Here is a 127766-nt window from a genome sequence, read left to right as displayed (position 1 = left end):
AAGACGGAGGATGAGGGGAGACTTAATAGAGGTGTATAAAATTATGAAAGGCATAGATAGGGTGAACGGTGGGAAGCTTTTCCCCGGGTCGGTGGTGACGTTCACGAGGGGTCATAGGTTCAAGGTGAAGGGGGGGAGGTTTAACACAGATATCAGAAGGACATATTTTACACAGAGGGTCGTGAGGGCCTGGAATGTGTTGCCGGGCAAGGTGGTGGAGGCGGACACACTGGGAACGTTTAAGACTTATCTAGACAGCTATATGAACGGAGTGGGAATGGAGAGATACAAAAGAGTGGTCTCGTTTGGACCAGGGAGCGGCGCGGGCTAATTGTTCTTTGTTTCTCGTTTCAAGGCTTCATTCTATGATCATCTTGCTGGTGCCAGTACAGAGCGAGACTGCGGATAGTTGGGAACCTGTCTCGGGGGCAGGGAATTCATATGGTGTTCGTGGAAGTGGAAATGACTAGGGTTGGGAAGCATTTTCCGATCGGGCCATTGTGATCTCCTGGACTCGTTTCGATCGCCTCAGGGGGTCGGAGAGGAATTTCCCAGATTTTTTTTCCCCATATTGGCCCTGGGGTTTTCACTCTGGGTTTTCGCCTCTCCCTGGAGATCACATGGTCTGGAATGGGGGGGTGGGGGTGAGTTAATAGGTTGTGATGAACAAAGCATCGTAGCTGTGAGGGACAGCTCGGTGGATAGGATATTAGTATGTAGATAGGCTGGAAAATTGGGCGGGGATCCTGGATTCAGGATTCAATCCTGGACCGGGGAGCAGCACGGGCTTGGAGGGCCGAAGGGCCTGTTCCTGTGCTGTATTGTTCTTTGTTCTTGTTCTAATACCAGACAGTGACTCAGACCTAGGGGTAATGTGGTTTTCAGCAGATATGTGAGTAAACCATGGAGATGTATGCTCTCCCCGTGTCTGCATGGGTTTTCTCCGGCTGCTCCGGTTTACACCCACAGTCTGAAGATTTGTGGGTTAGGCTGATCGCCCATGTTAACCTGACCCTTAGTGTCAGGGAGATTAGCAGGCTAAATAGATGGAGAGGACCTCGGTGGGATTGTTGTGGGTGCAGGGCTCATAGAATCCCTTCCGTGCAGAAGGAGACCATTTGGCCCATTGAATCTTCACCGACAACAATCCCACCCAGGCCCTATCCCGAAAACACACATATTTACTCTGGTAATCCCTCCAGCATACACGTCCCTGAACACTAAGGGGCTGAATGGCCTCCTTCTGCACTGTAGGGATTCTATGACCTCAGACAATTTTGAATAGCAGTATAAGAATTCAAAAATATCAGGTCCTTCCCAGCTTTTGTAATGGCAGATATGAAATTGCGGAAAAGTGATGAAATTTTTGACAGCACTTCTATTTAGAGATAAATATTTCAGTTGGGTGAAGAAAAAAGACCCCAATCTCCAAGATTTTCACCCCAGCTTAAACTTGACGATAACCATTGAGACAATTGGTCCCCTGTTGACCTGTCAGAGATGGAGAGCTTTATTTCACCCTGTCTAATTTCCAACTCACTGGCTAAGCAAAACCCTTCCAAAAAAGCAGAATGTTTTGTGCCTCCAGAGTCAAGCAAAACAAACATCAGTAGTGTTGCAATGTGAGGCATGTGAAATGAGTAATTCTGTTTTCTTATGATTCACTGGGGTAAAGCGGTTGCTTTTAATTTGATTGGACCTGTCAGACACAATCCAGAGTAGTCAAAATGAGCAAATACCTATGGCGCAATCAGCCTAAATCTCTGTTATTTCTCAAGACTCAACTCAACTTTAATATGCTTTATCCCTCGGTAATCTCGTTTCCCCATCAAATATACACTTGGGAAACAGTCAACCAAATCGTAAACGCATGGAATGTGAAAAGAACATTGGCCAATTCTTCTTATCTCCTTCAAATGACCAGGGATGATTTGCACCATCATGTGCTTTTCTTAACGTATTAAATCTCCTGAAAAATGCGAGGAACCGCAACACAAGCTACTAAACAAAGATAACTAAAATTTGCCCAGGCTCTCAAGGTTAATTGAACGTAAATTCCATCTCAGTCTATTGATACAATCTGCACTGTTTAACTCCAGATGGGCTACATGTTGACATATCTACTGCCTAAACAGAAAAAAAAACGTAGACAATTTAATAGGAATACAAAACATCAGCACGCCCAACATTATCCTCGATCAACCCTATCATGTCACTATATTTGTTGATCCATTGCCTGTTCAAAAAATAAAATCCAACTTCTTTCAAATGTGTGAAAATGATTTGCCTGTTTACCCTGTTTCACAGAACCACAGAATGCTACAGCGCAGAAGAGGCCCTTTGGCCCATCGAGTCTGCACCGACGTATGAAATGGCCTGACTTGCCCACCTAATCCCACTTGCCAGCACTTGGCCCATTGCCTTGAATGTTTTGGCGTGCCAAGTGCTCATCCAGGTACTTTTTGCTTCTTTATTTCTCATTTTGAGGTTTTGTTTTTGAAACCAACTTTCACAATCTTGACAGTTTCAATTTGGATTGCAAACTACCCACCTCTGTTGCAATGAAAACTATACCAACTTAGAGGGAGGCAGTGGCGCAGTGGTATTGTCGCTGGACTAGTAATTCAGAGACCCCAGGTAATTAATGCTCTGGGGATCTGGATTCGAATCCCACCATGCTCAATGGTGAAATTTGAATACAATAAAAATCTGGAATTAAGTGTCTAACGATGACCGTGAAACTATTGTTGATTGTTCTAAAAAAAACATCTGGTTCACTAATGTCCTTTAGGGAAGGAAATCTGCCGTCCTGACCTGGTCTGGCCTACATGTGACACCAGATCCACAGCAATGTGGTTGACTCTTAAATGCCCTCAGGGATGGGCAATAAATGCTGGCCCAGCCAGTGACAGCCACATCCCATGAATGAATAAAAAAAACTTAATGCTTCCCAATAATTTAAATTGGTTATCCCTAGAGCTATATTTTCTATTCCTTTTATAACCCTCTTAAAACCCAGAATATCCTAAAAAGTGACCAAAACTCCACACTATGCTTAGGTTTTGAAAGCACCATCAATATTAAGTGTGCTACAATGCTTGACATAGTTGTGTGACTCTGCCATAAGGCAAGCACTGTAGGCTGTCATTTCTATTCGGTTCAATAAAGCCTCTCACTGGGACAAGACACTGAAGAAGTACAGCTGTCCTTATACATAAAGCATGTTGTCAGGAAGTGAAAAAAGATAGACTTTTGAACGCTGGAATTGATGCAGAGAAGACACTGAGAACGCAGGAACACAAAAAGATTCAAATCTGCAAAAACAAAAGGAAGGAAAGGAAAAGCTGAAAGTAAATACTGAGTGAGTAAAAAAATGGCTGCAGCATGTTTTCCCATCCCATCTCTAGTGATGTTGAGCGGTGATACATGGAAAGACTGGCAGTTTTTCTACTAACAATGGCAGAACTATGAGATTGCAACAAACATAGCTTGAAATGATTGTCGGAATTTTACCTGCACGCTGGCTCGCATAACAGCATTCTCCGTTGGCCTTGGACGGGATCTTATGAGCCTCAGGCAGGCGAGGCGGTAAAATTCCGGCACTGCTGGGAAGGGACTGCAAAAAATATATACTACTCTACATCTAACTGAGGAGAAAAACAAATGGGAGAGATTTTGAACGACTTGATTGCACATTTTGAACTCCCTAGTGAATATTACATATGAATGTTATGTATTCAGCACTAGAGTTCAGAGGGAAAATAAAACCAATGAACAGTACATGACAGCAGTAAAGCAACTGGCAGAAACATGCGAATTCAGTTAAAAGATGATCTGATTAAAGATAGATTAATCTTAGGCATGCGAGAGCACTCACTGAGGGAAAGTCAAGATAAGGATCTGACGCTGAAGAAAGCGATGGATGTGTGTCGAAATTGCAAAATGACAGTGAGAGCATATGTATGGTAGAGCAGGTTAGGAGATACATTATGCTGAGGGACAGTCCAGAAGCAAACACAGACAAAGGGCAGGATGCAAATACTGCAGCGAACAGTGTACATAGAATAAGAAAGATTGTCTAATGTGGGGAAAGCAGTGTTTTAGCTACAAGAAGCAGAATCAATTCACACCCAGCTGCTTGGCTCGGAAGAAGCAAAACAAGCCTAAACAGATGCTCACAGGTGAGATATCAGTCGAAGAGTCTGATGAATAATTATACACAATAAAGCAGGTTGGTTCAGTCGAATCTACAGGAGACAAATTGTTTATGACTATTACAATAATGACTGCGGAGGGAAAGTATCAAATGTATAAGAAATGTCAGGTAGAAACAGGTGCATCATGCAATATAATGGCCTTCACAGATCTGTGTGAAGTTGCCAACTTCAACTTCCCAATCCTAAAATTAAGCTCTCAAGAGTAAGATTGAGGCAATTTGACAGCACAATTGTCAAACTTCGGGGATAAACTAGTCTGACAGCTCCATGCAATGGCAATAAGGAAGATCTAGAATTCTAGGGATGGGATACAATGGCCACTCGTTTCAGCTGAAACAAGCTGAATTGGTTTACAACTGTAGAATCCCTACAGTTCAGAAGGAGGCCATATGGCCCATCGAGTCTGCACCGATTCTCTAAAACAGCATCCCACCCAAGCCCTCCCCTCCAACCTATTCCGTAACCCTGTGCATTTACCATGGCTAATCACCTAACCTATGCATCTTGGGACACTAAGGGACAATTTACCATGGCCAATGCACCTAACCTGCGCATCTTTAGACTGTGGGAGGAAAGCAGAGCACCGGGAGGAAACTCACACAGACACGAGCAGAATGTGCAGACTCCGCACAGACAGTCACCCAAGGCCAGAATCGAACCTGAGTCCTGGCGCAGTGAGGCAGCAGTGCTAACCACTGTGCCACCATGCCACACATTGGGTGGTGATACATGGCAAAACTATGAGACTGCAACAGACTTAGTTAACAAGCCTGAAATGGTGAATTACCACACTCCTAACAACAAAAACAGGAAATGCTGGAAAATCTTAGCAGATCTGACAGCATCTGTGGAGAAAGAACAGAGTCAACTTGTCGAGTCTGGATGACCCTTCGTCAGAGCTGAAAGCAAAGAGAATCAGCAGAGATTTATACTCTGAGGGGCGGGGGGGGGGGGGAGGGGGAGGCGCAGGGGGCTGTAATTGGACAAAGGAAATGTAAATGATGATGAAGAAAGCTGAGAAGGTGCTAAAAACTTCCATTAAGTGATCAGAATGTGTTAATGGCAGAACAGAGGTAAAGATTGTTAAGGGACTGCCTGAGGAATGTGGCAGTCGCCCTGAAGGGGCCGGCGGGATGTGGCAGTCGCCCTGAAGGGGCCGGGGGGGGGGGGGGGGGGGGGTGCGCTTGGAAACAAGATGGAGAGCGAGATTGCAGAAGTGGATAAATAGAAGTAAGAATGAAAAGTGATAAAAATGGATTAAGGAAATGGGAAGAAGAAATGAAATAAAATAAATGGGAATGGGGTGAAGGTGGAGGGAAGAGTTCACGCTTTGAAGTTGTTGAACTCAATGTTCAGTCCAGGAGGCAGTAAAGTGCCCAATCGGAAGATGAGGCGCTGTTCCTCCAGTTTGCGATGGGGTTCACTCGAACGTTGCAAAAGGCCCAGGACGGACATGTGGACAGGGGAGCAGGGTGGTGTGGTGAAGTGGCAAGCGACAGGAAGGTCTGGGTCCTGCTTGTGAACGGACTGAAGGTGTTCAGTAAAGCGGCACCCAGTCTGCGTTTGGTCTCTCCGATGCAGAGTAGACCACATTGGGAGCAGCGAATGCAATAGACCAGATTGAAGGAGGGGCCTGTGAAGCGCTGCTTCACCTGGAAGGGGTGTTTAGACCCTGGGACCGTGAGCAGGGAGGAGGTAAAAGGGCAGGTGTTGCACCTTCTACGATTGCATGGGGAGGTGCCGAGGGCAGGGAGTGAGGTGTTGGGTGTGAGGGAGGATTGGACCAGGGTGTCCCGGAGAGAGAACGGTCCCTATGGAATGCTGACAGGGACAGTGAGGGGAAGGTGTGTTGGGTAGACCTTCCTGTCGCTTGTTCTCTTCCTAATTCTAACACGCTGCATCTTTAATTAACCAGACTCTCACACTTTCATGTGTTTTGTTTTGAACAAAATGAATCTTAAACGCAGCCTCAGCAATATTTTGGATGTTCGACAATCGATTTATTATGTTTCGATTGAATTTCTTTTTTAATAGCAGATTTTGGACTTCCCTGACATTGGTTCTTTTAAAGTAATATTGACTCTCCTTATCATACCTAGCCTTTATGCTATTTTATGCGCACAACTACTGGCTTTGTTTAACCGGGCCCTGTATTTCCCTGTTACACAAACCTTTCCCTTCAGCACATTTCTTTCATAATTCGCAAACTTGTTTCCTTTGTCCTGAGGACTTTGCTTTTTATTTCATTATTTCACAGCTTTAATTATCCTTATACTCTACACAATTTTGTCAACATTCTGAAGTGAAGGTGCAGACACAAAGGCAAGCTCAGTTGGTCGCACACTGTTACCTCTGTCAGGAGGTTGTGGGTTTAATTATAGAATCCCTACAGTGCCAAAGGAGGACATTCGGCCCACTGAATCTGCACTGATTCATCCCATCCAAGCCCTAACTCCATGTATTTACCCTGCAAATCCCCCTAACCTACACATCTTGGGATAGTAAGGGACAATTTATCATGGCCAATCAACCTAACTTGCAGATCTTTGGAGTGTGGGAGGAAACAGGTGCACCCGGAGGAAACCCACGCAGGCACGGGGAGAATGTGCAAACTCCACACAGTCACTCAAGCCGGGAATCGAACCTGGGTCCCTGGTGCCGTGAGGCAACAGTGCTAACCACTGTGCCGCTGTTTAAGTCCCACTTCAGAGCCTTCAGCTCACAATTGCAGCTGACACGCCGGGTGCAGTACTGGGGGAGTGCTGCATTGTCGGAGCTGCCATCATTTGGATGAACCGATGTACTGTCTGCTACCTCAGGTAAAATACAGGAAAGATCCCATGGTAAAAGCCATAGAACAGCTTCCCCCATCAACATCTTAAAAATATATAAATCTGGTGATTATCCGAATGCTGTTTGTGGGAGTTTGCTGCGTGCAAACTGGCTGCTGTACATCCTAACATTACAGCAGTGGCTACATTTCCAAAGTATTTCATTGATTGTAAAGTGCTTTAGGACATGGAATCATAGAATCATAGAATCATAGAATCCTACAGTGCAGAAGGAGGCCATTCGGCCTATCGAGTCTGCACCGACCACAATCCCACCCAGGCCCTATCCCCATAACCCCATGCATTTACCTGAGCTAGTCCCCCTGACACTAAGGGGCAATTTAGCATGGCCAATCCACCTAACCCGCACATCTTTGGACTGTGGGAGGAAACCGGAGCACCCGGAGGAAACCCACGCAGACACGGGGAGAATGTGCAAAATCCACATAGACAGTGACCTGAGCTGGGAATCGAACCCGGGTCCCTGACGCTGTGAGGCAGCAGTTTAGAATCATAGAAACCCTACAGTGCAGAAAGAGGCCATCTGGCCCATCGAGTCTGCACTGACCACAATCCCACCCAGGCCCTACCCCCATATCCCTTCACATTTACCCGCTAATCCCTCTAACCTACGCATCTCAGGACACAAAGGGGCAATTTTAGCATGGCCAATCAACCTAACCCACACATCTTTGGAGTGTGGGAGGAAACCGGAGCACCCGGAGGAAACCCACGCAGACACGAGGAGAATGTGCAAACTCCACACAGACAGTGACCCAAGCCGGGAATCGAACCCAGCTCCCTGGAGCTGTGAAGCAGCAGTGCTAACCACTGTGCTACCGTGCCATCTATCTTGAGATCGTGAAAGTCTCTTCACTCTTTCTGCTGCTAATATTCTTGAATTTCTGATCTTCAATTCCTAATCAATAGTCGAACTCCCAATTCCACTCAGAGCCTGAAATACGGCTCGGACTCTCACGTGGATGCTTGGTGCATTGCGCCATTTGATCACCAGGATTGGTTAGTGAAAATTAGTTGAATGGGTCTCCAAAGAATCCAGAGACTTATCCCAAAGCTGCAGAAGATGCTTCCATTCATAGTGGGACAATGGGGGAAGGGAAACTCCAAAAGACCAGAATTAGGGACAGATAGAAGCATAGTGCTTGGTTTTCTATCCATTACAGATACATCGGCCGCAATTTTACCAGAATCGGGATGGGCGAGGCTCACAGAACGGCATTCTCCATTATCCTCAGGCAGGATATTACGAGCCCCGGGCGGGCGAGGCAGAAAAGTTCCAGCAATTGTCTAGCTTTGAATTTCTACACTTTTGTTTAGGTATTTGCAAGCACACACTAACCAATAAAGTTTCAAGCTGTTTTTTATTCATTCATGGGACATGGGCATCACTGGCTGGGCCAGCATTTATTGCCCATCCCTAGTTGCCCTTGGAGGGCAGTTGAGAGTCAACCACATTGCTGTGACTCTGGAGTCACATGGAGGCCAGACTGGGTAAGGACGGCAGATTTCCTTACCTAAAGGACATTAGGGAACCAGATGGATTTTTCCGACAATCGACAATGGTTTCATGGCCATCAGTAGATTCTTAATTCCAGATATTTTTTACTGAATTCAAATTCTGCAGAGGTGGGATTCGAACCTGGGTTCCCAGAACATTCGCTGAGTTTCTGGATTAATAGTCCAGCGATATTACCACTAGGCCATCATCTCCCCATGTTAAACTAAAGGGCAGACAATGTTGGACAGCTCACTTAAGATTTCCTGATGTGTGCTTGGTCACCAGGCAGTGTAACGCTGGGGTTGCCAACTCGGGCTGGACCTAGTCACACGATCTCATGCCACACTCTTGTCATTGGTCACCTGACACATCCATTCTCGCCCTGTCCTGCCTTCTCAGGGCCAACCGGACAACAAATAAGACACAATTGGTTAATTCTTAGCTACCAGTCAATCTTCCTTCCACCCCATGTCCGATATTTTTATCACTCGTAAACTAAACGATCCAAAGAAAATGTTAAAAACCACAACTCTTTGAGTGATTCTTTTCTCCAGGATTTTTCACAGCAGTGTCTTGGAGATAAATCTTTAATTCCTGGAGATCACAGGCCAATCCTGCGGTGTTAGCATAGCCAGCCTGCCTGTCAGCGATCTGACATAGTCAGACATTCTGCTTACACTACATCAAATTCTGCAGTTTCAGGGATTATCTTCTGAATTTCCACCATTTTTCCCACTTAAAACAGAGTCTTACTCTTGAGGGAAAGAAAGATTTTGATTTGATTTGATTTATTATTGTCACATGTATTGGCATACAGTGAAAAGTATTGTTCCTTGTGCGCTATACAGACAAAGCATACCGTTCATAGAGAAGAAAAGGAGAGAGTGCAGAATGTAGTGTTACAGTCATAGCTATGGTATAGAGAAAGATCAACTTAATGCGAGGTAAGTGCATTCAAATGTCTGAAAGCAGCAGGGAAGAAGCTGTTCTTGAGTGGGTTGGTACGTGACCTCAGACTTTTGCATCTTTTTCCCGACGGAAGAAGGTGGAAGAGAGAATGTCCGGGGTGCAGTGGGATCCTTAATTATGCTGGCTGCTTTGCCGAGGCAGCAGGCAGTGTGGACAAAGTCAATGGATGGGAGGCTGAATAAAGGACTGACATTTATATGATGTCTTTCAGGGCCACAGACAGTCTCAAAAGTACTTTACAGGCAATGAAGTGCAGACACTGTTAGAATCATAGAATCCCTACAGTACAGAAGGAGGCCATTCGGCCCATCAAACCTGTACTGACCACAATCCCACCCTTACTAATCCCCCCGACACTAGGGTCAATTTAGCATGGCCAATCAACCTAACCCGCACATCTTTGGACTGTGGGAGGGAACCGGAGGAAATCCACGCAGATATGGGGAGAATGTGCAGACTCCACGCAGACAATGACCCGAGGCCAGAATTGAACCTGGGTCCCTGGCGCTGTGAGGCAGCAGTGCTAACCACTGTGCTACTGGATATAGGAAACAATGTGGAGATGCCGGCGTTGGACTGGGGTGAACACAGTAGGAGTTTTAACAACATCAGGTTAAAGTCCAACAGGTTTATTTGGTAGCAAATGCCATTAGCTTTCGGAGCGCTGCTCCTTCGTCAGATGGAGTGGAAATGTGCTCGCAAAGAGGGCACAGAGACACAAAATCAAGTTTTGTGTCTCTGTGCCCTGTTTGAGAGCACATTTCCACTTCATCTGACGAAGGAGCAGCGCTCCGAAAGCTAATGGTATTTGCTACCAAATAAACCTGTTGGACTTTAACCTGGTGTTGTTAAAACTCTTACTGTATAGGAAACAAAGCAGCCAATTTAAGCACCTTATATTAAGTTGATCTTTCTCTACACCCGAGCAATGACTGATATGACTATGACTCACCTGACGAAGGATGTAGACCTGTTGGACTTTAACCTGGTGTTCTGAGACTTCTTACTGTAGCTTTGACTGTAACACTACATTTTGCACTCTCTTCTTTCCTTCTCTATGTACGGTATGCTTTGTCTGTATAGCACGCAAGAAACAATACTTTTCACTGTATGTTAATACATGTGACAATAAATCAAATCAAAAAGCAAGGTCTCACCAGTAGCAATGTAATAACGGCCTGATCATTTGTTTTAATGGTGTTCATTGAGGAATAAATATTGGGCAGGATCCTAGGATGTCTCACCTGTTATTCAATATATTGCCTTTACGGTCTTGGTTTAAGGCTCCATTTGAAAGATTGCATCTCCAACAGTGCAGCATTCCCTCAGTACTATACTGGAGTATTAACTTTGATTTTTGGGTACAAGTGTTAGGATAGAACTTAAACCCCCCAACCCCCTAAATCAGAAGCAAGAGTGCTACCCACAGAGCCACAGCTTACACACTTATAGAATCCCTACAGTGCAGAAGGAGGCCATTTGGCCCATTGAGTCTGCGCCGACAACTATCCCACCCAGGCCTTACCTCTGTAACTGAGTGGCACGGTGGTTAGCATTGCTGCCTCACAGCGCCAGAGACCCGGGTTCAATTCCGGCCTCAGTTCACTGTCTGTGCGGAGTTTGCATGTTTTCCCCGTGTCTGCGTGGGTTTCTTCTGGTGGTCCAGTTTCCTCCCACAGTCCAGGTTGATTGGCCACGCTAAATTGATCCTAGTGTCAGGGGGATTAGCAGGGTAAATGTGTGGGGTTGCAGGAATGGGAGCTGGGTGGGATTGTGGTCGGTGCAAACTCGATGGGCCAAAAGACCTTCTTTTGTACTGTAGGGATTCCATTCTATGGTAACCCCACATATTTACACCAACACTAAGGGGCAATTTAGCATGTCCACCTAACCTGCACATCATTGGACTGCAGGAGGAAACTGGAACACACGGAGGAAACCCACGCAGACATGGGGAGAATGTGCAGACTCCACACAGACAGTGACCCAAGGCCGGAATTGAACCCGGGTCTCTGGCGCTCAAGAAGGACATTAGCGTTTGTTCAAAGGTCATCCCATTGAATCCGGAAGATGTGTGAGGTATTGTTGATGGAATTTCTCAAGTGGTCTTGTGATAGAGCCGTGTGGTGACAACTCTGTACACTAGGACTTTTGTTGACTTGTCAAACGCTCACTGCCTCAGTTTGTGGAGGACTGAACTGGCTCAGCTGATCCACTGTTGGACCTCCTCATCAATGGTGGCCTTTGAGAGAGGTGGCTGCCTAGCTATGAAAAGTGCTCAGTTTATTCCGCTATATATATTACCAACAATCCTAGCACATTCGGCCCATCATGCCTGTGTCAGCTCTTTGATAGAGCCATCCAATATTCCTATTCGAAATCGGGCACTACAAACAGGAAGAATGCAAGCCAAGGAACCAGCCATCACCGCTGCTGATAAGGCAATTCTGTTTTGAACAAAGAACAAAAAAAAGTAAAGCACAGGAACAGGCCCTTCGGCCCTCCAAGCCTATGCCAATCATGGTGCCCTAACTAAACTAAAAGAAAAACCTTCTGCCCTTATTTGGTCCATATCCCTCTATTCCCTCCCTATTCATGTACCCATCCATGTTGCTAATGCTTCCACCACCTCCTCTGGCAGTGCGTTCCAGGCACCCATCACTCTCTGCATGAAAAACTTCCCCTTCACATCTCCCTTAAACTTTCCCCCTCTCACCTTGAACTTGTGTCCCCTTGGTAATTGACACTTCCACCCTAGGAAAAAGCCTCTGACTCTCCACTCTGTCTCTGCCTCTCATCATTTTGTAGACCTCCATCAGGTCTCCCCTCAGCCTCCGTCTTTCCAGTGAAAACAATCCTAGTTTATTCAACCTCTCCTCTTAGCCAACACCCTCGAGACCAGGTAACATCCTGGTGAACCTTCTTTGCACTCTCTCCAAAGCTTCCATGTCCTTCTGGTAGTGTGGTGACCAGAACTGCACGCAATACTCCAAAAGTGGCCTAACCAAGGTTTTATATAGCTGCAACATGATTTCCCAACTCTTGTACTCAATGCCCTGGCTGTTGAAGGCAAGCATGCCATATGTTTTAGAAATCCCCAAACCAAACCCGCTTACACAGCGAACTGAAGAAAGACATTGTAGGATCTCCAATGGGGTGTGCAGGTGCTGGACTTTCTGGCATGCGAGTGTTCCTGAGGCAGTACTGCCTCAGTGAGACAGCACCCATTGGCTCCATATGAGTGAGTTGGCCTCCTAATGACCCTCCAGTATTCCAGCCCGTGTCCCCAGCTTGGAGGTCTGGTGTAGGTCTGTGCGTGCTCTTGCAGGGTCAGAACGTTTTTGCTAACTTTGAGAAGCTTTGTGAGGAAAGAATGTTACATCACCCAGCTGAGTTCAGCCACTTCAATAGAGATTAAGGAATAAAACTAAGACCTTTCTGATCTTCACGATCAACACAATACAACCTGACATGTTTATCCTTTAAGCTTAAAGGATTTACCAAGATATTCCTCCACGATGCAGTAACTATTGATCACCCTTGTTTTCAAATCCCTCCATGGCTCACCCTGCCCTCCCTCTCTCTGTAACCTCTCCAGCCCCCACAAAACTCAGAGAATTCTGCTCTCCTCCTTTTATGCGTCACCAATTTTAATTGCTCCACCCTGGATGACATAGAAACATAGACATAGACATGACAGTGCCTTCAGCCTTTTTAAAAATTCATTTACAGAACGTGGGCATTGTCAGTAAATGTGAGCTTGTCCATTTTGGTAGGAATAACAACAAAATGGACTATTATTTAAATGGTAAAAAATTGCAGCATGCTGCTGTGCAGAGGGACCTGGGTGTCCTTGTGAATTAATCACAAAAAGTGAATCACAAAAAGGTGCAGCACGTGATTAAGAAGACAAATGGAATTTTGTCCTTCACAGCAAGGTTCTGTTGCAGCTGTATAAGGTGCTGGTGAGGCCACTCCTGGAGTACAGTGTTTTGGTCTCCTTACTTGAGAAAGGATATACTGGTACTGGAGGGGGTGCAGATGAGATTCACTAGGTTGATTCTGGAGTTGAGAGGGTTGGCTTATGAGGAGAGACTGAACACACTGGGACTATGCTCATTGGAATTCAGAAGATGAGGGAAGATCTTATAGAAATTTATAAGATTGTGAAGGGACAAGATAAGATAGAAGCAGGGAAGTTGTTTCCACTGGCAGGTGAAACTAGAACTAGGGGGCATAGCCTCAAAATAAAGGGGAGCAGATTTAGGACTGAGTTAAAGAGGAACTTCTTCACACAAAGAGTTATGAATCTATGGAATTCCCTGCCCAGTGAAGCAGTTGAGGCTACCTCATTGAATGTTTTTAAGGCAAGGATAGATAATTTTTTGAACAATAAAGGAATTAAGGGTTATGGTGAGCGGGCGGGTAAGTGGAGCTGAGTCCATGAAAAGATCAGCCATGATCTTATTGAATGGCGGAGCAGGCTCAAGGGGCCATTGGCCTACTCCTGCTCCTAGTTCTTATGTTCTTATGTTCATCAAGGCCAGTGTTTATTGTCTATCCCTCAGTGCCCTTGGAGGTTAATGATGAACCATCGTTCTGAATACAATTAGGTGGGTTGCTGGGTCATTTCAGAAGACAATGTGAGTCAAGCACATTGATGTGGGTCTGGCACCAACTCTATGCCAGAACGGATAACGATAGCATGTTTCCTTCCTTAAAGGATATTAATGAACCAGATGAGTTTAGCATCTGAGGAACTTAAATTCAGATCATTAAATAAGTCTGGAGTAAGAAACTAGTATCTCTAATTGTAGACATGGAATATTGGATTGAGTAGACTAGACCTAGATTCCCTTGAGTTTAATAGAATGAGAGATTATATCATTGAAACAAGGGACTTGACAGAAGGATGTGGAGGCTTTGGAGAGGGTACGAAAAAGATTTACCAGGACATTGCCTGCAATGGAGGGCATTAGCTATGAGGAGAGGTTGGAGAAACTCGGTTAGTTCTCACTAGAACGACGGAGGTTGAGGGGCGACCTGATAGAAGGCTACAAGATTATGAGGGGCATGGACAGAGTGGATAGACAGAAGCTTTTTCCCAGGGTCAATTACGAGGGGGCACATGATTAAGGTGCGAGGGGCGAGGTTTAAAGGAGATGTACGAGGCAAGTTTTTTTACACAGAGGGTGGTGGGTGCCTGAACTCGCTGCTGGGGGAGGTAGTGGAAGCAGATACGATATTGGCTTTTGAGGGGCGGCTTGACAAATACATGAATAGGATGGGAAGAGAGGGATATGGTCCCCGGAAAGGTAGGAGGTTTTAGGTCAGTCAGGCAGCATGGTCAGTGCAGGCTTTGAGGGCCGAAGGGCCTGTTCCTGTAATTTTCTTTGTTCTTTCTTTGTTCTTTGACAGAGTTGATACTGGAGGATGTTTCCCATGACTGGAGAGTCCGGAACTAAGAAACACTGTGCGGAATCTTCCTGTCCCGCCTGCCACGGGATTCGTAGCGGGCAGGACACGGATCATGCAAAGGTCCATTGTAGGTAGGATTTTCCGGTTTTGGGGCGAGCACAGCCAGAAAATCCTGCCCACTGTGTCAGAGCAAATGAAAAGAGCATTCAGTAAAGCTTCTGCCCCTTTAGGTTGATCAATGTTATTACAATTACACAACTCTTCCTGTGAGGTTCGTCCCTGCCTGTTTGATGCTCTGTAACTCCAAAGCTGAAAAATCTTGTTTTTATTCAGAGCTTCTATCTCAATGAGGCAGCTTTAGGCTAATCCACATCCAACAAACCTGCTCTGAAAACTCTGCTTCCATAGGCTGTGGATGTTCATTGAATATACTTAATGCAGAGACCGATTGATTTTTTAATAATAAAGGAATTAAGAGACTTGCAAAGAGTGCAGGAAAGTGGAGTTGAAACAGAAGATCCACCATGTATGTATTGAAAGAACATATTCCTTGTCCTATTGCTTATGTTCTTGGAGCCAAAATAGGGGCCATTATTGTACCAAAATAATCACTAATAAATCAAATAAGGAACTCGAACAGGAGAAACATTTTACCCAGACATTTTGATTTGATTTGATTTGATTTGATTTATTATTGTCACATGTTGGGATACAGTGAAAAGTATTGTTTCTTGCGCTACACAGAAAAAGCATACCGTTCATAGAGTACGTAGGGGAGAAGGAAAGGCGAGGGTGCAAAATGTAATGTTACAGTTATAGCTAGGGTGTAGAGAAAGATCAACTTAATATATGGTAGGTCCATTCAAAGGTCTGATGGCAGCAGGGAAGAAGCTGTTCTTGAGTTGTTTGGTACGTGACCTCAGACTTTTGTATCTTTTTCCCGATGGAAGAAGGTGGGAGAGAGAATGTCCGGGGGGCATGGTGAAAGTGTGGGACTATGTATCTATTATGGCTGATAACTCCTCTGCCCAAGCCTTTGTTAAATACACAGAAGGCCTGGATAGAGTGGATGTGGAGAGGATGTTTCCACTAGTAGGAAAAACTAGAACCAGAGGGCACAACCTCAGGCTAAAGGGACTGATGCGCGATTGATTCACACGGGAGGCTAGGATGTACCCGGGAATAAAGGCTTTTATTCACAACAAGATTGGAGCACACTACTTAACAATACTATCCCAGACTAAGGGCTACTAGGAAGTAGCAGTGACCTTTATACTCCTGTAAGAAGGCGGAGCCGAACGGAGTGTACCACATAAACAATGCTAACAGGTGGAACACCCCAACCCTAACCCCAACAGTAACAAGAGTACCATATGTACAAGTACCCATAGTGGTAACCATCTATGGTTCACCACATTCACTCCTCCTTTAAAAACAAAAGCCGGTGAGGTAAGGAGACAATACGAACTGTCCACATGTTCACAAGTTCAGTCGTAACGGGGGTCCGCACCGTCTCTGCGACCTCCGCAGCACTGGCTCCAGCGCCGGTTCTGGTGACCGTAGTGACGACCCTCTCTCCGAGGTGGTGTCCACTGACTCCTCCAGTTCCTCACACGCCTGTGGACCTCGAGGTGGCGACAATCTCCTGGACTCAGGCAAGCTGTACATGGGAGTAAGAGGATTAAGTTGAGGTCCCGATGCTGCCCGCGCCGTGTCAGGGGGGGAGAGAATGGGCAAAGGAATCCCAACCAGGGGTGCGGGAGTGACGGGGGTTTCCAGGTCCCCTGCAGGCGCCAGATCTCTGATAGAGACCGGGTCCTCTCGCCCGTCAGGATATGCCACATGGGCATATTGAGGGTTGGCGTGGAGGAAATGGACCTGTTCAACCAAAGGGTCGGACTTGCGGGCCCTAACATGCCACCGCAGGAGGACAGGTCCTGAGTACGTCAATCAAGACGGCAGTGAGGTCCCAGAGGAAGACTTCCTAGGGAAGGTAAACATCCGCTCATGTGGGGTAGCGTTGGTTGCCGTACACAGGAGGGAACGGATTGAATGGAGCGCATCAGAAAGTACCTCTTGCCAACGGGAGACTGGAAGACCCCTAGACCTTAACGCCAGTCAAACAGCCTTCCAGACTGTAGCGTTTTCTCTCTCAACCTGTCCGTTACCCCTGGGGTTATAACTCGTAGTCCTACTTGAGGCAATTCCTTTAGAGAGCAGGTATTGCCTCAAGTCGTCGCTCATAAACGATGAACCCCTATCACTGTGGATATAACTGGGGTAGCCGAACAGGGTAAAAAGACTCCGCAGGGCTTTGATGACCATGGCAGAGGACATGTCAGAACAGGCGATGGCAAAGGGGAATTGGGAGTATTCGTCAACCACGTTGAGGAAATACACATTCCGATCTGTCGAAGGAAGGGGGCCCTTGAAGTCGACACTCAGTCGTTCAAAAGGGCGAGTGGCCTTAATGAGGTGTGCCCTATCAGGCCAGTAGACGTGCGGCTTGCACTCTGCACAAACCTGGCAGCTTCAAGTTATCGACCTGACATCCTCTATGGAGTAGGGCAGATTCCGAGCCTTTACAAAATGGAAAAACCGAGTGATCCCCGGATGGCAGAGATCATTGTGGAGGGCCTGTAACCGGTCCTCCTGCTCACTGGCACATGTTCCATGCGACAGGGCATCTGAGGGCTCACTGAGCTTCCCCGGACGGTACACGATATCATAGTTGTAGGTGGAGAGTTCGATTCTCCACCTCAAGATTTTATCATTCTTAATTTTTCCCTTTAACATGTTGAACATGAAGGCCACGGACCGCTGGTCCGTGAGCAGAGTAAACCGTTTGCCAGCCAAATAATGGCGCCAATGCCATACAGCCTCCACAATGGCCTGAGCCTCTTTCTCCACAGAGGAGTGCTGAATTTCAGGGCCTTGGAGGGTGCGAGAGAAAGAGGCGACGGGCCTGCCCGCCTGGTTAAGTGTGGCGGCCAGGGCGAAATCCGATGCATCACTCTCCACCTGAAAGGGGATGGACTCATCGACAGCGTGCATCGTGGTTTTCGCGATGTCGGCTTTTATCCCTTCAAAGGCTAGGTGTGCCTCTGCTGTCAGGGGAAAAGAGGTAGATTTTATGAGCGGACGGGCTTTGTCCGCGTATTTGGGGACCCACTGTGCATAGTACGAGAAGAAGCCTAAGCATCTTCTCAGTGCTTTGATGCTAGTGGGTAGGGGAAGTTCAAGGAGGGGACACATACGGTCTGGATCAGGGCCAAGGACCCCGTTTTCCACCACGTATCCGAGGATTGCTAGGCGGTGCTTGCTGAATACGCACTTCTCCCTGTTATAGGTCAGGTTCAGGAGAGACGCAGTGCGTAAAAACTTCTGGAGGTTGGCGTCGTGGTCCTGCTGGTCATGGCCGCAGATAGTGATGTTGTCCAGGTACGGGAAGGTACCCCGTAGCCCGTTTTGGTCCACCATTCGGTCCATCTCACGCTTGAAGACCAAGACCCCATTAGTGACGCCGAAAGGGACTCTTAAAAAGTGGTAGAGACGGCCATCCGCCTCAAAGGCTGTGTATTTGCGGTCCTCTGGGCGAATGGGGAGCTGGTGGTAGGCTGACTTCAAGTCGATGGTGGAGAACACCCGGTACTGCGCAATCTGGTTGACCATGTCAGATATACGCGGGAGAGGGTACGCGTCCAGCTGCGTGTACCTATTAATGGTCTGACTATAGTCTATGACCATCCGGGGCTTGTCTCCAGTCTTGACCACCACGACTTGTGCTCTCCATGGGCTAGTGCTAGGTTGAATGACCCCTTCCCTGAGGAGCCGCTGAACCTCAGATCTAATAAAGATCCGATCCTCAGCGCTGTAACGCCTGCTCTTAGTCGCGATGGGCTTGCAGCCTGGCACGAGATTTTCGAATAGGGAAGGCGGGGTAATTTTGAGTGTTGAGAGACCGCATGTGGAGCGCGCTGGACAATTTGGAGGCTGCTGTTCTCCCACTGAAAGTGGAAGGAGTGGCCCATCATACCGCAGGGTCACACTCTTCAGGTGGACCATAAAGTCTAGCCCCAGAAGTACCGGAGCGCAAAGGTGCGGTAACACGAGGAGCCTGAAGTTCTCGTAGACTGTGCCCCGCACCGTTAAGGTTACCACACAGCTCCCAAGAACGATGACGGATCGGGACCTCGACGCCATGGAGATTGTCTGCCTGACAGTCTGCACACGGAGAGCGCACCGTTTCACTGTATCCGGATGGATGAAGCTCTCCGTGCTCCCGCTGTCAAACAGGCAATGCGCCAGGCACCCGTTTACCTCTATGTCCATCATGGACTTGTCGAGTCTGTGAGGCCTGACCTGGTCCAGGATGATTGACGCAACTGTTGGATCCCGAGTGTAACTGCAGGCAGCTGAGATAGCTGACGACGAGGACCCCTGCTGGTCTTCTGCGGCCGGAATCGCACGTGGTCGATGATGTTGAAAACGGCAGCACCCGCAGGTCGCATGTGGCTTGCGTCGTCGTTGTAGGAAATGGCGGCGCCTGTGGATCGCACGTGGCAGAAGACATCGACGAGGCCGGAGACGAGGAGATGGATCCTGGGGAGTCGCACGCAGCACTGCTGGGCTTGGAAGGGGTCTTTGCTCAGCACACTTTTGCATAGTGCCCTTTCTTTCCACAGGCGGAGCAAAACACCGTCCTGGCCGGACATCTCTGACGAGGGTGCTTCGCCAATCCGCAGAAATAGCACCGTGGGCCTCCAGGAGCTGCCGCAGCCGTCAGGTCTGAAGTTGGGAGCATCATCGCGCAGTTCCGAGGAGCCGCCGAGTACAGTTGAGGCGGTGGCTGTGCTTGCCACGCTGTTCCCACGTGGTCGGTGGGGTAGGTTTCGAGACTTCTGGAGGCCATTTCCATTGCATCGGCCAATTCTACCGTCTTAGCCAGGTCTAGGTTACCCTGCTCTAGCAGCCGCAGGTGAATATAGGATGAGCCGATTCCCGCCACGAACGCGTCCCAAATAAGATCGTTGGTGTATTGAACAGCCGACACCTCCTTGCAGTTGCAGGCTCTGGCTAGCTGTTGAAGTTCGCGCAGGTACTGTCCCGTAGTTTCGCCGGGCTGCCGCCGTCGAGTGGCTAATAGGTGACGAGCATGAATTTCGTTCGGCTGTTTATTGTACAGCTTCTTGAGTAATTCGATGGCATCTTTGTAATTTTGGGAGTCGCGAATTGTTGCATACACAGTGTCGCTCACCCTGGCGTGGAGGACCCGCAATCTGTCGGCGTCGGACTGGACTGCTGTCGAGGCCTCAATGTAATCCTCGAAGCACTTCAACCAATGGTTGAAAGTATTCGACGCCCCAGCGGCACGCGGATCCAAGGTTAGCCGATCGGGTTTCAGCATCTGCTCCATTTTTTCCTCGAACAAAATGTTCTGTATTTTGTTGTGAATAAAATTGATGCGCGATTGATTCACATGGGAGGCTAGGACGTACCCGGGAATAAAGGCTTTTATTCACAACAAGATTGGAGCACACTACTTAACAATACTATCCCAGACTAAGGGCTACTAGGAAGTAGCAGTGACCTTTATACTCCTGTAAGAAGGCGGAGCCGAACGGAGTGTACCACAGAACAATGTTAACAGGTGGAACACCCCAACCCTAACCCCAACAGCAACAAGAGTAACATATGTACAAGTACCCATAGTGGTAACCATCTATGGTTCACCACAGGGACGATCCTTTAAAACAGAGATGAGGAGGAATTTCTTCAGCCAGGGATTGGTGAATCTGTGGAACTCTTTGCCACAGAAGACTGTGGAGGCCAGGTCATTGAGTGTCTTTAAGACAGAGATAGATAGGTTCTTGATTAAAAGGGGATCAGGGGTTATGGGGAAAAGGCAGGAGAATGGGAATGAGAAAAATATCAGCCATGATTGAATGGCGGAGCAGACTCGATGGGCCGAGTGGCCTAATTCTGCTCCTATGTCTTATGGTCTTATGGAAAGGAGTAGGTTAAGGTAAATAGTATTGATACATTTAAGTGGAAAGTGCATGAGTGCGTGAGGATGAATGGAATCAAACATAAACAACAAATTAAATTTCAATAGCGCCTTTAACACAGTAAAACACCCCAAGGTTTCACAGTTACTGAACAGGTTCTGGAGACCAGCAGCTCACTTGCCACCTCCATCACCTCTAAGAGTGAAAAGATTTGTCATTAATCGATTGGATTGTTAAGGACTTTCAATCAAATGGCGGCACAGTGACACAGTGGTTAGCACTGCTGCCTCACAGCGCCAGGGACCCAGGTTTGATTCCCGGCTTGGGTCACTGTCTGTGCGGAGTCTGCACGTTCTCCCCGTGTCTGCGTGGGTTTCCTCCGGGTGCTCTGATTTCCTCCCACACTCCAAAGATGTGCGGGTTAAGTTGATTGGCCATGCTAAAATTGCCCCTTAGTGTCTCAGGATGTCATAGAAATCATAGAAACCCTACAGTACAGAAGAGGCCATTCGGCCCATCGAGTCTGCACCGACCACAATCCCACCCAGGCTCTACCCCCATATCCCTACATATTTTACCCACTAATCCCTCTAACCTACACATCTCAGGACACTAAGGCACAATTTTAGCATGGCCAATCAACCTAACCCGCACATCTTTGGACTGTGGGAGGAAACCGGAGCACCCGGAGGAAACCCACACAGACACGAGGAGAATGTGCAAAGTCCACACAGACAGTGACCCAAGCCGGGAATCGAACCCAGGTCCCTGGAGCTGTGAAGCAGCAGTGCTAACCTCTGTGCTACCGTGCCGCCCTTAACCACTGTGCTACCGTGCCGCCCTTAACCACTGTGCTACCGTGCCGCCCTGTGTGGATTAGTAAGGGCAAATACGTGGGGTTATGGGGATAGGGCCTGGGTGGGATTGTTGTTGGTGCAGACTCGATGGGCCGAATGGCCACTGTCTGCACTTTAGGGTTTCTATGATTCTAAATAGCACTCTTTCCTCCATTTCCTTTTTTAACTAATAAAAAGTCTTCAAATAATTTTATTCTGAACCAATTTTAACATCCCCCAAGAATCTTTCTCCCGGAATTAACTTGCAGAAACATCCTGGAAATTAGCTGCTTCTCCAGGTCAACCCTGGAGAGTTTGCAATCTTCATGGACATGCATTAGAAGGCGTGATCCTTGGGCATGGCAATGGATTTTCTTATTGAATGGCGGAGCAGGCTCGAGGGACCAGATGGCCTACTCCTGCTCCTAGTTCTTATGTTCTGATATGTAATGTGTTGCCATCAGGTTGAGTCACCTCCTTCAGTATCTAAGGCAGTGGTTCCCTACTGTGAAGACACCACACACCCCCCACACCCCCCAAGTCTGCCATGAACAAAAGATCCAAAATGTTCTCCCCCATGTCTGCGTGGGTTTCCTCCGGGTGCTCCAGTTTCCTCCCACAGTCCAAAGATGTGTAGGTTAGGTGGATTGGCCGTGCTAAATTGACCCTTAGCGTCCTAAGATATATATAGCTTAGGGGGATTAGCAGGGTAAAATACATGTGGTTACGGGGATAGGGCCTGGGTAAGAGTCGGTGCAGACTTGATGGGCCGAATGGCCTCCCTCTGCACTGTAGGGTTTCTATGATTCTATGATGATTCAAAATTCTTGTAATTAAACTAAAACTACCCTTCGTCTTCAGCTTTGTGGTTGACATCTCCAAGACCCGACCAATCTCGGGCCTCCCGCGGACACGCTGGCTGGGTAAGATTGAGATTGTTTCTGTTGGTCGGGCCCAAGTGCACTGACCAATGGGACTTGGAGCTGAAGACAAAAGTCCCCATGCCCTCACATAGGAAGCATCAACTCCAACGAGGGATCAAAAACCCTTGGAGAAGCGAGAGAGACAGGGAGAGGTCGGAACAAAACAGGCAAGAGGGCAGTAAGTTCCCAGTAAGAGGGGGAGACAGAGAAAATATGAAGTGTGCCTCAGAATGTTAAAGTTAAAGTTAAAATTTATTTATTAGTGTTACAAGTAGGCTTACATTAACACTGCAATGAAATCACCGTGGAAATCGCCCAGTTGCCACACTCTGGCGCCTGTTCGGGTACACTGAGGGAGAATTTAGCACGGTCAATTCACCTAACCAGCACGTCTTTCAGACTGTGGGAGGAAACCGGAGCACCCGGAGGAAACCCACGCAGACACTGGGAGAACGTGCAAACTCCGCACAGACAGTGACCCAAGCCGGGAATGGAACCCGGGTCCTTGGCGTTGTGAGGCAGCAGTGCTAACCACTGTGCCGCCCATTATGATTGGTTTCATAGTATAGAGGTGTGACATGACAGACAAAAGGTTGGGAACTACTGATCTAAGGAAATGAAGAAGGGGAAATGAATCCAGTTGAAACCCTCGTTCTTTCTGTTCTAGTTTCGATACTGCAGTCTGCCGATCTTTTACCTAGAATGCAGCACGGGCCAAGGTTTCTCACTCCTAATTTGAGATCAGTAACACCCGTAATTTCCACAGGGCGAAGCAAAACATTGATATCAGGGGGGAGTACTCCCTCTGCAGTGCGAGTGTGAGCGTTGCATGCAAGCTTTCGATGTCTGCAAAAAAAATGGCTTCAAGTGCACCTAAGGTTCAGTAAATGATTAGGAAATGTTAGGTTAGTTCGCAGAAAACGATAGGATACTTCAGGGAAAAAAAGGCACTTTGTCTCACCTTATATTTGTCCATTCCAATCACAAAATTGTTTAAAATATGTCTCATTGTTGCTGAAGAAGGATGCTCTTTATATTAATGTATGGCTAAAGTAGGTCATGCAACAGAGGAAGATACTGCCATCTGCTGCTTGTTAAAGAGAGAATTCAGCATGCCTCTCCCGTGGGGCTGGCACCTCCCCTATTACTCATAAAAATCATGTTACATGGTAAAAATGGATATCGAGTCACTGGGGAAGTTTACAAAGATGACAGCAGAATTGAGTGGTTTTACTCATCAGAAAAGAATGAACAGGCTTTATGCTCGCACAGACAGTGACCCAAGCTGGGAATTGAACCCGGGTCCCTGGCGCTGTGAGGCAGCAGCGCGAACCACTGTGCCACCGCGCTTTGAAAACAAGTGCATTTTCAAAGAATGAATTCACAGTAAATGCAGCATTCATCAAATATTGGAACACACCATTACAGTTACTAAATTATTCAAGGCAGGCACTGGGAAGACAGACATTGTAAAGTTGGGGATGAGTAAAACAAAGTGGTTCGCTCATGTCCATTCTCCCCAAATGTCAGGTTTTCTTAGAATTTCAGAAATCCCATCAGGAAGCCGTACATGAACTCTTCCGATGACTTGTGCATCCGACAAATTTTATTTTAGAAACAAAGAACACCAGGCCAGTCCAAAGATGTGTGGTGCGGGTTAGGTTGATTGGCGATGCTAAATTGACCCTGGTCTCAAGGAGATTGATGTGGAAGGTGTTCTCCAAGGCGGCCTTCACGACACACGACAGCGCAGAGTCGCTGAGCAGAAACTGATAGCCAAGTTCCGCACACATGAGGACGGCCTAAACCGGGATGTTGGATTTATGTCACATTATCAGTAACCTCCACAGCTTGCCTCCTGGATTTGCGGGCTGTCCTGTCTGGAGACAATACACATCTCTTTAACCTGTGCTTAATGCTCCCCCCACCCACATTGTCTGTATCTTTAAGGTCTGGTTGGTTGTAGGGATTCGCATTCTAATCAGTATTCTGTAACTTGATTTTGTGTCTCTGTGCCCTGTTTGAGAGCAGATATCCACTCCATCTGACGAAGGAGCAGCACTCCGAAAGCTAATGCTATTTGCTACAAAATAAACCTGTTGGACTTTAACCTGGTGTTGTTAAAACTCTTACTCAAGGAGATTAGTAGAGTAAATGTGTGGGGTTACGGGAATACGGCCTGGGTGGGATTGTGATCGGTACAGACTCAATGGGCTGAATGGCCTCCTTCTGTACTGTAGGGATTCTATGAGTCATCCAACAGGTCTGTCAGCACGTCCTATAGAATAGATAAAAGCAAAATAGTAGAAAGTGAGAAAAGGCCTGAGTAGATCCCCCACTTTTCACAAAGTGCTGGGAAAACTCAGTATTGGCTGCCAGCAACTGTGGAAAGAAAAACCAGGTTAATGTTTTGGGTCCAATTTCATTCTTTGACGTGGAAACTCAGTTTTGAAGGTGTCATACTGGACTCAAAACAAAGGACAAAGAACAATGAAAATTACAGCACAGGAACAGGCCCTTCGGCCCTCCAAGCCTGCACCGACCATGCTGCCCATCTGAACTAAAACCCCCTACCCTTCCAGGGACCATATCCCTCTATTCTCATCCTATTCATGTATTTGTCCAGACGCCCCCTTAAGTCACTATCGTATCTGCTTCCACTACCTCCCCCGTCAGCGAGCTCCAGGCACCCACCACCCTCTGTGTAAAGAACTTGCCTCGTACATCTCCTTTAAACCTTGCCCCTCGCACCTTAAACCTATGCCCCCTAGTAATTGACTCTTCCACCCTGGGAAAAAGCTTCTGACTATCCGCTCTGTCCATGCCCCTCACAATCTTGTAGACTTCTATCAGGTCCAACCCCTCATAGCTAAACGTTAACCTTGGTTTCTCTTTCCACAAATGCTGCCAAACTGGAGTTTTCCCAGCACTTTGCGAAAGATGGGGTTCTACACCGGCCTAAAAACATCGCACAAAATTAATAATCAACAACATCTGGAACATCTTATTTCCATTTTCCCTCCCCTTTTTCAATAGACTACGTGGTCTTCTAACAAACAACAATCGTGAAGTGTTCTGTGGTTGAACTGGCAAAGAGCTACGGGATTAGATGGAAAATGTGTGGATCCTGGTCATTTGGTTCAGCCTGTCCACATGTTCATCAGGTTCGTGTAGGATTCTGTTGTTGATGAGGGTGCCCAGAGTATTGAATCCTCAATTCCCGGATTGTTCTATTATGGAAGCAGTGACCAACTCGTTGAGTAGACTTGTTTGCATTTGCAGTCACTGGAAGTGAAAACTACTTCATACTTTACCTTACTTTGCACATTTAGCTGTTTCAACTCTTAATCATGCGGTGTGGTGGTACAGTGGTTAGCACTGCTCCCTCACAGCACCAGAGACCCGGGATCAATTCCGGCCTCGAGTCACTGTCTGTGTGGAGTTTGCACATTCTCCCCGTGTCTGCGTGGGTTTCCTCCGGGTGCTCCTGTTTCCTCCCACAGTCCGAAAGATGTGTGGGTTAAGTTCTAAATTTTACCTCCGTCCCATCCATTCCCCCCACCCCAACATCTTCATCTGTTAGTTTACCCTCTCCTTTTAGCTTCTCTGCCATTTGGCCATTCACACACTTTATTCTCTCTGTGGACTGCCATTAGCAGCCTTTTCTCCTGGTTTCTGTGGCTATGACTCATCTTTCATTCCCTCACCCTGCAGTATATCTCCCACTTCCTATGCCTTTTGGCTTTGACAAAGGGTCATCTGGACTCAAAATGTCAGCTCTTTTCTCTCCTTACAGATGCTGCCAGACCTGCTGAGATTTTCCAGCATTTTCTCTCTGCGGGTTAAGTTGATTGGCTATGTTAAATTGACCCTAGTGTCAGAGAGATTAGCAGGTTAAATGTGTAGGGTTGTGGGAATAGGGCCTGGGTAGAATTGCTGTCAGTGCAGACTTGATGGGCCAAATAGCCTCCTTCTGTACTGTAGGGATTCTATGCCTTTTACATAACAGATTGATGTAATTTCGAAGAGTTAAATAAATAATCAAATATATTTACCATGAGCACTTCAGATGATCATTTTTGAATTTCTGATTGAAACCAGACACGTATATAGCAGTATACATTTGTGTACAAATGCATTGTTAATATTTAATTTGTCCTTTCCTCACCTACAACGCTGCACTTGAGCAGTTTAAACACAAATAGTTTCACACTCCCTATTAGAGCTCAACAATTTTAGTGGTCCCGCAGATGATTAGTAATAAGCTGAAAAGGCATTGCGACATTTAGTTTCAAATAGGAAGTGAGGAAGTTTCAAAAAGGAAGGTTTGGTGGTATATTTAAAAGCAGCATATTAGTTTAAAACGAGAATCCAAAGACACCAGTGTGCAAATATTTGCTTAGAGGGAACACATTTATTAAAATAAAACAAATCATTTAGGGGTTGAATTTGCAATTTGGGGCGGCACGGTAGCACAGTAGTTAGCATCGCTGTCTCACAACACCAGGGACCCCGATTCAATTCCTGGCTTGGGTCATTGTCGGTGTGGAGTCTGCACGTTCTCCCCGTGTCTGCGTGGGTTTCCTCTGGGTGCTCCGGTTTCCTTTCACTGTCCAAAGACACGCTGGTTAGGTGCACTGGCCGTGCTAAATTCTCCCTCAGTGTACCCGAACAGGCACTGGAGTGTGGCGACGAGGGGATTTTCACAGTAACTTCATCACAGTGTTAATGTAAGCCTACTTGTGACTAATAAGTGAATAAACTTTATCAACATAAAATTAATTCCATGGATGCACATTTTGCTACATGTTGAAGACATTTTATCTGGCTGTGGTAAAGGCAACATGCATTTTTCCTCCTTACAGTCCAGTCCCTGGTGCAGTGGCAAATGTTTATCCCTCAACCAACATCATTACAACAAGGTTTTTTGGGCATTATCATGTTTCTGTGCAAAAATTGTCCACTGTGTTTCTTTCTAATGACAATTCAACAGTACTTCACTGGTTATAGAGTGCTTCGGAACATCCCAAGGGAAGTGAAAGATTCAAATAGAAATGCAATATGTTCATACAGAATAACCCTAATTAACAGTTCCTGGTGTTCAATTAGCAAAGCACTAAGGTTTGGTTCTGGAGAATTAGAATTGTAATGCAGGGAAGTGACGTTAAACTTGTATGGAACGCAGGATACAACGCGCTTGGAATATTGTGCATAATTCTGGTCTCCATATTACAAAAATGACGTAGAGGCACCAGAGATACTTGCAAAAAAAAAATACAAGACAGACAAGAGAACTGTGGGGTTATTAACAATCAGGAGAGACTGAACAGGCTGGAGTTCCTTTCTCCAGAAGAGGAGATGTCTGAGGGCTTATAGAATTGTCGTCTTAAAAATTATGAAAAATGTTGATAGGGTCGATGTTTCTACATGTGGGAAGACCAAAACTAGAAGCTGTAAATATAAAATCACAAATTCAATAAAGAATTTAACAGAAACTACTTTACCTCAAATGTGGAATGTGAAACTTGCCACCACAAGTAGTAGTTGAGGTCAATAGCATAGATGCATTTAAGGGGAAGCTAAGGAAATACATTAGTTTAAAGAGGTGAAGTAGGGCAAGAGGTGGTTTGTGTGGAGTACAAATTAACTGTGCGCGCACGCTAGGAATGCCAAATAATTCCTGTGGCAGCCAAATGCCTCAGCAGAGTCACATGATGATTTGATATCTACCATGGGTGGCACAGTGGTTAGCACTGCTGCCTCACAGCACCAGGGACCGGGGTTCAATTCCCAGCTTGGGTCACTGTCTGTGTGGGGTTTGCACGTTCTCCCCGTGTCTGCGTGGATTTCCTCAGGGTGCTCCGGTTTCCTCCCAGTCCGAAAGACGTGCTGGTTGGGTGGACTGGCCCTGCTAAATTGCACCTTGGTGTCAGGGGGACTAGCTAGGGTAAATGCATGGGGTTATGGGGATAGGGCCTGGGTGGGATTGTGGTCAGTGCAGACTCAATGGGCCGAATGGCCTCCTTCTGCACTGTAGGATTCTATGATCCTATAACGCTATACAGCTGTAGAATCCAATTAATTAGAATTTTTCTGAAACTGAGAAACCAAGGTGAAAGATCAAGGCAGAGTATACAGAATACTGCCAATGTCTAAAAAGATTAAACAAAATCTGGAGGTAGCATTAAGTTGAATTTGGAAGCTGTTAACAAAAACAGTTGATGCAACATTTTTGGATGAACAATCTTTAGCTGTGATTAAACTCCAACAAGAAATTTCATATGATATGTTGGGTTCAATAAGCAAAGCTGCACCAGAATAACATTTACATGAAAAGAGTTTAGACCAATCTTTAATCCTACAGTGCAGGAAGAGGCCATTCGGCCCATCGAGTCTGCACTGACCACAATTCCACTCAGGCCCTATTCTCGTAACCCTATGCATTTACCGTAATTAATCCCCCTGACACTAAAGGGCAATTTAGAATGGCCAATCCACCTAACCTGCACATCTTTTGTTTTTTGAACCAAGAAGGTAGATGAGGGCAGTGCAGTTGATGTTGTCTACATGGACTTTAGCAAGGCCTTTGACAAGGTACCGCATGGTAGGTTGTTGCATACGGTTAAATCTCATGGGATCCAGGGTGAGGTAGCCAAATGAATACAAAATTGGCTTCTTGACAGAAGCCAGAGGGTGGTTGTAGAAGGTTGTTTTTCAAACTGGAGGCCTGTGACCAGCAGTGTGCCTCAGGGATCAGTGCTGGGTCCACTGTTTATTAATGATTTGGATGAGAATATAGGAGGCATGATTAGTAAGTTTGCAGATGACACCAAGATTGGTGGCAGAGTGGACAGTGAAGAAAGTTATCTTCGATTGCAATGGGATCTTGATCAATTGGGCCAGTGGGCTGACGAATGGCAGATGGAGTTTAATTTAGACAAATGCGAGGTGATGCATTTTGGTAGATTGAACCAGGGTAGGACTTACTCAGTTAATGGTAGGGCATTGGGGAGAGTTACAGAACAAATAGATCATGGGGTACATGTTCATAGCTCCTTGAAAGTAGAATCACAGGTAGACAGAGTGGTGAAGAAGGCATTCGGCATGCTTGGTTTCATCAGTCAGAACATTGAATACAGGAATTGGGATATCTTGTTGAAATTGTACAAGGCATTGGTATGGCCACATTTGGAATACTGTGTGCAGTTCTGGTCACCCTATTATAGAAAGGATATTATTAAACTAGAAAGTGTGCAGAAAAGATTTACTAGGATGCTACCCCAGGACTTGATGGTTTGGGTTATAAGGAGAGACTAGACAGACTGGGACTTTTTTCTCTGGAGCGTAGGAGACTGAGGGGTGATCTTATAGAGGTCTATAAAATAATGAGGGGCTCAGATCAGCTAGATAGTCAATATCTTTTCCCAAAGGTAGGGGAGTCTAAAACTAGAGGGCATAGGTTTCAGGTGAGAGACACAAAAGGGTCCAGAGGGGCAATTTTTTCACAGAGGGTGGTGAGTGTCTGGAACAAGCTGCCAGAGGTAGTAGTAGAGGCAGGTACAATGTTGTCTTTTATAAAGCATTTAGATAGTTACATGGTAAGATGGGTATAGAGGGATATGGGCCAAATGCAGGCAATTGGGATTAGCTTAGGGGTTTAAAAAAAAAGGGCGGCATGGACAAGTTGGGCCGAAGGGCCTGTTTCCATGCTGTAAACCTCTAGGACTCTATGACTTTGGACAGTGGGAGAAAACCGGAGCACCCGGAGGAAACCCACGCAGACACGGGGAGAACGTGCAAACTCCACATAGACAGTGACCCGAGGCCGGGAATTGAACCCAGGTCCCTGGCGCTGTGAGGCAGCAGTGCTAACCCACTGTGCCGCCCTCTTACTCTTACACTTGCTTGTCTATATAGCACATTGCGGTATTTAGTCAAAAAATGCTGAAACCCACCACCTGGCATGAATGCGATTAGGTGAATGTCACGAGAGTTAGTGATGGTAGCAACTGTCAATTTTGTTTTAAAAAAACGTTGGGAAAAGTGGAATTATATATGAATCTTCTGGTGGAGGTGACAAAGTAGACAACTGATCTAATTAGTAACTTGGTCATGCGCTGTTCAATCCAAAACCAGTTAGTTCATGTCGATAGGCAAATAGATCAGTATTGGGACAAATTGAAGATTAAATGAGACCACAGCCACTGAATGCAAGAAATTTCACTGTACAAGTTTTATTTACACAGTTCTTGTTTTTACACTTTTAATACGTTTGCTTTTTGGGACCATTTTCCTAATTCAGCCTTTATAACGAATGCAAAATAGATTCTTCTAAGGATACAAGTTTTAAAATACAGCGTAACAATACAAAACATATAGAGGATTTCAATATATTTCAACATCTCGAGCAAGGAATGTAATTTTTGTATTGCAATTTTTAAAAAAACAAAATACACTTTTTTTTTGGAGAAACCCACACACTTGCCCAAAAAGTAAAAACCACTACTAAACTGCAAAAGCTCGTTCAAAGTTAAAGTTTAAATCAAACTGTGAATTCAGTATTAATGTAGCAGGATTAAGTAATGCACATGACAAATTTTGAATTCTACCAATTTAAAACTATATGCCCTGTCCCAAAACACGCATTACATCTCATGATCTAAATTAACCAAGCTGGTATTAGAGCTTTTAAAAATTTTAAATCAATGAATAAATTAAACCTAACAGCTAACATCAAGCACGGATTACAGCAAATCTTCCTGCTTGCTGTCCAAAAGAAATGTCAGAACTGAACTAAATTGCTAAGTACTACAACATTCGGACAAGATCTTCTTAACCCTTTCCCTTCCAAAATTACTAAATGCTTAGACAAGCCCCCACCCCACCTAAAAAAAATGTCTAAATTGTGCCGTATTTAGTGTAAGGAAAACTATTCTTCCCCCAAAACAAAAACTTACAGCTTTTTAAAAAATATTTCACTTCACAAGTTATCTTTAAACACTTCCAGAAAATTTCAGGAACCAAATGGATTCATAAAACATTTTGAAGGGAAAGGGTTATTTCACAGAATACTGAACAAAGTCAAAGATAGAAAACTGACTGAAAATTTGCAGACTTATTTATAATATTAGAATGCAGTCCCACTCTGCTTACTAGAAGCTTTGGTTTAATTTGAAGTGTAGATTGCTTTACGCATCCAGTCTTCTAGTGATGAGCATACAACTGATGCCTTCTCAAACAACATACCTGTTCTTGGTTGTTGATCCACTTTTTGTGGCAGTGTCTGTATGGGACTGGTAGCCAATCACTACTTTAGGAGGAAGCCCTAATCTTTCCTTGTAAATTCTCCTGTTTAAAACAAAGTAATGCACAAATAGTTAGCATTATTATAGTTAGCATACTTATAACACAGAACTGACTCTCTCGTTCATGTACCACAATGGTTTCCAAATTAAATAGCAAATTATTTACTGCTCCTCCCACCCACTCATCATTGTGCTTGGTTTACAATAATCATGATGTGGAGCCGGCGTTGGACTGGGGCAGGCACTGTAAGTAGTCTCACACCAGGTTAAAGTCCAACAGATGTATTTGGTAGCACGAGCTTTCAGAGCGCTGTTCCTTCATCAGGTGAATGACTCACCTGATGAAGGAGCAGCGAACCGAAAGCTCGTGCTACCAAATAAACCTGTTGGACTTCAACCTGGTGTCGTGAGACTACTTACTGTACAATAATCATAGCATCTTTGAGCTATGCTAATACTGCTACAATTAAACTGTTTAATTAATCCAGCACCAGAAATTAGATATTTTCCCACTATTCCCAGTTTATTAGAGTCAGAGGTTTACAAAATGGAAACAGGCCCTTCGGCCCAACTTGTCCATGCTGCCCTTTTAAGCTAGTCCCAGTTGCCCACGCTTGGCCCTTACTCCGCGATAGCCATCTTAGTCATGTAACTGTTTAAGCACTTTTTAAAAGACAAAATTGTATCTGCCTCTATCATCATCTCTGGCAGTTTGTTCCAGACATTCACCACCCTCTGTGTGAAACAATTGCACCTCTGGACACTTTTGTATCTCTCCCCTCTCACCTTAAACCTACGCCCTCTAGTTTTAGATTCCCCTACCATTGGGAAAAGATATTGACTATCTAGCTGATCTGTGCCCCTCATTATTTTATAGACCTCTATAAGATCACCCCTCAGCCTTCTATGCTCCAGAGAAAAAAGTCCCAGTCTATCCAGCCTCTCCTTCGAACTCAAACCATCAAATCCCAGTAGCATCCTAGTAAACAAATTACAAATCAAAATTTGTAGATTAGTTGCTCGAACTGCAAGTTCCAAAGCCTAATTCTACACAACAGGAAATGGCAACGCCCTTTCTCTCCCCCATTCATTTGGCTGGGGAAGCAGTTAATAGTTTGATGTTGAGGTTAACAACTGATTCAGCAACCTCAGCTGACGCAGGGTAAATGTGTTGTGATGCCATCAGGAACGGATCTCTCAGGGCAGAAGTTCAGTGTGGAGACAATGGTCTGACTTGGATACCAGTCACAATTTGAGCTGATCCTCATGTTCCATTTGTGGCCCGGCCCTCAAGTGGTTGAGAGTTGTCCAGATTTTCTGTGAAAGTTTGGAACGTGCGATTTCATCACTTGGGTCAGTTATCAGCTTACGATTGGTGATTTTTACACTCAACCAGGTGGGCTAGCGAGAGATGGGACTGTTGTCATTTTTTAGGGTGTGGAGTGTGTCCCAGTAGGGACTATGGGATTTCAGACACGTGTTTAGGATTTCTGTTTGAGATCCTGTGTTGATGGGAGTGCTTTGTTAGCTGTCAGTAGTGATGTTCTTTGAGGATGTTTTTCCTTTATACATCAGGAAATTCAGCACACACCAAATTAAGAGAGCCCCCACATTGTGAAGACAATGCTAAAATGTTATTACCTGCCTTTGGTACAGTTGTAGACAATTTACAGCATTGCAGTAAATGAGTATGTAAATGAATCAAGAGTCATAGAAACATAGAATCCCTACACTGCAGGAGGAGACCATTCAGCCCATCGAGCCTGCACCAACAACAATCCCAGTCCAGACGAGAGCACGAAGCGGCACCGAAATAGTCGTCAATGTACCGATAAATGAGTTGGGGGAAGGGGGCCGGAGTAGGACTGGAACAGGAAATGCTCCACATAACCCATGGAAAGATTGGCGTAACTAGGACCCACATAGAGTGCACATAGTAACATATTTTATTTGGAGGAAGTGAGACGAGTTAAAGGAGAAATTGTTGAATGAGAAATTGAGACATTTTTCCAGGTCCAGCTCTGACAAAGGGTCATCACATTGGCTCTATTCTCTCTCCACAGGTGCTGTCAGAGCTGCAGAGATTTTCCAGCATTTTCTGTTTTTATTGCCTTGTTAGCACCCTTATTTCCAAATAACTCGGTCAGGGTAGCTATAATGTGGCTCTGAACAATGTCCAGTTTCAACTCCAATGGGTTACATCCAATTTGAGATGCATGGGTGCGAGTGCACAACTAACTCCTTCTCAACCAGTGAGGCTCAAAATGGCAGCAATATTCACAACAATTGGATCAGCTTGATTCAGAACACACAACACTAATAAAGGTTTGTGAGTTGGTTCTCACATTATTGCATTTTCTACCCCATCACATGGCAATGCAATTGATGCAGAAGACTAAACTAAACGGCTGATTTGAAGGGTCAACCACCTGAGATACAAGCAGCTTTCTTTCCAATTTACAGATATCTTTTAGATGTCAGATATTTGCTTAATCTTTTACAAGAGAAGCTTGAAGGCAATGCTGAATTTGCTCTATGCACTTTAAACTACCTGCAGAGGAGATTCACTAGGTTGATTCCGGAGTTTGAGAGGGTTGGCTTATGAGGAGAGACTGAGTAGACTGGGGCTATACTCATTGGAATTCAGAAGAATGAGGGGAGATCTGACAGAAACATATATGATGATGAAGGGAATAGATAAAATAGAAGCAGGGAGGTGGGTGAAACTAGAACTAGGGGGCATGGCTCAAAATAAGGGGGAGCAAATTTAGGACTGAGTTGAGGAGGAACTTCTTCACACACAGGGTTGTGAATCTGTGCAATTCCCTGCCCAGTGAAGCAGTTAAGGCTACCTCATTGAATGTTTTTAAGGCAAGGATAGATAGACTTTGGAACAGTAAAGGAATTAAGGGTTATGGTGAGCAGGCGGATAAGTGGAGCTGAATTCACGAAAAGATCAGCCATTATCTTATTGAATGGCGGAGCAGGCTCGAGGGGCCAGATGGCCTACTCCTGCTCCTTGTTCTCATGTTCTTATTAAACAGAGTTCATATGTTCCACAGTAATAAGGGGAGTCTCCCAACATTTCCTGGCTAAGAGGTTATATGGCAACACAAGCATCGACAAAGGCATCTTCGAGAAAACAATTAAGAGTGTAAAATGAGTGTTCAATGTTGTCTTTGACGTTCACTTACCCTATATATGTGATAGATTCTCTATTTTCACAATCAGTAGTCCATATAGCTATTTTGTCACCTTTGTTTCTAACATTAACTACTGCACCACAAGCGTCATCACTATGTTCATCGAATGCTTCTCCTATAAGGCACAGCAGCTATTTTTTGGAGGGGGACAAAAAGGTCAAAGGAATTAGTGAATTGCAGCGCCAGTTTTGCAAGTTTAAAACAAAACTGACTAAAGAAAACCAAAAACGTATACATCTGATGTGCCTCTAGAGCCATGAGATAATTATCAATCGGATAAGATGTTAAATCGAAGCCCCGATTTCAGATGGATGCAAAGTTCCCATTGCACAATTCTGAAGAAACGCACAGGCATTCTCCCAGTATCCCTGGTCGTTTGTTATCTCTCAACCAATATCACAAACAGGTGATCTGACTGTCACATTGCTGTTTGTGGAAGCTCGCTCGGTGCATTTCAAGCGCAGTTGATGTTGTGATGTAGGCAAGCTCCCAAGGTGGCGAAGAGGGAGGGGTTGTTACGAAAGCGTGGAGCCAGAGAGTGCAGAGATAAAAGGTAAACTGGGCAGAAATTCCAGATAAAAGGAGAATAATACTTACAGTTTCTAACCAAATACGATCCAGATCTGATTTTCTCTGTTGCTTAGAAAGCGTAAGCAGCCATCGCCCTCCTCGTTTGTTTTTTTCATCCTCCCACATCGGTTCGATGCCATCCTGCACAGAAAACAGGGAGCTCACTATTGAACTACAAAACAAGTGAGAGAAAAATGCTAAACATTTGCTGATAGCCGATGAATTCCCCCAAACGCCCCTCCCAACCCCCAATCAAAATTGATGCCCACTGGCTGACACCACAAGATATAGAGAACAGGTCGGTGTTAAATGCCACTGGAATAAATATCCAGCTGTAGACTATTCATATGCAAGAACAGTCCAGCACGTTAACATTTCTTCAATGCAAGTTTTCTGATTATTTTCTTTGGGACATTCTCTGCTACAATTCTGATTTAACAAAGATGTGTAATCTTAATATACTGGAAAATATATCTTTGCCAACTATCTTTCAAAAAGATGGTTGGTATTATTATTGGGGGGACTTTATAAATGCTGATGATTATAGATACACTGTGGCATTGGAGTTTTAAAATAATTTTGATCGCTCCACCATTGGTTGTCATGCTATGCTATCTAGCTTCCAAGCTCTGTAATCCCTACACCTCTCTTGCCTTGCATTTTCTTTTTAAACACACCATTAAACCTACCTCTGACCAAGCTTTTGATCATCTGGTTTAATATGGCTTGGTGTAGAGTTTGCTTTATAATGTTCCTGTGAAGCGCCTTGGGACATTTCATTACATTAAAGGTGCTACATAAACACAAGTTGTTGAGAGATGGAAGCAGTCAGTCTTGATTAAACTTTAAAAAACGGGGTCAGAGCCCAGCTAGCTGTAAACTGCAGGTGGGATCTTTACCTTCAGATTAGCCAATGCAAGTTAGATTCGGCTTGTTGATAAATTACTCTGGGGGGGGGGGGGGGGGGGGGGCAGAGAGGAGGAGAGAAATGGGGATGGGGATAGGGACACAGGATGTTGACAAATGCACTGAATGAAAAGGATGTGCCAAGTCTGACAAATGCACAGAAACCATAAGGGAAAGTGCCAGGTCTGACATGCGAGCAGAAATTACAGAAGATTCGGGGCCCAACACAGAGTAGAGATGTTAAAGCAGAAATCCAACACACAACACTTCCCAGGAAGGCCTGATCCAGAATTAGAGGTAAAAGCCCGAATTCTGGAAAATCCAGGATGGTTTGTCATCCTGGTATGTCATTTCTAGCAAGCATAAATGGGTCACATTGTGGTCGCCTGATTGTCTAGACTGGTTGTTAGTGTAACTTTAGCACACTCAGGATTGTTCAGCCAGTGCTGCCCAATCACAGAAGCACATCTAACAGCAGACATTTTCTTTGTATTTTGCAAGTGAGGGTTGATTGAGTATGGTCTGTACTCTGTCTAATATGAACTCAAGAAACATACTGTTGGATTCGATCACGGAGGAAAAAAAATGCTTAAATGTATCATTGCCATTTGCCTCATTTACTTGACGTGGTAATTAGTTCCTTTATATTTTAATGCTGAGGCCCTACCATCTGCAAAGCGCAGTACATATACACTTCAGTTTCTAGAATTGATGCTTGGGGCCAGATTTTAATAGTAAATGAATGGATTTTGGGCAAGTTAAAATTGGGACCCAAGGCTAACATGAAACATTATGTTGCCATATACATAGAGGCATTCCATGTCTTTTGAGAGACATCATTCACACTAGAACATAGAACATTACAGCGCAGAACAGGCCCTTCGGCCCACGATGTTGCACCGACCAGTTAAAAAAAAAAACTGTATGAGAAATATGTCCATCATGGGGAATTTTAGACTATCATGGATCATATCCTCTTTTTAAATGTAATCCAACTAATATTTTGCGGTGTCTTACTTCTAATGTGCAACATTTTATTTGTAAATTAATTTAAACAAGTTTCACCTTAAATGTAATGCTCGAATGTCTTCATTCCCTGGTGGAGAAGACAGAAGAACACACTTCATAGTCTCTGCTGCAATATCCTATGGTTAAGGGATATTTATTAGTCCTGTGGTTCACTGAATGTTTGGGACACTGGGCCAGATTCTCCAATCTTGTCCGCAACTGGGATTCTCCCACCCCCTGCAGTGAATGGAGATTTGGCCGAGTGCCAAGTTCTCCGTTCTCTGACAGTGGCAGCGGGACGTGAATGGCCGGAGAATTCCAGCCCTGTCTGCTGACAGAAGCTGCCTCTTTGGAAGTCTGGACCATAACAGATGGATATGCACTACCTCATGTTGAATTAGAAGTTCAGAAAAATGACATGATCAGAATATTTAAAATAAATTAAAATAGGTTGCTTCTAATTTCTATAATCACCAACCAGCAACTTTCAACAGAGGTTTCGATAGCAGAGGGTTGGGTGTAATGCATTTCAGCACAAATAGAGGGGGCTTTCATTCTCATCTGGGCTGTAAGTGGAATTTAAACCTCGCTCTTCCTACTTCGCCCCAAAATGAACAGTAACAGGTCCATATGGGACTAATTTAATTAATGAATGAATTTGGGACGGTATTGCCACAAAACGGGAGATAGTGCAGCTGGAGTTGACCTCAATTGTCAGTACAACAAATGCCACTATGAAAAACATCTTTTGGCAATACAACTTAACATGGAAACTTTCAACTTGGTCTATGAAATGTGATTAATCAACAGAAAAAGATCAACTATGTTTAATCTTCTTTTAGAGGTTAGAGCTTTGCAAGGTTAATGTTGCAATATACCTAGGATTAAGGGAATTTCAAAGCATGAATATCTACTTACCTTGAAGAGAGAGTAATCGCAGCCTGATATTAAATTACTACAGAGTTGGATATGATTGTAAAGGCTGCGAGATGGAGAAGAGAAAACAATAATTAGTCAGAACACAGGATATAAAAATGATGCAGTGTTGGCCCAAAATCAACCTATTAAAACTTTTCCCATTTCAATGCACGTTACATACTTGCATGTGCTGAGCTTTATTGATTGTTTGTGTGTACATGTGTATGTCTCAAGTACAAACCCCCTCAAAGGCTAAACTTCCACATGTTCATACATATTTATTGATTCAGCCTGACAAAAGCAGGTCATACCCTGCTCTTCGATGACTCAACACTATAGTCCCCATCTTAAGTAAATTCTCCCTCAAACAGATTTTCATGCAAACCAAGAATCACAATAATTTCCTTTGAGAATTTTGCATGGCTGTTGTTTGAACTTTTGTGCATAGATGATACCAGAACCTTCTCCAGCACCTGTACATGACTTTCCCTATCAATGCCACTTTCTTAAAAGATGCAGTAAAGGTACCAAGGATATATGGGGAAATTGAAGCCACTGGAACATAATTTTGAAGCTGTTTGAAAGGGAGCCAGAGACAAGGGTGGGGGGGATCTTTCTACATTGGAGTTAAACTGCCACAGGGAAAAAGGTTCAGAGAGGTTGGGAAAACATAGGCACGGTGCGTTCAAGTCAGTTTCAATACTTCTACTATGCATGGAAATCATTTTGGATCTTGAATTTATTTGACGGAAGATCAAAGGCAATCTTGTGCAAATCAGAAAATAACTCCAAGACTCAAGTAAGCAAAACTAATGTGTCAAGAAGGGCCTCTTGAAAGAACTTCATCAGTTACAAAGAATGATCGTAACTATAGTCATAAATCATAGCATTTTGTATTCTCTCTTCCAATTTCCATATGAATAGTACTGTACACCAAAACAGTGGCACTCGGAGACCTATATTTTCAGCCAAAAGAGTGACATCGAAGCACTTAAAATGAAATGCCAAGCCAACAATGCACAGCAACAGGAAATACACAGCAAGTCAGCATCTGTAGAGAGAGAAGACAGGTAAATGTTTTGGATATAACTTCTGGAGAATATATTGTGAAAGATGAAGCTTACATCCAAAAGGTTAGCCTACCGTTACTCGCTACAAATGCTGACTGACTTTGATATATCAAAGATTTTCTGTGTTTATTAGAAAAAAAGGCCTCCATTTTCAGCTTATTCGCTCAATACAGAGTAAACTGTAAACTAGATCACCATCCTACCTTGTGAATTGCCTCAAGGAATTTTGCCCTGTGGTGGTCAGTGCACAGAAAGAATAACTACAATGAACAAAACTCCTGTGTTGCCTAGGTGTCCATCCACTAAAGAGGGCCCTTTTAAGATAATCAAAAATTATCAGCAAGCTTTTGGTGAAAGCTGAGGTTCTTAAAGTCAAAAGGGAAAACGCTGGAAAATCTCAGCAGGTCTGGCAGCATCTGTAAGGAGAGAAAAGAGCCGACGTTTCGAATCCAAATGACCCTTTGTCAAAGCTTTGACAAAAGGTCATCTGGACTCGAAATGTCAGCTCTTTTCTCTCCTTACAGATGCTGCCAGACCTGCTGAGATTTTCCAGCGTTTTCTCTTTAGATTTCAGATTCCAGCATCCGCAGTAATTTGCTTTTATCCGAGATTCTTAAAATGTTACTTGATAATTCATAAAACTCATACTGCAAAGGTGAATGATACAGCCTACAATGAAATCAAAGAAAGTGATAAGGAAGATGGAGAGAAATCAATGGACTTCCTTCTTCTTCAATGGGTCATACAATTTCCTCCATGGTACGCATTTGTTTTCAACCAGGATTGAACAGCTTTGCTGGGCTCATACCAATAACGGTTTGAAATCAAGGAAGTCTGAAGAATGCAGTATACTTTATGTCATTTGACTCAACAAGCCACGGTAGCTTATTTGAACTGAGAATGGAAGATCCTCCAGTGTTTGTTGTGCTGATAATGTGCCTTAAGAAAGTTCATGAAGCACTAGAGCAGTTCACAATCCTCATGCACAAGGTGGGAGCTATGGGAGTACATTGTTGTATCTTGGATTTTATATAGGAAGTTTACTTCAGTTTGGATGGATTTCTAGACCAATCATCATTGTAGTGAAGCAGGAGCTCATCAGTACCCTGGGATGATAACATACGTGGTTTTTACCACTTAAATGCAAGCAACATCCATTGCATACTCAGGAGCTTGTAAAGCCTTGGCACTTTCACGACAACACCAAGGTTAACTACAGAAGGCCAACCAACAAAAGGTAAATGGAACATTCTACTTATGTAGACTTTTCAGTTGCCTTGGCTTGGAGACTCGAGCAACCTGATGGAGTACCTCACATATCAAACATCCAGATCAAAAATAAGACTGATCTAATTTTTCCAATGAATCTTGCCCTGTCAAGAGGTAAGACAGGGTGATTTACCAAACTATCTGAATTGTAATCTCTGGCAATAACCTTTCATAAAGTCTCACCTTCAAAGGAAACACTACCCAGATTAATTTAGGTCTTTCACCCAACTTACATATCAGACTGTTCCTTGTTCAGACTCATACTTCCCTTCAACAGAGCAAAGTAAAGTGAAAGATAACATTTGGCCACTATGACTTGAAACACAAGACAAATGAACACGGGATATAATTAGAGACAATTAAGATAATAGCCTCAGAATTGGAACATCTGTGTCAAAAAGCTAATGGGTCTATGAAGAACAAGTTGACTAATCTTCAAAGCCGGGATGAGATCTATTAACGTAATTGAAAGAAACTGGAGCTCAGAACCCAGAGGGTACTGTCTACTTCTGTTAAAGTTGCTTTCTACTAAAAAATACTGAAATAAGGAATTCTGAATTCAGAAGAATTAAGCAGAAACAAAATCAAAATCCTATATGGGGACAGACTGAAGCTCAAAAGGTTGCATTTTCCAATGTAGTTCTAAATTACAATATGAAATGGGCGGCTCTGCCCAAGGCAGACAATAAATGAACATACTGCTCTGTTTCCTGACCCATGGAATTCAATGACATGAACACCACATTTTATTTCTTTTTTCATGGGCCGTGGGTGTCACTGGCAAGGCCAGCGTTTGTTGTTTATCCCTAATTGCCCTTGAACTGAGTGGTTTACTCGCTCATTTCAGAGAGCTGTTGAGCCTCAACCACATTGCTATGGGTCTGGACTTGTATGTAGGTCAGACTAGGTAAGGATGGCAGATTTCCTTCCCTAAATTACATCAGTGAGCCAGATAGACAATCAATGATAGCTGTTGAGGGCTTTTAATTTCAGATTTTATTAATTAAATTTAAATTTCACAAGATGCTGTGGTGGGATTTGAAGCTATGTTCTCAGAGCATTAAACCTGCATCTCTGGTTTACTAGTCCAGACATTATCACTCTGTCGCCATCCGCACTATCTACATGGTATTGGTGAAAAGAGCTGGGAAACAAATCATGCTCCAGTCAAGGATAGTACATGGTCCATTTTATTAGTCCACTCCATCTCACCTAGCAATGAACCATTCACATGGAGCATTACAGATTTGGGGCCAAGCTTCACCATCTAAAAGTTATGAGAATTGAGACATTGGCTGCATTAAGGTCAGCCATTAAAAAAGATCCAGCGCTCGATGCAAACCTCAATCAGAATTCTGAAGGACCAGCCTATGAGAAGCAGCGCTCCGAAAGGTCATGATTCCAAATAAACCTGTTGGACTTTAACTGATGTTGAGAGACTTCTTACTGTGCCCACCCAGAGTCCAACGCCGGCATCTCCAAATCAGCCTATCATGCGTGAAGAGTTCCCCAGGAGCAACACTGCAACCCATGTTCTTGGATGGTGTCAGTGAACACCGGTGCAAAAGCTTCACAGGCTATTAAGCTTCAAACTTGAACAAATTGTCTACATATTCTCAACCAACCACAGGACTGCAGGAAGGAAAAATGTAAGAACACTTGGACAAATAAAGGTACTTTCTGGTTTGATTAATTTCCCATTGCTGAAGAAAGAGGGCATTGCCATTTTTACAATAGAACAGTTAAGACTTTGTGACAGTAACAAAAGACACCATTTTTGATGTGGGATGACAGCCTACAAACTGTTTCTGCGGAAACTGAACAATTGATATATGCCATTAAGGCAACTCTTCGTTAGCATGTGTCTCCAAAAAAACCTCTTCAATGTGAAGCAGCCACAATCCTCATGGCACAATTTTTGAAGTGTAAACTACAGGTCAAGTTGCAGTGCTGTCAAAAAGATTGATGCCTGTGCATTTAATGTTACATTTATAAAATACTTTTTCATGCATTTTTCAGTAAATTATGCGCAAGTGGATAAAACCTGAATACTGAATTATGCAAATATGTGTCTCAAATGAAAATCTGATGCATTAGTGATATGTTGTGCAGTTTTCAGACAATTTGATGACATTTTCAATCCCATACACAATTCCAAATTGAATATGCAGTTTAACTTCATTAACTTTCATATATACATATATATATTATATGCAAAAACAATGATCTTGACAGCAAATGTAAGAAGTTATGAATTTCCTATTTAACTGCCATTTTTACTATTTGTTCTAGAATTGCTTTCTTAAATGGCTTTAAAATCAGAATTGGCATCTTAGAAATCCTTCCTGAAAATTCAGCCCCACAATTAAAATGAAATTCACTTTAGCATCAAAACAGAAAATAACTGCTAAAGATCAGAAACTTCTAACAACAAAATAAATGATGAAAATTTGAGACCAAAAACTACTTTTATACAAAGCACAATTTTAGCAATTGACAATTGAAATGTAAACACTTTACATTTGACGTCATTTTAAAACTCAAGTCACTTTCCAAATCCTCAAACTCAACCCAACTGTACAGGAGGAAGCTCCTGTGTTGTCTTGTAATCCTTAGAAGTTACAGAGACAAATTGTGCTGAGCAGGCAGTTATGCTCCACAAGAGCCTTGTCCCATCCCTCTTCATCTCGCCCAACCAGCTTATCCTTCTATTCCTTTCCCCTTCATGTGTTTATCCAGCTTTCCCTTAATGCATCTACATTCCCTATTGGATTTGTTAATGACCATCTTACATTTTATGGTCCTTGGCTCTGATTCGCCCCCATAAGTGAAAGGATCTTTTCTCTGTGTGCCCTATTGAATCCTTTGATATTCTTAAAACCTTCTTCTATCAGGTCACCTTTCAGTCTGGTCTTTCTTAGAACTGCTGCCTCACAGCGCCAGGAACTTGGGTTCGATTCCTGTCAGACAGACTCTCACTGTCTGTGCGGAGTCTGCCCGTTCTCCCCGTGTCTGCATGGGTTTCCTCCCACACTTCAAAAGACGTGCTGGTTAGATGCATTGGCTGTGCTAAATTCTCCCTCAGTGTACCCGAACAGGGGCCGGAGTGTGATGACTAGAAGATTTTCACAGTAACTTAATTGCAGTGTTAATGTAAGCCTACTTGTGACGCTAATAAATAAACTTTTTAAAAAGCTCCAACCTGTTCAGTCCTTCCTGATAAAAGTTTTAAAGTTTATTTATTAGTGTCACAAGTAGACTTACATTAACACCGCAATGAAGTTACTGTGAAAATCCCCTTGTCTCCACACTCCAGCTCCTGTTCGGATACAGAGGGAGAATTTAGCATGACCAACGCACCTAACCAGCACATCTTTTGGACTGTGGGAGGAAACCCATGCAGACACAGGGAGAATGTGCAGACTCTGCACAGACAGTGGTCTGTGGTCTATGCTCTGCCCAAGACTGCAAGAAACTACAAAAGGTCGTGAATGTAGCCCAATCCCATCATGCAAACCAGCCTCCCATCCATTGACTCTGTCTACACTTCTCGCTGCCTCAGCAAAGCAGCCAGCATAATCAAGGACCCCATGCACCTTGGACATTCTCTCTTCCACCTTCTTCCATTGGGAAAAAGATACAAAAGTCTGAGGTCACATACCAATTGAATCAAGAACAGCTTCTTCCCTGCTGCCATCAGACTTTTGAATGGACCTACCTCGCATTAAGTTGATCTTTCTCTACACCCTACCTATGACTGTAACACTACATTCTGCACTCTCTCATTTCCTTCTCTATGAACGGTATGCTTTGTCTGTATAGCGCGCAAGAAACAATACTTTTCACTGTATGTTAATACATGTGACAATAATAAATCAAATCAAATGTGAGAGGGAGGTCATGCCTCACTAACCTGGTGGAGTTATTTGAAGAAGTGACCAAAATGGTTGACGAGGGAAGGGCCGTGGATGTCGTCTATATGGACTTTAGTAAAGCGTTTGACAAAGTCCCTCATGGTAGGCTGGTGAAAAAGGTTGGATCTCATGGGATAGAGGGGGAGGTGGCTAGATGGGTGGAGAACTGGCTTGGTCACAGAAGACAGAGGGTGGTAGTGGAAGGGTCTTTTTCCGGCTGGAGGCCTGTGACTAGTGGTGTTCCGCAGGGCTCTGTATTGGGACCTCTGCTGTTTGTGATTTATATAAATGATCTGGAAGAAGGTGTAACTGGGGTGATCAGTAAGTTTGCGGATGACACAAAATTGGCAGGACTTGCAGATAGTGAGGAGCATTGTCAGAAGCTACAGAAGGATATAGATAGGCTGGAAATTTGGGCAAAGAAATGGCAGATGGAGTTCAATCCTGATAAATGCGAAGTGATGCATTTTGGTAGAAATAATGTAGGGAGGAGCTATATGATAAATGGCAGAACCATAAAGAGTGTAGATACACAGAGGGACCTGGGTGTGCAAGTCCACAGATCCTTGAAAGCGACGTCACAGGTGGAGAAGGTGGTGAAGAAGGCATATGGCATGCTTGCCTTTATAGGACGGGGCATAGAGTATAAAAGTTGGGGTCTGATGTTGCAGATGTATAGAACGTTGGTTCGGCCGCATCTGGAATACTGCGTCCAGTTCTGGTCGCCACACTACCAGAAGGACGTGGAGGCTTTGGAGAGAGTACAGAGGAGGTTTACCAGGATGTTACCTGGTATGGAGGGGCTTAGTTATGAGGAGAGATTGGGTAAACTGGGGTTGTTCTCCCTGGAAAGACGGAGGATGAGGGGAGACTTAATAGAGGTGTATAAAATTATGAAAGGCATAGATAGGGTGAACGGTGGGAAACTTTTCCCCAGGTCGGTGGTGACGTTCACGAGGGGTCATAGGTTCAAGGTGAAGGGGGGGGGGGGAGGTTTAACACAGATATCAGAAGGACATATTTTACACAGAGGGTGGTGGGGGCCTGGAATGCGCTGCCAGGCAAGGTGGTGGAGGCGGACACACTGGGAACGTTTAAGACTTATCTAGACAGCCATATGAACGGAGTGGGAATGGAGGGATACAAAAGAATGGTCTAGTTTGGACCAGGGAGCGGCGCGGGCTTGGAGGGCCGAAGGGCCTGTTCCTGTGCTGTATTGTTCTTTGTTCTAAATCAAAAACAGCTAAGCTGGAATTGAACCCCAGGTCCCTGGCACTGTGAGGCAGCAGTGCTAACCACTGCCACGCATAACCACTTGGTTACAATATTTTTACACTTTATCTGCAGTGTTTCTACATACTTATATTATAGGGGTCAGAATTGTGCATAGGTCTCCCAAGTATGGTTTAATTGAGGTTTTGTACATTTAACATAAAACTTTGCTGTTTTTCAATTGTTTTTGTATGATTCTGAGATCCTCTATAAATTCACCCCAGTACTTGTTTGCTCTTTTTAAAAAAATTGTCTTATTAACCTGTGCCACTACCTTGAGCAATTCGTGCAGCAGTACTCCCAGATCTCCATGTTCCATTACTCTATTTAGACTGTAATCATTTAAGCAGTTTGTGCTCCTCTTATTCTTCTGACCAAAATACAATAATTCACACTTTTCTACATTGAAATTCATCTGACAATTGCATGGTCATCTTACGAGTTTATTCTCATCTTAATATCATCTTGTGCTTTGTGGCTACCTTCCTTAGTATTTACTATTTGGAGTACTATTTGAAATTGTACTTCCGTTCCCCTGAGTTCAAATCATTAATGTGAATGGTGTGATCTATTTTCTGGTTCTGTAGCCAACTTGCCATCCACTCTACTACTTGTCCCCTGACTCCACATACACTGACCTTGGGCACAGGAGGTAAAATTAGTTTCATTTTTGGCAAGATTCCTCTTTCTATATTGGAATACATATTTTCCTGAATGTTATTGATCATCATTTAAAATATTTCCCACTGCTGTCCCCATTTCCTAGTCCTATTTCCCCTACCTTTAACTCTGATCTAGCTCATGTCTTTCTCAATCATTTTTTAAAACTTATAACTTTAATGAAATCTTCTACTTATTCCCCTCTCATTTACACATCAAAAAAACTGATAATCTCTTCAGATTCTTAGTCAACTGAAGTGCCATGTTATGGGGAGAACTGGAGGGGAGGAGGTCCCCGCCTCGCCTAGCAGAAAAGGTACTTCTTGGTTTACAATTTCATATTCTTACTTACGCCCAAAAGTCTTCCACTGTATCAAATTTGGATATCAGACGCAGATTTGCTTGCCAAGTTTTATTTTTGTCATTTTTGAAGAACCAAAGTGCCCACCTGTAAGAGAAATTATACATGATTAATATTGTTGAGACATGTGACATAGATAGGATGCAAGACTGGGCGGAGAAGTGGCAGATGGACTTCAACCCGGATAAATGTGTAGTGGTCCATTTTGGCAGGTCAAATGGGATGGAGGAGTATAATATCAAGGGTAAGACTCTTAGCAGTGTAGAGGACCAGAAGGACCTTGGGGTCCGGGTCCACAGGACTCTTAAATCGGCCTTGCAGGTAGAGGAGGTGGTGTATGGTGTGCCGGCCTTCATCAATCGAGGGATTGAGTTTAGGAGTCGGGAGATAATGATGCAGCTTTATAAGACCCTCGTCAGACCCCACTTGGAGTACTGTGCTCAGTTCTGGTCACCTCATTACAGGAGGGATGTGGAAATGATTGAAAGGGTGCAGAGAAGATTTACAAGGATGTTGCCTGGATTGGTTGGCATGCCTTATGAGGATAGGTTGAGGGAGCTCGGTCTTTTCTCCTTGCAGAGACAAAGTATGAGGGGTGACCTGATAGAGGTGCACAAGATGCTGAGAGGTATAGATTGGGTGGATTCTCGGAGGCTTTTTCCCAGGGCTGAAATGGCTGCTACGAGAGGACACAGGTTTAAGGTGCTGGGGAGTAGGTACAGAGGAGATGTCAGGGGTACGTTTTTCACTCATAGGGTGGTGCGTGAGTGGAATCGGCTGCCGTCAGTGGTGGTGGAGGCAAACTCGATAGGGACTTTTAAGAGACTTCTGGATGAGTACATGGGACTTAAGAGGATTGAGGGTTATAGGTAAGCCTATATATAAGCCTAGGTAGGTAGGGACATGACCGGCGCAACTTGTGGGCCGAAGGGCCTGTTTGTGCTGTATTTTTTCTATGTTCTATGTCAAAACTATGTGCTTAATAATGAAAAGTGCACAAATTTGACAGAGCAGTTCCTGAAAACTTTCAAAAACTCTAAACAATGCAAAGGAGATAGGGGGAGAGATCAGGTAGAGAATGAATCTGGGTGCAGTAAGAGCCTTTACTTCAAAGATGTGGGCTAAAATCTATTACAGAGCATTGGAAACGAAGACTATTTTGCCTGTGGGCTGAAACATTGCTTCGTTCAGGCAGCCTCAAGCTCCTTCCTAATGGAAAATCCAACAGCAAGAACGTCAGTCCTTTAAAATTGAAAAGTTCCAAAGGTATAATAAGACATGCACATCTGAAGTGAGGACTGAAAGTACGTTGCTGTGGTGGAGCATTTAGCTTGATGTCGAAAGTGAAAAATATTCTATGTGGTAAACCAACCTCCCTTTAGCTTGGAAAACAAAATTCACAAAAAGGGCCAAAATCTTGTAACCAAATAATGTTATGATGGAAAAAAGATAAAGGAACAGAGAAAATAATAAATACTCCTATGTTACACTTATCCTTGATAGCTCGGATAACAATTTATTTCAGACTTGGCAGCAGTTAGAACTTTCCAGTCCAGGATAAGATGCATTTTCACCATTTCCAACATGCATTTTATTTCAGGTAAAGTTATATTTGAAAAATGCAAATATCAAAAAAAAACAAGTGCATTGATGGGCTTTTGGGAACAGATGGAGATTATGCAAATCACAATTAAAGTTAGCTACCACAATAACACTGCAAATTCCATGAAAGATAATAACGTATTTACACATCATCTTATCACTTCCTCAAGATGTCTCAACAATCAATGGATTAATTTTGAAATGAATTTAGTTAATATGTATGCAAATATGACAGCCAACTTACATAGAGCAAGATTCCATAAACAGCAAAGTGCCAAGCAATCTGTTGCTAGTGTTGGTTAAGGGAGGAATCTCAATCAGGACATGAAAATAACTCCTGATCTATTTTCCATAACATCAGGGCCCTTGGTTTTATGTCTCATCAAAGATGATGCCTCCAACATTGCAGCACTCCCTTAGTACTTTGTTGAGATGCCAGCCTACTTTACGTTGCTAGGTTTTTGGGGTCGGTCAGAGAGAGGACATGTCCCCTTTTCTTCCTGCTCATGTCCAACCCTTGTTGAGAGCAGGAGGGAATCCCATAGAATCCCTACAGTGCAGAAGGAGACCATTCAGCCCATTGAGTCTACATCGACCACAATCCCACCCAGGCCCTCTTCCCATAACCTCTCATATTTACCCTGCTAATCCCCCAATACTAGGGTTAATTTAGCATGGCCAATCAATCTAACCCACACATTTTTGGACTGTGGGAGGAGACCAGAGCACCCAGAGGAAACCCATGGAGACACGGGGAGAATGTGTAAACTCCACACACCAGTGACCGAAGGCCGGAATTGAACCTGGGTCCCTGGTGCTGTGAGGCAGCAGTGCTGACCACTGTGCCGCCCCGTGCCAGGGCAGCACGATGGCACAGTGGCTAGCATCTCAACAAAGTACTGAAGGAGTGCGGCAATGCTGGAGGCATCATCTTTGACGAGACAATTAAGTTCTCCACTTCTCTACCATTATACTCAGTAATAGCCACAAAGTCTGGCACATGGAATTTTTCATAGCCAACCTGAAAACCACTCCAAAAAATATTCACAGGGAATTGACGGATGTGAAACCTCTGCTAGTTCCTTTTCTACCTAACGCATGCAAAGCAATGCATGTAATTAAAAAAAACATTCATTTAAAAAAAAACACCAAACACCAAAAATGGTTAGAATTTTAGACCTTTGCAGTCAATATTGGTACCATGTAATCTTGCACTTGCTCTAAAAGATAATCAGAGCACAAAAATAACATACGAGTGCATAACATACATCTGGAATTCTCTAATATTTTAGTGCATTCATTAACCCATTTAAAATGTTAGAAGTTGGCAGTCTAAATGCTGTTTGGAACATGGTGCATGAAGTTTAATTCAGAATCAATAGTCAATCAAAGAGGGACAGATTAGTTTTAGGGTTAGCTACATAAGTCGTATAAGTGCAATTACTACATGCTTGTATTCTGGATCTAATCACACATTTAAAAAGCCCACAAAGCCATCACTTTATAAAACAAAATTAAAAAGTGAGTGCCAAATTTAGAAGTCTTTATGAAAGCTTTTGACAAGCTGTGTTTGGGAAAGAGGAGCTATTTATAATTGGTCACAAACTGACAAGATGCAACTTACGACAGTGTGTTGCTTTGCGGGGCGGGAGAGCTGAGGTGGGGCAACAACTTTGAACTCAATGGAAGACTATAATGTCTTCATTTTTCACATTCCAACAATTAAATAAAAGTGCATTCCATAAATCTGCTAATAGTTAATGGCTACAGTGACTGTTTAATTAAGTCATCAAAAAGAAGCATCAAATTCTTGGGAGTTGTTGCTTTACCTATTTTGTAACGGATGCTTTATGTAGTGTTCAGGTTTCACTATTTCTTGACTTGCTGCCTCAGTTTTACCTTCTTCTTCTGAAGACTGGGGTTGTGTAGTGGTTTCCTGAAAAAAAAAATGATCAGAAAGTGTAAACACAAATATTTAATAATTGTTAATGAGTTACATTACAACAAATGCTTTATGATGCAGACAGCGGATACATGAACAGCAAACTTAATATTTATTGTCCCTCTGACTGACCTTGCAACTTTTAATGGAAAGTTCACTTGTACGAACATTTGAGTGAGGACAGGATCTGCAGCCAAGTCGTCGACCAACTCAGCGGCCAAGTTCACATGTTTGGGTGAAGTGCTGGAGATCTCCCAACAGAACGTGCATCCCAATGGGTGATACAATTGCGGATTTTTCTCCTTTTAAAAGCAGCACCTATTTTGTTTGCAGAGCATTTGGAAACAGTGGTTGCAACATACTTCCAAGGATGCTTGTGCCAAGGTTAATATTTGAAAACCCACACAAAGCCCTCTGAATGATCCTGTGAGTGAAGGTGAGTAAGGCCAAGTCATACATGACTGACAGCCTCAGGTTTAATCCCATGCGGATGATCACAGTTGCAGTTTTATATTTGGTTTTGTGCCACTCGGGTATGGATACAAAGATTAAGATTTGACGACTCCTTTTATAAATGAAATGTGGGAAGCAACAGTTGCAGAATTGGAGGGGTGCACAACGTACCCAGGATTTTTATAGGCTGCCAGTTCTACCTCCAGAAAAAAGTCCCCCTTTTGGATTGGGGGAAAAGTTTCAATGCTCCTTGACTTTTCTGTCAGTGAGGAAGCTGGCCACAAGAACAGTAAACATATACAGACACTTTTACAGGTGTGGGCAGGAAGAAGGATGATAGAAGACAAAGGTGCTGAATCCTCAAGACAATTTATTACACAGCTAATGCAAATACAAATTGACATTTATCCAAATCAGGTGTTTTTGTCAAATCAGAGAAAAGGAGCCAAACCACAGGTTATTCATTTGAGTATAATGAGAGAAAGATAGGTACAAGTGAGTCCGAGTTGGCTTTTTTATGGGTTGTGTACCACTGGTTTTTACTGCATCAAATGGAATTTGAATGTGCATGCTTATGCACAAGCAGTTGCAAAGTTTGAAGAGACCGGTTTGTTCATCCAGGGCTAATTAATACCTTACCCCACAGGCTGGATACGGCATGAACTGACAGTGCAGCAGAAAAATATTTCATCCCTGTATGAAACCCATCACGCCAGAATTGGGTGACCATTGAGCTTCGGGCTATATAATTAGTCAGGTTCCTCTTTGAGATTGGTCTCTTCTATACCCACAAAGGATTTCATAATACCAAGCTTCACCTTTTCACTTATGCTTGAGGATACAAGGACAGTCATAACACTATGATCAGAATTTCATGTGCCTGCCAAACTAATGAACAGTGAAATACAAAACTACCAGAAGCAGAGGAGAGAGATTTCAGAACTCAATGTGCTGTGCCCAGCTAAAATTCCCAGAAACAAGCATTACATAGTAAATTTAGGCAAGGTTGCTTGCCAGTGCCATTGCTGCCCATTATTCTGTCTGATCTGCGAACAATGATGCAAATAAATATACTTTGATAGATTAGTGTTAGATCATTAGATTAGTGTTAGATCATTAGCATACAGAAATTTTTTTATCAGTTATCAGTCAAGGGGAGGCTAAGATTATTCAAGAGACTGAACATATAAGGTACTCGCATCTGCCACTTTTGACAGTTTCTTAAACCTTGATCTATCGATCTCCTCCCCTCTTATGAATGCAGAATTCCTGAATCTACTTTTCACAGAAGTAGCAGATGCATAATGATACACTGTGCTAAGTCTATGATAAAGGCGTAATGTTAAGCATGTCATTAGCTATATATCAAAACATGTAGCAAATGTGTGGAGCTAAATAGAAGATAATTTGTTCACTTAATGTTGGATTTAATTCACTGCCACTTAAATACAGGGGGAAAAATTTAAAATATTTGCAAAGCAGCAAGAATTAAGTCAGTATGGATGAGATTTTGGAAACTATTGTCATTAGCTCCTTTTCCTAAAAACATTTTAAAAGCCATAGAAATAGCTATAGACACATATATCATTTGCAACAGGGCAAATCCATGAAAAACAGACAAGTTAGGGGAATGAAGCAATATATACAACAAATTGCATTTCTATGGTGCCATTAAGGCGCTCCCAAAATGCTTTACAGGAGCGTTTTCAAACAAATTTGACACTGCGGCATGTAAGGAGATATAGGACAGATGACTTGGTAAGAGACAGGTTCTATTAAGAAATACATGTAGGTGGGACATCTCTGAGTAATGCCAAGAGATCTTCCACACCCACCTGAACAGGTAAACAGGACAGTGGTCACCTGGACCAAATGTTTGAGTCTCTGATGAGGGACTCAAAGTAATGATAGAATCCCTATAGTGCAGAAGGAGGCCATTTGGCCCATCAAGCCTGCACCAACAACAATCTCAACTAGGCCCTACCCTGTAAGCGCTGTTAGTCCCCCTCACACTAAGGGGCAATTTACCATGGCCAATCCACCTAACCCGCACATCTTTGGAGCGTGGAAGGAAACCGGAGCACCCGGAGGAAATCCATGCAGATACGGGGAGAACGTACAAACTCCACACAGGCAGTGACCCAAGCTGGGAATTGAACCCGGGTCCCTGGCGCTATGGAGCAGCAGTGCTAACCACTGTGCCGCCCTGATCTTTAACTGACACAATTGTGCTACCACTGAGGCAAAGTGTTTACTTTAAATCAACTGATTTTATTTTAAATTGAAAACATTTAGTACTGAACCTATTTAATCAAGAGCCGAGGAATCCCAAATAGATTCAAATCAAATATATCTGTAAAAAGTAGCAGAAATGCAAGTGTGGCATTCTGTAACCTAATAAAAATAATTTGTTTTAAAATGTTCAAATGTAGTCAAAATTCCTAGCTTATTCAACAAGTGATATGTTTTCTTGCTTACGTACACTAAACAATATTTGAATTTTTAAAATATTGAGTAGCTGTGCATTGAAAAAAAAATGGTGCTCCCGGGTAGAACGCAATGCACAGTCAAATGTAAAGGTCAGCTTAATTGGTTCATGGAAATATTGCTCATAAACAGTGAAAGCCAAAAGCACCATCAACAGTAAAACAAAACACCTTGACTCCAATGGTACTGAACAAACACGTGTGTGTAATAAATGAACAAGATAGTCTTTACCACATTGTAACACCATTCATTATTTTTAAATGGCTTTTCCTTTGGTGCTTACTGTGAAACTGGAATTCATCAGAAATCACACAGGTCTTCAAAAAGACAGTCCAAGATAAGTAGAGCAGCTTTAAATTAGGTAAAACTTAAGTTATATTTTGTGCCCTCATGTTCTTTCAGAGCCAATGAACTAGCTCTTTCGTATGCAAATACAACAGCAAACTGACACAACAAAATTCAATAAACAGTGCATGAGGGTAATGACTTTTTTGAGTGATATTAGGAGGGATGAATATTGGCCACTGTCTCTGAAAAACCTTAATGCTCTTCTTTAAACTGTGCTACGAGTTCTTTAAAATCATACATCCAGAACCTTAGTTGTACTTCTCATCTGGAAGGCAGCATTTTCGACAATGCAGCAACAAATTGCACTGAAGTTATCAGTGTAAAATTTGTGCTCAAGTCCTTGCAGCAGAGTTAGAACTGAAGACTTGACAACGTCAAGAATACGGAGGCAAGATGGCTGATAAACAGACTGACAGCACATCAAGATAAACCCCCGATGCCAAGGTTGTTCTTTTTAAAAATTTAAGTAGACCTCTAAGAAGATACAATTAAGGGTGATGAAAGTGAGTTTCTATCCAGTTGCATATTATAGGATCATAATTATAAAATTATTAAGAATTAGGGAATATACGAGGAAGTATTCCTGTCCACAGAGCATCACAGCCCTCTGGAGCGGAATACCAAATGTGCAGTGAGTATGAATTTCTTGCAATCCTTCAAGAGGAACTGGACAAGTTCCTGAGACAAGAGGACACTAAGTTATAAGATAGGTTTGCAGGATGGCTGGAAATAGAGAGACTCAAGTTACTGCAGGATTACTTTCAATTGCCTTAGAGGGTTGGAGAGGAATTTCCCAGTGTGTTTTTTTTTCCTCCTTAAGTTGGCTCTAGGCTGTTTCTGGGAATTTACATGACTATAGGATGCAACTTGGCATCAAACAAAGCTGTGCCATTTCTGGGCAGGGTTGGCTTACTGAACCAGCTGGTCTTTTCACACTATTTTACCTGTTTGAATATTACTACAGTACAAATACAGTCTCAAAGTTGGATTACTCCCCCTCTCCATTACTACCTCTACTTCATCAGCTCTACCTGTCAGACGTTTAGAGATTATTCAACTACCTTCAAACTATTATTGCTGGAAAACAATGTTATTGACTTTAACACGAGTCAAAAATATCAACAAAACTAACTCATAAATTACCACTTAAATATTGACAATTCCAGATGAACAGCAAATCAGGCATTTAGAAACAAAGTACTTTGTCCTGGTTTGGGGGATGGGGTAATACAATGCATTGGAAGTTATAGTGGTCACAGAAATATCAAGGTCATTATTGAATAAAAATGCATTTAGAACTCAAATATTTCTATACTGTTTGCATACATGTAGAGAAGTTTAATTACATAACTTCCCAGATTTCCTCCTAAACTATTTTTCTAAAGGTGATCACTCATGCTGAGGTACAGTTCCAGACACCACAGTACCTCAGCAATTCATCGTGAGCAAGTATGACAGCGAGCATTAGCACACCTTTCAACTGTACTGGGCATTATAACCAATTCATTCTGAAACAAATCAAGTTCAATCAAGCTCACTGGACACATTGGTTAAATCCTCCTCTCCCTATCAAGGTACCTCAATGCCAATCATTGTACCTTCCCCATCACCCAAATTCAAACTGACGGATCCAAGTACCCAACTAAAACTAACACATTGAATGGCAGAAGCTGAATTATAAAGGAAAGGGGAGGATTTTGTAAAGAATGTTGCAGCCCCACGGTCTGCTCCTTTCAGCAATATTCCCCCAGTTGCCCACACCGATGAAGGAAAGTTGCTGAATTGTTTCTGCGCAGCCAGAAGTAAAACTTCAGAATGACATTAAGATCATGCTGCATATTTTTAAGTTCACACGGTTTTATAACCCATTGCCATTATTTTATCTTCAGCATCTCCATCATATGCTACTGGGAATTCTGTGATACTTAAATTGGCTATGCTAAATTCTGACTCAGTGTCCAAACATACACCAGTGTGGCAACTAGGGGTTTTTCACAGTAACTTCATTTCGGTGTTAATGCAAGTCTACTTGTGACTAATAAATAAACTAAAAACATTGAGTGAATCTTTAAAAAAATTTCTTGCAAGTGAATGCTGATCTTTTTCTCGAATAAGGGAATTGGCCAGAGCATTTACAAACATGATGCAAGATCACAATCACATTGAATTCAGTTGTCTGACTGTTCACCTACATACAAGTATGAACAGAATAAAAGTGAAAGGTTAATAATCTAAGTGCCAGATATCATTTTACCATCTGTTGGTCTGGATGGTTGCCCCATCAGCTGCCAAAATTACACTGTAAATGGCTGTTTAGAGGTGTACAAGGGTACACCATCCCCAGTCTGCTTCATATTTGAGTGACTAGATAGAAAAATCAACACGTGAGGAAGAATGACAGGTGCAAATAGAGGAATAACTCTTTTGGGAGTACAGTCACTAAACACAATCTTGGATTTTTTTTTGAAGAATTTCAATTCACAGCCCTTAAATCCAGAAATTAGCTCGGGAGGGATTTTCAGTAACTTTGAATGCTGTGCAAGCGATGTTGTAAATGGCCCAGGCCATGATGTTGAGCAACACCCACTAACAAAAAAACTGACAAATTTTAAAAGAAAACAATGACAAACAAACAGCAGGGGTCGGGATGGGGAACAAGTGTCCACAGCCTGCACACCTTTAACTTGTTGGTAAAAAAGGAGAGCAGGCGGACAAATGGGGAAAATGTAGTCAGGGTGTGTGTGGGGAGGGGGAGGGGAAGGTGAACGGTGGGGGTGACCCCCACACTCAGATAAATAACACTAACAGCCGCTACTGTTGGGAGACAGAAAGATAGAGAGAACCGGCAGCACAGCCGTGAAGAGGGGAGGATGAGCTCCCCGCCTGGCTGATTAGAGGGTTGATGAAGGGTGAGGAGGGTGAGCCGGGGGGGGGGCTCTGAGGCCTGGCTCCAGCCGCCAAGCACAGGCAGAGCGGCCATGCTGCCGCCACCGGCCCCCAACTCTCAGCCCACATCAATGGGAGTGGATTAATCTGCCCTTCCCCGCCCAGCGGGCGCCGGCGGTTAATGTCCGTTAGTTTAACCCGTTCCCCGCCGCCCGGGCTGCCAGCACTGCTGCTGTGCGAGCTCTCCGCTCCTGAGGTAAATGTCACTCACCGACTCCACGGTCGCCATCTTGTGTGAGTGAGTGCGGCCTCGAGAGCAGCCGCCGACTGCAGCGGCCCGGGTCACGTGGTGCCGGCCGGCCGACCGCCCTCAGCTCAGCCCCGCCCTCCTGTGTGTGTCCGTGCGCGCGCGCAGCCGCCGGGCCCGCCCCCGTCTCACGTGACCCACACCGCGCGCTCTTCTTTTTTTTCAAAAAGAAATGAAGGTGCAAACCGGCGACGCGAGAGGGAGGACCCGCCCACTGTCTGCGCACGCGCCGCGCCCGGTGTCCCCGTGGACCTTGCCCCGCCCCCTTTCCCTGCGCATGCCCACTGTCAGTGCGCACTAGCCGCGCCCACAGTCCCCGTGGACCCGGACCCGCCCCCTTTTCCTGCGCATGCCCACTGTCGGTGCGCACTAGCCCCGCCCACAATCCCTGTGAATCCGGCCCCGCCCCCCATTTCCGCGCATGCCCACTGTGCTCACGGACATTATCCCGCCCCTTTGCCTGGAGCCACGCCCCCCCTCCACAGGGACCTTTGGGCTGTGGGCAGCACTGGACAGAGGAAGAGGGAGGGGGATGATTTATTTTGGGTTCTTTCTTCTTTGGACTGTGGGAGGAATGATGTGGAGATGCCGGCGTTGGACTGGGGTAAACACAGTAAGAAGTTTAACAACACCAGGTTAAAGTCCAACAGGTTTATTTGGTAGCAAAAGCCACACAAGCTTTCGAGGCTCTAAGCCCCTTCTTCAGGTGAGTGGGAATTCTGTTCACAAACAGAACTTATAAAGACACAGACTCAATTTACATGAATAATGGTTGGAATGCGAATACTTACAACTAATCCAGTCTTTAAGAAACAAAACAATGGGAGTGGAGAGAGCATCAAGACAGGCTAAAAAGATGTGTATTGTCTCCAGACAAGACAGCCAGTGAAACTCTGCAGGTCCACGCAACTGTGGGAGTTACAAATAGTGTGACATGAACCCAATATCCCGGTTGAGGCCGTCCTTGTGTGTGCGGAACTTGGCTATCAGTTTCTGCTCAGCGACTCTGCGCTGTCGTGTGTCGCGAAGGCCGCCTTGGAGAACGCTTACCCGAATATCAGAGGCCGAATGCCCGTGACCGCTGAAGTGCTCCCCAACAGGAAGAGAACAGTCTTGCCTGGTGATTGTCGAGCGGTGTTCATTCATCCGTTGTCGCAGCGTCTGCTTAGTTTCCCCAATGTACCATGCCTCGGGACGTTGTCTACCTGATACGCTGCAAGAAAGGATGCGTGGGTTTTCTCCGGGTGCTCTGGTTTCCTCGCACAGTCCAAAGATGTGCGGGTTAGGTTGATTGGCCATGCTAAAAATTGCCCTTAGTGTCCTGAGATGGGTAGGTTAGAGGGATTAGTGGGTAAAATATGTAGGGGTATGGGCGTAGGGCCTGGGTGGGATTGTGGTTGGTGCAGACTCGATGGGCTGAATGGCCTCTTTCTGTGCTGTAGGGTTTCTATGATTCTATGTATTAATGTTTTCAAAAAGCAAAGTTTATTTACTAGTCACAAATGGGCTGACATTAACACTGCAATGAAGTTACTGTGAAAATCCCCTAGTCACCACACTCTGGCGCCTGTTCGGGTACACTGTAAGAAGTTTCACAATAGCAGATTACTTCTTACTGTGCCTACCCCAGTCCAACGCCGCCATCTCCACATCATGGATACAAGAGGGAGAATTTAGCATAGCCAATGCACCTAACCAGCACATCTTTCGGACTGTGGGAGGAAACCAGAGCACCACGCAGACACGGGAAGAATGTGCAAAATCCACACATTCAGTGACCCAAGCTGGGAAACCAAAGCATCCGGGTCCCTGGCACTGTGAGGCAGCAGTGGTAACCACAGTGCCACCCCAGATGAAGAGACAGAATGTAATGTATCTATGTTTGATGAAAACAAGCTAGGTGGAAAGGTAAGCTGTGGGGAGGACATAGAGAGGCTGCAAAGAGATATCCACAACAAGATGGTAGATGGAATATAATACAGGGAAGCATAAAGTTATTCACTTTAGCCCTAAGAATAAAAAAGCAGAATAATTTTCAAAAGGTTGTTAAGTGTTGATGTTCAAAGAGAGTTGGGTGCACTGGTATGAGGAATGCAGAAAGTTAGCAAGCAGATACAACAAGCAATTAGGGAGGCCATTGGCAGATTGGTTTTTATTGCAAGATGATTGGAGTACAGGAAGGAAGAAGTCTTGCTATAGTTGTACAGGGTTTTGGTGAGACCACACCTGGAATACTGTGAGCAGCTTTGATCTACACATTTAAGAAAATATATATTTGTATTGGAGACGGTACTGTGAAGGTCCACTAAAGTTGTCCCTGGGATGAGGGATACGTTCTATGATGAGATGCTGAGTAAATTGGGCTTTTATCCTCTGTAATTCTGAAGAATGAGAGGCGATCTCATTGAAAGCTACAAATTTCAAAAGTGGCTTCATAGGGTAGATGCTGAGAGATTGCTTACACTAGTTGGGAAATCTAAAACACAGGGGCACAGTCTCAAGATAAGGGACCAATCATTTAGGACTGAGAAAAGGAGAAATTACTTCACTTGAAAGATTATGAATATTTGGAATTTTCCAACCCAGGGGGCCATGGATGCTCCATTGTTGAATAATTTTAAGGCCACAACAGACAGATTTTCCGAATCTTGGGGAATTAAAGGATATGGGGAATGGATGGGAAAATGGAATTGAAACCCAAGACCACCCATGATCTTGAATGGCGGCAGAACTGGCTTGATAGGCTGTGTGGACTACACCTGGTCCTATTTCTTCCTGTCCCTTCCCAAGATCCCAGTTGAGGCAGTCAAGGGCATTCAGCCTCTGATCTTCATGTAAGCGTTCTCCAAGGCGGCCTTCACGACACGCGACAACGCAGAATCGCTGAGCAAAAACTGACAGCCAAGTTCTGCACACATGAAGACGGCATCAACCGGGATCTTGGGTTCACGTCACACTATCTGTAACCCCCACGACTTGCCTGGGCTTGCAAAATCTCACTAACTGTCCTGGTTTGAGACAATTTACACCTCTTTAACCTGTGCTTTACCCTCTCTCCATTAGCATTGTCTGCACCTCTAAAGACCTGATTACCTGTTAAGACTCACATTCCACCCATTATCTTGTAAATTGAGTCTGTGTCTATATATGCCCTATTTGTGAACCCAACTCTTCACTCACCTGATGAAGGAGCAGCGCTCTGAAAGCTCGTGCTACCAAATAAACCTGTTGGACTTTAACTTGGTGTTGTGAGACTTCTTACTGTGTCTACCCCAGTCCAACACCGGCATTTCCACATCATGTATTCAAGAAGGAAAATCAGTCTAATTGCCGTAATTACAGAGGAATTTCCATGCTGTCTGCCACAGGGAAGATTATTGCAAGGACCCTTCTCAAGCACCTCCTCCCACTGACCGAAAAACCTCTTCCAGAGCCGCAGTGCAGCTTTTGCCCATTGAGAGGCACCACAGACACGATCTTCTCTGCGTGGCAAATTCAAGTGCAAGGAGAAGCACAAATTGCTGTATGTGGCCTTTTTTGACCTTAGAAAAGCCTTTGACCCTGTCAGCCCGAAGGCTTATGGAGTATCCTCCTCAAATTTGGCTGCGCTCAGCAATTTGTCACCATCGTTCACCGACACCACAACGACATGCATGCATGCCGTGATGTGATCCTCACCAATAGAACCATTTTGGACCCTACCTCAGTGAAGGCTGGGGTCAAACAAGCCTGTCATTGCACCAACTCTCTTCTCCATTTTCCTCACTGCACCTCCAGCAAATTACCCACAGGTGTGGAGGTAATCTATAGAAGAGATGGAAACTTGTTCAACCTACGCCACCTTTGATCCATAAGACATAGGAGCAGAATTAGGCCAGTCAGTCCATCGAGTCTGCTCCACCAATCATGGCTGATTTTTTTCTCCTGCCTTTTCCCCATAACCCCGATCCCCATGTCCACTCTATCCAGGCCTCGCAGTATCCTGTAAGTTTCAATAAGATCCCCCCTCATCCTTCAAGACTCCAATGAGTACAGACCCAGAGTCCTCAACCATTCCTCATCCAAAACCATTTCAATCTCATTCAAAGAGTTTCAGTTCACAAATGATGCTTGTGTTCAGAAACTAAGCCCCAGGTCATTGCTGGCTCCTTCTTCGAAGCATACATGAAAATAAATCTTTCACTGAACACCTGGAAAACTAAGGTCCTCTTCCAACCAGCTCCCCAGAGCACATCTCTCCCTTGTTGATTAAGATATTGGAATGCATAACAAATATGGAAAAGAAGGTTGATATGCTTTTAAATTGATATACTTAATTATATCACAATTTCGAACTTATCCTTTGTGTTCTCTTTAAAAAGGCAACGCTTATGGTCTACGTGATTCAAAAGTCTGAGATCACGTACCTACCGATTCAAGATCAGCTTCTTCCCTGCTGCCATCAGACTTTTGAATGGACCTACTTTATATTAATCTGATCTTTCTCTACACCCTAACTATGACTGTAACACTTTCCTTCTCCCCTGTGTACTCTATAAATGGTACGCTTTGCCTGTATAGAGCACAAGAAACAATACTTCTTACTGTATCCCAAAACATGTGACAATAATAAATCAAATTCCAATTGATGATTTAATCATCCTAATTGATAGCCAAAAGAACACGTTTGTGTAGTAACTGGGAATCACAGAATGATTAGGCATAGATGGAGACCATTCAGCCCACTGCACCTGTGGTGACACTTTGTTCGAGCTATCCAATTAGTTCTAATCCACCCTGCCCTTTCCCTATAAGCCTGTAAGCTTTTACCATTCAAGTATTTATCCAATTCCCCTTTGAGAGTTATTGTTAAATCATCTATCACCAATCTTTCAGGCTGTGCATTCCAGATACCAAAGCTCATTAAAAAAAATCTTTTGTTTCTTCTAGTTATTTCGTTTATTAAATTTGTGTCCTCTGATTATTGACCCTCCATCAATAGACATGGTTTTTTCTCTATCATAACCTCTCATGACATATCATAACATCTCAATCACAGCTCTTAACCTTCTCGGCTCTCAATAGAACTCCAGTTTTTTCAAAAAACAGAAGTCCCTCATCCCTGCTACAAGTCTAGTAAATCTCTTCTGCACTCACATTAAGACCACAATAGCCTTCCTCGGGTGTAACATCCAGAATTTAGCACAATTCAACTATGGGGGTAAGTTGAGCTGCTGAGGTGGGAGGGCATGGGATCAATTGAAAATTTTACCTACGCTTAATAGATTTTTGTTCACAAAATAGTTACGGAACGAAGGCAAGTAGATGGAATTAAGTTGTAGGCAAGCCATGATCCAACTGAATATACAACAGATAGAGCAAAAGAGTTTTCAATTCTTTCATCAGTTGATTCGATTTGGTTTATTATTGTCACATGTATTGTGATGCAATGAAAAGTATTGTTTCTTGCGCGCTATATAGACAAAACATACTGTTCATAAAGTACATAGGAGAGAAGGAAAGGTGAGGGTGCAGAGTATAGTGTTGCAGTTACAGATAGGGTGAAAAGAAAGATCAACTTAAAATAAGAGGCATAAATTGGCTGCTGTGTTTCCAATATGACAATAGTGACTACACTTCATTTCTTGTAAAATACTTTTGAGATTGTCTGTGGCCCTGAAAGACATCATATAAATGTCAGTCCTTTATTCTTTCTTTCCCTCAAGAGCAAGACTCTGTTTCAAGACTCTGAAAAAGGTGGAAGAGAGTATGTCCGGGGTGCATGGGGTCCTTGATTATGCTGGCTGCTTTTCCGAGGCAGTGGGAAGTGTAGACAGAGTCAATGGATGGGAGGCTGGGTTGCGTGATGGACTGGGCTACATTCACAATCCTTTGTAGTTGGCACCTCTAAGTCCTTTCCGAATGTATCACAGCTTGATATGTCTCCTGCTCTGACCAAGACCGTAAGAAACTCACCTGATGAAGGGGCAACACTCCAAAAGCTCGTGGTACCAAATAAACCTGTTGGACTTTAACCTGGTGCTGTGAGACTACTTACTGTGCCTACCCCAGTCCAACGCCGGCAACTCCACATCAAAACTTTAACTTATACTGCACCTTTGATGTAGCAAAATGTCCTAAAATTCTTCAGAGGAGTGTTATCAAACAAAGTTGAATACCGATCTACATATGTTGGTGTTAGGACAGGTGACTAAAAGTTTGTTCAAGAAGGTATGTCTAGAGGAGTGATTCAAAAGGAGAGAGAGAGGTGAAGAGTTGTGGCGATTTAGAGAGGAAAGTTCAGAGCTAAAGGTCTGGGCAGCTGAAAGCACGGCTGCTAATAGTGGGGCAAAGGGAATCAAGGATGTGCAAGGCCAGGAGCTCAGAGGGAAGTGCTGGAGGAGGTTACAGAGGTGGGGAGGAGCGACTCTGACACCTCAGAAGTCCGAGGTCACGTACCGACCGACTCAAGAACAGTTTCTTCCCTGCTGCCCTCAGACCTTTGAATGGACCTACCTTGCATTAAGTTGATCTTTCTCTACACCCTAGCTGTAACTGTAACACTACATTCTGCACTCTCTCCTTTTCTTCTCTATGAACGGTATGCTTTGTCTGTATCACATGCAAGAAACAATGCTTTTCACTGTGTACTAATACATGTGACAATAATAAATCAAATCAAAATCAAATTCTATGGAGAGATACAAACACAAGGATGAGAATTTTCAAATCAAAGTGCTGCCAGATCAGGAGCCAGTGCGGATCAGATAGCCCAAGGGATGATGGTGAATTGCACTTGAAGCAAGTTAGGACGTGGGCAGTTTTGGAGAGCTCAGTTGTAAAAAGCTTGCAATGTGGGCAACCAGCTTGGAAAGTACTGTATCTTTATCTCTTTTTATCTATTTCCATTTTTTGTGTAGATTTTGTATTTTTCTTTCTTTGTGCATTTGTCTCTTTGTCTTATTCCCTTTTTGAAATTTAGCTGACAAAAATGCAACAATTTTATTGAATACCTCATTTTTATCAGCAAAACATTAGCTTCTGTGACACTTTAAATATTATTGGCTATTCAAGAGAGATTTGACACGTTGATTGGCTGGTGTGGAGTACTGGATAGATACTGAGCAGAATGATAGCTATAACCAGAGTGATGAAGATAAAGAGAGAGAGCCACAAAACGACGGCAATTTACACCGAAAGTGGACAATGAGGTTAGAAGAACGCATTCTATATACCATGACCATGTTGTTGTTTTCCTTTTGTTCCTTCCTTTTATTTATTAGTGTCACAAGTAGGCTTACATTAACACTGAATGCAGTTACTGTGAAAATCCCCTAGTCGTCACACTCAGGCACCTGTTCGGGTACACTGAGGGAGAATTTAGCACCTAACCAGCACGTCTTTCAGACTGTGGGAGGAAACCCACGCAGACATGGCAAGAACGTCCAGATTCCGCACAGACAGTGATCCAAGCCGGGAATCAAACCTGGGTCCCTGGCGCAGTGAGGCAGCAGTGCTAACCACTGTGCCACCATGCCGTCCCTTCTTTCCCCTGCATGGAGTGTTTATGAGTTTTATGTTCTAAGATTAAATGTAGGTTCAAGCGTGAGATCAAGTGTAATCCTTCTTCTTGTTAGCTTGGATCTAATATGTCTCTTTTGTGGGGACCATGATTTGGACCATGAAGCTGTGGACCATTTCTACATCGTATGAAGTAGAATGGCATGTTCCTCCACTACATTTCCTGAAGTCGAAACCAATTGAATTGGTTTTTGGAGCAAGGAGTTGGATTAGGGTTTAAAGGCAAAATACTGCAGATGCTGGAATCTAAAACAAAAACAGAAAATGCTGGAAAATCTCAGCAGATCTGACAGCATCTGTGGAGAGAGAATAGAACCAACGTTTCAAGTCTGGATGACCCTTCGTCAGAGTTTAGGATTGAACTCTGCGCGTTGGTTTTTGCCTATTAACTCTCAATTAACCAAACAGCAGAGATAGTAATCACACTGACCAGTCTAGTTTTCTAATCAGTATAAGTTGTTACAGTCACCTACTACTTGCCACCTATAAAATTTATGTGTCACAAGTAGGCTTACATTAACACTGCAATGAAGTTACTGTGAAAATCCCCTACTCACTCTCTCTCTCACATACACATTTCTCACTCTCACATACACTGTAACACACATTCATTCTCTCTCACACATTCTCTCTGTCATAGATACACATTTTGATTTGATTTGATTTATTATTGTCACATATATTGATATACAGTGAAAAGTATTGTTTCTTGCACACTATACAGTCAAAGCATACCGTTCATAGAGAAGAAAAGGAGAGGGTGCAGAATGTAGTGTTGAAGTCATAGCTAGGGTGTAGAAAAAGATCAACTTAATGTGAGGTAGGTCCATTCAAAAGTCTAATGGCAGCAGGGAAGAAGATGTTCTTGAGTCAGTTGGTATGTGTCCTCAGACTTTTGTATCTTTTTCCCAATGGAAGAAGGTGGAAGAGAGAATGTCCGGGGTGCGTGGGGTCCTCAATTATGCTGGCTGCTTTTCTGAAGCAGCAGGAAGTGTAGACAGAGTCAATGGGTGGGAGGCTGGTTTGTGTGATGCTTTGGGCTTTGTTCACGACCCTTTGTAGTTTCTTGCAGTCTTGAATAGAGCAGGAGCCATACCAAGCTGTGATACAACCAGAAAGAAAGCTTTCTATGATGCATGTGAAAAAGTTGGTGAGAGTCGTAGCTGACATGCCAAATTTCCTTAGCCTCCTGAGAAAGTAGAGGCGTTGGTGGGCTTTCTTAACTATAGTGTCGGCATGAGGGGATCAGGACAGGTTGTTGGTGATCTGGACACCTACAAACATGAAGCTGTGGACCATTTCTACATCGTATGAAATAGAATGGCATGTTCCTCCACTACGTTTCCTGAAGTCGATGACTATCTCCTCCCTTTTGTTGACATTGAGGGAGAATTTATTGTCACCAGATTCTCTATCTGTTTCCTGTACTCTGTCTTGTCATTGTTTGAGATCCGACCCACTATGGGGGTGTTATCAGTAAACTTGAAAATCGAATTGGAGGGGAATTTGGCCACACAGTCAAAGGTGTTTAAGGAGTATAGTCGGGGGTTGTGAATACAGCCTTGTGGGGCACCGGTGTTGAGAATGACCACATTTCTCTCACTCAAACACACCTTATCTCTTTGTCATAGACACACATTATCTCTCTCACTCCAACCTCATTCATTCAATGAAAGCAGCTACAGGGTGGGCGCATGCGCAGTTGCCGCCCCCAGGGCCGGTCCTCCAGCTTCCCGGCATCCCCGGCTCTCCATCATGGCGGCGGACGGGGAAGCGGCGAGGCGCGTGTGTGAGACGGACGGTTGTGACAAGGAGGCGCGGCTGCAGTGTCCCACCTGCATCAAGCTCGGCATCCAGGGCTCCTTCTTCTGCTCGCAGGTACCGGGAGCGGCGGGACTCGGACACAGGGAGCCGGGGAGCCTGCGCTCCGGGACCCCGGGGGAAAGTCCGCTCTGAGAGGCAGGGCTGAGGGCATCAGTTCAGTGAGGCGGAGGAGGGAGATCCTGCCGGAGACCCGAGGGGGATCCAGCCGGAGACCCGAGGGGGATCCAGCCGGGAGGTGGCCATGGATTCTGGACCCTGTCTCATCAACCCCCCCGCCCACAAAAAAAACACCGACCCCACCATCCAGATCCTAAATTCCACATGTCCCGACACTAGAACCCCACACAGCCTTACCCCCACCCCCCTGACAGTAATGGACACACACCCACCCTGTCCTCCCCATCTTGAACTCTCAAACCCTCACTCTGACCCACCCCCCTCCAAGCCAACAGCACCCTTAGGCTGATCGCCCCACTGGACTCCTACTCCTGCCGCTCCCCCAACCTCCCATTCCCTCCCCGACTCACCCACACTGACCCAGATTTATCCCCAACCTCCCGTGGGCGGCACGGTAGCACAGTGGTTAGCACTGCTACTTCACAGCTCCAGGGACCTGGGTTCGATTCCCGGCTTGAGTCACTGTCTGTGTGGAGTTTGCACATTCTCCTCGTGCCTGCGTGGGTTTCCTCCGGGTGCTCCGGCTTCCTCCCACAGTCCAAAGATGTGCGGGTTAGGTTGATTGGCCCTGCTAAAATTGCCCCTTAGTGTCCTGGGATGCGTAGATTACAGGGATTAGCGGGTAAAATATGTAGGGATATGGGTGGGATTGTGGTTGGTGCAGACTCGATGGGCCGAATGGCCTCTTTCTGTACTGTAGGGTTTCTATGATTTCTCCCCGCACTCTTCGCCACTCCTGCCCTGTATCATCCTAACTCAACAGCCTGGGGCAGACAGGGCATTACCACCAGTAACTGAACTGGACTAATCATATAAATACTGTGGCAGGTCAGAGGCTGGGAATCCTGCGGCGAGTAACTTACCTCCTGACTCCCCAAAGTCTGTCCATCATCTATTAGACACAAATCAGGAGTGTGATGGAATACTCTCCACTTGCCTGGATGAGTGCAGCTCCAACATTCAAGCTTGAAATCTCTCAGGACAAAGCATTGATGGAGTGATTGATTGATGGAGTGAATGTTTAATTCACTCCTTCCACAACTGGCGCACATTGGCAGCAATGTATACCGTCTACAATTGCAGCAACTGTCAAGGCTCCATCATAGAATCATAGAAACCCTACAGCACAGAAAGAGGCCATTCGGCCCATTGAGTCTGTACTGACCACATTCCCACCCCAGGCCCTACCCCCATATCCCTCCATATTTTACCCACTAATCCCTCTAACCTACGCATCTCAGGACACTCAGGGCAATTTTAGCATGGCCAATCAACCTAACCCGCACATCTTTGGACTGTGGGAGGAAGCCGGATCACCCGGAGGAAACCCACGCAGCCACGAGGAGAATGTGCAAACTCCACACAGACAGTGACCCAAGCCGGGAATCGAACCCAGGTCCCTGGAGCTGTGAAGCAGCAGTGCTAACCACTGTGCTACCGTGCCTTGGTCAGCATCTTCCAAATTGTGAATTCTGCTGCTTAGATTCTAGGTCCTAGAAGGACAGGGGCAGCAGACGCATGGGAAAACTACCATCTGCAAGTTCCCCTCCAAGCCACGCACCATCTTGACTATATTGTTCCTTCACTGTCACTTCCTCAGGATATGTGGTCTGCAAGGTTGGAGAAGGTGGCTCATCACCACAGTCTCAAGGCAATTAAGTATGAGCACCAAATGTTGGCTTTGTCAGTGACTCTCACATCCTATGAACGCCTAAGAAAAAAATGAAACCTACAGTGGGCCCAACCCTCTTAAGTTACCTACAGGCCTCAGATCACCTCCAGTCCCCAATCATAGCACTTGACACCAGTGCCCCCTCCACCTCCACTCTGCCACTTACTAATCACTTGTACACTGCTCCCCCCATACTTCTCCATAATCATCTCTGCCCTTCACCCACCCAAACTCTCTTCTCTTCCCCACTTGTCCCCAGATGAATTTAAGGTAGTGATTGGCAGTGATCTATGTATGGCAGAACAGAATTGGGACTGACTGGTCCCCTGTGTGCTCTGATTGTGATTTAGCCATTTATTTTATTGTAGAGCAACATAGCTTGACCTTGTCCTTGCTTACCTTGGGGCGATAGTGCCATAGTGGTAACATCATCGCTCAGGTTCTGAGGATAGAGTTCAAATCCTGCCATGGTATCTGGTGGAATTTTAAAAAGTAAATTAATAAAATCTGGAATTATAAGCTAGCCTCAGTAATGGTGACCATGAAACCATCTTAGTCTTTAAAAAAATCTGGTTCACTTGTGTCCTTTAGGGATGGAAATCTGCCATCCTTACCTGGTCTGGCCTACATGTGACTCCAGACCCATAACAATGTGGTTGACTCTTAACTGCCCTCTGAAAGTCACTCAGCTCTAGGGCACTTAGGGATGTGCAACAAATGCTGGCCAGCCAGCGACACCCACCTCCGATGTGGACTCAGGTTCACACTTGCACAATATCAGCAAATATTTTCTGACCTAGAGCAAGAGTTCAGGATCATTTTGTTTTATCAATGAAGAGTCACTAAGGTCGGATGCAGATGACTATTGCTGCCATGGCTCAGGTCAGGAAACTTTGTAAGCGGTTTGTGATTTCTAAGGTAGTTAATTGTTTAACATCAGAAAAGCAGTGTGACTGAAGGCAGCCTTAAACAAATTGTCACACATTTGTTCTGTGCCTTTTATACCTGTTCTAAAATGTTGGATTTTTGATTACATGTCTTGCTCAGTATCGGTAGTTTGACGTGAATAAGCAGTGTGTGCAACATGAGGAGAGTAAAATGTTTTTTTATCAGTAACATGAAGCTGGGAAGTGTATGAGAAACTTTTGTTTTGAGCTTATAAGTGTAGGAAAGTTTATATATGTGGCACGTTCTACTTTAAATAGGGAATAAAGGATTACCGTGGGAATAGGTGCCTTTGCAAAGCAAATGAACAAGCTTGATGGGGTTTTTTGGCAAATTTGAGAGGTAGTATGAGGGCCTAAGTGGGACTAGTTGGTGCCTTCAACAGTGAGGAAAGAAAGAAAAATAATCTTGGAATTTTATTCTTGGATAAATTTTGCTAACCCAAAGTATACAACTTATTTTTCCTGTTAGCCCTTATTACAATATTGAACATGTCCACACAGTTACCAATAATATTTGATGGATTGCAAAATAATCTATGATTAAAATCAATCCTCTTCCCTTGCTTTATATAGTGTGTATAAAGTATTTATTTATCATTTGGAAGTTGCTGTGTTTTCTCCCTACCCTTTTGGTTGTCCTTGATCTACCTTACTTCTGGAATATGGAAATTGATTCTCTGGAGGCTACTTACTTGCCTAAACAATGCACTATCTACTTGTTCACCTCGAGTTGTTTGATAATCGTTGCCAATTTTTTTTCCTGTTGTTTCAGCCATCTCCCTTCTGTAGACTTATACAATCAATTATCCCACTGCCTTGTTTAATAGTTTATCTTTATATTTTGTGCCCTTACATCTCCATTTCTTATTCATTTTCAGTCTGAGGCCAATTTCTACAATGCCAGTGATATCAATATTTCCCTTGCTGCTTACATAAAGAAGGACTTACATTTGTGTAACACTTTTAGTCAACCACTGGATGTCTGAAAGTGCTTTACAGCCAATGATACATTTTGAAGTGCGGTCACTGTTGTAATGAATATTTAAAAAATCTCCTGCCCTTGTATCTTTTATATTATTTCACTTCCAGATGCTACTGCGTTTGACTTGCTTTGTAAATGTCGGAGTTTGCTGCCAACTCAACTAGTGGTGACCAAGGTGTAAATTTATTTATTGCTGGTTGATAATTGATAATCAGTGGCTGCCAAAATGATGATTTTGAGATCTGCGTGGATATTTCTACAGATGGTCACTTCTTAGTTGTAATGTTCAAGGCGGTGGAGAAATAGGACCAACATGAGTTTGGATTTTATAATTAGTTGAATAACTAAATTATTGTAGACTTGTTATGGCATAGAAGAGGCCAATCAGCCCACCATGTTCGTGTCAGTTCTCTGTAAAGCAATTCAGCCTACTGAATTGCCAACTCTTTCCTGTAGCCCAACAAGTTCACTTCCCTCAAGTGTGCAGCCAATGTCCCTTTGGCATCATTCATTGTCTCCATTTCCACTCTACATTGGTGGAGCACAATATTGAGCAAGTCTTTCGAATGGTTTATGTAAGCTGAATCAGTGCCAGTTATTTGTATTAGCAATGACAGTGCTGTGGTAGATTAGGGGAAATGTGAAGAGAGAAGATTTGTAGAGTTGTGGGAAAATGGCAGGAGAGTGCTGGCAATGATGTATGTGGACATGTTGGGTGAATACTCACCTCAGATTTGGTTACGGTGCTCCCTATAATTAAATTGTCACATTGGGGCATGCACAGGAAGATTAAATGTATCAGCAAAGTATTGGAGGGCCCCTAGCACCCCAGAGAACATCAACTTGGCACAATTCCGTGCTGTAGAAAATACATTTTTGCAGGGATAGGATAATTATAGAAGAAACTGTGGGGGATTGTAGTGTCAAGAGATTAATGTAAGCTTTACAAAAATTACTGGCCAGATAAAATATAATAAGTGATATTATAATGCTGCTTTAAAGAGTTGAAATATTTTATACAATATATATTTTCAAAGGTACATTGCAGAAAAAGTTATGTGTACCATGAGTTACAATGGCCCCCTGATGTCTAAGAGATGATGGCATTTGCTGCATTGTTATATGAAATATCTGTAAAGATACACTGTGGAATTGTGAATCTTTCGGTGTCTTTCTGAAAGCATTCAGTATGTTCATCGTCACCAATTGCATTTTGCATGTGTTTGTTTAGTCCAATCCAATCGTGCTGAAGTGAACGTTGTCACTTTATATCAACAGTGTTTGTTTTACAAAAGAAAGGCGACAAAAATAAAGCAAACTGCTTTTTTTGCTTTTGGCGGTGCTGTGGGTTAATGAAATGGTCCGTGAAATGGGGACTGTGTAATTATAGACTTGAGCAGGAGGGGTGTTAGACACGGCGACCCGATGAGTTTTAAGGAAGTTTATGAAGCTGGGGAGGGAACTGTAGCATGGTGAAAGCGGTTTAGGAAGAGATCCGGAGGGTAGGAGGGTGGAGGCAATGGCAAATTACTCTGAAAAGTGTTCAAGTAGGACGAGGGGACGATGACTCGTACAGTAGTTCAAAATTGAGAGAACGGAGGGTGCAGAAAGGCTGCAGGGTTATGCTGAACAACCATTGAGGCATTTGAAGATGAGGAATTTGATATCGATGGCTATTCATATCTCTGCCAATGGTGGCGAGCAGGGAAAGGAAAGATGGGTGAACAGCATTTTCTGATGTGCAGTGATGTTCTGGATGAACTGAAATTTATTCATTAAAAACAAAAATTCTACCTGTGACATGTTGGTTGACTACACTGCCCAGTGAATTTCCGGGACTTGCAGAGCAGAATTGTCTGGGTTTATGATGAACAGAGTGGCAGTGGAGCACTTGCATCAGTTGGCCACATCACCACCTTGAAAAGGGAGAGTGGGGAGAGGGCAGGAAACAACCGTGGGGCAGCACGGTGGCACAGTGGTTAGCACTGCTGCTTCACAGCACCAGGGACCCAGGTTTGATTCCCAGTTTGGGTTACTGTCTGTGTGTGGAGTCTGTATGTTCTCCCCGTGTCTGCATGGGTTTCCTCCCGGTGCTCTGGTTTCCTCCCACAGTCTGAAAGATGTGCTGGTTAGGGTGCATTGACCCGAACAGGCGCCCGAGTGTGGTGATTATGGTAATTTCACAGTAAGCCTTACTTGTGACAAACAAATAAACTTTAAAATCAGCCTAGGTCTTGCAGCCACTGAGCCAAGGAGGAGCTTCAACATTTGATTCAGGGTGCTTCTCGAAATTTAAATGCAATAATTGGGAGCTCCAAGCTATTGTTTTGTGATCCTTCAGGAGTGCTGAGTAAGTCCAGTGGCTATTGGAAAGTCTGTTTCAATTGTGAAAGCCATCACAGTAAAGCTTAATTCTAAGTCCACAGGTGTGGTCTTTGAATCAAGAGCCACTGGTAGGAAGAAACAAATGCCCAAGCCGATTTAAAAAAAATCTATGTTAAATAAGGCCAGAGGCACCATGTCTAATTGCGATATCCCAAAGGATGCTTGTATAATTGAACTGGGCACGGGTCAAATCTTGGGCCTTCTGACTTTTAATGGCTTACTCGGAAAATAGAAAGAAATGTGTGTAACTGGTTTAGCCACTTTCACACCTCAGCACATCCCAAACCGCTCACAACCAATGAAGCGCTTTTTAAGCACAGCCATTAATATTATGTAGGAAATGCCCCACATGCTGCATAGTGATAATGACCAGCCAATTCATTTTTTTTGCGATGGAGTTTGCAGCATAAATATTGTCCCAAGGCAGCAGGCGGGAATTTCCACCTGAGAAGGCAGACTTGGTTCAACGTCTCATCCAAAAGACAGCATTTCCTCAGTACTGCACTGAAATGTCAGCCTATAATGGGCTCGTGCCCAGGAATGGGGCTCTGTAACCCATGACCTTCTGAATCAGATGAGAAGGTGTCTCCAGTAAGCCAAGGCTGACAGCAAGTAGTATTAATAAATTTGAAAAAATGAAGTTGGTGCAAGCTGTCATTTATTTGAAAATTACTCCAAGTTGGTCAGTTAACCATTTCAGGTTGCCCTGTGTGCCACAATTATACAGCGTATTCTCAAGTCAACTTTACTTAATTTAGATAATTTGATGGTACAAAAATAAAATTAGCACTTGATTGCCGTTTTGCTGTAATTTTGTTTCTTGGTTCAAATTATTGGGGAGTACAATTTCTTAACATAAAATAAAGACTTCTCATTGTGAGAAGTAGATTTTTTTTGCATTGCCTTGCTCAGTCAATATTCAGTGCAGTTCTAGAATTATTATGACCTCTTTTATCTATTATTCTCTTACCTGGACATAGCTGTTTTCTGAATTGTTTGGTTATTCTGTATAATGCAGGCCAATTAAAAAAATATACATAAAGTGGAACTGTATATCAATGTAAATTCATAAATAAATGTATATTTTGACATCTTTTGTTTCTGATCATGTTCAAGCCCATTTGAAAGTTTAGGATTGTGTTCATCAAAATAAAGTCTTTTGCTCTTTGCTATAGTTGAGAATCCATTTTAACATCAAGAGAATGCAATTTAGCACTTAACCACTGCTGCCATAAGTCTGCCAAGCAATTGCCAGTGCTAATATTGTAAGAAAAGTGATCAGCTGTAATCCATTTGTCGACATCAATCTTCGCTGCTTAAAAACTGAAGTTCATTTCTAAAATTACTTCTAAAATTAATTAGTGCTGCACTAATGAACCGAAATATTAGTGACTCCACAGTCCTTGCATAAACGTTGTGGGCAGAATAGTTTGCAGTAAAGCTGGTGGGATAATCGGTTCATTGGTGGGTCAATGAATAAACTGTATGATGATGCAAAATCCTGTGGCATGATATGATTTCAGCAGTGGCTAGTGCAGTGATTTATAGGAGACACCTGTTAGCGGCATCATTAGAAATACCAGTATGACATTTGCACTAAGTGCCCAAGCCCAAGGGAAGGAAAAGATGCTTAGTTTGCAAAATTCTCACTGATTCTGTTGGTGTTTACTCTTCACGTAGTTAAGATGTCAAGTGGAGTTAACATTTCTTTTATTAAAGCGACATTCTATCCTGAGAGTTGACTAATCTCAAAAATTACTCGAGTAACTTGTAATATCAAACAAAACTTTGGGGAAATCTGCCTCTGTTTGGATCTTAGAAGACTATGCACTGACCAGTTCTTGGGCAAATGCAACAAATATATATGAAATAGTCATTAGTGTTTTCAAATGGGCGACAGGTCGATCTGAGCTGTTTAGAATTACATTTGTAATTGGCAAGGGATGGCTGAAGCGCAGAGTTTGGAAATTGATTCAGACTTGCAAAGATTTGGCTGTAAAATTTGATCACAGCATAGCCTGGGAGTTACTAATCTACACTACATCTTGTAGTAATGTTGTGGTATTGGGATGCTACTGCTTACTTTGCATTTCGAAATGTAATTGTCGGATACATGTGCCTGCTTATACAAAACATAAATTTGGACATTTTCACTTATGTTTGTGTTAAATGACAGTTTTTATCAAACTTACCTTTTTGCAGGAATGCTTCAAAGGAAGTTGGTCAACTCATAAGCTTCTCCATAAGAAAGCCAGTAAGTACTTCATGCGGTGGTGGGGGTGTGTGTGTGCTGTGACTATAGGCATTTGTGTTTCTGCCCCAATCATGTGCGTAGCACTTTCACCTCCAAATCAGAAGATCGTGGGTTCAAACCTCACTCCAGAGACTTGAGCACAAAAACTAGGCTGATATTCCGGTGCAGTTCCAAGGGTGTGTTGCACTGTCAGAGGTGCCATCTTTCGGATGAGATGTTAAACTGAGGCCTGTCTGCTTTCGCAGGTGATGTAAAAGATCTATGTCACTATTTCAGACAAGAGTAGGGGCGTTCTCCTTGGTATCCTGAGGCCAATATTTATTCTTCAATCAACCTCACAAAAAATAGATCATCTGGTCATTATCTCACTGTTGTTTGTGGGAGCTTGCTGTGCACAAATTGGCTGGCGTTTTTCTTGCATTACCACCATGAAGTACTCTGTTGACTGTTAAACACGATGTGACATATTGCTGTCATGAAAAGTGCTGTATAAATGTGAGCTTTTATTCTACTGGAATGTGGTTAAGGTAAAACATCAAAAGTTTCGATGACTGCAAGTGCTTATTGATAAAAGAAAACACATCCATTACATATTCAGCGACAATTGTATCTCTTTTATTATGTCAGCATTTGTCACATTTGCATCAATTGACACATATTCCCTGCAGCAACAAATCACACCTAAACAGGTGTGGAACATAACAATTGAAAAGTTAGAAAAGCAGGTATATGCTCCTTCAACAAGGAGTATCAAGACTATTGAAAAAGAACAAATCAAACAATGTCAGGATGTCTCAAAAGTACTTTATAGGAAATGAAATACTTTTTGAAATGTAGTCATTGTTGTCATGTTGCCTCACAATAAGCTGCTGCAAGTAGCATTATGATAAATGGCCAGATAATGTTTTGCTTGTGATGTTGGTTGAAGGATAAATATCGGTCCCTGTACACCAAAGAGAATGTCCAAGCTTTTCTTGGAAATAGTGGCCGTGGCGTTTCACGTTCACCTGAAAGGGAAGGCCTTGGTTTAACGTCTTGTCTGAAAGATAGCACCTCTCACAGTGCCACATTTCCTTCAGTGCTGCACTGGTGTGTCAGCCTAGATTTTGTGCTCCAGATCAGCCTTGAACCCACATCTCTATGACTGGGAAGTCACTGCATTTCCCACAGAGCCCAGCTGGTACCTCTCAGATGTAGCGGTAATTGCCCTTGTTATTTGATGACATGCAGATTGCAATCTGGGTGCTCAGCAAGAAGGTTGCAGTCATTTCGCTTGCCGAAAGTTGGCAATCAATTGGACATTTTGCAGACTTGGTTGTCCCCCTGTTGTTTTGTCCTTTGTAAAACTTGTCTGGACAGCATTTCCATTGGCCTCCAATTCACCATTAATTGGGAATCTCTCAGATAGGTCAATGGATGGTTATTGTGGCAAATGGGAACATTGCCACACTGGTGCAGTTAGGGATACTCTAATGAAGTAGTGAACGAGGCATAATGGACCTACCTCATATTAAGTTGACCTTTCTCTGCACCCTAGTTATGACTGTAACACTACATTCTGCATCCTCTCCTTTCCTTCTCTATGTACAGTGTGTTTTTTCTATATACTAACACATGTGACAAATCAAAATTTTGCGACAAAATGGCAGGAATGTTATTAACTGCACACAGCTGTGCTACCCAAGATTTCTGGAATGTTTTACTGTCTGACTAACCCTTCCCATCTTGAAGCAGAAAACAACTCAAAGACAGTTCTGCCTGTAACAAGCAATAGAGAACGTAGAGCTGGGAAGGACCATTTTAGTTCAGCTGTCTGCCCCAGATTTTAAAAGAGTAATAAGCAGACCCCTACCTATATCTAGCAACATCTGTGAAGAGTTCTGTTACAAGATCATCAACTGAAACCTTATCTCTGTTTCTATCTCCACAGATGCTGCCTGACCTGCTGAGTATTTCCAGAGTTTTTGGTTTCCAGGTTTGCAGCATCTGCAGTATTTTGTTTATATCTTGCTATCTATATGTCTTTTGTTTTTCTCACCAAACGCTTGCCCCAAGTTCTTTCAAACTTGTGGTGTCATTCACTCAATCACTCACTTCCCCAACCCAGGGCAGTCCATTCCAAGCAGCCACCATCCTCTGCGTGAAATAGTGCGATCTGCTCACTTACTCTTTCTGCTCTTGAGTTTTTATTCATTGCTGCTGCTGTCATTTTTGGAAAATTTTAAGGATAAACTTAGTGACCAGCTTAAGGATCTTGAATGCCTCATGATCCTTTCTCAGTCATCCCTCCTCTCGTGTAACCAGACTCGGCTTCTGCAGTGTTTCATTGAGTGTGTGACACATGTGGCAGATAGACAGCACAAGATAACTCCCTTTTCTCTATCTTTACAACACGGGCTAAATATCAGGATAATAAAGACCATATTTAGACCGTAAGACATAGGAGCAGAATTAGGCCACTTGGCCCATCGAGTCTGCTCCGCCATTCAATCATGGCTGATTTTTTTCTCATCCCCATTCTCCTGCCTTTTCCCCATCCTGACCCTCTTATTAATCAAGAACCTATCTATCTCTGTCTTAAAGACACTCAATGACCTGGCCTCCACAGTCCTCTTTTAGGCTAGAGGTTTTAAATTCCACGATGATGGTTAAGCAGCTGGTATTTTGTTTAGTAAAACTTAAGATTTTGTAACTGAAACTACTTTTACAATGAACCAAAAAATAAAATTGTCATGGAAAATGATTTGTACAGATGCGTTGCAGGAACTGTTGCAGGTCAGTGAACTAAACTACAGTTTGTTTTCCTCTACAGAAAATGAAAAGGCCAAAGAAGAATGCTCCAAATCTGAGAAAAGTGAAATCAATACTGATCCCTGGCCCGGTTATCGATACACAGGGAAACTGAGGCCGCACTACCCATTGGTATGTCAAATACCGTTTATCAATTCTTACCATGGAACAAATGATTGCAAAATACTCTGAATGCTGGAGATCTGAAATAAAAGTGGAAAGTGCTGGAAAAACTCAGCCAGTCTGGCAGCATCTGTGGAGGGAGAAAGAGAGTCAATTTGGACTCGAATCATTAACTCTGTTTCTCTTGCCACAGATGCTGATGACCTGCTGGGTTTTTCCAGCACTTTCTATCTTGTATTATGAATAAAATAGTTATTAGGTATTTGGCCCTTCTGGCTAAAGAGGATAATAATGTACAAGATGCTGCCTGTTTGCCTGCTTGAAATGTATCGTAACTCCGTCAAATAGTTCCTTCACCCAGAGGTGGGGTGGAGCAGGGTTTGAAATGTGTATACTTCAATGCCAGGAGTATTCGCAATAAAGTGGGTGAACTTGCAGCGTGGATCAGTACCTGGGACTTCGATGTTGTGGCTATTTCAGAGACATGGATAGAGCAGGGGCAGGAATGGATGCTGCAGGTCCCGGGGTTCAAATGTTTTTGTCGAAGTAGGGAAGGAGGTAGAAGAGGGGGAGGGGTAGCATTATTGGTCAGAGATTGTATCACAGTGTCAGAGAGGAGGTTTGATGAGGACTTATCTGTTGAGGTAGTATGGGCGGAGATTAGAAATAGGAGAGGAGAGGTCACCCTGTTGGGAGTCTTTTATAGACCTCCTAAAAGTTCTAGAGAGGTTGAGGAAAGGATTGCGGAGTCAATCCTGCTTAGGAGTGAAAGTAATAGGGCAATTGTTATGGGGGATTTTAACTTGACTAATATTGACTGGAATTGTTATAGCTCTAGCTCGTTAGAGGGGTCAGTTTTTGTTCAAAGCGTGCAGGAAGGTTTTTTGACTCAGTATGTAGACAGGCCAACTAGAGGTGAGGCTATATTGGATCTGGTGCTGGGAAATGAGCCAGACCAGGTGCTAGACTTGGAAGTTGGTGTGCATTTTGGTGATAGTGACCACAATTCGGTTACGTTCACCTTAGTGATGGAAAGGGATAGGCATGAACCTCGGGCCAGTGGTTTTAGCTGGGGGAAGGGTAATTATGAGGCTATTAGGAGAGAATTAGGAAACATAGGTTGGACTAGGAGATTACAGGGACTGGGAACGTCCGACATGTGGAGTTTTTTCAAGGAGCAGCTACTGCGAGTCTGTGATAGGTATGTCCCTGTCAGGCAAGGAGGAATTGGTAGGGCTAGGGAACCGTGGTGCACCAAAAAAGTTTCTTTGTTGGTTAAAAAGAAAAAGGAGGCTTATGTTCGGATGAGACGTGAGCACTCGGGTAGTGCACTAGAAAGCTTTAGATTGGCTAAGAGGGAGTTGAAGAGCGAGCTTAGAAGGGCTAAAAGGGGACATGAGAAGACTTTGGCGGATAGGGTTAAAGAGAATCCTAAGGCGTTCTATAGGTATGTCAAGAACAGAAGGTTGGTTAGGGCAAGTTTAGGGCCAGTTATAGATGGCAGAGGGAAGTTATGTGTGGAACCGGAGGAGATTGGTGAAGCATTGAACCAATATTTCTCTTCGGTGTTCACGCAAGGGGACATGAATATAGCTGAGGAGGACACTGGGTTGCAAGGGAGTAGAATAGACAGTATTACAGTTGATAAGGAGGATGTGCAGGATATTCTGGAGGGTCTGAAAATAGATAAATCCCCTGGTCCGGATGGGATTTATCCAAGGATTCTCTGGGAGGCAAGAGAAGTGATTGCAGAGCCTCTGGCTCTGATCTTCAGGTCGTCGTTGGCCTCTGGTATAGTACCAGAAGATTGGAGGTTAGCGAATGTTGTCCCATTGTTTAAGAAGGGGAACAGAGACTTCCCCGGGAATTATAGACCGGTGAGTCTCACTTCTGTTGTCGGCAAGATGTTGGAAAAAATTATAAGGGATAGGATTTATAGTTATTTGGAGAGTAATGAATTGATAGGTGATAGTCAGCATGGTTTTGTGGCAGGTAGGTCGTGCCTTACTAACCTTATTGAGTTTTTTGAGAAAGTGACCAAGGAGGTGGATGGGGGCAAGGCAGTGGACGTGGTATATATGGATTTTAGTAAGGCGTTTGATAAGGTTCACCATGGTAGGCTTCTGCAGAAAATGCAGATGTATGGGATTGGGGGTGATCTAGGAAATTGGATCAGGAATTGGCTAGCGGATAGGAAACAGAGGGTGGTGGTTGATAGTAAATATTCATCATGGAGTGCGGTTACAAGTGGTGTACCTCAGGGATCTGTTTTGGGGCCACTGCTGTTTGTAATATTTATTAATGATCTGGATGAGGGTATAGTTGGGTGGATTAGCAAATTTGCTGATGACACCAAAGTCGGTGGTGTGGTAGACAGTGAGGAAGGGTGTCGTAGTTTGCAGGAAGACTTAGACAGGTTGCAAAGTTGGGCCGAGAGGTGGCGGATGGAGTTTAATGCGGAGAAGTGTGAGGTAATTCACTTTGGTAGGAATAACAGATGTGTTGAGTATAGGGCTAACGGGAGGACTTTGAATAGTGTGGAGGAGCAGAGGGATCTAGGTGTATGTGTGCATAGATCCCTGAAAGTTGGGAATCAAGTAGATAAGGTTGTTAAGAAGGCATATGGTGTCTTGGCGTTTATTGGTAGGGGGATTGAATTTAGGAGTCGTAGCGTTATGTTGCAACTGTACACAACTCTGGTGCGGCCGCACTTGGAGTACTGTGTGCAGTTCTGGTCCCCACATTACAGGAAGGATGTGGAGGCTTTGGAGAGGGTGCAGAGGAGGTTTACCAGGATGTTGCCTGGTATGGAGGGGAGATCCTATGAGGAGAGGCTGAGGGATTTGGGATTGTTTTCGCTGGAAAGGCGGCGGCTAAGAGGGGATCTTATTGAAACATATAAGATGATTAGAGGTTTAGATAGGGTGGATAGTGATAGCCTTTTTCCTCTGATGGAGAAATCCAGCACGAGGGGGCATGGCTTTAAATTGAGGGGGGGTAGTTATAGAACCGATGTCAGGGGTAGGTTCTTTACCCAGAGGGTGGTGAGGGATTGGAATGCCCTGCCAGCATCAGTAGTAAATGCGCCTAGTTTGGGGGCGTTTAAGAGATCCGTAGATAGGTTCATGGACGAAAAGAAATTGGTTTAGGTTGGAGGGTCACAGTTTTTTTTTAACTGGTCGGTGCAACATCGTGGGCCGAAGGGCCTGTTCTGCGCTGTAATGTTCTATGTTCTATGTTCTATGTTCACCCATCGGAACAAAAATCGAAACATCTCAGTTTTGAAATTTTCATTTCACCCCCAACCAATAATTTTCTGAGGTAGAGAGTTCTAGATTTCCACTATTCTATGTACGTAGAAGTGCTTCCTGACAACTCCCTCTTTATGGCTTAGCTCTAATTTTATGGTTATGACCCGTTGTTCTGAATTCCCACCCCTATCATAGGAACACGAGTAGGCCATTAAGCCTGTCGAGCCTGCCCGCCATTCAATTAGATCATGGCTGATCATCGACCTCAATGCCACTTTCCCGTGCTATCTCCATATCCCTTGGTGTCACTCGTCTTCAGAAATCTATTGACTTCTGTTTTAAGCTTGCTCAATGATTGAGCTTCCACAGCCCTCTGGGGTAGAGAATTCCAAAGATTCATCACCCTCTGAGTGATGAACTTCCTCCTTATCATGGTATTAAAAGGCCTACCCCTTATCTTGAGACTGTGTCCCCTGGTTTTAGACTCACCAGCAAAGGGGAACATTCTATCTATCCACCCTGACACGTCCTGTAAGAAATTTATAAGTTTCAATGAGCCAACCAAAGAGCAGGCTATTTTAGACCTGGTATTGTGCAACGAGATTGGAGTAATTAATGATCTCATGGTGACGCCACCCCTATGTGGCAACAACCAAAACATGATTGAATTTTCCATTCAGTGTGAGGGAGAGAGGAGTGGGTCCGAGGCTATGTTTTTAAACTTAAATAAAGGCAATTATCAGGGCATGCAAACTGAGCTGGCTAAAGTGAGCTGGCAAATGAGATTAAGCAATAGGCCAATAGAGATGCAGTGGCAAACATTTAAGGGGATATTTCAGAATGCACAGAATAGAGACATGCCAACGAGTAAGAAAAAGTCCAAGGGGCGATCCACCATCCACAGCTAACTAGAAAGATTAAAGGTAATATCAAACTTAAAAAGCATATGATTGTGCAAAGACAGATGGCAAGTCAGAAGATTGGATAGAATATGAGGAACAGCAAAGGGTGGCTAAAAGATTAATAAAGAAGGAGAAATTGAGTATTAGGGAAAGCTAACCAGAAATATAAAAACAGAGAGTAAGAGTTTTTATAAATAGTCTAAAATATAAATGAGTTAACAAACTGAGTGTTGGTCCAATAGAAAGTGAGTCTGGGGAATTGTTCTCATGATTTAGCCCAGTTAAGACCCCATTTCGACACTGTAGCGGGTGGAAGTCAAAGTTTACTGAGTGTTTGAGCTTTCTTAACCACGGTTGTTGGTAAGATCTGTCATTTCTCAGCTGCTTGTTGGTGGTGCATGTCACTATGTATAAATATCACCATAAAGCAGGTTTCTCCGGAATACTTGATGTTCTTATAGTTCTGTTATTTGAAGAAAGATGGTGCAGGATATTCTGTTTGAGAAAACCAGTTGGTGAAGAATATAACGGGAGTGATCTTTGCAATCTTTTATATTCACTTACAGAATGACATATTTCAAGCATAAACCTAACCCAACAATCGCAGTTATAGACTGTCTCGACTTTAGAGGCACAAGTGAATCCCCAATTAATGCCTAACACCTGTACAAAGTTAATATGTGACTTGTGCTGAGATGTAAAAGAGATAAACCAAATGGTAAAATGAAGCTTATCTTGCAATGGACGATTGTTGGATTCCCTAACTCTTAACAGTTGGAACAAGCAATGAAAATTTGTGTAGTATGTAACATGGTAAGAGTGTTGATTTTTAACATTGACAAGAAAGGAGAATTTTAATTGGTGTAGAATTTCCAAAAGTGTAATCTGAAATTGAGAGAACGTCAACTAACGTTTTGCATTTTCTTTCTCGTCTAGACCTCCATGAGACCAGTTCCGAGTTACATCCAATGGCCTGATTATGCTCATCATCCTTTAGGTATCCAGCCTTTCACATTCAAATAACATCTGCCCAAATGAATATTTACATAACTTGATCGCTTGCTTTGGATTGAAACCTGCAGCCCATGATTATTCAGACTTGTGTAATTAAAGGGAGAGAATTTGTTGCTGCAAGAACTGGGCTTATCGTTACTCTTAAATTTCTGTACAAAATAACTAATCAGCAATCGGTTTCGGGGTCTCTACCTAAGAATGGATAACCGTAGAAGGAGTGCAGTGGAGGTTCACTAGACTGATACTGGGGTTGGCGGGACTGTCGTCTGAGGAGAGATTGGTTCGACTGGGCCTGTATTCACTGGAGTTTAGAAGGACAAGAGGAGATCTGATTGAAGTGTATAAAATTCTAACAGGGCCAGACAGACCAGATACAGGGAGGAAGTTTTACCTGGTTATGGAATCTAGATGTGGAGATGCCAGCGTTGGACTGGGGTAAACACAGTAAGAAGTCTCACAGCACCAGGTTAAAGTCCAACAGGTTTATTTGGTAACAAAAGCCACTCGCTTTCGGAGCGCTCGCTCCTCCTTCGTCAGGTGAGTGGGATTTCCCACTCAAATCCCACTCACCTGACGAAGGAGCAGCGAGAGCTCCGAAAGCTTGTGTGGCTTTTGCTACCAAATAAGCCTGTTGGACTTTAACCTGGTGTTGTGAGACTTCTTACTGTGTGGAATCTAGAACCAGGGGACACAGTCTCAGGATACGTGGTAAGCCATTAGGACTGAGATGAGGACAACTTTCTTCACTCAAAGGGTACTGAGCCTGTGGAATTCTACCACAGAAGGCTGTGGAGGCCAAATCACTGAATGTATTGAAGAAAAAGAAAGATTTAATTTTAGGTTTTAATGGCATCAAGGGGTGTGGGGAGAAAGTGGGAACACGGCATTGAGAGAGAGGATCAGCCACGATCATACTAAATGGTGGAGCAGGCTTGAAGGGCTGAATGGCCCACTCCTGCTCCTAGTTTCTATGTTTCCATGTTTCAATCAACAGACACGCTGGGCAGGATTTTCCGACCGCGCTTGCCCCAAAGTCGGAAAATCCTGCCCGAGGTCAACAGATCTTTGCGTGGTCCGTGTCCCGCTCGCTGCGATTCCCGTGGCGTGCGGGATGGGAAAATTCTGCCCATTGCTTTTCTGAATAAGGTGTAGGGTAGGTATATTTATAAACTGGTACATATCAAGATCCCAAATTCACCCAGCACAGTGCTTAATGGAAATGAGGCCACAAACAGTAGTGGAAAATTGATGATAATTTGAACCCTATTGTCCAGTGTGACTTGGTCAAAGTATTACATCGAATGTACAGTGCAGTAGCAAGCCATTCGACCCAACTGGTCTATGCTCCCCATGAGCTTTCTCCCACCCTTCATCGCCCTATCAGCCTAACCCTTTATTGCTTTCTCACTCATGTTTATCCAGGTCCCCTTTCCAAGCATGCATGCTATTAATCTCAGCCAGGTAAAGAAGTTTCTCCTTTATTCCCTATTAGATTTATTGCTGACTATTTTAAATATGAGTCTTAATTTTGTTCTCTTCCACAAGTACAAACATTCATGTCTACCCTATCACACCCCTTCATAATTTTAAAGACATCCACCAGGTTATTCCTCAGTCTTTTCTTTTTAAGAGAAAAAAGCGCCAATTTGTTACCCATACGTATGTCCGATATGAATAGTGTGCTGGGGTAAGCCATTCGAACCTGCTCCACCATTCAGTGGAATAATGGCTGATCTGTTTGTACCTTCAACTCCACATTCCCACCCATCCCTGATAACCTGCCGCTCCATTACTTATCAAGAATTGTTCAATCTTTTTGAATAGTTATAACCTGGCAGTTGTGGTATCATTGTTGTAAACCCATTTTGCACCTTTGCCACTGTGTCCTTTTGGTGTAAAGTACTGAGCTGAACTATACACAGCACTCCCAAGTGAAACCATGTTCTGGACAAGTTTAACATAACCTCTTGCTTTTCAATTCTACTGCTCTAGAAATGAAACCCAGTGCTGTGTTTGAATTTTTAATAAAATAAATCTGTGTGCTGGACTGGAATTAGTTTGTCTGTCTCCCTTGCAGCCCTGAATCCAGTTTAATCTCAAACACTATAATTGGGTATTGCGCATCATGAAGAGGAATTGAATATAATTGTTCATTTGTATTTTATCCTCTCTTTCAAGGTGTTTCTGAATCAGAGCAGTCCTTAAAGGGAACTTCACAGATCAAAGTTCTACCGCCAGAGGACATAGAAGCAATGCGGGTAGTATGCAAAGTAAGTTGTCAAGCTTTGACTCTTTTTAAATGCAGTTGAATTCGTATAGGAATAAAAATCAGAATATCTCATCACCGATTTTAGAATGGGCTGTGCTAAATTCTCCCTCAGTATACCCAAACAGGTGCCGGAGTGTGGCGACTAGGGGATTTTCACAGTGACTTCATTGCAGTGTGAATGTGAGCCTACTTGTGACTAATAAACTTTACTTTTTAGCCTTGTAATCGTAAAACAAGAGTTGCCAAATCCCAGCATAGACCAATATATAGTAACCACTTTGTGGTTAGCACTGCTGCTTCACAGCGCCAGGGACCCGGGTTTGATTCCCAGTTTGGGTCACTGTCTGTGTGGAGTTTGCACGTTCTTCCTGTGTCTGTGTGGGTTTCCTCCGGGTGCTCTGGTTTCCTCCCACATTCTGAAAGACGTGCTGGTTAGGGTGCATTGACCTGAACAGGCACCGGAGTGTGGTGACTAGGGGAATTTCACAGTAACTTCATTGCAGTGTTAATGTAAGCCCACTTGTGACTTAAAAATAAACTTTAGTGAATACTCTTTGAATAATGCCAAACTGTTGTTTCTGAATGTTACAAAGTGGTTGGGTGAAGTCCAAATTGTTTAAGTGGAGATGAGCTGCTCTCTTTAACAACTTGGATTTATATAGCGAAAGATCACAAAGGAGCTTTGCATGAAAAGTACCCGAGTTTGACACTGAGCTACCTAAGTAGATCATAGAATCATAGAAGCCCTACAGTGCTGAAAGAGGCCATTTGGCCCATCGAGTCTGCATCGACCACAATCCCACCCCGGCCCAACCCCCTCATCCCTACATATTTACCTGCTAATCCCTCTAACCTACGCATCTAGGGCAATTTTTAGCATGGCCAATCAACCTAACCCGCACATCTTTGGACTTTGGGAGGAAACCGGAGAACCCGGAGGAAACCCACGCAGACACTAGGAGAATGTGCAAACTCCACACAGACAGTGACCCAAGCCGGGAATCGAACCCAGGTCCCTGGCGCTGTGAGGCAGCAGTGCTAACCACTGTGCCGCCGTGTTTGGTGAAAGAGTTTGGTTTTAAAGAGTGACATTAAGGCTTAATGAGGGAATTCCAGAGCTGAATGTATGGTTGCTATTGGTGGAGTGATTAAAATCTGGTTGGCTGGACAAGAGACCAGAATTAGAATGCAGAGAACCCAGAGGTTGTAGGGTTGAAGGAGGCTCCGGGGATGGGGAGGGATATGGCCATGGAGGAATTTGAAAATGGTTGAGAATTTTGAAAATGGAAGGCAAACCAATTGTGTTGCTCAAAATATGTTTTAAAAATTCTTTGGCCCTACTTTACAATCCTTTATTAAGCTCAGAATTTTAGCTGTCGGGAACATATTACAAAAGAAAATTCTACCTGCCAAGTAGCTGTTTCTCTTGTTTTGAATGCTGCTGCCATTGCGCAGGTTTAAGAAACCTTTGTACATGAGGGGCTTTCATCCTGGAGTACTGCAAGTTAATATTTCCACTGAGAATTGTGTGGTGATTGGTAATGAGAGCAGCTATTCACAACTTATGCCAGAGTTTGCTGTGTCAATGATTAGCTGCTTCCTGTATTCACATTCATCAATGGAAAGATGCAGCAGTTCCATATTCCCAGAGTCACTGAGGTTTACAGCATGGAAACAGGTCCTTCAGCCCAACTTGTCCATGCTGCCCTTTTTTTTTAAACCCCTAAGCTAGTCCCAATTGCCCGTGTTTGGCCCATATCCCTCTATACCCATCTTAGCCATGTAACTGCCTAAATGCTTTTTAAAAGACAAAATTGTACCCACCTCTACTACTACCTCTGGCAGCTCGTTCCAGATACCCACCACCTTCTGTATGAAAAAAATTGCCCCTCTGGACCCTTTTGTATCTCTTCCCTCTCACCTTAAACCTATGCCCTCTAGTGTTTGACTCCCCTACCTTTGGAAAAGATATTGACTATCTAGCTGATCTTAATAAAATCCTTTCTATAATAGGGTGACCAGAACTGTACACAGTATTCCAAGTGTGGCCTTACCAATGTCTTGTACAACTTCAACAAGACGTCCCAACTCCTGTATTCGATGTTCTGATCAATGAAACAGTTATGAGAAATCACTTGAAGCTTTTGTATAACCAGGTAGAGCACAAGCTCACAACCTTTCCCAGAGATAGCTTCCAAATCATTAAGACGCGCGCTATGGCTGCTGTGGGGGCTACATTGGGAAGAAGAACATGTATTCTACCAATGAACCATTAGAATAGATCCCATTTTTACAAGAAAATAGTCAAAGATCACTGCTAATGTTTGACACACGGCAAGGCTGTGTCTGCGAGGGGAAGAAAAAGTGGGACATTTCTACAACACCAGCCTGCATTTATGTAGTGCCATTACTATTATAAGATACCCCAGAGTGCTTCATAAGAAAGTCATCCTCTTTGTTCTTTCATAGATCACTGACTTTTGAAAAGTGAAACGATCTGTTTTTTGTAGACCAGAGCTACTCTAACCGTTGCACATACAAATACAATTGTTGCGCCTTAGGCACGTGCAGATTTGCTGGAACTTGCCGTCTAATTTTAGAATTTTTCATTTGTGTTGCAGCTTGCTCGGGAGGTACTGGATGTTGCTTCGATGATGGTGAGGTCAGGGGTAACAACTGAAGAAATAGATCATGCTGTTCATCTGGTATGGAACAGCTTTTAAATGTGTGTGCGTGCGTGCGTGCGCCATTGGCAGCTTTTTAGGTGCACTGACCAAACATAAGTAAATAACACTGGTTAATGTGCAGTTACCTCTTGTATATTTGTGGCTACCTAATTCCCTCTGAACGATTGTCAGGGCTGCAGTTTGTAATCTGGCAGCAGTTTAGTTAAAGCTTCAGGTTAAATTGAGCTATGCAGAAGGAATGTTCTTGATGATAGTGTTATCTATGTTATTCCAGACATTGTGTACAGCAAGCAAATTGTGTTTGCTTTGAAATTTTCATTGTCATGCTGTTTGGACAATCTCATTCAGAGATTCATCTTTCCTGATGCGTAAACAGATGGCTGCTAGAACCATAGGCATTGCAGAAGCAGGAGGAGATCATTCAGCCCATCAAGCCTGTTTCAGTATGCGGTGAGATCAAGACTGATCTTAACTCCACCCACCTGCCTGGACTCCTTTTCTTTTTAAACTCGTGTCTCACAAATCTATTGATCTCGGATTTAAAACTGCTAGTTGAACTAAGTATCTGTTGTAATTTATGCTCCTGCCTGTACCACTTGGTATGCTGCCATTTTTTGTGTTACTGGCAAACTTGGATATGTGGCTCTCTATTATAATACAGCAGGGCAGCACAGTGGTTAGCACTGCTGCCTCACAGCGCCAGGGACCCGGGTTCGATTCCGGCTTAGGTCACTGTCTGTGTGGAGTCTGCACATTCTCCCCGTGTCTGCGTGGGCTTCCTCTGGGTGCTCCGGTTTCCTCCCACAGTCCGAAAGACGTGCTGGTTAGGTGCATTGGCCGTGCTAAATTCTCCCTCAGTGTGTCCGAACAGGCGCCGGAATGTGGCAACTAGTGGACTTTCACAGTAACTTCATTGCTGTGTTAATGTAAGCCCATTTGTGACACAAATAAATAAACTTTAAAGTTGTTAATAAATATGACAAATAGTTGCGGCCCCTGCACAGATCCTTACAAAACATCACCTGTCATTTCCTTCCATTTTGAGAATATACTCGTATCCCTATTCTGTGCCTTCTGTTGTCTAACTCATTTCCTAATCTGGTCAATGATTTGCTCTCAATTCCATGAGTTTTAATTTAAGACAATAGCCTGTTGTTTGAATAGAAGTCTAGAATATATCCATCAATATTCCCCTGCCTACTGCTTCAGTTACTTCAAAAAACTCAATTGAATTTGTTAGATCTACAAATCCATGATCTTCTTCAAATCATCTCAAGTGCTCAATCTCTCAGTCCTTATTTAAAGATTCCAATAACTACCTTGGAGTTGAACTTCATGTAGCGAAGGGGGTGGAGAGGCGAATTTATCTAAGCTGCGCTGGCTGTGATATTGGTTCTCATTTCCATTGCCTAAAGAATGAACATTAAAAATGAAAACACGAGATAACTATCCTTGTTTGTTGTATAAAAATTGGCATTTAAAATTACGGTCCAGCAGTCAGATTGGGACAGCACGGTGGCACAGTGGTTAGCACTGCTGCCTCACAGCGTCAGGGACCTGGAATCGATTCCTGGTTTGGATCACTATCTGTGTGGAGTCTGCACGTTCTCCCTGTGTCTGCATGGGTTTCCTCCCACAGTCCAAAGACATGCGGGTTAGGTGCATTGGCCATGCTAAATTCTCCCTCAGTGTACCTGGAGTGTGGCGACTAAGGGATTTTCACAGTAACTTCATTACAGTGTGAATGTAAGCCTACTTGTGACTAATAAATAAACTTTATTGATCCAACATTGAAGCCAAGAAGCTAACCAGTGGCCTCTTTGATTTGTTTAGGCTTGCTTAGCACGAAATTGTTATCCATCGCCACTCAATTATTACAATTTTCCAAAGTCATGCTGTACGTCAGTAAATGAGGTGATCTGCCATGGAATCCCGGATGCACGGCCATTGCAGGATGGTGATATTGTTAATGGTGAGTATTTCCGCAGCAAGTAAAGGAACACAAAGTCTTTGTGGGAAGATAACAAAAGAGCTTTGATTTACATAGTGCCTCGTTACATGTCTCAATGTCCCAGAGTGATTTTATTTGTTGGTGTTTTGTATAAGTTTGGTAGTTATTTCCGTGTCAGCTCGCTTCTGCAACAATGAAATGAATGAGTGATCAGTTCATTTGTTTTTGTGTTTGCAAAGAGAATATTAGCAAAATCACTAGACAAAGCACTTGCTCTTTTATTGAATGGTGCCTTGCAATTTTGAACCACTAGAACGGATAATTGGGGTCTCAGTTTAACATCTCGTGAAGAACAACAAGGCATGGTGGCCCAGTGGTTAGCACTGCTGCCTCATAACGCCAGGGACCTGGGTTTCATTTGGGTCTGGGGTCACTGTCTGTGCAGAATTTGCAAGTTCTCCCTGTGTCTGCGTGGGTTTCCTCCGGGTGCTCCGGTTTCCTCCCACAGTCCAAAGATGTGCGGGTTAGGTTGATTGGCCATGCTAAATTGACCCTTAGTGCCAGGGGGATTGGCAGGGTAAATTTGTGGAATAGGCCTGGGTGGGATTATGGTTGGTGCAGACTCGATGGGCCGAATGGCCTCCTGCACTGTAGGGATTCTAAAGTTTAGGACACCTCTGGCAATGTAACACTCCTTCAGTACTGCTGTTGAAGTCTTAAACGTACTTAAACTTACTTATTCGAGTCCCACAACTCTAGTTTGATTCCATTTATCATAGAAATCATAGAATCATGATAGTACAGAAAGAGGCCATTCGGCCCATCGAGTCTGCACCGACCACAATCCCACCCAGGCCCTACCCCCATATCCCGACATATTTTACCCGCTAATCCCTCTAATCTACGCATCCCAGGACACTAAGGGGCAATTTTAGCATGGCCAATCAACCTAACCCGCACATCTTTGGATCTTTTTATGATGACCAAAAGTGTTTTACCAAAAAGGATCGATTCTGATCACAATGAGCACTCTGGAAACAAACGTCAGGCATTAGAATTATACATTATAAAAACTATAGCACATTTAACATCTCACTTACTCCAACCAAAAGCCTCTTCCTTTGGTGAAGGGAGAGGATGACCAGAACGAGCGCCTTTACTGTGCCCAGTTAGGAAATACGGAAGCACTTTGATGAAAGGTGCTAAAATGCTAGACGGAAGTTACTTTCAGATTTACACAACTTGTGACACACAACTGGTTTTTCCCAACACAGAGTAGTTGCAGCACAGGGGAGGCCATTTGCTTTGTCGAGTCTGTGAAGTGCTGCCGTGGTTATGGTTCGTTGTGCAGCTACTAATGAATTGCACTTCCTATTTTCAGGCTCAAAACTTTAATATCTTGTAACTCAATAGTTATTTCTTCCACAGTGGACATTACAGTTTACCGCAATGGTTTCCATGGCGATTTAAATGAGACGTTTTTTGTTGGTGAAGTTGACGAAGGGTCAAAGAAACTGGTGCAGACAACGTATGAATGCCTGATGCACGCTATAGATTCAGGTGAGAAAATGGCACTGAAATATTCCATCATTAAACAATAATGGGTACAAAGACAGAACACAAACTTATGAGTGTTACTCAATTACAGTAACCCCAGCATTAATAGTGCCCCCAGAATACTACAAAGAATTTCCGGCACAGAAACAGGCCATTCGGCCCAACCTTTCCAGGTCAGCATTCGTGCTTCACCACCACCTTCATCTCCCTCTATCAGCCCTCTATTCCTTTCTTCCTCCTGCTGATCTGCTTCCCCTTAAATGAATCTGTACAATTCACTTCACCTGTTCCCTGTTGTAGCAAGTTCCACATTATCACCAGTCTCCAGGTAAAGGCCTTTTTCTTGAATTCTCTCTTGCTATGTATCTTATATTTGTGGACTCTGGTTTCGTTCTTCCCCACAAGTGAAAACACTCTGACTCTATCTGCTCTTATCAGAACCTTTCATGCTTTAAAAGAGCATTATTAAGTTAATTCATCAGCCTTCCCCTTTTCAAGAGAACCAGCCTGTTCATCCTTTCCTGATGAGAATGACCTTAACTGCAGTCAGCAGAAATAACATCGTCATTACAATATTTATGTTGGTCAGAGTGCACAACGCCATATCCAGGTTACCTGAATAATGATTCCTATGTTTTATACTGTAGCTTGTGTTCCAGGTCTAGTTATTCAAGTTTTGTGTCTCCCTAATTTGCAATTTCTCGTTCTGTTTTTAATTAATTGGTTTGAAACTTTTTTTTTTAACCACCAGAATAAATTACTTTAAAATTTTCTTTGCAGTAAAGCCAGGTGTTCGGTACAGGGAGTTGGGCAATATCATACAGAAGCATGCACATGCAAATGGCTTTTCGGTAGTTCGAAGCTATTGTGGACATGGAATTCACCGACTATTTCACACCGCACCCAACGTGCCACATTATGCTAGTAGGTCATACCCGTTTAATCTTCCGTGAGTGAAATGTAATTAATTGCTTTAGCCAGTTTTAAAGGTGTGAGCAATGATTTGTTTTTAAAAACAAAAATTCAAAAAAGCAGCCAACCGTAATCAAGGACCCCATGCATCCTGGACATTCTTCCACCTTCTTCCATCAGTAAAAAGATACTGCGGCACAGTAGCACAGTGGTTAGCACTGCTGCTTCACAGCTCCAGGGTCCCGGGTTCGATTCCCGGCTCGGGTCACTGTCTGTGTGGAGTTTGCACATTCTCCTCGTGTCTGCGTGGGTTTCTTCTGGGTGCTCCGGTTTCCTCCCACAGTCCGAAGATGTGCGGGTTAGGTTGATTGGCCAGGTTAAAAATTGCCCCTTAGAGTCCTGGGATGCGTAGGTTAGAGGGATTAGCGGGTAAATATGTGGAGATAGGGCCTGGGTGGGATTGTGGTCGGTGTAGACTCGATGGGCCGAATGGCCTCCTTCTGCACTGTAGGGTTTCTATGATTTTCTATACAAAAATCTGAAGTCACATACCAGATGACTCGAGAACAGCTTCTTCCCTGCTGCCATCAGACTTTTGAATGGACCAACCTTATATCAAGTTGATTTTTCTCTACACACTAGCTATGACTGTAACAGTACATTCTGCACCCTCTCCTTTCCTTCTCTATGAATGGTATGCTTTGTCTGTATGGTGCGCAAGAAACAATACTTTTCACTGTATCCCAATACATGTGACAATGATAAATCAAATCAAAAATTTCTAAAACCTCTTCTGTGACTCCAGCCTGACCCCCAGCATTTTAGATGCATCATCAACCTGATGAGAAACTTTTTAAATGAATCATAGAATTCCTACAGTGCAGGAGGCCATTCGGCCCGTCGTGTCTGCAATGACCACAATCCCACCCAACCCCTGTCCCCTTAGCCCCATGTATTTATCCTGCTGGTCCCCCTGACACTAAGGGGCAATTTAGCACGGCCAGTCAATCTGACCCGCACATCTTTGGAGTGTGGGAGGAAACCGGAGCACCCGGAGGAAACCCACGCAGACACGGGGAGAATGTGCAGACTTCGCACAGACAGTGACCCAAGGTGGGATTCGAAACCAGATCCCTGGAGCTGTGAGGCAGCAGTGCTAACCACCGTGTCTCAGGCACATATTTATAAGCTCCTGACGCTGGGTCAATCACGTGATAAGTTCCTAAACTGCTCCCTCTCTCTTTATTGACAAAGTGAGTGAGCAGGTCTTGCGAGTATTGCTTTATTCCTCCATGTAGGATCTCATTTTATTCCCCTTCCCTGACAAAGTCCAAGCTAAGATGATTGGCGAAAGAACCAGAGGTAACATGACAGCATTTTTTTCAAATGCAGCAAGTTATGATCTGGAAAGCACTGCCTGAAAGGGCAGTGAAGCAGTAATGACTTCCAAAAGGTAATACTTGAAGGGAAATGTGTTCAGGACTACACGGAAAGGTCAAGGACTAATTGAATAGCTCTTTCAAAGAGCCAGCAAACTAAGAGTGGGCCAAATGGCCTTCAGTGCTATCTCATTCTATGATTCCCTGACCGTCATTCAGGGGAGCTTTAATCTACAGTGTCATGTCTGCGCACACATTTATATTTGGCCTTTACAAATGTATATCAGTTCTCTGATAAAAGAATGGACAAATCATCAATTTTAGTGATTGTTAACAAGTTTAAGAACTGGTGAGTTTTATGTTCCAAATGTCCAGGATAGATTTTTATTGCAGCTTACGTGACTAAAACTATGGGTAGGAAGTGTTGTCGAGCATTAGGGCGGCACGGTAGCACAGTGGTTAACACTGCTGCCTCACAGCGCCAGGGACCTGGGTTCGATTCCCAGCTTAGGTCACTGTCTGTGTGGAGTTTGCCTGTTCTCCCCGTGTCTGTGTGGGTTTCCTCCGGGTGCTCTGGTTTCCTCCCACGGTCCAAAGATGTGCAGGTTAGGTGAATTAGTCATGCTAAATTGCCCCTTGGTGTCAGGGGGTCTAGCTAGGGGTAAATGCATGGGGCTATGGGGATAGCATCTGGGTGGGATTGTGGTCGGTGCAGACTTGATGGGCCGAATGGACTCCTTCTGCACTGCAGTATTCTATGATTCTGATTAGATATTGTTCGGTTGTCTTAATGAAGTCTTTGCAGTTTTAAGTAGGCTAATTGTATGTATTTATTAATAACAAGACCTAAACATATATAGAGTAAATGGTTCAAGCTAGGAGCTGTCTCCATGCTTGCTTGCGCACATGGCTCTGTCTATCATTGCATTGATCCCTGGGTGCAGGTCATGTGTTCTCTTACATCACTGTGGGTCGTACTACACTCAGTCCCAAGTTAACTCTGTATGTGCCAGCCCCGTACAATACACCTCCCTTCAACTTGGTATCCAATGTATGTTGTTATTCTAGTTTGTCCTATGTGTATATATTATTATTAGTGCGCCCCCCCCCCCCCCCCCCCCCCCCCCCCAAGTCTCTTGAGTTCATAAGTTCAAACAGTCTGGAGGCCTTCCATACCTTGTTCACACTGTTGTCAGAGGTGTGTTAGTGTTAGGCCCTGTCCATTTCAGGTAAACTGTTGATTTGGAGGTTGGTCTGACATCTGAGTATCTTTTCATCCTCTTTTTCTATTCCTTGGTATTGAATAACTGTTGATTCTCTAGTTGTGATGCTAGGTGGTTGTTGACTTATATTTCTTTTCCAGGGCAGTTGAATGCTGTGCTTGTCTCCATGGTGCTTTTTCTCTACTTTCATCGAGCATCTTGTCGCGATACACGTGGAAGCTCGCGTTTAACAATCGAACCTTCATTCCCACTTGCTTTACATTTTTAGCCAAATTTTTGATTACTTTTTATGAATCGTTTCATTCAGCTCAGGCACAACTCTGGAAAATTGTTTAAAGTTTATTAGTCACAAGTAGGCTTACATTAACACTGCAATGAAGTTATTGCGAAAATCGCCTAGAGTTGAAAAATTGAGTTTTTGTTTGAATTACTTGTGGAACTCTTATGTGGGTTCAACGACCTAGGCATTCAGTTCTTTTTGAAATCTTTCTTCTATGGTCACTGACTGATCCTTAGCTTCTTCCGGTTCATTTGTTAGAGCTTCAGTCTGGAATTCACCTTTCCAGATTTTGAACTCTGGATTTTCTCTTCCATTTTGCACTTCTCACTTTCAATGTTGCTCAGATTTGAACCAAAGTTCATGAAGCTCATCAGTTTTGGTTGTTATTTCAGCTCTCAGGCAACTGTTCTGATTCATCAGCAATTCCTTCTCCTGTCCCCAGCATTTTGTACAATGCTTGCCTCTAGAGACATAAACAGAAAATGCTGGGAAATCCCAGCAGGTCTGACAACATCTGTGGAGAGGGAATAGAGCCAACATTCACAGATGCTGTCAGACCTGCTGAGATTTTCCAGCATTTTTTTTGTTTTTGTTGCAGATTCCAGCATCCACAGTATTTTGCCTTTATCTTACTTCTCTGGTGCTTGGAGTTCATCAAGTTTTAATTTTTTTGATTTTACAAGTTCATTGCTTAAGCTTTGCCAGTCCTCGAGTGTTCTACTTCCTGTGAGCAACATTCCAGTGTTCTCGTTAGTTTTTGTTTTCCCTTATTAAATGCATCGTTCGGACATGAAAGTTGATTCTTTACATTGATCAATTTTTTCTTGGCAGAGTATGATTCCTCTGTGCCGTCATTCAAGCTCACATTCTGTAATTGTACTCCCGCTAATTGTTTTTGGGACTACTAACTTTTGTAAGAAATTGTACTTTCTCCTGCTATGCTAGGTTCTTGATTTTAATCTCTTCATGTAATTCCTTGGAAATATAATATTTTCCCAACTTTTCTTCCAAAAATCCCACCATTTTTTTCAGATCTGAAGTCTCTTTCTACTTTTTGTGATGCCTCAAATTTGTTTCTTCTGATTTTGAGCAGTTTGCTTCGTTCATCTTTAGAGTCCCATGTGGTTCTAAGGCTATGTACTCAGCTTGAATCTTGCGTTTAAAATCTTCAAATTCAGTTTCGATAAGAACATTTTCCAACCGCATTTCATTTACCTTTTGCAGAGTTTGTTTACTCTAGCTTTCCTTCGTTCGTAGCCAGCTGCTTGCTCCACATTGATGCAGTTCAGGTAATGTGTCGGGATTTCCAAAAATATATATTTTTGAGACTTCTGGAAAGTTCCCTGCCTCTCTGGGGCCCTTGTGTAGTTTACTAGGGGTTACTCTTCTTAATCTGAGCGCTCCATAAATTGAAGATGAAAATATTCGTTAAGGACTTAAAATTTCATCGAAGCTGGTTGAGGATTCATCAATGCACTGCATTAGAATTACTTCATCAGAAAGTTCACCAAACCATTATTAAAAGGTATTAATCTGGACCTTTTCTGACTTTCTACTTAGACCTGATGCTACCGGTAGTTTAAAAATTCTCTTCTTCAGGGCACCCATTTTTCCGTTAATTTTGGGCTTTGGATGACTCCAAACTGATCTGGTAAGTTAGACCTTTGATCCATAGTTAAAGTGTAGATCCAGCTCTAAGTAGTTGCTGAAATTGAAGACAAATGGCCTTTCTACACCTGCTGGCCGTGGCAAGCTGCCGCTGCAATGAAGCTCATGCTCAACCTTGAAAAAATTTAAACAATGGCTGCTTGGATTGACTGGCCGCAGACTTCTCTTGCAGCGCTATGCTTTAGGGTCGCGAAAGCATTGAATCTTGAATTTTGCTAGTCTTCAAAGTGGATTCTTCCAAATTAATATTTTTCCTCTTTTGGAGCAAGCTTGGATGCCACGTGTTCAGTCGTCGACTCAGGAATCTGGTTCATCCAATTGAGTTTTTAAATGGCCACTGAACTATTAAAAAATTTCTCAGGCCCTGCTTTATCCTGGAATTGAAAAGTTTTCGGAAAGTTTGCTGATGCTGCACTCTGGGAATAGAAGCTGCACTTTTTCCAAGAAATCCCATGGAATCTTCTGCTTCAGTCAGGAATATTAAACATCCGCCTTCAGCTTCCAAGCCTTTCTTTGGAGCTTTTCCCTGGCGATTTTCTTCTGCACATCTGCTTCACAAGCCTCTCATCCAGTCAGAATGCTTCTTTGAATTTTTCTTTAGTCTTGCTCGATTTTAGTTTTCTTCTGTGAGGTTTGAGATGTTCCATTCGCTGCTACCATGTTGCAAAGTGTTGGGTACCGTTCAGTAAGTCTTAGTGAAATCTTTGTAGACTTGGGTAGGTAGGTTAACTGTATGTATTTATTAACTACAAGAAGAATGTGTATATATTCTGCTATTGAGTCTATCTGTAAGAATGAGAGTGAGAGTTTAATCATGAATTTTTTGTTTTAGAAAATAAAGCTGTTGGAGTGATTAAGCCGGGCCATGTGTTTACAATTGAACCCATGATTTGTGAGGGTAAGCTACTGGTTACTCTGTTTCACAAAGTTTGATTTAATTTGTATTCCATTATCATACCAACAGGAATCTAGCAACAACTGAGCAAAGTGTGCTATATATTTAATCTGTTTTCATAAAAAGCCTATAAACTGGTTTGAAAACAATATTCCAAAAAGAAGGCAACTCAGTGGCACAGTGGTCAGCACTGCTGCCTCACAGCGCCAGGGACCCGGGTTCAATTCCGGCCTCAGGTCACTGCCTGTGTGGAGTTTGCACATTCTCCCCACGTCTGCGTGGGTTTTCTCCGGGTGCTCCGGTTTCCTCCCCCACTCCAAAGATGTGCAGGTTAGGTTGATTGACCGTGCTAAATTGCCCCTTAGTGTTAGGGGAACTAGGAGGGTAAGTGCATGAGGATAGGGCCTGGGTGGGATTGTGGTCGGTGCAGACTCGATGGGCTGAATGGCCTCCTTCTGCACTGTCGGGATTCTATGTTCTTGGGGTAATCGCGGGATGCAAATAACTCTGAATTCAAATAGGAATGACAGGGTTTTTTTGCTGCATTCTTCTAAAATATTAATGTTTGGAAAAGTTGATGTCTGTTTGGAAAAAAAAATGAAAACAAACCAGTCGGAATAGAACTGAAAAGCCAAAGTGGTCATGTTAACATAAGAACTAGGAGCGGAAGTAGACCATCTGGCCCCTCGAGCCTGCTCCGCCATTCAATAAGATCACGGCTGATCTTTTCATAGGCTCAGCTCCACTTACCCGCCCGCTCACCATAACCCTTAATTCCTTTACTGTTCAAAAATGTATCTATTTTTGCCTTAAAAACATTCAACGAGGTAGCCTCAACTGGGCACAGAATTCCACAGATTCACAACCCTTTGTGTGAAGAAGTTCCTCCTCAACTCAGTCCTAAATCTGCTCCCCCTTATTTTGAGGCCATGCCCCCTAGTTCTAGTTTCACCCGCCAGTGGAAACAACTTCCCTGCTTCTATCTTATCTATTCCCTTCATAATCTTATGTTTCTATAAGATCTCCCCTCATGCTTGCTTGTATCGCACCTTAGTTAAACCACACTTTGAAGTCTGTGCCTTGTTGCATGAAGTAAACAGGCCTTATAGAAGGTGCAGAAAAGATTGATGAGGGTCGTACTAGAACAGAGAGAACTTGCGTAGCAGAGGAAACTGGAAGGCATAATGGGCTGTGTTCCTGCCTCCTGTGCTGTTTGATTCTATGATTTACCACAGATATATGTACAAGTAGTTTGATTTTTTTTGTTTCCCCGTTTAAAATGCTGATGACATTTTCTGCATTATAGGGGCTTGGCACGATGAGACGTGGCCAGACAGTTGGACTGCAGTAACTAAGGATGGCAAGCGTTCCGCACAATTCGAGCACACCCTTCTGGTTACGGAGACCGGCTGTGACATCTTGACACGGCGCTTGGAGGACAATGGTCGGCCTTACTTTGCATCGCAGTTGTAGCCCGGCCCTTTCGCTGTTGTTCCTGCTGGCAGCCTCCCCGCTGCCTCCAACTGGAGTTCAACAAATGCCTTAAGGCACAGATTTGTCCTTTTTTGGGTTCGGATGCTGCAAAGCACTGGATGCACACACAGCCTGTTTGCAATATATCTTATCCCCCTTCCTCTGTCCCAGAGTTAATCTGGTCCTAACGGCAACCCTTACTTGCTTGTATCTTAAATGTTTCTTATTTGAATAAAATTTGTGGCTTCTATCTATAGATTGTGAGCTATTGTAAAAGAAAATGGAAATTGTGACTGGCTGCTACAAGATTAGCTGGTATATTTCCTCCACAAATCTTGTTATGGACATAACTATATGTTAAAATGATGGAAGAAGATACTGCTCACTCCAAAAAGAAGACAGCTATTATAACCTTAGCTGGCCATTCTTTCATAATCAGATATGACTTTAAATGCTGGATGTTTTGGTGATTTTGTCTATTCTTTTGGTGGAGAATATTCAACACCGTTAAAAACTTCTTTTGCCCTAAAATGAAAATGATATTCACTTTGTACCATGATTAGACAAGCTAAGGTTTTTAAATTAAATTTGTAAATGTCTTATTTTTTTTCCTAATATTTGAAATGCTGGTCATAATGTTGGTGCAATGTCATTGGTAAATTTCAGGTGTTGGATATGGCAGAGTGGGATTGTGTGTTTTTTTAATACTTTAATTTGACCATATTGCGGAACTTGGAGATCTAATTAGACCCACACTACGTATATAGATAGCTGTTTACAATGCCTTTCTGTTATGAGTATAAAACTGACCCTTGAAACAGTAAATCTACAAAATGCCATGAGAAAAACTATCACTATCTTTGTTACATATTGGCATCCCTGCAGTGCAAGTGGTACTCTAAATCGAAGGTGGGTTGGAATGGAGAATTACTTCCACAACCCATGGGTTAAACAAGTTTGTTTTTTTTTGGAAATGCACAGTATGACAAAATTGCCGTTGTGTGCTTTATCTCATTTAGCCAGTTTTAACTTGAACAGAATGCCAAAATAGATTGGGGAATTTCATTGAACTGTTCAGGCTAATTAACATTTGTTCTTTGTGTTCTTGGAAGTTGGCTGGTTTACAGGTGAAAGCCAGGTCTCCATTGACTTGTCCTGACATTCTGTACTTCAAACAAGTGCATTAACTACTTTTGCCCTGAAGACAAGGTGAAGGGATTGGCCCCTGTTACTCTCATTGTGCCGAATTCCATGAGGTCTCTTGGATTCCTATATGCTCACTTGCAAGATTGGTAACTCTGACTCAAATCTGATCGATTGCGTGTAGGACATGGAGGAAGGTCGCCACAAATTCCCTTCCCTGATAGCTCTGCTTAATTTCTCTCTCTGAATTGTGGCAACTTCCACTGGAGTATGGTTCCGCAGACTACTTACTGTTCAGACTTCCTTTCCCCTCTGTTCCTTCCCATTTTAACTCTGGTTTGTGTGTGTACTGGATCTTTCCTTACTGCTGTCCTGCTGCAGTTGTACTGAGTTAGCTCATCAAATCTATTTTTTTATGGGAATTGGAGTAAGATAGATTTCATTTAAAAAGCTTCTCTAAAATACAAAATATTAAGAATTATAGTCCACCAGTACTGGTGCTTGGAATCTGATCTGAAGGAACATCAGGGGATTCTCATCGTTCTTCCCTCCAGTATTGGAACATATTCCCAAAGAACTCCTTCATAACAAAGAACAAGGAAGATCCATCTGGATGAGACTTGGGTGTGAGCATTCGCTGGTGTCACTGGTGTTAATATAAATTGTACATAATGGCTGGGGGGTTGGGAGGGGGTGCTGATGATGCAAATCTCATGCATTTGTTTTGGAACAAATATTTCATTGGTTTGTTTAGCCCTTGAGAGCAGTTTTGGTCCATTTACCAGTTTGCCTCTAAAACAAAAATATAAATCACTTTTTTCTTTCATGGTATCGGGGTGTCATTGGCAAGGCCAGCAATTATTGTCCCATCTCTAATTGTCCTTGAGAAGGTAAATGGGGTAGGTAGCCCTGTGGTGTAGGTACGCCCACAGTGCTGTTAGGAAGGGAGTTCCAAGATATTGATGTAGTGACTATGAAGGAATGGCTGATATATTTCCTAGTCAAGATGGTGATTGACCTCGATTGACTTGCAGATGGTGATATCTGCTGCCCATGTCCTTCTAGGTGGTAGAGGTCACCGGTTTTGGAAGGTGCTATCGAAGGAAGCTTGGTGAATTGCTGCAATGTGTCTTCGAGATGGTTCACACTGCTGCCACTGTGTGGATGTTGGTGGAAGAACTGAATGCATAAGTTGGTGGATTGCTTTATCCTGAATGATGTTGAGCTTCTGGACAGTTAATATCTGTCACTGGGTCCATTAGTATTTTGTTTCTACGATCAGTCGCAACTCTGAACCTGGATTACAATCCACAACAGCTCTGTTGAAAATTGAGTTGGTTTCTATGCATAACTGTCTAGACTTATCTCAAATACTGAAATGTGTTCCTGTTTTTGTTGCCATGATGTGGAGATGCCGGCGTGGGACTGGGTGGGCACAGTAAGAAGTCTCACAACACCAGGTTAAAGTCCAACAGGTTTATTGGAATCTCCAGCTTTCGGAGTGCTGCTCCTTCATCAGTGACACACCTGATGAACTGGACTGGATGTTGGACTTTAACCTGGTGTTGTGAGACTTCTTAATGTTTTTGTTGGTTTGATGGCCTTTGTAAAGTTCCAGAGAAAAACTTTGCTCTCATTACTTGTCACTTACTTTAAGATTGTTTTGTTCAAATTTCTGTTGCCAATCACCCAATGCCCATAAACCTTTTATTTTCCCCATACTACTTGAAACCTTAACTGTGTCCCAGTTCAGCCATTTTGGCCCGGGTAAAGGACCTTATGACTGCCTTTCCATTGAGCAGTCCTCTCTCTATAACATAAGTCTAAATTGGAACTAGCTGAGGATAGATTCCTCTGGGTACAATTGTGTCTTTAGACTTCAGTCTTTTGTTCAGCTGAAGATGGAATCGCCTTGAAAGGCGAATTGTTTCTTCCAGCTGAGCCGAGGATAGTTTACGTGATCCCTTTCTGGTGTGAAATTTAGTGTCTGATGTTGTTATTTCCTACCTGTGGCAGCTGTACCGCTTGCTTAGTTTTTTGGGTGTGAAATGGTCACCGAGCTGTAAACTGGTGCGAAATTGGGTTCAACTAAGTACATAACCTCTGTTGTAATAAATATTGTAAGAGTTTTAACAACACCAGGTTTATTGACAGCTTTGCAGAATGGGGCTACAAAGCAGTCATCATCTGACATTTGTTTGGTTGAGCCAAGGTCTTGTCAGTTTAGTGAGTGATGAATTCTCAAGTGAGAAATGTGTTGTGTGTGTGTCTGTGCGTTTGTGTGTGTGTGTTCACACACCAGCAATTAGTGCATTTATAACTAGCCCTATGTAGCTATGATTCACGGAAGGAATTTCAAATTAGCTGTGTTCTGCATACACATGTACAGACTCACTATGAAAAGGTACAAACACGGTTTTTACATTTTAAGCCATCAGCTATAATTCTCAGGTTACATCCATTCACCAATACAAAAACAAATCAATGTTTCATGTTAACAGCATTAGTGGATCGAGCTAAATGACCTTTGTTCTCATTCCTTTATTCCCCATCCCAAACCTTACAATCGTAAATGTTCACATCAAATGGACAACTTCAAGTGCATCTAGTTTTTTAATGTCTGTTTTACCCTGTTGTCCTTCTTTGTCTCTCCCTCTCCCCACCTCCCCTCAAGCTTACCACCCCACCCAACCAGCAGTAGAATTTTCTAATTTCTTTGCATTTAATTCTTGGTGCTGAGACTCAATATTAAGGTTGTTTTCTGCATTGAAGATTGATGGCTTTATGTTAGTAAAAATAAACTATATTGAACAGTCTGCAAGAACTGTCACTGAAATAAGCCATGTTGAGTTTTATATAATATGATGTGCAAACAATAAATGAGTTACATGTTTTTGTATCATTTTCTTTTCTATCTGAGAGGACGTGTGTTTAGAAATAGAATATTTATCAATCACAGGGGCTTCCAAATCCATGTCGCCCACTGTTTATCAGGGATTCTCTGTCTAATCAATTGTATTATTTTGCTTACCTATTCCTTTCGGACTCCTCCGCGTCATATACCTATCTACTGGGCATCTAGAGTCATAGAGGTTTACAGCATGGGAACAGGCCAGTCTGCCCAACTTGTCCAGGCTGCCATTTTGTTTAAACAACTAAGCTGGTCCCAATTGCCTGCATTTGGCCCATATCTCTCTATACCCATCTTACCCATGTAACTGTCTAAACGTTTCTTAAAAGACAAAATTGTACCCACCTCTACCTCTGGCAGCTTGTTCCAGACACCACCACCTGTGTGAAAAAATTGCCCCTCTGGACCCTTTTGAATCACTCCCCTCTCACCTTAAACCTATGCCCTCTAGTTTTAGACTCCCCTACCTTTGGGAAAAGATATTGACTGATCTATGCCCCTCATTCTTTTATAGACCTCTATAAGATCACCTCTAAGTCTCCTACGCTCCAGAGAAAAAAGTCCCAGTCTATCCAGCCTCTCCTTATAACCCAAACCATCAAGTCCCGGTAGCATCCTAGTAAATCTTTTCTGCACTCTTTCTAATTTAACCTGGCTGGTGATTTGTCAGTGTCCTGACAAATCCTCTCCCTTGTGTGTGTCTATCCTCCGATATATGGTTTATCCTTTAGAAAAGTGACTAATTTTAACTTCTCTGAACAGAATAATTTGCCCTTTTTATTAACTCGGAGGACATGGACATTGCTGGAAAAGGCAGCATTTACAGAACCATTCCGAACTCCCTTTGAGAATATGCTACCTTAAACTGCTGCTGCCCCTATGGTTTATGTACTCGAGTGTTGATGGGAGGGACTTCATGCAAGCAAATCCGATATGTCCGATTCAGGATGGTGTGCGACCAGCAGGTGGTGTTCCTCTGCACCGGCTACCCTTGGCCTAACAGACAGTATGAGCTCTGGAGTTTGGGTAAATCCCCACGTGTTTTCTTGGAAGAAGTAATTTGGAATTTGTTAATTTTTCACAAACTTCCTAAGCAACATCAATTTGTCTTGAATTGACTTTGGAATAGATCAGGCTTGGTGTCCTTTAAAAGAGAATTAAATAGTTCGACATAGCAAAATAAAACGAGATTCTCCCACTTTAAAAAATCCTGATTTATCATGAGAAATACTACTGAAGTTTTTTAAACATGTAGTTATACTGTCTGGAAAGCTGTGACATTACATAGAAAATAGACACAGGAGTAGGCCATTCAGCCCTTTGAGTTAGCGCCACCATTCAATATGATCATGGCTGATCCTATCTCTTTCCCCACACGCCGCCCTTTGATTCCCCTTCACCCGGAGAGCTATATCTAACTCCCTCTTGAAAACATAAATAAAATGCTTTGACCTCATCTCAGTCCAAAAAGGTTGATCATGTATCATTTGATTGTGACCCCTGGTTCTGGACATCCCCATCATAGGGAACATTCTCCTTGTGGCTACCCTGTGCAGTCCTGTTGGAATTATATAGATTTCTATGAAATTTACCCTCATTCTTCTAAACTCCAGCAAATATTATCCTAACTGACTCAATTTCTCAGAAGATTAAGGAAATTTGGCATGTCAGCTACTACTCTCACCAACTTTTACAGATGCACCATAGAAAGCATTCTTCCTGGTTGTATCACAGCTTGGTATGGCTCCTGCTGTGCCCAAGACCACAAGGGACTACAAAACATCGTGAATGTAGCCCAATCCATCACACAAACCAGCCTCCCATCCATTGACTCTGTCTACACTTCCCGCTGTCTCGGCAAAGCCGCCAGCATAATTAAGGACCCCACGCAACCCGGACATTCTCTCTTCCACTGTCTTCCGTCGGGAAAAAGATACAAAAGTCTGAGGTCACGTAACAACTGACTCAAGAACAGCTTCTTCCCTTTTCACTGTTAAAACGTGACAATAATAAATCAAACCATTTCTCATATCAGTACCACCATCCCAGGAAAAAGTCTGGTAAACCTTCTCTGCACTCCCTCTAGAATGTCCTTTCTCAGATGAGGAGACAAACTGCACACACTGTTCCAGGTGTGACCTCACTAAGACCCTGTATAATTGCAGCAAGACATCCCTGCTCCTATATTTGAATCCTCTCACTTCCTCAAAGAACTCAATCAAGTTTGTGAAACACAACCTCCCCATCACAAAACTATGTTGCCTATCGCTAATAAGCCTATTCTCTTCCAGATGTGAGTACATCCTGTCCCTAAGAATCTTCGCCAATAATTTCTCCACCACTCATGTAAGGCTCACAAGCCTGTAATTTCCTGGATTGTCTCTTTTGCCCTTCTTAAACAGAGGAGCAATGTTAGCTACTCTCCAATCCTTGGGTACCTCGTCCGTGGTTAAAGAGGATACAAAGATTTTGGCCAAGGTCTCCGCAGTTTCTTCCCTCGCCTCTCTCAGTATTCTGAGATAGACCCGATCTGGCTCTGGGGACTTGTCCACCTTAATGTTTTTCAAAACCTCCAATACCTCTTCCCTCTTTATCTCAACATGTCCTAGAACATCAAGATCCTTCTTTCTACACTCACCATCCACCACATCCTTCTCCTTCGTGAATACTGATGCAAAGTATTCGTTAAGGACCTCACCCACCTCATCTGGCTCCACACACAAATTCCCACCACTGCCCTGGAGTGGACCTACCCCTGTCCTTAGCTACCCTCTTCCTCCTTATAAAGCCATAAAAAGTTAAATATTGCCATAATACAAAGTAACAAGAAAGCATTTTTTCTTTTTTTCACAAATTAGTTTTAATGCGGAGGAGGGTCCAGAACTGAAGTTGAAACAGATTGAAGAGGTTAAAAATACAGCTTAAACCGTTAATGATGTTAACCAATGACAATTAAAGTCTATTAAACAAGATGAAATGCTGACAAAATTAAAGCTATTTTTAAAGCAGTTTTCAAAACTCTTCCTTTCCATAAGACTCCACTGGACGGGTAAGGCACTGGTTTGCAGAGATGGACTTCAAAATAAGAGGACACTTCGAATGCTTTTTTTTAATAAAAAAAAGAGAAGATAAAATTAGCCATCACAAATAAACAAAGTTTAATCTCAGGTTTAAAGTTGCATTAACTTTCATCTCCCCTCTCTTCCCAACCCACTCCCCCACACACTCCTCACTCCCAAATAATCCAATTGGGTGGATTAAGCAATTGGATAAATATTTGAAAGAGAAAAGAAATGCAGGGGTACAGAGAAAGAACACGAGTGTGAAACTTAACTGGACTGGTCTTCAAAAGAGTCAGCTCAGACTAAATGGGCGGTCTTGTGTTGAACTATTCTATGGTGTCAACCAACATTTCCCCCCCATGTACTGGTCTTCCTCTGATGCCTGCTTTACCAAGAGGATTCGAGTATAGGGATAGGGATGTTTTACTGCAATTGTACAGGGTGCTGGTGAGGCCACACCTGGAGTATTGTGTGCCATTTTGGTGTCCTTTTCTGAGGAAGGATGTCCTTGCTATAGAGAGAGTGCAGTGAAGGTTTACCAGGCTGATTCCTGGAGTGGCGGGACTGTCATATGAGAGAAACTAAGTTGGTTCGGATTGTATTCATTGGAATTTAGAAGAGTGAGAGGGGATCTCATAGAAACTTCTAAAATTCTAACAGGGTTGGACAAGGAGAGATTCAGAAAGAATGTTCCCGATGGTGGCCCCCAGAACGAGGGGTTATAGTTTGAGGATAAGGGATAAACCTTTTAGAACTGAGGTGAGGAGAAATTTCTTCACCCAGAGGGTGGCGAATGTGTGGAATTCACTCCCACAGAAAGTAGTTGAGGTCAAAACATTGTGAGATTTCAATTGTGGGACTAAAGGGAAATGGGGGGGGAAGATCAGGATATTGAATTTGATGATCAGCCATGATCAAAATGACTGGTGGAGCAGGTTCAAAGGGCTGAATGGCCTACTCCTGCTTCCAGTTTCTGAGTTCCTATGTTATCCCATGCCGAAATTGCAGAGTTCTAAAATGGTGATGGGGAAGCTGGAGGAAAGTTAGCTTTCTGGAAAACAGAGAGAAATCCAAGGTAGGCACACATAGCGAACAAGAGAGAAATGTGTCTTCCCATCCTATCAATCAGTACTTGGGGGGCGGGGGGGGGGGGAGATAGGCTTCACCTCTCATGATAAAATAAGAGAAAATTACTGCAGATGCTGGAATCTGAAACAAAAACAGAAAATGCTGGAAAATCTCAGCAGGTCCGACAGCATCTGTAGAGAAAGCACAGAGCCAAAGTTGAGAGTCTGGATGACCCTTCATCGGAGCTGAAGGCAAAGAAATTAGGATGAGATTTCTACTGTTAGGGTGAGAGGTAGGGGGTAGTAGTTGATAAAGGCGTCATAGACAAAAAGACAAAGGGAATGTAAATGGTGATGACCATGGCCAGGTAGGGTGTTAATAGCGGCCATTAGGACATCGGAATATGTAGATGGAGAACAAAGGTAAGCAGAGTGTCAAAAGACAACCTGAGACACGTAATAGATGACCCTAGTTTTGGGGTGGGGGGAAGAGGAGATAAGATGGAAAGTGAGATTTTTTCAAAAAATGGAAGAAATGAAAATTTTAAAATTATATATATGTAATAATAATAAAAATAAATAAGATGAAATGAAATGAAATAAAATAAATGGAGATGGAGCAAAGAGTTCAATGTTCACTCCGGAAGGCTGTAAAATGCCTAATTACTTTGATAAAATAAAACAAACTTAGCTACCTCTTGCCCTTGCGCAACAGGTCAAAACTCTCATTGATCTGGTCAAATTGCAGGGTTTGGGTCACAAACTCATCCACCTTTATTTTCTTAGCCATGTATTCTTTCACAAGCTTGGGTACACTCTCAACACTCTTCCATCCTGTACGGTACAAAAGTGAAAATATGATCAACACAACCTGAACTGCAAGTGATCTGGAATGCACTGCTCAAAAGGCAGTGCCAAAAGGGAATTGTACAAATACCTCACAAAGAAAAACGCCGCAAGGCTAGAGGGAAAGTGGAGCTAATTGGATAGCTCTGTCAGAGAGCTAGCTCAGACATGAAGGGGCCAAATGGTCTCCTGTGCTGAATTGTCATTGCACAACTTCAACAAGAGTATTTTTCGCTTCTCCCAAGACAGTGTTGGTCATAACATTTCAATGGTAACTACACAAGCTTTTAAAGTTTATTTATTAGTGTCACAAGTAGGCACACATTCACACTGCAATGAAGCCACTGTGAAAATCCCCTAGTCACCACATTCTGGCGCCTGTTCGGGTACACTGAGGGAGAATTTAGCACGGTCAATGCACCCTAACCAGCACGTCTTTGGACTGTGGGAGGAAACCCACGCAGACAAAGGGAGAACGTGCAAACTTTCTATAGACAGTTACCCAAGCTAGGAATCGAACCCGGGTCCCTGGCGCTGTGAGGAAGCAGTGCTAACCACTTCCACCGTATGAAAAGTAATTGATAGCCACAAGTAAAACATAAAGAATGATTCGCTGGCTAGGGCAGCATTTATTGCCCTCGAGAAGGTGGTGGTGAGCTGCCTTCTTGAGCCACTGCAGTCCATGTGGTGCAGGTACATCCACAGGGCTGTTAGGGAGGGAGTTCCAGGCTTTTGACCCAGCGACAAGTGAAGGAACAGCCGATATATTTCCAAGCCAGGATGGTGAGTGGCTCGAAGGGGAACCTTCAAGTGGTGGTGTTCCCATGTGTCTGCTGCCCTTGCCCTTCTAGGCAGTAGAGGTCACGGGTTAGGTGGGGCTGTCAAAGGAGTGAGTTACTACAGTGCATCTTATAAATGGTACACACAGCTGCCACTGTGCGTCGGTGGTGGAGGGAGTGAGTGTTTAAGGTGGTGGATGGGGTGTGGGTCAAACGGGCTGCTTCGTCACCCAGCCTCCCATCCATTGACTCTGTCTACACTTCCCGCTGCATTGGCAAAGCAGCCAGTATAATTAAGGGCCCCACACACCCCGGACATTCTCTCTTCCACCTTCTTCCGTCGGGGAAAAAGATACAAAATTCTGAGGTCACATACCAACCGACTCAAGAACAGCTTCTTCCCTGCTGCTGTCAGACTTCTGAATGGACTTACTTTGCATTAAGTTGATCTTTCTCTGCACCCTAGCTATGACTGTAACACTACATTCTGCACTCTCTCGTTTCCTTCTCTATGAACGGTATGTTTTGTCTGTATAGCGCGCAGGAAACAATACTTTGTTACTTTGTGACAATAATAAATCAAATCAAGTTTATTCTACTCTCGTGTACATATACTTCCTGACACAAGGGAAATTACTGCAATTTTAAAAATGATTTAATTCAAAGTTATTCTATATTCTTGAATGACTAAAATAAAAGCAAAATCCAGCTACTTATAGCTAACAGATGTGATGACACACAAGTACCGGTTTTACCTCCAAATGCAGTTCCTTTCCAAGTGCGGCCTGTTACCAGCTGGAAGGGCCGTGTTGAAATTTCGTGTCCAGAGGGTGCCACCCCTATAATCACACTGGTTCCCCAACCCTTGTGACAAGCTTCAAGGGCAGCTCTCTGCAAGTAGTTTGGTGTGGATCGGGTGGGGGGGGGGGGGGGGGGGGGGGAGAGAAATACCAACAGGTTTTAGGTCAAAAATCTCCAGGTGTTTACAGCAACAACTTGCATTTATATAGCATCTTCTTAATGCAGCAAAACACTACAGGAGCAATTATCGAACAAACTCAGACCCCCACGCTGTTAGGGCAGGTGTCCAAAAGTATGGTTTAAGAGGTAGTTTTAAAGGAGCGGCTTAAAGGCCGAGAGGGGACTTGGGGGAATTTCAGTCTTTAGATCTCAGGCAGCTGGAGGCACGGCCACCAATGGTGAAGAGGTTGTGCTAGAATTGGCACAGCACAGGTTGTCACAAGGCTGGAAGAAGTTACAGAAATGGGGACGGATTGACGACAAGATTGAGAATTCTTTTAAATCAAAGCATGAGAGACAGAAGCAAGAGTATTGGCGTCCAAAGGCAGGGCATGGAAACGCAATTTGCTCCCCATTTGAGTCATACATTCTGAACTTCGTTTTATACATTCTTGGACCTTAACACTGGAATTCCTGGCACGAGCCTCTCCTCATACAGTTTTTTAAAAATTTATTTATTAGTGTCACAAGTTGGCTTACATTAACATTGCAATGAAGTTACTGTGAAAATCCCCTAGTTGCCACACTCCAGCACCTGTTTGGGTGCACTGAGGGAGAATTTAGCATGGCCAGTGCACCTAACCAGCACATCTTTCGGACTTGGGAGGAAACCCATACAGATACGGGGGAGAACATGCAGACTCTGCACAGACAGTGACCCAAGCCGGGAATCGAACCCGGATCCTTGGTGCTGAGAGGCAGCAGTGCTAACCACTGTGCCACCGCCCTCCTCCTTGTTCTAAAGTCACTCCATGGCCTCACCCCTCCCCATCTCAGTGCTCCACTTATTCTGGCATCTTGCGTCACACCGATTTTAATTGCTCCATCACTGGTGGCCATGCCTTCAGCCGCCTGGACCCCAGGATTAGGGATTCCACTCCTTGAATCTCTCCATCATTAAGAAACCATTTATAACTTGCAGCAATTTATTGGTCACCAAACTCAATATCACTTTACATGATTCAGTGTCAAATCTTATTTGATAATTGTTCCTGTGGAGAACTTGGGAATGTTTTATTATAGTACAGGAGTTAACTGAATTTAAACTGTAACCATTTATGAGCATATGTAGATTTTAAAAGCTGACAGTAAGCCACACCGATCAGCTTCTCAGCCTGACCTGCTTGGCACTGGATATATTTTTCTTAAAAAAAGAGAAAATATTTTCAACAACCCAATGAAGCTGGAAGAAAATGTTGAAACTGAGATTGATAGACTTTTGATAGGCAAGGGGTTAAGGATTATGGAACCTAGGTGGATAAGTGGAGTTGGGATGCATATCTAACAGGATTAGACAGGGTGATTTCAGAAAGAATGTTCCCGATGGTGGGGGAAGTCCAGAACTAGGGGTCACCGTTTGAGGATAAGGGGTAAACCTTTTAGGACTGAGGTGAGGAGAAATTTCTTCACCCAGAGGGTGGGGAATGTGTGGAATTCACCACCACAGAAAGTAGCTGAGGCCAAAACATTGTGTGATTTCAGGAAGAAATTAGATATAGCTCTTGGGGCTAAAGGGAAATGGGGAATGGCGAGGGGAAGAGGCTGATCAGGATATTGATTTTGATGATTAACCATGATTGTAATGAAAGGCAGAGCAGGTTCAAAGGGCCGAATGGCCTCCTCCTTTACTACAGAAATAAGCTGCTTGGCTCACTGCATCTGTGTTGACTTCCTGAATAAGTGTTTCACTTCCTCGTGCATGACGTTATTTAAAATGAAATTAGGACATCGTTGCACATGCATGCACAATACCAGCCTGCCTTTATCATTCACTGTTAATGCAATAGGGAGTACTGGAAGAATTCATCTCTCACCATGGTAGTGACGTTACCAATACACTCAAAGGAATAGTCCACGCCACCATCAGTCAATCCGACTAAAACCTCTTGAATGGGCTTTTCATAATCCTTGGGGTTGATGCATTCGGTAGCACCAAACTCTTTAGCCTTTGTGAATTTATCTTTATTGATGTCGACCCCAATGATCCGAGTGGCACCGGCAACTTTACATCCCATGATGGTCGCCAGTCCCACTCCTCCCAGTCCAAACACGGCACAGGTAGAGCCAGGTCCAACCTAGAGTTCAGAGAGTGAAACAAAGAAAGCCGGCTGGTTAGACGGGGGAATTGAGCCCCCTTTCTCCTCCCTGCCCAGAAAGTTTTCTGAAACAAAGAGCTGTATTCCCTTCAACTCATCACTCCATTCCATTTTGTCAAACAGGGCAAGGGCAATAATCCACAGAATTGAAATTCCCAAAGCAGGTGACACTGAGGTTTTAAAGTTTTTTTTAAAGCTTATTTATTAGTGTCACAAGTAGGCTTGCATTAACACTGTAATGAAGTTACTGTAAAAATCCCCCAGTTGCCACACGCCGGCGCCTGTTCGGGTGCACTGAGGGAGAATTTAGCACGGCCAATGCACCTAACCAGCACGTCTTTCGGACTGTGGAAGGAAACCGGAGCACCCGGAGGAAACCCACGCAGACAAGGGGAGAACGTGCAGACTCCGCACAGACAGTGACCCAAGCAAGGAATCGAACCCTGGTCCCTGGCGCTGTGAGACAGCAGTGCTAACCACCCGAGGTGCTGAACTTCTGAACACAACCCAGTTAGTTGTGACGTTTGCCATTAGGTGCAATACTTGATGAACACTAATTGTTTACCTGGACGGTTCCTCTTGTGGGCGAGGTCAGGACTAGGGGGCAAAATTAGGGGTCACCCTTTTAGGACAGAGATGAGGAGAACTTTTCTCTCTGAGGGTTGTGCAACTTGGGAACTCTGTTCTTTCCTCCTCTCTCCACCTTCAGAGACAAAGAACAGTACAGCACAGGAACGGGTCCCTTCAGCACACCAAGCCTGCGCCGACACATAACACCTTTCTAAACTAAAGACCGTTTGCCTCTATGTCCATATCACTCTGTTCCCTGCCTATTCATGTATCTGCCAAGAAAAGGTCCTGAATATTTTTAAGGCAAAAGGTAGATAGATTCTTGTTAGGCGAGCAAAGGTTATTGGTAGATGGGAATGTGGAACTTGAAACACAAAGAGATCAGCCTTGATCTTTCCGAATGCTGGAGCAGGCTTGAGGGGCCAAATGGCCTACTTCTGCTCCTGGTTCATATGTTCGTATGGATTTAACCAATTGGGAGTTTTCATCACTTTTGCTCACTACCAGAGTCCTAGTTACGCAGTCCCTGTCACTTCAAACTGTCCACTTCTCAGGCAATAACACTAACCCAAATTCCATTCATCAATTATCGATTTGGTTATTGTTAATTGCAAAGTCATTGTTTTCAATGTCTCAGTTGTGCTGGAAATGTTGGGCAGATGTTCACACCTAGTTACGGTGGTTCACACCTAGTTACGGTGTGCCTCTTAAGTAAATGAGGTTTGATTTAAATTTATTGTCACACGGACTAACAGTGAAAAGTATTGTTTCTTGCACGATATACAAAGCATACCGTTCATAGAGAAGGAAAGGAGAGTGTGCAGAATGTAGTGTTACAGTCATAGCTAAGCTAGGGTGTAGGGAATGATCAACTTAATGCAAGGTAAGTCCATTCAAAAGTCTGAAAGCAGCAGGGAAGAAGCTGTTCTTGAGTCGGTTGGTACGTGACCTCAGACTTTTGTAGCTTTTTCTCGAAGGAAGAAGGTGGAAGAGAGAATGTCTGGGGTGCATGGGGTCCTTAATTATGCTGGCTGCTTTGCCGAGGCAGCAGGAAGTGTAGACAGAGTCAGTGGATGGGAGGCTGGTTTGCATGATGCATTGGGCTACATTCACGACCTTTTATAGTTTCTTGCGGTCTTGGGCAGAGCAGGAGCCATACCAAGCTGTGATACAACCAGAAAGAATGCTTTCTATGGTGCATCTGTAAAAGTTGGTGAGAGTCGTAGCTGACATGCCAAATTTCCGCAGCCTTCTGAGAAAGTAGAGGCGTTGATGGGCTTTCTTAACTATAGTGTCGGCATGGGGGGACCAGGACAGGTTGTTGGTGATCTGGACACCTAAAAACTTGAAGTTCTCGACACCCTTTCTACTTCGTCCCCGTTGACGCAGACAGGGGCATGTTCTCCTTTACGCTTCCTGAAGTCGATGACAATCTCCTTCGTTTTGTTGACATTGAGAGAGAGATTATTGTTGCCGCACCAGTTCACCAGATTCTCTATCTCTGTCTCGTCATTGTTTGAGATCCGACCCACTATGGTGGTGGCATCAGCAAACTTGAAAATCGAATTGGAGGGGAATTTGGCCACATCATAGTATATAAGGAGTATAGTCGGGGGCTGAGAACACAGCCTTGTGGGACACCGGTGTTGAGGATGATCGTGGAGGAGGTGTTGTTGCCGATCCTTACTGATTGTGGTCTGAGAGTTAGGAAGTTCAGAATCCAGTTGCAGAGGTGACAATACCCCAACCAATGAAAGAAAGACTTGTATTTATATAGTGCCTTTCACGATTTCAGGATGTCCCAGAGTGCTTTACAGCCAATACTTTGAACACAGGAAATACAACGGCCAATTTACACATAGGAATTCCCACAAATAGCATTGTGATTGATAATGACCAGATGTTTTTGTTGAATTGTTGTTGGGAGGAGGATTAATAATAGTAATGACACTGGGGGACCTTCTCCCGTTCTTCAAAAGAGTGCTACCCGAGAGGGCAAGCCAGGCCTCAGTTTAAGGTCTCACCTGAAAAGCTGTACCTTAAACAATGCAGCACTCTCTCAGTAGGCGCATGAGGGAATATCTGCCTTGTCTTTATGGTTAGATCTCTGCAGTAGGACTTGAACAGCAGATCTGCTGACTCTGGAGGTGAAAGCGCTACCCACTGAGACAGGGCCCACTTTCCAGAGACTGAAATCTAATCTTGTACAAAGTCTAATCATAAATAGGCTGGGAAAGGAAGATGAATTAAACTATTTTCAGTACTCCAGTCTCTGACGTTAATTAACCTGCAGTTTTATCAACCAAATCTGTACTTTGAATTGGGATTGGAGTAGAATTACGCAAGTTTTTTTGGACTTTAGACCTCAATTCATGCGTATGAAATCTGAAAACAAGCCAATCTCATTATCTGGTGGCAGATCTTTTATTGTAGCTTGTGGAAAGGAGTACTGGGTAAACTTAATGCTCTCACATAAAAGAAAACAACTGCATTTATATTGCGCCTTTCATGATGTGAGGCTGTCCCCAAGCATTTTTACAGCTCGTCGCAAACTTTCAAAGTGTTTTCACTGTTGAAATGTATGAAATGTAGCAGCTAATTTGCACATAGCAAGCTCACACACATGATAATCTGGTTCAGTGATTGGTCGAGTGATAAATATTGGCCAGATCACTGGAAATAACTCCTTGCTCCTCAAAGTGTTGCCATGGGATCAGTTACATCCATCCGGGCAGGGAGATAGGGGCCTGCTTCAGTTCAACATCTTGTCTAAAAGACAGCATCTCCAACAGGGCAGCACTCCCTCAGTAAAGTTTATTTATTAGTGTCACAAATAGGCTTACATTGACACTGCAATGAAGTTACTGTGAGAATCCCCTAGTCGCCACACTCCGGCGCCTGTTCAGGTACACTGAGGGAGAATTTAGCACGGCCAATGCACCCTAACCAGCACGTCTTTCAGACTGTGGGAGGAAACCGGAGCACCCGGAGGAAACCCACGCAGACACGGGGAGAATACGCAGACTCCACACAGACAGTGACCCAAACCAGGAATTGAACCCGGGTCCCTGGCGCTATGAAGCAGCCATGCTAACCACTTGACAAGAACGTCAATAATAAATGCAGGAGAAACCCCTTCACTGAGAGAGTGAATGGTGAGGATGTGGAATTTGTTACTATAAAGAGAAGGGGGGCAAATAGCACAGACCCTTTTAAAGGGGAAAACCAGATAAACAGGAGGGTGAAAGGGTTAGGAGATCGTGCTGATAGGGTGGAAGAAAGCTCACATGAAGCAATCGGGCCAAATGGCCTCATTCTGTGTAATGCTATATGTTTGTACTGACACCTCTGCTTGGAAGAGGACCTTTGTATTCCCGCTGTTAAGTGCTTTAGGGATGTCCTCAAAGCATCCCTGATGAGGTCAAACTTACCCGTTGACTCACAGGAGACCCTGGCACGCGACCATCCAAAATGGAGAAGTTTCATTCAGGAAGGCACCAAACACATCGTGAGCCTTTGTCAGAAATGTGCAGAGGTGGAATCGAGGTGTCGGAGGTAGTGCACAAACTTCCAAAGGACCCAAGTACCCAATCCATTGAAGAACCACCTGCCCCAGATGTGGCAGAGTCTGTAGATCACACACTGGACTTGCCAGCCATCTCAGAACCTATCGTACCAGTGTGGAATCACATCATCCTCAATCCCTAGGGACTGCCCAAGAAGGAGACCTACACTGGTTCAGAAACATAACAAATGGACATTGTCACAGTGTTAAATAACATTACCTTGGCCGTATTGACAGCTGCACCATAGCCAGTGGAAATACCACAGCCCAGGAGGCAAACTTTATCCAGCGGGGCGGCATCATCGATTTTAGCCAGTGAGATGTCGGCAACAACCGTGTATTCAGAGAAGGTGCTGGTCCCCATGTAGTGGTAGAGCTGATGGCCTTTACAGGTGAATCTGCTGGTCTTATCAGGCATTAGGCCCTGGCCTTGGGTTACCCTGAGAAAATACAGACAGATAGTAATCCCAGCTGCCACCTTGGAGAGTTGAACAAATATATCGCTTATACAATCGTCAAAGCACCAGGAAGTAAAACATGCATTTGTGAAAAATTGCGGCTGACTACAAATGCAAGAATAGAAAGAAAAAAAGTTTAAAGTTTATTTATTAGTCACAAGTAGACTTACATTAACACTGCAATGAAGTTACTGTGAAAATCCCCTAGTCGCCACATTTTGGCGCCTGTTCGGGTACACTGAGGAAAATTTAGCACAGCCAATGCACCTAACCAGCACATTTTTGGTGTGTGGGAGGAAACCCACGCAGACACGGGGAGAACGTGCCGACTCTGCACAGACAGTGACCCTAGCCGGGAACTGAACCCAGGCCCCTGGTGCTGTGAGACAGCAGTGCTAACCACTGTGCTGCCGAATAGCTTGCCATTCCGGAGAAATGGGGAGTTAACTTAAGTGGGGTTGTCTTGTAGGCCAGATCAACTTGTATGGTAGGCTTTTAAGGAGAAGTTAGACAAGTACAGGAGGGGAAAAGGAATAGAAGGATTCATTGATGAGGTGGTTGAACTAACAAAACTAGAGGCGGCACATAATGCAGCATATAATGTTGTAATACCGGCGTTGGACTGGGGTGGGCACCGTAAGAAGTCTCACAACACCAGAGTCCAACAGGTTTATTTGGAATCACGAGCTTTTGGAGCGCTGCTCCTTCGTCAGGTGACTGGAGAGTTGGGTTCACAAACAAGGCATATATAGACAAAGAAACAATTGCAAGATAATGGTTGGAATGCGAGTCTTTACAGGTAGTCAAGTCTTTACAGGTACAGACAGCGAGTGGCGAGAGGGATAATCACAGGTTAAAGAGGTGTGAACTGTCTCAAGCCACATGCGGCATACACATTGGAACAGACTGCTTGGGCCAAATGGCTTGTTTCTGTGCTGTAATTTCTGTGATTTTCTAAATAAAGCCTGTTCTACAGAAGTGAGGATGAAGATACCCAGAAATGTGTCAATATTTACAGGGTGTTGCCCTGAGCACAATGTGCCAATATTCAATAGCTAACCCTTCCACAGTAACATTTGAAAAGCACTTAATTAAATCAAGACAACACAAAGGCATTTTATTCTTGCAAGTGGAAACAGTGAAGAGCAAGAACACGCTACCTGATCTTCTGGCAGAGGTTGGTGTTGGGATTCAGGCAAAATTTGCACTCCCCGCATTGTGGAATGTATAGTGGAACCACTTGATCCCCTAGTAACCAAGAAAACATTGATTTAGACAAAGCTGACACACAGTTCCACAAACGGGGATTCCAATTTTTCTGTATCCCCCATCATGTCCCAGGAGCGTAAACAATTCAGGGACGAAGTAGAAAGGGTCGAGAGCTTCAAGTTTGTGTCCAGATCTTAGAATCTTAGAAACCCTACAGCGCAGAAAGAGGCCATTCGGCCCATCGAGTCTGCCCCGACCACACTCCCACCCAGGCCCTACCCCCATATACCTACATATTTACCCACTAGTCCCTCTAACCTACGCATCCCAGGACACTAAGGGCAATTTGTTTAGCTTGGCCAATCAACCTAACCTGCACATCTTTGGACTGTGGGAGGAAACCGGAGCACCCGGAGGAAACCCACGCAGACACGAGGAGAATGTGCAAACTCCACACAGACAGTGACCCAAGCCGGGAATCGAACCCGGGTCCCTGGAGCTGTGAAGCAGCAGTGCTAACCACTGTGCTACCGTGCCGCCCCAACAACAGATCACCAACAACCTGTCCTGGTCCCCCCATGCCGACACTTTATAGTTAAGAAAACCCACCAACGCCTCTACTTTCTCAGGAGACAAAGAAAATTTGGCACATCAGCTACGACTCTCACCAACTTTTACAGATGCACCATAGAAAGCATTCTTTCTGCTGGTATCACAGCTTGGTATGGCTCCTGCTCTGTCCAAGACCACAAGGAGCTACAAAAGGTCGTGAATGTAGCCCAGTCCATTACGCAAACCAGTCTCCCATCCACTGACTCTGTCTACACTTCGCGCTGCCTCGGCAAAGCAGCCAGCATAATTAAGGACCCCACACACCCCAGACATTCTCTCTTCCACCTTCTTCCGTCAGGAAAAAGATACAAATGTCTGAGGTCACGTACCAACTGACTCAAGAACAGCTTCTTCCCTGCTGCCATCAGACTTTTGAATGGACCTACCTCGCATTAAGTTGATCTTTATAGCTATGACTGTAACACTACATTTTGCACTCTCTCCTTTCCTTCTCTATGAATGGTATGTCTTGTCTGTATAGCGCGCAAGAAACAATACTTTTCACTGTATGTTAATACATGTGACAATAATAAATCAAATCAAATATAGGACACAAGTAGATCATCTCCTTGAGCCTGTTCCATCATTCAGTTACGTCATGGCTGATCTGCATCTTAATTCCATCTACCCGCCTTGATTCCCTAAGATTTCATATCCTTAAACAAAATTTTCAACTGACTTGGTGGCACAGTGGTTAGCACTGCTGCCTCACAGCGCCAAGGACCCGGGTTCGATTCCCAGCTTGGGTCACTGTCTGTGTGAAGTTTGCACGTTCTCCCCGTGTCTGCGTGGGTTTCCTCCGGTTTCCTCCCACATTCTGAAAGACGTGCTGGTTAGGTACATTGACCCGAACAGGCGCTGGAGTGTGGTGACTAGGGGAATTTCACAGTAAGTTCATTGCAGCGTTAATGTAAGCCTTACTTGTGACTAATAAACTTTAACCAACTGCATCCAAACCTCCTGGAAAGCTACAGAGATCAAACTCCCCACCCCTAGACCAACCCTGGCGTGCCCCATCTCTTGCAAGGGTTGTCAGATTCTCAGTGTACAGCTGGCTGCCATACGAGATTGATCCAGAGAAAGGGATTGCAGTTATACGGTGAGACTGAGTGTCTGGGATTGTTCCCCAGAGCAGAGAAGGATAAAGGGGAAAACTGATAAGAGTTCAAAATTATTGATGAAGTAAGCAGTTTTAAGCAGTAATTTTCTACTTGCAGGACGGTCAGTTAACAGTGGACAACAGATTTATAGACATTTGCCAAAATAATCAGAGGGCGAGATAAGGAGAGATTTTAAAATATTTTTACGCAGCAAGTTGTGTTGCTCTGGAGCGTACCACCTGAAAGGGCAGTGGGAGCAGATTCCATAATAACTTTCAAATAGGAATTGGATAAGTACTTGAAAACAAAGGAGTGAAACTGATTAGGTCGCTCTTTCAAAGAGCTAACAGAGACACAAAGGACTAAATCGCACCATTTGGTGTGTAAGATTCAAAGGGCAGCACGGTGGCACAGTGCTTATCACAAAATAATTGTTTTATTGATATTACAGCACAGCAGATTTATAGATAGAAAATCTATAAGTCAGGGCGGCACAGTGGTTAGCACTGCTGCCTCACAGCGCCAGGGACCTAGGTTCAATTCCAGCCTTGGGTCACTGTCTGTGTGCACTTTCTCCCCAGTGTCTGCGTGGGTTTCCTCCGGATGCTCTGGTTTCCTCCCACAGTCCAAAGATGTGCGGGTTAGGTGGATTGGCCATGCTAAATTGACTCTTAGTGTCCCAAGATGTGTAGGGGGAATAGTAGGGTAAATATGTGGGGTTACAGGGATAGGGCTTGGGCAAGATGCTCTATCGGAGAGTTGGTGCAGACTTGATGGGCCATATGAACTCTTTCTGCACTGTAAGGATTCTACGAGATTCACCTTCCTGTTGATATTTGGATCTGAGATAAAGCAGGGCTGGGCTATAAGACCATAAGACATAGGCGCAGAATTAGGCCACTCGGCCCATTGAGTCTGCTCCCCCATTCAATCATGGCTGATATTTTTCTCATCCCCATTCTCCTGCCTTTTTCCCATAACCCCTGATCCCCTTACTAATCAAGAACTTATCTATCTCTGTCTTAAAGACACTCAATGACCTGGCCTCCACAGCCCTCTGTGGCAAAGAGTTCCACAGATTCACCATCCTCTGGCTGAAGAAATTCCTCCTCATCTCAGTTTTAAAGGAGCGTCCCTTTAGCCTGAGGTTGTGCCCTCTCGTTCTAGTTTTTCCTACTAGTGGAAACATCCTCTCCACATCCACTCTATCCAGGCCTCGCAGTATCCTGTAAGTTTCAATAAGATTCCCCCCTCATCCTTCTAAACTCCAACGAGTACAGACCCAGAGTCCTCAACCGTTCCTCATACGACAAGCTCGTCATTCCAGGGATCATTCTTGTGAACCTCCTCTGGATCCTTTCCAAAGCCAGCACACCTTTCCTTAGATATGGGGCCCAAAACTGCTCACAGTACTCCAAATGGGGTCTGACCAGAGCCTTATACAGCCTCAAGAGGGCTGTGGGTGGAGGGGGAAATTTCCTCTGTTCAATACAGGGGGCAAAATTTCAATGACTGCTGCAACTTTGCTTTACCTGCTTTGACATTGGTCACGCCATCTCCAACACTTTCCACAATGCCAGCTCCTTCATGTCCAAGGATAACAGGAAACACGCCCTCGGAGTCTGAACCACTCAGGGTGTAGGCATCAGTGTGGCACACAGCAGTGGCGATAATCTGATGGGCAAACAGACAAAAAAAAAATTAACCTTTCACGTGCACTCATTTTACCAGCAAATCTGAGACAACTTTAGCAATTTGCATCCTCATACAGACACATGCAACTCTGATCAGAACATCACTATTAATGTCACACAGCTGTCATTGCATGAAAGCAGAGGATACTGATTCCCTTAATAGCTGGAAATGGGACTTAATAACAAAAGCTTAAAAAGTTAATCAAAGAGTTTGAAATTAAGTGTACAATGGTTACATTTCACTTCCTACCTTAATTCGAACTTCATGGGCTTTTGGAGGAGCAACTTCCACATCCTCAATGCAAAGAGGTTTTCCTGCCTCCCAGGCGACAGCAGCTTTACACTTGATAACCTGTTGAACAGAAACAGACAATTCACCAGTGACTACTGGAAGCTGAAGGGGAGATAACACCTTCAAACCATGGCCAGACCATTCCGCAGGGGGGGGGGGGGGGGGGGGTGGTGGAAATGTCCTGAAGCAAGGATAGCACAAGCACATCAGCCAGACAGATATGGTATATGTGAGCCAGCCAGATGGAAGGACAGACCGAGCGCCCATGAGAGCCACACAGACAGACCAAGAGCACGTAGGTGTCAGACAGACCGAGAGCCAGACAGACAGACCAAGAACGAGAGAGGAAGAGAGGCTGAGAACTTATGGTACGGTTCCCTTGTAAAACAACTCTGCTTTTCCCTATTAGGAATACCATTTGTCAGATGAGACAGAATGTTCACAGGTACAATAAACCTTCTCCCAGTGACTCTCACTGATTCCTGATGCAACACACACTAGTTCACAGCTTTCATCTGAGTTTTTTTTTTGGGGGGGGGGGGGGCACTTTGCTATGCAGAAACTTGCGACCAACTCAGCTCCCATATCTGCTTCATAACTAACCCATCAACTGTGAAGAGCTTTGGGGGACATTTTGAGGAGGTGCAAGGTGCTATACAAATGCAAGTTCTTTCTGCAGCGTTGTCCCGTACTGAAGATGCGGCACAATTAGCAAAACATATGAGGGGCTGGGGGGGGGGGGGGGCAAACCTGGAAATTGTTCCAAGCACATTCTATTATTTTTCCTCAACTGCTAAAATTAAAATTTGTAAACAAAAGCTCTGCAGAGACCAGTCTAGTAAAATCTCTGGCTTTACCCTTCACGTAAGCCTGAACCCCACAAAGAAAGAGTGCTGCTTTAGTTCAGGCAATAAATAATTCATTGCAAAGCTGTTAAATCCCCACCAAGGGGCAAGAGCTCATTGCCAAAGGCTCTGGAGGCAGCAACCACTGGCAATGTCCACCCCTAATCCCTGACAGCATTCACTCAATGCGCTCCACTGCTACTGGGGTTCACCTCATGGTTCTACAAAGATACAAAGTTACACTTCACACTGTTACATTGCAAACTGTTACACTGTAAATTGTTACACTGTCTGCGCGGCTACATTACAGGGTTACTCTCTCTGTCTCTCTCACACACACAGTGGGGACTTCCTCTCTCCATTACCTTGCCCTCAGTCCCCGCCATCTCCACCCAGACCGTCACCACCACCACCGACTGCGCACGCGGGGAGGGGGGGTTGGAGAGGGGGATTAGCGTCTGTGTTGATTGGTTGGCTCAGATGTCAATCATGCTTCCTCTTCTTCTGATTGGCTTTACAGTGACGTCTGTCTTCAGAGGCGGAGCCCTGCCGGGGGGTGGGGTACACATTTACTCCCCCCCCCCCCCCACGGGGGGCCCGCAGTGAGTGTTGCCAACCCTCCCGGATTGAGCTGACCTGGATCCCCGGATCAGTCCGGGTGCAAACCGCTCACAGCGACTCTGCTTCACCTTTCCTCCCGACACTTCAGTTTTGGGGAGTAATAAAGATATAGAAGGTCCAGGCTGTGTGGGGGTTGAGGCAATGCACAGTAGCTGCTGAGTCAGCATTGCTTCCCACCCTCTCACTGTGGCGCCTCTGTAACGGGAGCAAAGACCTGGATCTTATCTGAAGTCGCAGCTTTCCACAATCCTGCACTCATTACTAACACAAAACTATGCACAGGGACCAGTAATAACATCCACAAGCCAGGCCCTCCTTGGTATCACTGAGGAGCTGACCCCAAATGTGGCTTTTATAAGTTTATTTATTAGTGTCACAAGTAGGTTTACATTAACACTGCAATGAAGTTACTGTGAAAATCCCCTAGTTGCCACACTCCAGCACCTGTTCGGGTCCACTGAGGGAGAATTTAGCATGGCCAATGCACCCTCCACCCACATTGTACCTTTAAGACTTGGTTGGTTGTAGGGATTCGCATTCTAATCAGTATTCTGTAACTTGATTTTGTGTCTCTGTGCCCTGTTTGAGAGCACATTTCCACTCCATCTGACGAAGGAGCAGCACTCCGAAAGCTTATGGTATTTGCTACCAAATAAACCTGTTGGACTTTAACCTGGTGTTGTGAGACTTCTTACAATGCATCCGAACCAGCACATCTTTCAGACTGTGGGAGGAAACCCACGCAGACACAGGCGGAACGTGCAGACTCCACACAGACAGTGACCCAAGCCAGGAATCGAACCCTGGCAGGGCTAACCACTGTGCCACCGTCCCGCCAGCTTTGTTCCTGTAGATTAGACCTTGTGCTTCCCACATAGAGAGGAAGCCAGGAGGAGATTCATACTGACTGATTCACTCAAACTTACTGATGCAAAGTTTTCTGAGAAAGAAAAGATTACATAAGAGAAAATACTGCAGATACTGAAAATCTGACCTGAACTCTTCACCCTCTCCAGGGATACTGCCTGGCCTATTTCATTGCATTTGTGTAGCACCTTTCAGGATCTCAGGCTGACCCTTTACAGTCATTAAAATACTTCTTGAAGTGTTATAATGTACCAATTTGTGCACAGCAAGATTTCACACATAGAAACGTGATAAGTGACCAGAAACATAATTTAGCTGCATTGGTTGATGGTTAAATACTTGCTGGGTCCCTGAAGAGAGCTCATTTACTCTTCTTAGAGATAGAACCATCACAGAATCCCTACAGTGCAGAAGGAGGCCATTTGGTCCATCAAGTCTTCACTAACTCCCACTAACAGTTTTAACAACACCAGGTTTAACAACACCAACTCCCACTGACAGACTACCTTACCCAGGTCCTTTTCCCCACCCCATCCGTGTAACTCCATGCATTTACCATGGCTAATCCACCTAGCCATAAGACCATAAGACATAGGAGCAGAACTAGGCCACTCGGCCCATTGAGTCTGCTCCGCGCATTTGATCATGGCTGATATTTTTCTCATCCCCATTCTCCTGCCTTTTGCCCATAACCCCTGATCCCCTAACCTTATATCATAGAGTCATGGAGGTTTACAGCTTGGAAACAGGCCCTTCGGCCAGAGTCATAGAGGTTTACAGCACGGAAACAGACCCTTCAGCCCAAATGCTGCCCTTCTTTTTAGAGTCTAGAAATCTATCTATTTCCTTGTTAAATATGTTCTGTGGTTTGGCCTCTTGATAGAGAATTCCACAGGTTCAGCACCCTCTGAGTGAAGAAATGTCCCATCTCTGTTCAAAATGGTCTACACAGTAAGAAGTCTCACAACACCAGGTTAAAGTCCAACAGGTTTATTTGGTAGCACAAACCACTAGCTTTCGGAGCGCTGCCCCTTCATCAGGTGAGTGGGAGTTCTGTTCACAAACAGGGCATATAAAGACACAAACTCAATTTACAAAACAATGTTAGAGAAAGTTAGTGAAAGCGAAAGCTAGTGGCTTGTGCTACCGAATAAACCTGTTGGACTTTAACCTGGTGTTGTGAGACTTCTTACTGTGTTTACCCCAGTCCAACGCCGGCATCTCCACATCATCGCTACCAAAATGGTCTACCCAGTATTCTGAGGCTGTGACCCCTTGTTTTAAACTCTCCAGCCAGGGGAAACCACATTCCTGCATCCAATCTGTCCAGCCTTGTCAGAATTTTATGTTTCAACGAGTTCCCCTCTCAATCTTCTAAATTCCACTCCCTCACAGAACAATCCTGCCATCCCAGGAATCTCTTCTGAAATTGACAATATTTTTTTTCAAAGCTGAAAGAGGGCGGTTTATTGCAGCTCAATGTTATAAGATGCTGTCCTTGTCATTGTGAGGTTGGTAACACGTCGAGTGATTTTAATTACCCCCACGCGTTGGATGAGATTAACCCTCTGGATTCTGAATTAAGTTAACCCTGAACCTTTGAGTTTTCTGTAGTGTCTGTGTGTTTGATAGAACTCCCCGTCTATCTGTCCGTGTCTTTGTCCCGTGTTCTGACCAGGTTTAGCAACAGGTGGGAGAGGGAGGAAGGGGGGGGCAAGAGGAAGGGAAGGGAGAGGGGGGGGGAAAAAGTCTGTGTCTTGTTCCTAAGGCATCGGTGTGTGTTTTAACAGCCAGACAAGTTATTCAACATCCCAGGCGCCAAAATTCCTCTCGCACAAGCCTGAAATCGCAGCAGACAGGAGGGAGAAGGACGGCCAGACAACAGACAGAGGACGGGAGGCTCGAGCGAGCTCTGTGGGACAAAGTTAAGGTAAGGAAGGTAAACTGAGTGGAAAAGTCAGTACCAGTGTGGCGATGTCAGTAACACTGCCACAAATCGACAGTAATAAAGTTACTGGAGGTGCCAAAACAGACCCCAAAATTCTTATCTGGAAGACAAGGATATTACTAGATTAATAACCTGTCTGCACACACACTAATATACAGAGGGGAGTGTTTCTTTCTAAAATTAGGATAGGAAATAATACCGCACTCGACAAATACTGACCTTTTTGAATTCTTACAGCCCAGCTAATGCGGTGTGATTCCTATATTTGTAGTTAAGGCGATTTCCCTCCCTCCCCCCGAAACAATATTTTCATTTCGTAATAATCGCTCTTTCTTGATCTGTTTTGTGCGTTGGGGGTTTGTCTCCCCCCCGCCCCGACCTGTACATTTAACCTGCAGTCACCTGCGACTGTCCAGAATGGGGAGAGGTCCTGCTTTGTCGGATTGTCTCATTGCTTTTCCTTTAAGGTTGGCTCCTTTTCTCTCTCTCTCTCTCAATTAAATAGCTGTTTTAAGAAGAGCTTAACACCGGATTCAAACGTTAACTTGATATTCCTGATCCCTGGGTTCCTGTTTCCCCGAATGTTCAGTGCACACAGATCCATCTAACGTCATCCATTGTCCTAAAAGCTGGTGTGCTCCAGTGGGACTGGGCTGGGGTGAGTGTATTTGGGGAAGGGGCATATTGAAGACAGGCCCATAGACAGGGATCAATAAATCTATCAGACAGTTCCAATTACATCATAAACCAGGACATCAAGGCACATACTTGGTGCACCTTCTTCAACATTTTGTTGACAACTCGGACAGTTCCAGTGAGTTTATGCACTTTTTATTCACAAGCATTTATATTTTAATCAATCTCAAAGGGTGCCTTAATTCTCCCAAAGGGCATGTGGTTTGGCCTCCACAGCCTTCTGTGGTAGAGAATTCTGCACCTATCCCTAAAGTGTCCCAGGACCATATCCAAAAAGGGTCGAGAGCTTCAAGTTTTTAGGTGTCCAGATCACCAACAACCTGTCCTGGTCCCCCCATGCCGACACTATAGTTAAGAAAGCCCACCAACGCCTCTACTTTCTCAGAAGACTAAGGAAATTTGGCATGTCAGCTACAATTCTCACCAACGTTTACAGATACACCATAGAAAGCATTCTTTCTGGTTGCATCACAGCTTGGTATGGGTTCCTGCTCTGCCCAAGACTGCAAAGAACTACAAAATGTCGTGAATGTAGCCCAATCCATCACGCAAACCAGCCTCCCATCCATTGACTCTGTCTCCACTTCCCACTGCCTTGGCAAAGCAGCCAGCATAATTAAGGACCCCACGCACCCCGGACATTCTCTCTTCCACCTTCTTCCATCGGGAAAAAGATACAAAAGTCTGAGGTCACGTACCAACCGACTCAAGAACAGTTTCTTCCCTGCTGCTGTAATTCTTTTGAATGGACTTACCTTGCATTAAGTTGATCTTTGTCTACACCCTAGCTATGACTGTAACACTACATTCTGCTCTCTCTCGTTTCCTTCTCTATGAACGGTATGTTTTGTCTGTATAGCGCACAAGAAACAATACTTTTCACTGTATGTTAATACATGTGACAATAATAAATCAAATCAAATTGAAGACATAGGTAGAACCAAAGATGTGCGGATTAGGTTGATTGGCTAGGCTAAATTGACCCTTA

The 127766-nt window shown here is 43.8% G+C and overlaps 3 protein-coding genes across 6 annotated transcripts; 1 reads left to right on the top strand and 2 right to left on the bottom strand.

Moving 5' to 3' along the window:
• Positions 1–30934: 30934 nt before the first annotated feature.
• Positions 30935–57422, bottom strand: LOC144489817 (eukaryotic translation initiation factor 4E-like). Its single transcript, XM_078207690.1, has 7 exons — positions 57167–57422; positions 50609–50715; positions 47169–47264; positions 38632–38695; positions 35827–35940; positions 35221–35360; positions 30935–32069 (listed from the first exon to the last, which is right to left on the bottom strand). Exons 1-7 carry the CDS (start codon positions 57182–57184, stop codon positions 31955–31957), a joined length of 654 nt encoding a protein of 217 aa, XP_078063816.1. The 5' UTR covers positions 57185–57422; the 3' UTR covers positions 30935–31954.
• A 9087-nt stretch (positions 57423–66509) lies between these two features.
• metap1 (methionyl aminopeptidase 1) lies at positions 66510–103413 on the top strand. 3 transcript variants are annotated; one of them, XR_013497031.1, is made up of 12 exons: positions 66511–66640; positions 74952–75003; positions 77816–77925; positions 83006–83066; positions 85262–85353; positions 87974–88057; positions 89873–90011; positions 91419–91550; positions 92328–92471; positions 97842–97907; positions 99211–99647; positions 102093–103413. XR_013497031.1 is itself a non-coding variant. In XM_078207606.1 (11 exons), exons 3-11 carry the CDS (start codon positions 77713–77715, stop codon positions 99375–99377), a joined length of 1098 nt encoding a protein of 365 aa, XP_078063732.1. In that variant the 5' UTR covers positions 66510–66640; positions 74952–75003; positions 76934–77712; the 3' UTR covers positions 99378–100056. The 3 variants fall into 3 exon arrangements, 2 of the variants coding, with proteins under 2 accessions (XP_078063732.1, XP_078063641.1); XM_078207606.1 differs by lacking the exon at positions 102093–103413 and having other exon boundaries at positions 66510–66640; positions 76934–77925; positions 99211–100056; XM_078207515.1 differs by lacking the exon at positions 102093–103413 and having other exon boundaries at positions 99211–100056.
• Positions 103414–106275: 2862 nt separating this feature from the next.
• LOC144489459 (alcohol dehydrogenase class-3) lies at positions 106276–123455 on the bottom strand. Of its 2 annotated transcripts, XM_078207354.1 has the most exons (9): positions 123012–123455; positions 121760–121861; positions 121348–121489; positions 118055–118142; positions 116657–116876; positions 112020–112280; positions 109941–110076; positions 108256–108394; positions 106280–106533 (listed from the first exon to the last, which is right to left on the bottom strand). In XM_078207354.1, exons 1-9 carry the CDS (start codon positions 123030–123032, stop codon positions 106509–106511), a joined length of 1134 nt encoding a protein of 377 aa, XP_078063480.1. In that variant the 5' UTR covers positions 123033–123455; the 3' UTR covers positions 106280–106508. The 2 variants fall into 2 exon arrangements, with proteins under 2 accessions (XP_078063546.1, XP_078063480.1); XM_078207420.1 differs by lacking the exon at positions 108256–108394 and having other exon boundaries at positions 106276–106533.
• Between the last annotated feature and the right edge of the window lie 4311 nt (positions 123456–127766).

Source organism: Mustelus asterias, chromosome 1 (genome assembly GCF_964213995.1).
Source record: "Mustelus asterias chromosome 1, sMusAst1.hap1.1, whole genome shotgun sequence".
Taxonomy (NCBI): Eukaryota; Metazoa; Chordata; class Chondrichthyes; order Carcharhiniformes; family Triakidae; genus Mustelus; species Mustelus asterias.
The sequence above is the reverse complement of the archived record's forward strand: the minus strand, read 5'-3'. Positions and strand labels throughout refer to the sequence as shown.

Bases quoted from the DNA above. Each gene is read 5' to 3' on its own strand.
- LOC144489817 (XM_078207690.1), bottom strand. The intron at 38,696-47,168 runs GTAAGTAAGAAT...TCCATCTCGCAG, and splicing joins ACAGTGGAAGACTTTTGGGC to CCTTTACAATCATATCCAAC. The intron at 32,070-35,220 runs GTAAGTGAACGT...TGTTTTAAACAG, and splicing joins GAATCTATCACATATATAGG to GAGAATTTACAAGGAAAGAT.
- metap1 (XM_078207515.1), top strand. From the start codon at position 66,518: ATGGCGGCGGACGGGGAAGCGGCGAGGCGCGTGTGTGAGACGGACGGT. The intron at 83,067-85,261 runs GTATCCAGCCTT...CTCTCTTTCAAG, and splicing joins TTATGCTCATCATCCTTTAG to GTGTTTCTGAATCAGAGCAG. The intron at 97,908-99,210 runs GTAAGCTACTGG...TCTGCATTATAG, and splicing joins TGAACCCATGATTTGTGAGG to GGGCTTGGCACGATGAGACG.
- LOC144489459 (XM_078207354.1), bottom strand. From the start codon at position 123,032: ATGGCGGGGACTGAGGGCAAG. The intron at 118,143-121,347 runs GTAAAGCAAAGT...CTTGGTTACTAG, and splicing joins CGTGACCAATGTCAAAGCAG to GGGATCAAGTGGTTCCACTA. The intron at 112,281-116,656 runs GTAATGTTATTT...TCTGAACTCTAG, and splicing joins CAGCTGTCAATACGGCCAAG to GTTGGACCTGGCTCTACCTG.